The sequence below is a fragment of the Canis lupus genome, chromosome 27, assembly GCF_048164855.1.
Source record: "Canis lupus baileyi chromosome 27, mCanLup2.hap1, whole genome shotgun sequence".
NCBI classification, from domain to species: Eukaryota; Metazoa; Chordata; class Mammalia; order Carnivora; family Canidae; genus Canis; species Canis lupus.
In genome coordinates this window covers 31,499,346-31,643,524 of record NC_132864.1, presented here as the reverse complement: position 1 = coordinate 31,643,524, position 144,179 = coordinate 31,499,346, and the positions used below count along the sequence as shown (strand labels likewise).

Below are 144,179 nucleotides of genomic sequence, written 5' to 3'. Positions count from 1 at the left end.
TCCTGTTCCATCCACGTCGAGGCAAATGGTGGGTATTTGTCGTTTCTTTTTTTTTAAATAATAAATTTATTTTTATTGGTGTTCAATTTGCTAAAATACAGAATAACACCCAGTGCTCATCCCGTCAAGTGTCCCCCTCAGTGCCCGCCACCCATTCACCACTACCCCCTGCCCTCCTCCCCTTCCATCACTCCTAGTTCATTTCCCAGAGTTAGGAGTCTTTTGGTTCTGTCTCCCTTTCTGATATCTCCTAACCATTTCTTCTCCCTTCCCTTCTATTCCCTTTCACTATTATTTATATTCCCCAAATGAATGAGAACATACATTGTTTGTCCTTCTCCGATTGACTCATTTCACTCAGCATATTACCCTCCTGTTCCATCCACGTCAAAGCAAATGGTGGGTATTTGTCGTTTCTAATGGCTGAGGAATATTCCATTGTATACATAAACCACATCTTTATCCATTCATCTTTACACGGACACTGAGGCTCCTTCCACAGTTTGGCTATTGTGGACATTGCTGCTATAAACATCGGGGTGCAGGTGTCCCGGTGTTTCACTGCACCTGTATCTTTGGGGTAAATCCCCAGCAGTGCAATTGCTGGGTCGTAGGGAAGATCTATTTTTAACTCTTTGAGGAACCTTCACACAGTTTTCCAGAGTGGCTGCACCAGTTCACATTCCCACCAAAGGTGCAGGAGGGCTCCCCTTTCTCCACATCCTCTCCAACATTTTTGGTTTCCTGCTTTGTTAATTTTCCCCATTCTCACTGGTGTGAGGTGATATCTCATTGTGGTTGATTCTCTCTCTCTCTCTTTTTTTCAACAGAGATATGTTTTGTTTTGTTTTTTTGCCCAGATATGGGATATCTCCCCCTTCCTGAACATCAGCTCTGAAAAGGACTTCATGGGGATTGAGGATGAAATGTGTCTGGAGAAAGTGAGTCAGAACTGAGAAATCATGAGACTCCAGTGACTCCTGTGCAGCACAATCACACTTCATTGAGGACACTGCCTTCCCAGTTTGCAAGAATTTGTGTATTTTCTTAGATGTCTGGCCCAGAGGTCTTTTCTCACAGGACAAATGTGACAACTCCCCCTATTGCACTAACATCCTTAGCCCACCATCCCCTCTGACACCATCCAACACTCCTAGGATGGTGTCCAGACTGTGCAATTGGATCATTTTAATGTCACTGCCCAGGACAGGAGAATGAGGTGGTGCCCCCTCTCGCCTTTGGCCCTGACACTTATTTTCAAATCACTACTGACCTCAGTTATTAAATACATGATGTGTTGCGTGGTGCTCATATTACTGGATATTTCAGAATTATCTGACATTGAGTTGCTTCTTCCAGGTGCATGAGGTCCTTATCAGTCTATCATCATTTTGAAACAAGTAAATGTCATAAAGTTCTCAGAGTGCTAAGGTGGTTCACACCTTGTAATATTTCTATGTGACTTCTTTCATTTGAGCATTGTTTTTTGTTGTTGTTGTTGTTGCTGTTGTTGCCTATATATTTTCCTGTCAGGGTGCATCTCTCAGTGCTAAGACTTTTCAGCCTATATTTGCTATGACAATATAATGCCATTAGGGGAAATGTGTCTTCCACTCCTACTGACTTGTCTGAGTTCAAATTTTCCCTTGAGTGTTAGCCAGAAATTCTAATTTGTTTGTCCCTCTGATATACTTAGTATTTTTTAGGCTCATTCTATTACTTACTCAGCATGATGATTCCTATCTAGAGAACATTACTAACGATGGACCTCTCCTCACTTCTGAGGGGTTCTTCAACCTCCCCTGCACTCAAACCCTCGTGGACCTACACTCTACATACAGTGGACCCTAATCTAGATGTTTTGTTCAGACTTCCATGGATTTCACTGGAGTTGTGTTTCTAAGATCTGAGTCCAATGAACAGTTATTGTCCAACATATTGACTAACAGGAAATAGGAGGGGATGAGCAGAGGCCATTGAGGGATTAAACCGGGGACAGTACACAAATGGCAGGATGGCACCGAGTGTGTAGATGTATTTGGATGATGGTGGTTGTCGCTTCACTATATTAAGTCATCTAACCCATTGCCACCGTGTCCTCTCAGTTACTTAAATCTGTTTATATTTTGGTAATCTTTTGTAGTTTTCAGTTCACAAGTTTTTTTTTTCCTACTGGTTATATTCCCTCCTAAATGTTTTATTCTTTTTGATGCTATCCTAAATAGAATTGCTTATTAGTATCTTTTTTGGGCTTCTTCATTGTTGATATAGACAAAACTACCTGATTGTTATAGGGCATTACCACTTGAACTCCTGTAGGAGATACTAGATAAATCCCATTGAGGGTTGATGATAGAGTTTGTTCCCTATTTTGGAAGAGTAGGAACAAGAAATGAAACAAGAAAGAATAAGGAGAAAGCTCTGCATCTGTGACCTTAAAATAAGCAATCTCACATGATTGACTGTATGCACAGGAGAAAGTAGATGACAAAATAGAATGGGTGTTGCTTCCACCTCTTATGGGGAAAATAGAAAACCCTAAAGATTTTCTTCTTTTGCAGTTTGAGGAATACCTGATTTATGTTTTCTAGAACCTATGTAATCATTTGTGAAACATGTATTTCACAAGGACCAAGAATTCTCTGATTGATGCATATGAAGGAATAATAGGTCCGGTGAGGAAGGAGCTTCCCTCTTTGTTCCTGACCCAGTGATTTTGGCAGGAAGGAGAAGAGAGATATGCTTCTAGCTCTTTGCTTCCTCAGAATGTGGCTCCTGGGAGAGTACACCCTCCTCCTTACAAGCAGCCTTTCTCTGCTGGTTCCTCAGCTCCCACTCCCACCTCCAGGCTCTAACATCTCCCCCATCTCCTCACTGGACCATGATTCCCTTTTTCTGAGAACAATGATATCCAGGGAATACCCCTCAATATTTGACACACACCTAGGACTGTTGGATTATTTGAAGGTGGAGAAAAAAAGCATATTTCACTCCAATGAAGCATCTTTTTTTTTCTATTTATGCTGGAATCGTGCAGTTAGTAACCTATAAGTTTCTGGTTATAAATTATTTCCCAGACAATTATACCTTATTTCATTGATTCCTATGTTCCTCTGCTGAAACTTTTCAGATTCAAATTAAGAAGTTATAGAAATTCTTCAGTATTGAGTCTCTAGACTAAGAGCCAGATATTCATAAAGTACATAATTTTCAAATACGTGGTAATATCTGAATTGTATATAAATATCTAAAACACATCGGTATAGATGGGATTTGATATTTGAATAACAAAGGTCAGATTGTGAAAATAAGGGTAATTCATGTTGAGGAGGACAGAGACCAACTGAGTCCTTAGGGGAGGAGGTTGTCAAAAACCAGCAGTCCTCCCTTGACATGTGTGGGTCTGCCCCACCTCTGAACTATCCATGTGAGGGAGGGTCTGAATGAGGATTCTGGGGAAGATATATGGACCTTCAACAAAATTAAGGTTCATTTGAGAAGATGCATCTTCTTCATATGAGGTAGTGGCCTATCCCCATACATCTACTCCACATGTTTGTCCGTCTCTACTTCTGGTCTTAGACAAAGGCAAGTATAAGAAGGAGAAGTTGGAGACAGAATTATGAAACTCTGTCTTAGAAAATTGTGGTTCAGGAATAGGATCACTCTGGGCTTGTTAATATATGAGAGACATGTTCTTAATGGAATCCCAGGTGAAGGTGAGATTTCCACCCTGTCCTCTGAGAATGGAGGTGATTAGTGTTTGGGGAACCAAGTCAATACCAGAGGGATAGGAGGTCAAAAGTATGAAGATGCCCAGGAGAGGAAAGAAGGTTAAGCAAAAAGTGCAGATGAGAGAGGACCATCTAAGGCAAAAAGAATGGACTTCCTCTGCCTGGACTCTTGCAGGTTCCCCGGCACAGAGTCCCTGCCCCTCCACAGGAGAGCTGTCTGAGGAACCTGCAGAATGTTCTGGAGTGAATGGCTGAGGGCATGAGGAAGCTGGATGGATATAGGGAACCTGAGAGAAGATTGATCCTTTCACAGCTCAGGCTCCTGTCAGGTCAGAGAAGCCCCTGTGAACTGAACAACTTGTCATCTGCCACTCACCTTAGTCTTCCAATTTGAGGGAGCTCCTCCTCATTCATCTCTGGACACCACCCAGTTATTCTTCCCATCACAAGCGTCCTATCCTCAGTTGCCCTCTCTGACATTTGGTCACCTGAACAAAGACCTTAATCATGCTGACTATGTAGTTCTTGGTGCTCATGTGTGCAGAGTAGAAATAGGTGGGAGTTCTGGTATCCCACATGGTTGGGGCAGGGGATCACATGGTGGCTACCACGTGTACGTGGTACAGTACCACGTCCTGTACGTGAGAGCAGGGTCTTCTCTCTGAGATAGACTGGGTAGCAGGTGGTGTTCTCAAGTGCATTTCAGGTCGCAATTGGGCATTGAACGATGAAGGAAATATGACTGCACAGTCTCTTGGGCACCACCATGATATCTGGGGACAGTCTTGCTCCTTCTTTCCTTTTGCTCTTGGGAATGGAGTCACTCATGACATATGGGGTCTTATTCCTCATGACTGTTCTATACATCAGAATGTATGGAATGGTTATAAATTATTTCCCATATAATTATACCTTATTTAAAATTCATGGTAATGGCTCTTTTCACAGGAAGAAGGAAAAGATGATGTAGGTTTATATATGGGTTGAGGGAAAGCCACCATCTAATTTCTATAACCAGAGGGTTATAGAGTCACAGCACAGAAGAGCCTCAAATGGGTGGAGTCATTGCTCCAAGTCCCACTGGAGCAGGGTCAGGCCTTTCTCACATGTGAAGAAGGTTGGCATCAGTCCCTCTTTCTTGTCAGTTGCCCAGAGCCCCCTGGTGTCCCAACACTTGTGTTCTGTATTTATCAAAATGGTGCTTCACAGTCAGGTTTTTCAGTGACAGAATAAGATAAACCTATTTAAAATTTTTAAATGATAATCATGATACTCAATTAGGGAGATAAGTAATGAAATGTGGAGAAAAATAAATCATGAAAACAGGTATACTTTATTAAGAAGAAAAAATGGTCCAAGAAAGCCTAAATAGACCAATTTCCTTAGAAAAAATACACAATATAATTAGAAACCCTTCCTCAAAAAGGCATAAGATACAGTCAGCTTCAGAAGAAAAACAAATGAAAATGAAGATACAACAATTCAAAATCTTTAGAATACAGCAAAAGCAGTCCTAAGAGAGAAATACATCTCAATACAAGCATCCCTCAAAAATTTTGAAAAAAACCAAATACACCAGATAACCTCACACCTAAAGGAACTGGAGAAGAACAGTAAATAAAACCTACACCAAGCAGAAGAAGAGAGCAGAACTCAATGAAATAGAGATCAGAAGAACTGAAGAAGAAATCAACAAAACCAGGATTTGATTCTTTGAAAGAATTAATAAGACAGATAAACCGTTAGCCAACTTTATTTAAAGGAAGAGAGAAATTACTTCAATTAATAAAATCATGAATGAAAGAAGAGAGGTCACAACCAATACCAAGGAAATACAAACAATTTTAAAAACGTAATACAAGCAGCTATATGCCAATACATTATGCAATCTAGGAGAAAAGGATGCATTTCTGGAAAACCACAAATTACCAAAACTCTGACTGGAAGAAATAGAAAACCTGGACAGGCCAAAAGCCAGGGAGAAAATTGAAGCAGTCATCAAAAACCTCCCAAGACACAAACGTCCAGGGCCAGATGGCTTCCCTGGGGAATTCTACCAAACGTTTAAAGAAGAAATAATGCCTTTTCTACTAAAGCTGTTGTGAAGGATAGAAAGGAACAGAATACTTTCAAACTAGTTTTATGATGCCAGTATCACCTTAATTCCAAAACCAGACAAAGACCCCACCAAAAAGGAGAATTAGAGACCAATATCCCTGATGAACACAGATGCAAAAATTCTCAACAAGATACTAGCCAATAGGATCCAGCAATACATTAAGAAGATTATTCCCCGTGGCCAAGTGGGATTTATCCCCGAGATGCAAGGCTGATTCAATACTCATAAAACAATCAACAGGATATGTCACATCAAAAAAAAAGAAAAACAAAACCATATGATCCTGTCAATAGGTGCAGAAAAAGCATTTGACGAAATACAGCATCCATTCCTGATCAAAACTCTTCAAAGAGTAGGGATAGAGGGAACATTCCTCAGGATCTTAAAAGCCATCTATGAAAAGACCACAGCAAATATCATTCTCAATGGGGAAACACGAGAGCCTTTCCCCTAAGATCAAGAACATGACAGGGATGTCCACTCCGTACACCATTGTTAATCAAAATAGTACTAAAAGTCCTACATCCACAACCAGGCAACAAAAAGAAATAAAAGATATTCAAATTGGCAAAGAAGAAGTCAAACTCTTCTTCTCTGCAGATTACATGATGCTGTATATAGAAAACCCAAATGACTCCACCCCAAGATTGCTAGAACTCATACAGCAATTCAGCAATGTGACAGGATACAAAGTCAATGCACAGAAATCAGTGGCATTTCTATGCACTAACAATGAAACTGAAGAAAAAGAAATTAAGGAGTCAATTCCATTTACATTTGCACTCGAAAGCATAAGATACTAGGAATAACGAGAACAAAAAAGGTAAAGCATCTACACCCTAAAAACAACAGAACACTTCTGAAAGAAATGGAGGAAGACACAAAGAGATTGAAAAAAATTCCATGCTAATGGATTGGAGAAATTAATATTGTGAAAATATCTATGCTACCCAGGGCAATTTACACGTTCAATGCAATCCCTATCATAGTACCATGGACTTTCTTTCTTTTGTTTTATTGCAGTTCAAATTGCCAACATATACCATAACTCCCAGTGCTCATCCCATCAAGTGCCCCCTTCGGTGCCTGTCAGCCAGTCACCCCCAACACCCACCCACCTCCTTTTCCACCACCCTTTGTTTGTTTCCCAGAGTTAAGAGTCTCTCATGTTCTGTCTCCCTAATATTTCCCACTCATTTTCTCTCCTCTCTCCTTATTCCCTTTTACTCTTTCTTATATTCCCCAAATGAATGAGACCATATAATGTTTGTCCCTCTCTGATTGACTTACTTCACTCAGCATAACACCCTCCAGTTCCATCCATGTCGAGGCAAATGGTGGTTATTTGACATATCTAATGGCTGAGGAATATTCCATTGTATACACAAACCACATCTTCTTTATCCATTCATCTTTCAATGGACACCAAGGCTCCTTCCACAGTACCATGGACTTTCTTCAGAAAGTTGGAAGAAAGCATCTTAAGTTTGTGTGGAATCAGAAAAGACCCCGAATAATCAGGAGAATATTGAAGAACAAAACCAGAGCCAGGGCATGACAATGCCATATTTCAGGTTGTACTACAAAGTTTTTATCATTAAGACAGTATGGTACTGGCACAAAAACAGACACATAGATCAAAGGAATAGAATGGAGAACCCAGAAATGGGCCCTCAACTCTATGGTCAATTAATATTTGACAAAGCAGGAAAGACTATCCAGTGGAAAAAAGACAGTACTGTTCAATAAATTGGGCTGGAAAAATTGGACATCCACATGCAGAAAAATGAATCTAGCATATTCTCTTACACCATACACAAAGATAAACTCAAAATGGATGAAAGATCTAAATGTGAGACAAGATTGCATCAAAATCCTAGAGGTGAACACAGGCAACACCCTTTTTAGACTTGGCCACAGCAACTTCTTGCTAGATATATCTATGAAGGCAAGGGATACAAAAGCAAAAATATACTATTAGGACTTAATCAGGATAAAAAGCTTCTACACATCAAAAGAAACATTCAAAAAAACCAAAAAGACAAACTACAGAATGGGAGAAGACAAAACCAAGAACCATATGATCCTCTCATTGGATGCAGAGAAAGCATTTGACAAAATACAGCATCCATTCCTGATCAAAACTCTTCAGAGTGTAGGGATAGAGGGAACATTCCTCGACATCTTAAAAGCCATCTATGAAAAGCCCACAGCAAATATCATTCTCAATGGGGAAGCACTGGGAGCCTTTCCCCTAAGATCAGGAACAAGACAGGGATGTCCACTCTCACCACTGCTATTCAACATAGTACTGGAAGTCCTAGCCTCAGCAATCAGACAACAAAAAGACAGTAAAGGCATTCAAATTGGCAAAGAAGAAGTCAAACTCTCCCTCTTCGCCGATGACATGATACTCTACATAGAAAACCCAAAAGTCTCCACCCCAAGATTGCTAGAACTCATACAGCAATTCGGTAGCGTGGCAGGATACAAAATCAATGCCCAGAAGTCAGTGGCATTTCTATACACTAACAATGAGACTGAAGAAAGAGAAATTAAGGAGTCAATCCCATTTACAATTGCACCCAAAAGCATAAGATACCTAGGAATAAACCTCACCAAAGATGTAAAGGATCTATACCCTCAAAACTATAGAACACTTCTGAAAGAAATTGAGGAAGACACAAAGAGATGGAAAAATATTCCATGCTCATGGATTGGCAGAATTAATATTGTGAAAATGTCAATGTTACCCAGGGCAATATACACGTTTAATGCAATCCCTATCAAAATACCATGGACTTTCTTCAGAGAGTTAGAACAAATTATTTTAAGATTTGTGTGGAATCAGAAAAGACCCCGAATAGCCAGGGGAATTTTAAAAAAGAAAACCATATCTGGGGGCATCACAATGCCAGATTTCAGGTTGTACTACAAAGCTGTGGTCATCAAGACAGTGTGGTACTGGCACAAAAACAGACGCATAGATCAGTGGAACAGAATAGAGAATCCAGAAGTGGACCCTGAACTTTATGGGCAACTAATATTCGATAAAGGAGGAAAGACTATCCATTGGAAGAAAGACAGTCTCTTCAATAAATGGTGCTGGGAAAATTGGACATCCACATGCAGAAGAATGAAACTAGACCACTCTCTTTCACCATACACAAAGATAAACTCAAAATGGATGAAAGATCTAAATGTGAGACAAGATTCCATCAAAATCCTAGAGAAGAACACAGGCAACACCCTTTTTGAACTCGGCCATAGTAACTTCTTGCAAGATACATCCACGAAGGCAAAAGAAACAAAAGCAAAAATGAACTATTGGGACTTCATCAAGATAAGAAGCTTTTGCACAGCAAAGGATACAGTCAACAAAACTCAAAGACAACCTACAGAATGGGAGAAGATATTTGCAAATGACATATCAGATAAAGGGCTAGTTTCCAAGATCTATAAAGAACTTATTAAACTCAACACCAAAGAAACAAACAATCCAATCATGAAATGGGCAAAAGACATGAACAGAAATCTCACAGAGGAAGACATAGACATGGCCAACATTCATATGAGAAAATGCTCTGCATCACTTGCCATCAGGGAAATACAAATCAAAACTACAATGAGATACCACCTCACACCAGTGAGAATGGGGAAAATTAACAAGGCAGGAAACCACAAATGTTGGCGAGGATGCGGAGAAAAGGGAACCCTCTTGCACTGTTGGTGGGAATGTGAACTGGTGCAGCCACTCTGGAAAACTGTGTGGAGGTTCCTCAAACAGTTAAAAATAGACCTGCCCTACGACCCAGCAATTGCACTGTTGGGGATTTACCCCAAAGATACAAATGCAATGAAACGCTGGGACACCTGCACCCCGATGTTTATAGCAGCAATGGCCACAATAGCCAAACTGTGGAAGGAGCCTCGGTGTCCAACGAAAGATGAATGGATAAAGAAGATGTGGTTTATGTATACAATGGAATATTACTCAGCTATTAGAAATGACAAATACCCACCATTTGCTTCAACGTGGATGGAACTGGAGGGTATTATGCTGAGTGAAGTAAGTCAGTCGGAGAAGGACAAACATTATATGTTCTCATTCATTTGGGGAATATAAATAATAGTGAAAGGGAAAATAAGGGAAGGGAGAAGAAATGTGTGGGAAATATCAGAAAGGGAGACAGAACGTAAAGACTGCTAACTCTGGGAAACGAACTAAGGGTGGTAGAAGGGGAGGAGGGCGGGGGGTGCGAGTGAATGGGTGACGGGCACTGGGTGTTATTCTGTATGTTAGTAAATTGAACACCAATTAAAAAATAAATAAATAAATAAATAAATAAATAAATAAATAAATAAATAAATAAAAAATAAAAAAAAAATAAAAAAAAAAGAATGGGAGAAGATATTTACAAATGATGTATCAGATAAAGGGCTAGTTTCCAAGATCTATAAAGAGCATAGTAAGGTCAACAGCAAAGAAACAAACAATCCAATCATGAAATGGGCAAAAGATATGAAGAGGCATTTCACAGAGGAAGACAGACGTGGCCAACAAGCACATGAGGAAATGCTCCCCATCACTTGCCATCAGGGAAATACAAATCAAAACCACAATGAGATACCACCTCACACCAGTGAGAATGGTGAATATTAACAAGACAGGAAATAAAAAATGTTGGAGAGGATGTGGAAAAAGGGGAACCTTCAATCATTGTTGGTGGGAATGTAAACTGGTACAGCCACTCTTGAAAACTGTATGGAAGTTCCTCAAAGAGTTAAAAATAGATGTACCATATGACCCAGCAATTGTACTGCTGGAGATTTACCCCAAAGATATTGATGCAGTGAAACAGCAGGACACCTGCACCCCAATGTTTATAGCAGCCATGTCCACAATAGCCAGACTGTGGAAGGAGCCCAGTGTCCATCGAAAGATGAATGGATAAAGAAGATGTGGTCTATGTATACAATGGAATATTTCTCAGCCATTAGAAACAATGAATACCCACCGTTTGCTTCAACGTGGATAGAACTAGAGGGTATTATGCTGAGTGAAGTAAGTCAATCAGAGAAGGACATACATCATATGGTTTAATTCATATGGGAAATATAAGCACTATTGAAACGGAATGGAGATAAAATGAGTAGTAAATATCAGTGAGGGTGACAAAACAAGAATGCCTCCTAAGTCTGGAAAACAAACAAGGCATAGTGGAAGGGGTGTTGGGCGGGGGGATAGGGTGTCCGGGTGAGGGGCACTGAGTGGGGCATTTGAAGGGATGAGCACTGGCTGCTAAACTATATGTTGGCAAAACTGACTCCAATAAGAATACAAAAAAAAAAGGGCAGCTCAGGTAGCTCAGTGTTTTAGCGCCGCCCTCAGCCTGGGGGGTGATCCTGGAGACCCAGGATCCAGTGCCACGTTGGCTCCCTGAATGGAGCCTGTTTCTCCCTCTGCCTGTGTCTCTGCCCCCCTCTCTCTCTCTCTCTCCTCTCTGTGTATTTTCAGGAAAAAATCAATAAAATCTTTTTAAAAATATTAAAAAACACAAACAAACAAATGAAAACAAAAGAACCTAAAAAAAAGAAAACAAAAGAACCTAACAAACCTTCAGAGATCATAGTTTGATTTGATTATATATATACTTTTTCGAATGTGTGGGTGACTCAGCCGATTGATTCTTTTTTTTCCATTTGAAAGCAGTTATTTATTAACTAATCAGATTAGAAAAATAATCATGCTAGATACCTTAGTTCATCCTTCTAATAAGCCAATTGATCTGCTCTTCCCTGTTCCCAGCATCTCGAACTTCTTCAAAATGAGTGATCTTTTTCTTCATTCCGCCGCATGGAGAAGATAATTTGAAGGGCCATAAAAAGTTGTTCGTTTCTTTGAAATGTTTTCCAACAGTATAGATTTTGTGAATCAGATCCTCCATGCAGATGATACCATATTTACCACTAGATCGGGCAATATGTTACCTGTCAGGGCATTTCGCTTCTTGTTGATCTTACCATAACCATGCTTGTAGATCAACTCATTCACTGACTTCAGGTTTGGGTACACCCTACTGTATATGGTTCCACAATCCTCAGCATGTTAACTGAAGCCTGTTGAGCTTAACAAAAGTGCCATTGAAGACCTGGCAAAGGTGAAAAAGTTGCAGCACCTTTGGAACCTCTGGGCTCACAACATTGATACCTCCGATCCTTTTTTTTTTTCTGTTTTATTTTTTATTTTCTTAATAATAAATTTATTTTTTATTGGTGTTCAATTTGCCAACATACAGACTAACACCCAGTGCTCATCTCGTCAAGTGCCCCCGTCAGTGCCCGTCACCCATTCACCCCCACCCCCCGCCCTCCACCCCTTCCACCACCCCTAGTTAGTTTCCCAGAATAGGAGTCTTCATGTTCTGTCTCCCTTTCTGATATTTCTCACACATTTCTTCTCCCTTCCCTTATATGCCCTTTCACTATTATTTATATTCCCCAAATGAATGAGAACATATAATGTTTGTCCTTCTCAGATTGACTTATACCTCTGATCCTGATGACAAATGCTAATTTGGGTTCTGCAGGCACAGAGCAGTTGCCAGCTTTTCTTGCCATCCTTGCCATTCGCATCTCAGTTCTGTACATCTGCCTGGAGTCCTTGTAGTAATGCTTAACCTTTTCATAGATAAGCTTCCTCCTTGCCTTTTGAAGCATCTTTTGGGCAAACTTTTTTCTCAGATGCTTGATCTTCAACTCTGTGAAATTCCTTTACTTTTTCTTAAGGGTTTCTGGCACAGCAGGAACCCTCTTTTTCTTCTCTTCTGCACCCTCCATGGTTCTAGCCAGAAAAGCGTTTGATTGTCTGATTCTTGTTTTTATCTCAGGTCATGACCTCAGTGTCATGAGATCGAGTCCCACCATGTCAGATTCATCACTCAGTGGGGAGTCTGCTAGAGATTCCCTCACTCCCTCTCCCCCCTGCCTCTCCCCCAATCATTCTTTTCCTTTCTCTGTCTCTCTAAAAATAAATGTCATATATATATACATGAAATTTAAAACAATGGAAATTTTAAACTCTTATGGAAATGAAGACAATAGGGATACATACACATGACACATAGAGTACAGAAAAAGAAAGATTGCAGAATATCGTGAACTAAAAAAAAGAAATAGTGATTCAAGTGTTCTAAATAAATTATGAACAGTGAGATTGCGTTGTCAGACTAATATATTCAGACCCTATAACCATTATGAATTATTATAGATATGCAGTGGGTTTTCATAAAGATAATTGCTCTAGCAACAGTCATACTAATGAATTAACAGAATCAAATTACATGATCTCGCTAGACCTAGAAAGAACTGTTGTCTATGTGAAAGCAAAGTCCTCATAAAATTCACATAAATAGAAACAGAGAAATTTTACAGTGATGACACACTCTCTCCCAGACACATAAAACTCAGTCTCACACCGAGGAAAATAGCTAATGGGGAGGTGGGGGGGAAGACATTTCTACCATTTCAGGAATATGCAAATGTGACCTAAATACCATTAAACTCAACATCTTGGGGATCCCTGGGTGGCTCTGCAGTTTAGCGTCTGTCTTGAGCCCAGGGCATGATCCTGAAATCCACGATCAAGTCCGAAATTGGGCTCCATGCATGAAGCCTGCTTCTCCATCTGCCTGTGTCTCTGCCTCTTTCTCTGTGTTTCTCATGAATAAATCAATAAAATCTTTAAAATTAAATAAATAAACTCAACATCTTTCTTCAAGTATTAGAGGATGCAAGTGAACAAAAGAAATCCTGGTTAGGATTCAGCATTGATGAGAATGGAAAGGGAGTTATGTCAGAAGATCCAAATCTATGATTCAGACATAGATACTCTGGAATTGGTGCATCAGTGACAGAAGCAATCACTCAATGAGCAAAAAGAACAGGCAATCATATTGAAGATGAGTAAGAGGATTCCATGAGTCTGGAAACTTCTAGAAATAGCTAAATGACCAAGGATGGAGATCCTGGATTCCTCAGAGGTCAGGTGGGAGGTGATCAGCCTGGTCCTGCCATGCCCATTCCATGTATTTCAGCAGAAAGAGACCCCGTATCACAACCTGATAGGGGAGATGACCTTTCTGTGTCCTTTGAGGCCTTTCTTTTTCTTTGAGGCCTTTTTCTAGGAAGATGATACAGTGAATGTCTTTGGGGTCACAAGGGAAGGAGTAGCACTGAGACCCAGGTGGTAGCCCTGCATGGACTTGGACCCATGTTGGCAACAGGAATAGCAGACACAGGAGCCACACACTGAGACAGAGCAGCTGCTGGGGCCTCCCCCTCCCAGCAGATGACAAAGGGGTTTCTGGTCTCCGTTCTCAAGGACCTGAGATTCTATGTGATCCTTGAAATGCTGTCACTGGAGGGGCAGTGAAGCATGACCTCATCCTCCTGGCTCAGCCCAGCAATGGCCAGAGAGCCAGAGCTGCCAGACATGGAGGCAGAGAATGGACCAGGGTCCACAGAAGGTCCAGCCATCATAATACATGAGGATTTGACTGCCCACTCATGGAGCTGTTGGTAGCAGGACACATATTGGACACTCCTGATGTGTCCTGACTCAGAGCTGGATTCAGGGTCCCTGTTTCTGCCCTGACCTGTCATGGACTCTGTCCTCAGGGCAGCTGACCTTGGCACCCAGGAATCGGTACTCAATTTTAGAAAATCATACAATATCTTGATCCCAAGTACAGGCTTCAAGGAGAAGTTTAAGAGAATGTGGAAAAATTATAGATAAATTCCTTGAGGTGGTGTCTCAGACGCCTGTTTATATCAAACAAACAAAGAAGCACTGACTTGGCCAAACTTTCAGGACTGCACCGGCAGCCCCATCACAGTGGGGATGGCAGGTTTGTGTCTCACTTCCCCCGAGGCCCAGAGCACTGTGTGAGCACCAAGCGTGGTATCAAAGGACTGGCAGTAATAATCAGCCTCGTCCTCAGCCTGAAGCCCAGTGATGGTCAGGGTGGCTGAGTTGCCAGAGTTGGAGCCGGAAAACCGGTCAGGGACCCCTGACGGTCGATCCCCATCACTGTACACGAGGAGTTTAGGGGCCTTTCCTGGGAGCTGTTGGTACCAGCTCGCACCAACAATACCGATGTTGTTCGTGCTTCCAGAGCAGGAGATGGTGACCCTCTGGCCAAGGGACCCCGACACTGAGGTCGGCTGAGTCAGCACAGACTGGGCCCAGGACCCTGCAAGGGGGAGAGACACAGAGAGGGTGATGCTCTTTTCTACAGAAAAGGGGAAAAATTAGAGCCCATGTGCCCTCCCAGGATCCCTTCCCCTTTCCCCATATCCAGTCACCTGTGCAGTAAGCAAGGAGTGTGAGGAGGAGAGGGGACCAGGCCATGTTGGAGGTCATCAGTGATTGATCCTGCCTTCTGGGGACCCACAGCTGAGCAGACCTCCTCTAATCTCTCCCTTCCCCTATTCAACCTCTGAGAGAGGGAGGGGCCATCCATGCAAATAAGACCCTAGTCCCTGTGTCTTAAGACACAAAGGGCTAGGGCTGGGAGGGGCTGCATGGGACAGGGGTGCAGAGGTCCCAGCTATGAGCCCTGACACAGGCAGTATCAGGTGGCAGGTTTTCTGCTCTGATCAACCCTTATCCCTCAGAAACATGTGAAGGGTGCTCCCTGGGTCTAGGCCTAGACACAGCATTGTACAACATAGTGACACGAGTCCATTAGGGATAACTCCTGCCTCCTCATTACACTGCCCAATGTCAAGTTCCTTAGGGCCAGGACAGATGTCCCCTTATGTGGCCTCCCATCCCCACAGGACACATTTTTCCCTATTCATGCTCCACATAGTGAGTCTGTCCACAGATCCCTGGGTTGTTCATGGGACAGGACTGAGGTGATGTCTCTTGTAGAATCACATAGATGAGGATCACGTCCAGAGCAGGGATGAGTCCACATTGACACATGGCCAGTTCTGTGCAGGAGGCTGATTTCTTTCCTCTTACCTGGTTCCTCTCTGTTTGGAGAGTCCTCTTCTCCCAGAAGTTCCCTCAGCACTGAGGACCAGGGAGCACGCTTTCCAGGCTGTGGGTAGAAGCTGTCGTGTGCATTGTAGAGGATTATACACTGGACATCCCTCAGAAATCTCTGCCAGGCCTGAGTCCCCAGCAGGGAGCACAGGGCCCAGCCCCCAGGACCAGGCTCCTTAGTGTCAATGGTCCTCAGTAAGCACTGGAGTAGGGACCACATTGCAGTCCCACCGCGCCCCCTGCTGGTTGCAGAGCACACACTCACCCTGGCCCAAAGACCTGAGTCCAGCTGGTTTCTGCAACTTACCAGGTCCCTGTCTATTCTCACATCTCTCATCTGATTTCTAGAGACGGCGATTCCAGTATATTGTACCTGATTCTTTTGTATCTCACACTCGAGTGGTGTTTCAATCTCAGGAGTTTCAGGAATGTACATCAATGGCAACTATTTTCACCCCAGAGAAGACCCTACACACTTTGAACCACTTCATTGGTCTGTGATTTTGGATAAACGTTCATTGTTAGTTTTCCATCAGTTTTGCTTCCAGATAAGAGTTTTTACCTACTGTGCCATAAATTGCCTTGTGTTGCACTACTTCAAGTTGTCATAAGAGAAAGATTGCCTGGGACGCCTGGGTAGCTCAGCAGTTGAGCGTCTGTGTTTGGCTTGGGGGTGATCCTGGGGTCCTGGGATCGAGTCCAACATGGGCCTCCCCACAGAGAGCCTGCTTCTCTCTCTCCCTATGTCTCTGTCTCTCTCACTGTGTCTCTCATGAATAAAGAAATAAAATCTTAAAGAAAGACTGCTCTAATCGCTACCATGACAGAAGCATGATGTATGTCATTTTGCAGATTCTACGTTTACAGCACGCCACACTGTCAAAAAATAGAAAGAAATAGGGATCCCTGGGTGGCGCAGCGGTTTGGCGCCTGCCTTTGGCCCAGGGCGCGATCCTGGAGACCCGGGATCGAATCCCACGTCGGGCTCCCGGTGCATGGAGCCTGCTTCTCCCTCTGCCTGTGTCTCTGCCTCTCTCTCTCTCTCTGACTATCATAAATAAATAAAAAAAAATTTAAAAAAAAAAAATAGAAAGAAATAGAGGAACCAATTCTTAGACATTTATATCTGGGCTTCTATCTTTGCCTCCCCCATGTGAAGAAACTTCTTTTCTGTCAACACTGAACTCCTGCACCAACATTATTCAATAGATTTGCCACCATGGGAGCTTTCCAAGTAATTTTGGATGAGGAGGTAAATATTAGAATTTTTTGATCCTATGGTGTGTTTTTACCAAGTTCATGCTTATGTAAGCAAATGACAATTTTCCTGGTACCTGGTTTGGTGAATTGTCAGCAGATGGTCATACACCTGACCTGTATGTTGTAGTTCATTTGCTCAAGGACATTGTCTTCAGTGCTCAGAATATGCTCTATGATCCAGCCACTCCCTCTGGTTTCTTCAATCAGCAGCTGGAGGCTAATCATGTCCTTTCTTCTTCCCTGCAGGAACCCATTTAATCCAGTCCATGGGACTGTCACCTTCACCAAGAATGAAGTCTGTGTTCTTCTCTTGTTCTGTCCTAATATCAAGTGCTTAGTTCCCAACTCTTATTTGATCAATTCAGCCCTCCAAATATGAAATGTTCCACAAGCAGAAGTCATTGTCTTTGCCTTAGATCTATTCCTCTTTTTTTTTTTAAATTGAAGTTCGATTTGCCAACATATGGTATAACACTCAGTGCTCATCCCATCAAGTGATCTATTCCTCTTCATGGGAATCCTATTCCGGTGAATTCACACATTCATTCAAGAACCTGGTGTTGACTCTTGGGGGTTTACCCCAAAGATTCAGGTGCAATGAAACGCCAGGACACCTGCATCCCGATGTTTATAGCAGCAATGTCTACAATAGCCAAACTGTGGATGGAGCCTCGGTGTCCATCGAAAGATGAATAGATAAAGAAGATGTGGTTTATGTATAAAAAGTAATATTACTCAGCCATTAGAAATGACAAATACCCACCATTTGCTTCAACGTGGATTGAACTGAAAGGTATTATGCTGAGTGAATTAAGTCAATTGGAGAAGGACAAACATTGTATGTTCTCATTTATTTGGGGAATATAAATAATAGTGAAAGGGAATATAAGTGAAAGGAGAAGAAATGTGTGGGAAATATCAGAAAGGGAGACAGAACATAAAGACTCCTAACTCTGGGAAAAGAACTAGGGGTGGTGGAAGGGGAGGAGGGTGAGGGTGGGGGTGAATGGTTGATGGGCACTGAGGGGGGCACTTGACGGGATGAGCACTGGGTGTTATTCTGTATGTTGGCAAATTGAACACCAATCAAAAATAAATTTATTATTAAAAAATAGAGACTTGTTGAATTCGTCCTTGGTGTCAGGCTAGGTTTTGAGCTTCGTGGATACAGTAATAACACATATACACAAAAGGAAAAAAAATCAAATGTGGGACACACAGCAAAGACAGTCACAGAGAAACATCTCCACGTAGGTGGTATTACCCGACCAGTGATCATCCTGAGTATCTGGAGCCCACTGACTGCTTAGAACCCCTCTCCTCCTACAGAACATCAACAATGACCTCCTCCATGCTCTCTCTGCAGCTTACCCTTTGCCTTCACATGTCCCTGCTCCATTCCAGGTGCCTGAGTGAAGATGTCCAGCCCTGCTCACCTGGTGTGGGTTTCCAACGCTCTAGGGGGCTTCGCAGGTATGAGCAGAAATGTGCCCCTGTCCTCAAGGGAACAGAGACAGGAGAAAGAGGAAGGCTACTCCAGATCAGCAGATAACTAATAAGCAAAGGAGGACTGCATACAAGGCTTGTGTTGGTCAGCAGCAAGACAAATAGATCCTCACACACATCCACTAAGTCTTATGTTTATGAAGATACTTTTACTATGTTGAGGCCTGTGTACAGCATATAAACACCACATCACTATTTCAAGGATACATTCTTGGAGCACACTCTGGGAGCAGCTAAGTCAAGCAGAACCCACCATCCACAGACAAGGACAGAGTTGAATTACCTCAGAGTGCCTGAGTCCAGCTTCTGAATCAGTCTGTGATTACAACTTTTTACAATATTCCCCAGCAACTGGCAATGCAGTGTTCGTCCTGTGTCCTGTCTACCAATTTCTCATTTTATTTTTAATTTATTTATTAAAGATGTTATTTATTTATTCATGAGACACACACACACACACACACACACACACACACACACACACACAGAGGCAGAAACACAGGTAGAGGGAGAAGCAGGCTCCATGCAGGGAGCCTGATGCAGGACTTGATCCCAGGAATCCATGATCTCGCCCTGGGCCAAAGGCAGGCGCTAAACTGCTGAGCCACCCAGGGATCCCCAATTTTCTCATTTTTAATCTGTATTTAGGAATGTGTAATTAGGGGGTGCCTGGGTGACTCAGTTGGTTAATCATCTTTCAGCTCAAGTCATGATCCTGATGTACTGGGATGGAATCCTGTGTTTGGCTCCCCACTGAGCAAGGATTCTGCTATGCCACCTCCTTTCTCTTCATCTCTCTCACAAATAAATAAACAATAACTTAAAAGGAAATAATTTCTTATTAGGGCTCCAGTTAAGAGGCAGGTGATAAACTGCTGGAAGCAATGGTACAGGGGTAAGGCCTGGAAGAGGCTGGTTCTTGGGAGACAGTGACCACTCTTCTCACTTGGCCTGTGACTACATGGAGGAGGGAGACAGGATTCCGTCCATGGTGGAGACACAGCTCTTGGGCCTTCAGGCCCCACCCGAGCCTTGGATCCCAGGTCTTATACCCTCCGCACAGTGTTGAGATGGACTGGCACCTTCCTACCCATCTGCTTCCTCCAAGGTTGGTATTTAACAAGAATGGAGGTGCAAACTGAGAAGTCAGTTCTCTCAGATTCGCGGCCTGTGCTTCTCCCTCATCGCTGCACCCAGACTTTATCTCTCACACGCAGACATGGCCTCCCCAGGTGCCTGCACCAAAGCCTGTTTATGGAGCTCACTTGCAAGTGCTTGAAAGTCCTCAGGCCCCACTTCTGATTTCTCAGGTGTCTCCCCAGGACTCCTGCCCCTCTGTGTTCCACCACAGAATGAAGCCCCTGAATCCACTACCCTGGAGTCTGCCCAACACCCTGTCCCAGATCTCATCTTGCATGGAAGAGTCCTTCAGCTCAGACTCAACAGACACTTACGATGCGCCTCCCTTGGTCCAGTCCCCATCCTTAGCTCTGGGGCGAGAAGGGAAACAGAAGACCCAGTTCTGCCCCATGAAGGCTCAGTTCTTCCAAGGACTCACTCCATACAACTAGCTCTTCATGTGGAGAATTGCCCTCCTCAAGGAGAGGAGACATTTCTGGTCACAGAGGAGACCCCCTTCTCTGTGCCTCTCCAGACAGGCCCTGATGTGGAACCCCACAGGTGACAGGTGTGACCGTGGACACCCTGCAGGCAGGGCAGTGGTTTCTACTCACTGTCCCTGTGCTCCAGCCAGGGCAGCAGACATAACTGATCACAGATGTCATCAGATCACACACCTGACAGATCTGAGCAGGATCCTGACCCTCACAGGCCTGTGGGGACATAGCCAGCATCCCTCAGGACCTTGAGCCTCCCAAACCCATACTGCCTCCTGATGGCAGGAATGTGTCCACTCTACCTGGAAGGGCTCCTGCCTTGAAGCCAGAGCCCAGGGCTGCTTTCTGTAGACATTCCTGCCCTCTTCAGAGCTGCTAGTCTCAGTTTCCAATGCGGGGAGTCCCGTGGATTTGGTTTGGAAACATGCCAGTCAGGAAAGGCAGCTGTGGTAAGTGAGGGGACATTGTGTACAGACCCAAGATTCAGAGGGAAGGGAAAACATATGAATTCCGCTAAAATATCATTGTCACTGTGGGTGGCACCATTCTTACTAAAGAAGACTCACTGTCCGGGCTTATGCTTGAAAATAAAAAAATTGCAGAAGGATAAATGTAGTGGTCTGACGGGCCTGCCATAAGAAGATGACTGTCCACACGTTCAACCCCTTTTCCTCCGTAGACCCCAGGGATGGCAGATGTCTGCCTTCTCTTGGAAGATTTGCATCTTTTAAAATGTGGTTAAACTGTGATCCTACAATGAACATATCATGTTTTATACGTGGGCCCCTTCCTGGGTAACATCTTAGTCGGTCCCGGCTTTGGGTGATTAGATACAAACTTGGAATTAATATCCACATGTGGATTTCTAGGCACTTGCAGTTTTTAATGATTGTGAATGAATCTGCTGTAATTATTCACATGGAGGTTTCCCTGTGGCAAATGTTTTGGATGTATTTATTTAATTTTACACTGGCATCTATTTAGAAAACACCCAAGATTAGAAACTGGTCAGTGCCAGTTATACTCATGTAGATAATAATATCAGATTAAAATAAGGGCTGACTTAGTCTTCAAGCACTTCATGGGTACAGTTGAGGTCCCATGATATTTTCAAGTGCAAAATAATTTCTTTCATTTAATTCAAATCACAAAGAAAAAAATGAATATAAATCAGCATAGACGTAAGTGTTCCCCAGCTGATAAAGACAAGAAATTTTTGTTTTCATGAAGCCTCTTTGTCTACAAATGGGCTGCTCTGAGTAGCTTTGAGGACAGAAGGGATAGGAGGAGCCTCTTTTGCCTGTGGTTCCCCTGGATGGACCTTGGTCCATGGCGTCAGCAGCAGGAGCATAAGAAACAGAAATACAAAAAATAGGCATTCCCCTGAAGACTAATGGGAGGATAGCATAGCGTTGAAACTTGAACAAATAGGTAAATGACCAAGAATAGGAACCCCAGATTCCTCAGATGTCAGGTGAGAGATGAACACAGTGGGCTTACCACTCCCTTGTCTCTGAATTGAGGTCAAAGAGATTCTGTGTCCCAACCAGATGGGAGCCATAGCCCTTCTGTGTCTTCTGAGACCCCTTGTCTAGGAAGGGGCTGCTATGAGTTCTGGGGGAAGGGAGGGAAGGAGGAGCCCTCATTCCCACATGGTGTCCTTGGAAAGACATGGGCCGATGGTGGCAGTAGCAAGAGCCTCAGAAACAGAAGCCACAGGCTGAACCTCACCAATACCTGGAGACCCATTCTGCCAGATGAGAAAAGTGTTCTGATCTCAGTTATGACAAGCCAGGGGATCTGCATGAACCCTGAGATGCTGTCACAGGAGCTTTAAGGGGGGGCCCCTTCATCCTCTGTCCTCAGCCCACAGATGGCCAGAGAGCCAGAGTTGCTGTTGACCAGGTGCTCCAAGGGTCTAACTATCATAGTAGATGGGAATTTGGGGGCGTATTCATGGGAGCTTTTGGTCTCAGGACACATATTGGACATTCCTGACGTGTCTTGACTCAGATGCAGTTGAATTCTGTGCCCCTGGTTCTTCCTTTACATCGTGGACTCTGTCTACTGTCTAGACAGTCCCTGGCACTAGGAATTTCAATTCATTTTTATAAAATTCCCCATATGTTGCTGCCAAGGACAGGGTTGGTAATAGATTTTAAGCCAATGGGGACAGAACTGTATGCAAAATTCTCTGCAGTGAGCCTCAGTTCTGGATTTCAGCCAAAGAGAAAGGAAACAGCTGACTTGGCCAGGAAGTCTGGGCAGCATAGGGATCCCCACTGCTCTGGGAATAGCAGGTTTTCCTCTAACAGCCCCACAGGCCTGGATCACTGGAGAAGCACTAGTAATCAGCCTATTTTTCAGTCTGGAGCCCATAGGTGGTCAAGGAGCCAGTGATGCCAAAACCAGAGCCAGAAAATTGATTGGGGACCCGAGGATCAATTGCTATTGCCATAGATGAGAAGTCTGGGGTCTGTCCTTTTGAGCTGCTTGTACCATTTCACACCATAATCACCAATACTGGGACTCTTCCAAGGCAGGAGAAGGTGACCCTCTGGCCAGGGCCCCAAGCACTAATGGCGGCTGAGTCAGTACAGACTGGGCCCATGACCCTGCAAGGACGAGAGACATAGACAGGTTGTGCAGTCCTGGTGAGCAGACCTCGGGGTGGGTGTGGTCGTGTAGGGGGGCAGGAACCTGAGTCCGGTTCCTGGGTCCCCTCCTCCAGTGCAAGATGGGGGACAGGAGTCCTGCAGACCTGATCCCTCAAACCAGGCTGACTCCCGGGGATTTCCTTGCAGCGTCCCAGGAGCATGTGGCGTAGTGAGTCCTCCTGTCTGCTGCGAGTCCTCAGGGGTGAGTCGTGTGTTCAATGAGGTGAGACCTGCCCCTCTTCATGTCCTGCAAGGGAATTTTCAGGGAGGATTGAGGACAGTGAGTGTGTGTTGGGAGGGATGTTTGCAGACTTTCAGACCCCAGGGAGAGGAGGAGTCACAGAGGAGCACAAGCTGAATGTCCAAGGTCAGGCTGCAGTGCCTGGACATCAGGTGTCATGAAGAAGTGGGGATGGAGATGAACCCCAAACTTTGCACCCACCTGCACACCCCCAGATCCCCAGCCACAGGGAGGCAGAGCTGGGGGTCTCTCTCATCCCTTCATCCCCCAGGGGAGGAGCACTGCATTCTGGTCACAGCTCCCCACTCCCACACAGGGTCACACCTCCTTGGATCAGTGGATGGGATGATGTCACCCTGTGCCCCATCACAGCCCCCAGAAACCTAGATGACATTCTCTGCCTGCACGAAGGTGCTGTCACTCTGGGGTACAGTTTGCTGAGCTGTGACAGCACAGCAGTGTGGTGTGGCTGCTGTCACAGTGCTGTAGAGGAGAGTGACATTATCATGAATACAGTCACCTCACACACTCACCCTCCTCCTTCCTCCACCTGCTGTCAATCCCTGGCCTCCTTACCACCTCCAGATTCCTGTCTCTTCCAAAATACAATGAATTCCAGTGATGTGGAATGTAGCCTGTGGTATGTTCTTCTTCCCTATGAAATGTGCCATTAGGGGATCCCCAGGTGGTTCAGCGGTTTAGCACCTGCCTTCGGCCCAGGGCGTGATCCTGGACTCCTGGGATCGAGTCCCTTGTTGAGCTCCCTGCACAGAGCCTGCTTCTCCCTCTGCCTGTGTCTCTGCCTCTCTCTCTCTCTCTCGCTCTCTCTCATGAATAAAAAAATAAAATAAAGAAATGTGTAGTTAATACTCATGCATATTTTTGAACTTCAAAACTTATTTTCTTTAAATGTTGATTAATATCACTCTTTATGACTATTCATAATGTTGGAGGACGTTTTTCTTAACTCAAGTCTGATAATTTTAAAAAGCTGGTATAAAAATTAGTGTGTAGATTTTTATTCCTTTCACCTGAGGTAATATGAAAAAAGTTTCCATAAACAAGCACATCGGGATTTTTCTATACAAAGATTTTTTTTTACTTTATATAATTTTGAGTATGGCATTGATTTATGTGTTCAATACAACATCAAATAATGAGAACTAGTCATTTGGTTGAAGCTAAGGGAACAATGATCCCAGCTGCACAGAGCGCTGACATGTGCAACAGCAGAGCAGGGACGGGGCTGAAGGACCATGACAGCTTCATGACTTATGAGAGTTTCATTTACTGAAAAATCAGAAGATGATAAGTGAATGTTCACTAGTCTAGAAGAAACTGTCCCAGCTCATGAGCACAAAATTTTCGGTATTTTTAAAGACTCGTTGTGTACAAATGGGGCTAATCTGAGTGACTCTGAGGTGAGAGACGATGAAGGAGTCTCCATTCCCAGGAGGCACCCCAAGATGCAACTGGACCTGGAGCATCAACTGAAGAATCAGCAGAAACCCAGGGGGAGCCTAAGCAGGCAGCTGCTGGGGCGCTCACTCACTTTGTAGATGGGTAAGTAGGTTTATGTCTCACTTCCCCATAGGCCTGGAGCACCGTGGGAGCTTTGAGACTGCTGTCATAGGATGAGCAGTAATAATCAGCCTCGTCCTCAGCTTGAAGTCCAGCAATGGTCAGGTGGCTGTGCTGCCTGATTTGGAGCCAGAGAATCGATCAGGAACCCCAGAGGGTCGAGTATTGGTATTATAGATGATGGTTCTGGGGCCTGTTCCTGGGAGCTGCTGGTACAAGCCCACATAGCTGCTATAACCAAAATTGGAGCTGCTTCCAGTGCAGGAGATGGTGACCCTCTGGCCCAAGGCCCCAGACACGGAGGCCGGTTGAGTCAGCACAGACTGGGCCCAGGACCCTGAAAGGGGGAGAGACACAGAGAGGGTGATGCTGGGGTCTAGAGACAAGAGAAGGATGCAGGATGGCACACATCCTCCCAGGCCCCCTTCACGGTCTCCACATCCATTCACCTGTGAAGTGAGCGAGGAGGGTGAGGAGGAGAGGAGACCAGGCCATGGTGGAGGTCTTCACTGATCCTGCCTTCTGTGGTCCCACAGCTGAGCAGAGCCTCCCCTCATCTCTCCCTTCCCCTCTTCATCCTCTGGGAGAGGGAGGTGCTCTCCCGTGCAAATAAGTCCCCAGTTGTCTGGTCCCTCAGTGGCCCTGGGTCAAGTCCCTCTGCCTGGGGATGTGAAGGATGTGGGCAGGGGAGGGGAGGGGCTGTGTTAGGGGCTGTGTTAGAAACCTGAGTTAGGGAGGTCCCAGGTGTGAGCCCTCAGCAGAGGACACAGGCAGTGCCTGGTGGCAGGTCCCAGCTATAATTATCCTTGACTCTTCAGAAATGGACCCCATCACCCCCTGGTGTCTAATCCCAGATACACTATTGTGTGACTTGGTGATCAGAGCCCATCTAAAACAAAGTGTGCCTCCCCACTGCTCTGTCCACTGCTTTAGGGCCAGGACAGGAGTCCCCTTATGTAACCTCCCATTTCCAGAGGAAAAAATTTCTGCTTCATTTAGATTTCTCATGGATATGTGTCCATAGCTTCTTGGGTGTTTTTCCCTCAGAACTGAGGTGGTATCTCTATACAAACTCTTCTTGGATCAGGATCAAGTCCAGAGCATTGACGGGTCCCTATGCACATTTGGAACCTTCTGTGCAAGATGCTGTGTTCTCTCCTGTTATGTGACTCCTCCCTGAGTTCTAGAGGATTCCTTCCTCGGAGGTTTGTACATCAATGAAGAGACAGGGAGAAATCTGGCCACGTTTTGGGTAGAAGCTCTTGAATTCATTCCTAGTAGATAATATACTGAGAATCTTCGTCACCTGTCCCTACTTACACTTGGTTGTCACAATAGTTTCCCACACACTGTTGGCAGGGATTCCCTCCTAGGGACTCTCTTCCCAGCACATGGTCACAAGACTGCAGGAGCCCAGCCTCATGAGGTTGCGAGTGTCGCTGACATCAGAGCAGAGGGATAAAGATGCTGGAAGTTCTTGTAAGACAGGAGTGACTGCTGAAGTTGCTCTGACAGAGACCAAGGGACAGAGTGATGTGTGAGTCACCAGTTAGTCAACTGTGCATTTAAAATGGATGTGGCCTTTTTACACAATGTTCCTCACAGTAAGATTTATTTAAACTCAGTGACAAAGTCATTGTGAGGCTGCAGGTGGAAACACTATACACCTGTCCCAGATCTGTGCTTAGTGAGAGGGAATATGGATAGAAACTCTGGCCAAGAAATTGGATGCAAAAACAACTGTAAAAGACGGCCTTCTGTTCTTGGTTGAAAGGGAGTCAACAGACTTTTTATGAAATCGACTTTCTATTTTTGGTCGTAGGTTTAGTATTATGAGTTTTATTCTATAATCAGGAAAGTCCAAAGTGATGGCTAAGGAAGCTCAAGGAGAGCCTATGCCTACAAAGTTCAGAGCCATGTCAGCCATCGAATCACCAAAGACACACAGAGCTTCCAGGGCAGAGCAATCTGAGGTCAGACTTGACTCTGGGGTGGACACAGCTGTAGTCCCTCTGCCTGGTACCCAGCATGTTCAGGACAGATTTCTTGGTCATTCAGCCACCCGTGACTACAAGAAGGGAATTCTAATACCCAAGGGCAGCTGCACCCAAAGTTTCTGTCAAAGGTCCCACATGTGAGTGGTGGACACATGGAGATGAGACCATGTGGTCCAGAACTGGGAAAGAAGTTTTCTCCATAGAAGTCCAGCCTCTTTGAAGGTGTCAGGGGAGTGACTCAGTGTGTGAGAGTCCAGTCCTGTGAGTACTGGGAGTGTGTGTTCCACGTCACCATGGACTCTGAGAACCGTGGGAATAGTACTGATGCTGGGCTCCCAGAATCAATGTACTGATTGCCTCAGGTGCTGCCTGGAGCCCAGGGATGATCAGGGGATGATCTGCCCATAGGGACAGAGATGCCTTTGGGATTCCTGAGAATCAGCCTTGTCCCAGGAGATCAGGTGTTCAGGGCATGTCCTGGCTGCCCCGCTGACAGGAACCCAGTTATACAGGATGTTGCTGGTGTTTCCTGGTGACTGGGAATCTGCATTCCAGAGATTGTGACCTTGAGAATGGTGGGTGAGCACAGGCTTAGTCTGAACTCTGGAAGCACAGAGAAATTGAGAAACTGCAGAGCCAAGGATATTGTACAGAGAAGAGAGAGAGGAGGACACTTTGCCCCCTTTTCTACTTGTGACTTCTGATGGATGGTTCTCCCTGGAGCTGATCCTAGAAATAAAAAGCATGTGTCTGAAAGATCATTTCCTGGAGGGGAATTTGTTTCTGGTGGTGACGAATAATTTGAGAGGAGACCTTACAACAATCTGAAGTCCAGGTTTTGTTGGGTGATATAAATCTGTCCGTTTATCTCATCTGTCTCGATCCAGTGTATCCCATAAGAAGGACTTAGAGCAAAATCCTAGAAACGGAGACTTTGTTATTTGACCCAGTGGATCTCCAGATGGTTTTATATTGTCGCCCAAGGTATCTGGAAATTACCTATGCAGTGAGGGAGGGATGTGAGGAACAGGGCAGAGACACACAGACCTGGATCCTGAGCCTCACTTCCAAGCCTGGGCCTACCAACCCATTCTCTGTGCTCTCCTGATACTCACATTTTGGGGGAGGTTTCTCATGCAAACTTTCCTCTTTCCTAAGGTTATACAAGCTCCTCCTTTGACTTTAGTTAGGGCTCCAGCTTAGCATAAGAGAATATAGGAGTCGGGGGTAGGGCTTCACCCAGAAGTGACACAGGAGCACCTGCAAAATGCCCAGAGACAGACACTCCCAGGGGATGTACAAGGGAGCACCACTGCTCTCTGATGGCTGCAAGAGACATGTGGACCTTGGGCTGATCTGGTGTCCAGGGGTCCTTTCCCCCATTCCTCCATGCTCACTGATCTAGTCTCTTCAGATTGGCTTCTTTTACTTAGAAATATACATGGAAATCTCCCCAATGTCTTCCTCTGCCCTGAAAATTTATGTCTTTGAATTGTTGAATAACATTCCATGTATGGACATACTAGAATATCTTTACCCATTCACCATTTGCAGGACATATTTGTTGGCTTGGCAATCATCAATAAAATAGGAATAAATATTTAGGGACATATTTTGGGTGAACACAAGTAATTCATTTATAGAATTACCTAAGAGCATGGATTTTGTATTATATCTCTAAGATTTTGTTTAGCTCTGCAAGAAACTGCCCAGGCATGTTCCAAAGTGGCTGGGGCATTTGGTATCCACCCCCAGCAGTGAAGGAGAGTTCCTGCTGCCCCACATCCTGGGCACCATCTGATGTTGATGTGGTATTGAAATTTCGTCATGCTTATGGGAGTCTGGTGCTACCTCACTGCTTCAGTGTGTAATCCTCCAGTGAAACATCATGTGGGAAATCTTTACACATGTGCAGTAGTTCTCTGTGTACATTTTTGTAAGGGGTCTTTTCGCATCTGCTCACTGGGAAAACATGACCCAGCACCCATGAATTCTGGAGCTTGCAAAGCTCCAATATGAAAAGAAAGAGAGAAAATCAATATTACCAAGATTCCAGGACACAGGGAATTCTACTAAATTCTTAGGAATGCACCAGGGGATAGGCAGAGCCTGGGCAGAGGCCACATGATTCTTCTGCGTCACACAACTGGCCTTCTTCTCATTGCAGCCCAGCAACAGTGGGGTCATATCGGTTCTGAAATCCACATAACTATTTTTTCATTGGGAGATGAATATGTTCAAAAGGAGGTATTTTCATTAACATTTTACACTTAAAAAAGTCTGAACTATCAATCATTCTCTTTCTTGCAAGATACAAAGCATTTGTAGCCCGATTCTGAGCCTCTGTTGGTCACAGGCAGGGACAGGGGAGTGATGGAATAAGACGTGGAGGATAGACGTTAACACACGTCCCCAGGAAACAGAAGTTCTCTGTGTGATAATGGTAGTATGCTGCTCAACAGCAATGATGACCAATCTCTCCTCAGGCGGCAGCCCAAGGTGGTCGAAGGTGTTTTTGTCAACACACCCATACCTGGAAAATCAGACTTGCACCCCTGGCTGATCATTCAATGCTGTTCTGGGTCACAATGTAGGATCTCTGCCTGGGAGCTGTGGTACCAATGCCAGGGTAACCCCTGTGTTTCTACTGTTCTTGTGCAAGAGAAGGGGACCTTGGATATCGGCTCATCAAGAGGTTCCCTAGGGGAGGAACACATGTACACATGGGAGCGTTCTTACTCTTGACGTCCACAGCCCTCACATCCCTGGATTATGGAAAAGCTACAATGGGACTAAGGAAAGAGGGAGACAGAGTCAGTACATTTGGGCTAAGGACACCCACTCACAAGAGTCTCCATTAACCTGTTGGCAGCTATAGCAGATGCTCATTCACACACCCACATCACCCAAATTCACTGATGCACGCTGAGCATTTTCCCAGTAATGGTGCAACATCCCCCAAATCTCATATTCCATAAAACGGTTCATGGTCCCAAATTCCCTCTTTGACTGAACCCTTCTCTTCAATTGCACAATGGAAGCCTCAGGTGCTGAGCAAATGATCCCATCCAGCTCTGAGAATGGAATTTCCCAGGGCCTGTGTCCTCACACAACATCCCAGATCCTAGTGCTCAGGCCTAAGACACAGTGAACCTTGACCACTTCTGAGCACTGGAGCCTGGGAGGGAAGGGAAGGCTCTGCTCTGAGCCCTGGAGGTGCTGAATCCATGCTGGGGAGGACGGCACCCTCTGCTTAGATAGTCTAAGACCTCTGAGGGGGATAAAGTCAAAGAAAGGCTCTTTGTCCTCATTTCAGGAGAAAAACATTTACCAGCAGAGATTCCAGTTTTATGACATTTGGAAACCCAGGTAACATGAATGTTACAACATATAAGTGTTTTGTTTTATTTTTGTTTTATGTTTTTTCTAAGGACATAGAGACACTGATGAGATAATTGAGAATAAACCCATTATGAACCAGGTGGCACTTGTAAGTACGCAATATATATATACAACTTATTTTACAAGTATAAATTTTCATGAAAGAAGAATCTGAAGAGATGAAGGATTTTGTCCCATGTCCTGATTTGCCACTGTCACTGTGAGAAGCATTATTGTTTCTGATTAGACAGTGAAGGTCAGTCTAGTCCTCAGGCTGTAGCCCAGAAATGAGGGAGCCCTGCCTTTCCTGAGGCATCCTTGGATCAGGGGAAGTGGCTGCGGTCCCCAGAGCCCTGGTGCTCATCTGAGTCTGAGAAGTAGTACAGGAGGTACCGGGGAGGGCTCCGTGGCTTCTGCTGGAACCAGTGTTTGTAGTAGCTGCCAACACTGGGGCCACTGCTCTGGGTGCAGATGAGTCTGTTGTTCCAGGAGATGCAGAGAGGGAGGGCGTTGGGTCCGCAAAGGTTGGGACAGGGACCTGCAAACACAGACACTGATGGGTAATGGAGCAAAGACCAGAGAAAACTTCCCAGTAGCTGAGCCAGAGGGGCTGATGGAGCCTAGGAACTGGGACCTGGTATGTGAGGCCTGTCTGTACCTGTGCACTGAGAGAAGTACATCAGGAGACAGGAGTCCAGGACATGGTGACGGTCCCCACACCAGGTGGGCTTCTGCAGATGCCTCCTTTTACCCCCATTATTTTCTACCAGAGGGTGTCCATGCAAATGAAGTCCATCTAGTGATTTCCCAGCCCCTCCCTGAGCCCTGGTGCTGGAGCTCAGCTCACACCCCATTGTGGAGGTTGGGAGTTAGCTTCCCCCCTGGGGAGAGCCCTGGAGGAAGAACCTGCTGAGACCACATGCAGTCCCTGCTCAGGGGACTCTTCCAGGCCTGAGAGGACACAGCTGTTGAGTCCCCATCAGTGAGCAGAGGGCTCAGCACACAGACCCAGGCTTCCTTAAGTGAAGGTTCCTCCCTGAACAGTTATGTAGGGCCCACACCTACAGGTCCACAGCTTCCCCTATTGGTCACACACCCACCCCATCTGGGATCAAAGCCCTGGGACCCCAGGGGCTTTCACCAGCTCACCAGGGCCGTGTCCACACCCCCATGTCTTATCTCTAGATACCATGATTTGTATACACAGCACACGATTACTCTGGTCTCATTCTGTGAAGTGATGCTTCCTTATCTAAAGAACAACCATGTGCACAAATAGCCAATTAATGTGTCACCAGAGAAGTTATCACAAAAGGTGAAAGTTAAGGGTGTATCATGTCAAGCATCACTGATCAGAGGACAGTGGAGCTGGTTTAAAGGGCTGGTAGGTGCACAGGACACATTCATAGATCAATATTTAACAAGTATTCCGAGATATCTTTATGGAAGTTAGTGTTCAAAAGCATCTATTACTATATTTTTGAAAATTTTTAAATTTTTAATTGGAGTTCAATTTGCCAACATATAGCATAACACCCAGTTCTCATCCCGCCAAATGCCCCCCTCAGTGCCCATCACCCATTCACCCCCACCCCCTGCCCACCTCCCTTCCACTACCTCTTCTTCATTTCCCAGAGTTAGGTGTCTCTCATGTCGTGTCACCCTCACTGATATTTTCACACATTTTCTCTCCTTTCCCTTTATTCCCTTTCACTATTATTTATATTCCCCAAATGAATGAGACCATTTAATGTTTGTCCTTCTCTGATTGACTTATTTCACTCAGCACAATACCTTCCAGTTCTATCCACGTTGAAGCAAATTGTCGGTATCTGTCGTTTCTAATGGCTGAGGAATATTCCATTGTATACATAGACCACATCTTCTTTATCCATTCATCTTTCGATGGACACCGAGGCTCCTTCCACAGTTTGGCTACTGTGGACATTGCTGCTATAATCATCGGGGTGCAGTTGTCCCCGCGTTTCACTGCATCTGTATCTTTGGGGTAAATCCCCAGCAGTGCAATTGCTGGGTCGTAGGGCAGATATATTTTTAACTCTTTGAGGAATCTCCACACAGTTTTCCAGAGTGGCTGCACCAGTTCACATTCCCACCAACAGTGCAAGAGGGTTCCCATTTCTCCACATCCTCTCCAACATTTGTAGTTTCCTGTCTTGTTAATTTTCCCCATTCTCACTGGTGTGAGGTGTTATCTCATTGTGTTTTTTTATAATAAATTTATTTTTTTATTGGTGTTCAATTTGCCAACATACAGAGTAACATCCAGTGCTCATCCCGTCAAGTGTCCCCCTCAGGGCCCGTCACCCATTCCCCCCCACCCCCCACCCTCCTCCCCTTCCACCACCCCTAGTTCGTATCCCAGAGTTAGGAGTCTTTATGTTCTGTCTCCCTTTCTGATATTTCCTACCCATTTCTTCTCCCTTCCCTTCTATTCCCTTTCACTATTATTTTTGATTTGCATTTCCCTGATGGCAAGTGATGCGGAGCATTTCCTCATGTGCTTGTTGGCCATGTCTATGCATTTCTGCTGTTCATACACACCTCCCCCCTTTGTAGGGAGTGGCCATGATCTGTCTGAAACCTGCAGAGGAGTCCTTCTTGCCTCTCCATAACTGTAAGAAATTTGAGGACAAATTTTCGGGTTCCCTCTCTGCAGCTGCAGAACCACATTCTTTGTCTCCACCTTCCCACGGATCCCTGCTTGTCTCCATCTGACTGTCATGGTACAAGCACAGGAATCAATTGAATTAGGAGGCCACCCCACCCCCTTAATCACTGCATCTGTACTAATTACATCTGCAGTACCCGTTTTCCATATAATGTCACATTCGAAGTCCTGAGCTCTACAATTTCAACATATGTTCTTTGGTAAGATAGAATTTAAATGAGAATGTTAGGAAAGAAGAATCCTTTCCCAAAAAGTTTATAAGTATCACTATTTTATTTATTTATTTATTTATTTATTTATTTATTTATTTATTTTAAAGTTTTTATTTCTTCATTCAAGAAAGACACACACACAGAGAGTCAGGGACACAGGCAGAGGGAGAAACAGGCTCCATGCATGGAGCCCAAAATGGGACTCGAATCCAGTACTCCAGGATCAAGGCCAGGGCTGAAGGCAGGAGTTCAACCCCTGAACTAAGCAGGCCTCCCTTTAAAAAAAAATTGCTATTATTATTTTTAAGTATGCAACACAGTTTCATTGCACTGAAATGCAACCTGATAAAGTAAGCATCAAGAAAATACTAAATGAACACTCCTCGATTTTTCATTTTTTTCTGTAAAGGAAATGTATTTAGCCTCAATCTATAGTCCTGATCCAACAGACATTTTGTAATACAAAATATCTGATTTTGGGTTTTTGTGAACTAATGCCTCCTGAGTCACTCATATACTTTTCAATGTTAGCATTCACCCAGGGATGGAAATCAGACCAGACCCTTCCCAATGCCCATCTCCCCATGACCAGTCTGCATTTATAGTGCTCTGGGCTCATGTATTTGGCCATGAGATGTCAGTAATCACATGATATTTGTATCCACACTTGATGAAACAAAGTGTATGTGTCCCTTCCTCATCTTGGTTTCTCACTGGGCCCAGCACCACTATAGTGTAGCCCCCAGGGGTACTCATCCTCGTCCTCAGGCTGGGCACTAGTAGTTGGTCAAGTCAGACTTGTTCCCAAGAAGGGAGCCTGAGAAATCAGTATTTATTGTTTTTATTATAAATAAATGCTCCAGACTTGGCCAATCTTTGCCTAGATCCAGTATGGATAGAGTCCTGTGCTGGAGGCATTTCTGAAAGTGACTGTCCCTCCTGGGGACACTGCCATGAAGTCTCCTGAGTCACCACGATCTAAGAATTGGTCCCTGAAATGAAAAGAGGCACATGTTAGGAATGAAGAAGAAAGGTGGATGGATCCCTTCTAAGGATGCCTCTGAGATCCCCATGAACATGGGAAGTGGCTGAGGAAGGGGAGAAGAAGGAGAGGAGTCAAGATCATGCTGTGGAATTTCCACAGATTCCCTGGCCTTAAAACTGGCTCTGGTCTCTGGGATGTCTCTTTTTTATTTAAGTTTTTCTTTACATTTCAATTATTAACACAATGTGTAATAGGAGTACAATTTAGTAGTTCAAGACTTAAATAAATGAGCCTGTGCTCATCACAAGTGCACTCCTAAACCCCTGCACCACCTTTGTAACCCATCCCTCCACCCACCTTCCATTTGGTAAGCATTAGTTAGTTCTCTAGAGTTAAGGGTTCGTTCTTGTTTTCCTCTCTTTTTCCCCTATGATGCATTGTTTCATTTCTTAAATTCTTCATGAGTGAAATTATATAGTATTTGTCTTTCTCTGATTGACTTACTTCACTTAGCATTATACTCCCTAGCTCCATCCACATCTTTGCAAATGATAAAATGTGATTCTTTTTATGGTTCAGTAATATTCCATCATATATATGTATATATATAACTTCTTTAACCATTTATCAGTTGGGCTCACTCTGGTATTGCTCAAAATGCCACTATGAACATCAGGGAACATGTATCCCTTTGAGCTATTATTTTTGTATTCTTTGGGTAAATACCAGGAGGGTAATTGCTGAATCACAGAGTATTTCTATTTTTAACGCTTTGAATATCCTTCAAATTGTGTTCCAAAGGATCTACATAAATTTGCACACCCATCAATAGTGCAAGACGTTTCCCCTTTCTCCACACCATTGCCCACACCTGCTGTTTCCTATGTTGTGTCTATTAGCTGTTATGACTGGTGTGAAGTCATATCTCAGTTTAACTTTTATTTCTTTTGGGATGTTTTGTTTATCTCCTCCTCAGCTCCGGGATGAAGGGTGCGCTTGGGGGTATGTTGTGTAAATAGGAGCCCACAATTCTATCTGATTCTGGACCCTCAGCCCAGCTAGTGGCTTCCATCCAAGGTGGATTTCTGGAGTGGGTGAGAGCTATGGGTTTGTCCCCTGGGAGGAGACAGCTGCTGTCATCTCTCCCTCTGGCAGTAAGCACCAGTGCAGGGCCCAGGCAGGTGGAACCTTTTCAGTGGGTTTCAGGCCTGGCCAGCTCTGAGCAGGTGCACAGAGCCCCCTGGTGACAGCCTCAGCGGATCAGTCAAGGAGGAGGGAACTGTGCAGGAGGAATGGAGCCCATTATTGGTTTCAACAAATAAGCAAGAAAACAAACAAATAAGAAGTGTTAAAAAAAAAAAAAAAAGAAGTGTTACCTACTCTTGAGTCCCTCTGGAGAGTTTCCTTTCTGTCAATGACTTCTGTTATCTTTTTCAGTTCTAAAATTTCCATTTGGTTTGTTTTGATGATTTCTCTTTAATTTCTGCATTTCTATTTTTTCCATTTGTTGTAGAGTGCTTGTAATTTTACACCACATGGGTTTTATGAGAGTTGCCTAAAACTACCTGTCCAATAATTACAGCATGTGAGTGATCTCAGTGCTGGTGTCAGTTGATTCTCCTTTCTTATTCAGGATTTTATCTTCCTGGTACTTGACATGTCATACTTTTTTATTGGATCCTGGGTATTATGGCTATTATATAATGATATGCTTGATCCTCAGTTATTTTTCTTCAAACAAGCGATCCTCCCGCTGAGGTGCAGCAAAAGGGGAAGGGTGTTCATGTCAGCTTCCAGGTGGCTCAAATGAAAATGTTTACCACTCTGCTGCTTACTCTCTGCTGGAGAAGGTGGGGCAGTGATTGCCACTTCCCAGCTCTTATCAGGTGGGGGTGTGGGACAAGCTCGTTCCTGGGCCCTGTCAACACCATGGTGGGATGCACAGGACTGAATGGAGCTGCTTTCCTTCAGGGAGTGGATCCTCTGCTCCCCACTGCATTCCTTGCCCTCACTGACACCAGGGAGTGGAGGATCAAATACAGGTCCACCTCCCTTGCCTCCTGCATCATACTTCAGTGTTTCGAGGCCCAGGGAGAGCCCAGGCTCAGTTCCCCAGTGTTCAGACCGCCACTAGCAATGGGTTATGGCAACAAACCAGCTTTGCCATGTACCACTGCATTCATTCTCCCTGCTGAGCGAGGGAGTTCATATGATCTCCCCAGTATCTGCCAAAATCATGGGTGAGAAAACCTGGGGTGCAAACTAGTCAACTAGGCCTGCCTTGCCCAGAATTGATGATGTTCCCATGCGATGGAGGCTCAGCTATCTCCTCAGTAGCTGACACCATGGCGGATGGTATTGGGACACTGCCTGCTTCTGCCAGGAGGATATGGACACCATGTCTCTGCTGAGCAATAATTGAACCCTGCATGAGGATACCCTTTGGGGATTCATTAGTGTGTGCAAGTCATGGGCAGGTTTGTCCAAATATTTCCTCCACTCAGGCCAACTTATCTACATATCCTCTGACCAAAGGAGTTGCTGCTTTTGGAGTTTTAGTGTTTTCTTTCTTTTCTTTTCTTTTCTTTTTGAGATTTAGTGTTTTCTGGTTTGATTTTCTGGATCTCAGCCTTTGAATGTTTCTTGGTTGGAGGAACCTACAGGATCTTGTCTTACATGTAGGGGACCTAACACAAGAAAAGGAACCAGGGTACTCACTTTGGCATTTTCCTCAATTTGTTTGAAGTCTTCCTTCTTCCTCTTTCTACCTTCAAAAGTCTTCCTATACTTGTTTGTTGTAGTGTGTCAGGACATTTCAGTTGTAAGAGAGAAGACCTGCATGAATGGGAGCACTTCCTGCTGTCCAGTGCTGGGGAATCTCATGGTGCCCATTCTGAATTCTTTCTTCCAGGGCTAGAATGGTGGGGAACCTGCTGAACTGCTGGAAGGGAGGAGATTTATCTTGACTCTCAAGCTGTGTAAATAAAAGACAAAGAACCTGATTGTTATTTTTACATTACTCTTTACAGTGTAAAGAAAAACAAATACATTCCATAACCAAAAACTCAATGTGATAAGTTTTACAGGCCGGCTGGAAACCAGTAGAGCACAAATATCTGTCTTTCTGTTCTTAAATGCAGAGGAGTGGAGAGAAGAAATTTTTATTCCTTTTTTCTTTTATTTGTTTGTGTATAGAAATTTTATTCTGTAATAAGTTTATATTTAAGGAAATAAATACAAATATGGGATAGAGATCTCTATGTTTCACCCAGCTTTTTCTAATGGTAACATTTTGTGTTGTTATGATATGTTTATAAAAACAAGTATTTACCAGTGGTGTGATAATCCTGAAAAAATTGCAGACTCAATCTGGATTTCAAAATTTGTTTGTTTGTTTATTTATTTATTTATTTACTTATTTTAACACTGTTTTGCCTAAAATCAATCCAAGTAATAACATTGCATTTATTCATAAGGACATACTAAAATCCTCCAATGTATGAGTTTCAGGCTTTCTCTGTTCTTGATTTTGGGAATTTGGAGACAGCTGGTGTGGTATATTGTAGAATGTTCATAAGGACATACTAAAATTCTCCAATGTATCAGTTTTCAGGCTTTCTCTGTTCTTGATTTTGTGAATTTGGAGACAGCTGGTGTGGTATATTGTAGAATGTCCCAGAACATGGGTTTATCTGATTTTTTTCTCATGATTACATTAATTTTATGGATTTGGGGAAAAATAGCACAGAAGTGAATTGATGTTCTTAGTGCATCATTGGGAAGATGTGTCATACTAACATGACATATCATTGAGAGTATGGGTGGCGACAATGCATATTCGGTGCTATTTTATTTTATTTATTTATTTTATTTATTTTTTTGAAGATTTTATTTTTATTCATGAGAGACACACACACACATACACAGAGAGAGAGAGAGAGAGAGAGGCAGAGACACAGCCAGAGGGAGAAGCAGGCTCCATGCAGGGTGCCTGACACGGGACTCCATCCCTGGTCGCCAGGATCACACCCTGGACTGAAGGCACTACGAAATGGCTGAACCACTGGGGCTGCCCCATTTGGTGCTATTTTAAATGATTCTTTTTCTGTTCATAATCTATCTGATGTCAGTCTACTGGATTTTGGCTATTCTGATAATTGTGCAATGGTAGCTCATTCATATTTGCTTTTGCTTTTCCCTAATGATATATAGTATGGAATAGAATATCACATGTTTATATGAAATCTCCCTATCTCCTTCTGTGAAATATCTGGTAATGTCTTTAACTTACTTTTTAGCCACGTGTTTTTTCTTGTGCTTTGTTTGAGAAATACATTGTATAGTGTTTTTCCTTCCTTCCTTCCTTCCTTTTTCTTTTTTCCTTTTTCTTTCTTTCTCTCTCTTTATATCCTTTCTTTCTTTCCTTCTTATATATATTTGTATCTGTATATTTATGACTGCTCAACTCTCCAGAAGTTTGGCAATTTATCTGAAATACATTCTGTCTCTGGTTTATTGATTTTGTCTGTTAGGTTTTATTTTTGTCATTATTCAGGGGAAATGGGACATATCTCCTCTAAGAGACATTTCACATCACATTTTCCAGTCATCCAGATCATACTAGAAGTGGAACCATACCAGTCAGGGCACCAGCTGCTCTCCATCGGCTTCCGTATTTCTGAAACCCCAAGTGTCTTTGTTCTGCTGCTATAATCTTTGCCTATGAGGTTGGCCAAATGTGCCAGCGTTTCTAATGACTTGGTGAAGAGGAAATAACTATGGTATGGGGTGACACCAGGGATGGTAGTAAAAGTCCTTATGATGATCCCATCTCAAGGCCTAGAGAACACACAGTCTGAATCCATACATGCTACAAATGAGCTTCCAAACAACAAGCCATTTTGTTCAGGCCCAATGGATTGAGGACAGAACTCAGGAGGTTCGTCCGGTCTCAATTCCCCACATCTGCTTGTCACCTCTACAATGGAATCTGCTAAAATTTCTCACTCCTCCCCTCTGCCCTTCCCCACACATTCTCTCTCTCTCATTCGAATAATAGTCTTGAAATATAATACATTATATATTTATCATATGTTTAATGCTTACATATTTATACAATATATTTCAAATATATATTATGTATATATAGAGAGATTAGAAATTAGATGCAAATATGAATATTTTTTTCTAAGAGAAAAAATTATCTGTTACCACAGACGACAGCATAGCATATTCCAGTTTAGCCCCCTGAAGAAGAGCTTGAACCATAAGGCAACTGGATGACTGGGGAGATGACCATCCTGTGCAAATAATGAGAGCAAGGGTCTACAAATGACCGCCCTCTGCATCTTTTCCCTCATCACTGAAAGGAACCCCTTGTTGATGAGGGAGGAGGTAAAGGGAAGAATCAGGACAGGACAGAGAAGCCCCACCACTCTGATCCCTGAGGACTCACTGGTGGCATTCCCATTTGCCCCTCATCAAAGGTCTCTCACCTTAGACACAGGTAGCAATACTGATGATTTTTTAAAATGCAAATTTGACCAGGTATTTGATTGTCTCCCTCTGCCTGAACATCAGCTCTGAAAATGACTCCATGGGGATTGAGGATGAAATGTGCCTGGAGAAATTGAGTCAGAACTGAGAACTCATGAGACTCCAGGGACTCCTGGGAGCACAATACTTCACTGAGGACACTGCCTGCCCAGTTTGCAAGAATTTGTGTATTTGTGTATTTTCTTAGACACCTGGCCCAGAAGTCTGGTCTCACAGGACCCATGCGACAGCGCCCCCTGCTGCGCTAACATGCTTAGCCCACCATCTCCTCTGACTCCACCCAACACTCTTGGAATGGTGTCCAGACTGTGCAACTCAATCATTTTAATGTCACTGCCCAGGAAAGGAGAATGAGGAGTTGCCCTTGTCAATTTTGGCCCTGACAGTTATTTTCAAAAAACTAATGGTCTCCAGACAGTTAAATACATGATAAATTGCATTGTGCTCATATTACCAGATACTTCAGAATTATCTGTCATTGAGTTTGCTTCTTCCAGGTGCCTCAGGTCCTTACAACTCTATCATCCTCTTGAAACAAGTAAAGGTCATAAGGTTCTCAGGGTACCAAGATGGTTCACACCTTCTAATGATTCTATGTGAATTCTTCTTTCATTTGAACGCTGTTGTTGTTGTTTTCTTGTTACTATATAGATTTCCTGTCAAGTCTGCATCCCTCACTGCTAAGGCTTTTCAGCCTATATTTGCTATGACAATATAATGCCATCAGGGGAAATATGTCTTCCACCCCTACTGATTTGTCTGAGATCATTTTTTCCCCTGAATGTTAGCCAGAAATTCTAATTTGTTTGTCCCTCTGATATACTTTGTATTTCTAGGCTCATTCTGTTATTTACTCAGCATGAAGATTCCTATTAAGAGAGCCTTACTATAAATGGACCTCTCCTCACTTCTGAGGTGTTCTTCAACCTCCCCTGCACTGAAACCATCATGGTCCTGCACTCTAATTACATTGGACTCTAACCTAGAAATATTGTACAGAGTTCCATGGAAGTCACTGGAGTTATGTGTCTAAGATCTGAGTCCAATAAACAGCTTTGTCTAACATCTTGCCTAACAGGGAACCAGAGGGGATGAACAGTAGACAGTGAAGGATTGAACCAGGAGAGTGTCCAAATGGCAGGATGACACCAAGTGTGTAGATGTATTTCGATGACGGTGGTTGAAGCTTCACTATATTAAGTCATCCAATCCATTGCCACCGTGTCTTCTCACTACTGAAATCTGCTTAATTTTTGGCAATCTTTTGTAGTTTTCAGTTTACAATTTTTTCCTACTTGTTATATTCCCTCCTAAATGTTTTATTCTTTTTGATGCTATCCTAAATAGAATTGTTTATTAGTATCTTTTTTGGGCTTCTTCATTTTGGATATAGACAACACTACCTGGTTGTGATAGGGCATTACCACTTGAACTCCTGTGGGAGATACTAGATAGATCTCATTGAGGATTGATGATAGAGTATGTTCCCTATTTTGGAAGAGTAGGAACAAGTAATGAAACAGGAAAGAATATGAGAAGGAAGCTCTGCATCCGTGACCTTAAAATAAGCAATCTCACATGATTGACTGTATGCACAGGAAAAAATAGATGACTAAATAAAATGGCTGTTGCCTCGACCCCTTATGGGGAAAATAGAAAACCCTAAAGCTTTTTCTTCTTTTCCAGTTTGACATACACCTGATTTATGTTTTCTAGAACCTATGTAATCATTTGTGAAACATGTATTTCACAAGGACCAAGAATTCTCCGGTTGATGCAGTCGAAGTAGTAAGAGGTGGGGTGAGGAAGGAGCTTCCCTCTTTGTTCCTGACCCAGTGATTTTGGCAGGAAGGAGAGGAGAGATATGCTTCCAGCTCTTTGCTTCCTCAGGATGTGGCCCCTGGTAGAGGACACCCTCCTCCCTATAAGCAGCCTTTCTCTGCTGGTTCCCCAGCTTCCCCTCCCTCCTCCAAGCTCTAACATCTCCCCCATCTCCTCACTGGACCATAATTCCCCTTCTCTGAGAACAATGATATCTAGGGAATAACCCTCAAGATTTGACGCACACCTACGACTGCTGGATTATTTGAAGGTTGATTTTTAAAAAAGTATATTTCATTCCAATTAGATGTCCTTATTGTCTGTTTATGCTGGAATCATGCAGTGAGTAACTATAAGTTTCTGGTAATAAACTATTTCCCAGATAATGGTACCTTGTTTAATTGATTCATATGTTCCACTACTGAGACTTCTTCAGTTACAAATAAAGAAGTTATAGAAGTTATTCAGCATTGAATCTCTAAGACCCAGATATTCATAAAGTACATAATTTTAAAATATGCTGTAATATCTGAAATGTATATAAATATCTTAAATACATAGATATAGATGGGATATGACATATGAATAACAAAAAGGTCAGATTGTGAAAATAAGGGTAATTTGTGTTGAGGAGAACAGAACCATCTAAGTGAGTCCTTAGGGGAGGAGGTTGTCAAAGACCAGCAGTCCTCCCCTGAGATGTGTGGGTCTGCCCCACCTCTGAACTCTCCAAGTGAGGAAGGATCTGAATGAGGATTCTAGGAAAGATTCATGGACCTTCAACAAAATTAAGGTTCCCTTGTAAAGATGCATCTTCTCTATATAAGGTAGTGGCCTATCCCCATACATCTACTCCACATATTTGCCCGTCTCTTCTTCTGGTCTTAGACAAAGGCAAGTGTAAGAAGAAGAAGTCAGAGACAGAATTATGAAACTCTGTCATAGAAAATTGTGGTTCAGGGAAAGGCCCTCGCTGGGCCTGTTGAAGAATGAGAGAGGCATTTTTCATGGAATCCCAGATGAAGGGGAGATTTTAACCATGTACTCTGAAAATGGAGGTGATTCATATTTGGAGAACCAAATCAATAACAGAGGGATAGGAAGTCAAAAGTTACAAGATGTCCAGGAGAGGAGAAAAGGTTAAGCAAAAAGTGCAGGGTGAGAGAGGACTATCTAAGGCAAAGGAAATGGACCTCCTCTGCCTAGATCATTGCGGGTTCTCCAGCATAGAGCCCCTGCCCCTCCAAAGGAGAGCTATCTGAGGAACCTGTGGAATGTGTTGGAGTGAATGGATGAGGGCATGAGGAAGATAGATAGATACAAAAAACCTGGGAAAAGATTGATCCTTTCAAAGCTCAGGCTCCTGTCAGGTCAGAGAAGCCCCTGTGAACTTAACAACTTGTCATCTGCCACTCACCTTAATCTTCCAGTTTGAGGGAACTCCCCCGCACTCCTCTCAGGACACCCCCCAGTTATTCTTCCCATCACAAGGGTCCTATCCTCAGTTACCCTCTCTGACATTTGGTCACCTGAACAAGGACCTTAATCATGCTGACTTTGTAGTTCCTGGAGCTCATGTGTGCAGAATAGAAACAGGTGGGTATTCTGGAATCCTACACTGTGGAGGGGGGGCATGGTGAGCACCACGTCCTGTAAGTGAAGGCAGGATCTGCTCTCTGAGCTACACTGGGGTAGCAGGCCGTGTTCTCATGTGCATTGTAGGTCACAATGGGGCATTGAACCATGAAGGAAATAACAGCGCAGCCTCCTGGGCACAACGATGAGATCTGCGGGCAGAGTCTTACTCCTTCTTTCCTTTTGCTCTTGGGAATGGAGTCACTCATGACATATGGAGTCACATTCCCCATGACTGTTCCCTACATGATTTTGGACTGGTGATGCCTTTAGTCACAGGAAGAAGGAAGAGATGATGTAGGTTTCCATGTGGGTTGAGAAATGCCACCATCCAGTTTCACCAGGGGGTTATAGAGTCACAGCAGAGGAGAACCTCAAATTGGTGGAGTCCTGCTCCAAGTCCCACTGAAGCAGGTTCAGGCCCTTCTCATGTGTCAAGAAGGTGGGCATCAGTCCTTCTAACTTGTCAGTCACAATGGCCCAGAGCCTCCTGGTGTCCACACAATCATGACCTGTATTTAAATCCAAGATAGTGCTTCACAGTCAGGTTTTTCAATTTCAGAATAAGATAAACCTCTTGAAAACTTTTAAATGAAAATGTATCATATGCAAATATGAAAATAAGTAATGAAATGTGGACAAAAATAAAGAATGATAAATATGGGTTAATAATAAATAACAGGTACACTTTATTAAGAAGAAAAAAGTCCAAAAATGCTTAAATAAACCAATTTCCTTAGAAAAATTACACAATGTTATTAGGAACTTTTCCTCAAAAGACATAAGATACAGGGAGCTTCCAAAGAGAAACTAACTAAAATAAAGATACAACCATTCTAAATCTTTGGGAAACGGCATAGCAGTCCTAAGAGAGAAATACATCGCAATAGAAACATCCTCAAAATTTTTGAAAAAACCCTAATACACAAGATAACCTCACACCTAAAGAAACTGGAGAAGAACAGCAAATAAAACATACACCAAGCAGCAGAAGAAAGCAAAACTCAATGAAGTAGACCCAGAAGAACTGCAGAAGAGATCAACAAAACAAGGTGTTGGTTCTTTGAAAGAAGTAATAAGAAACATAAACCATTAGACATCCTTATTTAAAAGAAGAGAGAAATCACTCGAATTAATAAAATCATAAATGAAAAATGAGAGATCACAACCAATACCAAGGAAATACAAATGATTTTCAAAACATATTATGAGCAGCTATACACCAATAAATTAGGCAATCGAGAAGAAATGGACACATTTCTGGAAAAATGCAAATATTTTATTATAAAAATGCACAACTATAACAGAAAGAAATAGAAAACCTGAACAGGCCAATATCCAGGGGGGAAATTGAAGCAGTCATCAAAAACCTCCCAAGACACAAGAGTCCAGAGCCAGATGGCTACCCAAGGGAGTTCTATCAAACGTTTAAAGAAGAAATAATGCCGTTTCTACTAAAAATGTTCCAAAGAATAGAGAGGGAAGGGATACTGCCAAACTCATTCTATTAGGCCAGCATCACCTTAATCCCAAAATCAAACAAACCCCACTAAAAAGGAGAAATATACATCAATATCCCTGATGAACACAGATGCAAAAATTCTCAACAAGATATTAGCCAATAGGATCCAATAGTACATTAAGATTATTCACCATGACCAAGTGGGATTTAATCGGGGAATTCAAGGTTGGTTCAACAATCATACAACAATAAACGTGATACATCACATCAACAAGAGAAAAAACAAGTATCATATGATCCTCTCATTAGATGCAGAGAAAGCATTTGACAAAATACAGCATCCATTCCTGATCAAAACTCTTCAGACTGTAGGGATGGAGGGAACATTCCTCAACATCTTAAAAGCCATCTACGAAAAGCCCACAGCAAATATCATTCCCGATGGGGAAATACTGAGAGCCTTTCCCCTAAGATCAGGAACAAGACAGGGATGTCCGCTCTCACCACTGTTCTTTAAGATAGTACTAGAAGTCCTAGCCTCAGCAATCAGGCAACAAAAAGAAATAAAACGGCACTCAAATTGACAAAGAGTATGTCAAACACTCCCTCTTTGCAGATGACATGATACTGTACGTATAAACCCAAATGATTCCACCCCAAGATTGTGAAACTCATACAGCAATTTGGCAACGTGGCAGGATACAAAATCAATGCCCAGAAATCAGTGGCATTTCTATACACTAACAATGAGACTGTAGAAAGAGAAATTAAGGAGTCATTCTCTTCAGAGAGTTGGAAAAAAAATCTTAAGATTTTTGTGGAATCAGAAAAGACCCCAAATAGCCAGGGGAATTTTAAAAAAGAAAACCATAGCTGGGGGCATTACAATGCCAGATTTCAGGTTGTAATTCAAGGCTGTGGTCATCAAGACAGTTTTGTACTGGCACAAACAGACACATAGATCAATGGAAAAGAATAGAGAATCCAGAAATGGCCCCTCAACTCCATGGTCAACTAATATTTGACAAAGCAGGAAAGACTATCCACTGGAACAAAGACAGTCTCCTCAATAAACGGTGCTGGGAAAATTGGACCTCCACATGCAGAAGAATGAAACTGGACCACTCTCTTACACCACACACAAAGATAAACTCAAAATGGATGAAAGATCTAAAAGTGAGACAAGATTCCATCAAAATCCTAGGGGTGAGCACAGGCAACACCCTTTTTGAACGTGGCCACAGCAACTTCTCGCAAGATACATATAAGAAAGCAAGGGAAAGGGAGAAGAAATGTGTGGGAAATATCAGAAAGGGAGACAGAACGTAAAGACTGCTAACTCTGGGAAACGAACTAGGGGTGGTAGAAGGGGAGGAGGGCGGGGGGTGGGAGTGAATGGGTGACGGGCACTGGGTGTTATTCTGTATGTTAGTAAATTGAACACCAATAAAAAATAAATTAAAAAAAAAAGAAAGCAAGGGAAACAAAATCAAAAATGGATTATTGGGACTTCATCAAGATAAGAAGCTTCAGCGCAGCAACATTAACAGTCAACAAAACTAAAAGACAGCCTACAGAATGTGGGAAGATATTTGCCAATGACATATAAGATAAAGGCTAATATCCAAGATCTTTAAAGAACTTAAAGTCAACACCCAAGAAAAAATAATCCGTCATGAAATGGACAGAAGCCATGAACAGACTTTTCTCCAAAGCCCTGCATGCGGCACAAAAAGCACATGAGAAAATGCTGCACGTCACTTGTCGTCAAGGAAACACAAATCCAAATCACAATGAGATATCACTTTACACCAGTGAGAATGGCTAACATTAACAAGACAGGAAGCAACAAATGTTGGAAAGAATGTGGAGAAAGGAGAACTCTCTTGCACTGTTGGTGGGAATTCAAGCTGTTACAGCCACTCTGGGAAACAGTCCAGAGGATTCTCAAGAAGGTAAAAATAGAGCTACCCTAGTCCCAGTAATTACACTACTGGGTATTTGCCCCAGAGATCCAGATGTAGTGGAATGATGGGACGCCTGCACCCAGTGTTCATAGCAGCAATGTCCACAATAGCCAAACTGTGGAAGGAGCCACCATATCCTTTGACAGATGAATGGATAAAGGGGATATATACAATGCAATATTACTCAGCCGTCATAAAGGATGAATTACCTACAATTTATGTTGACCTGATGGAACTGGAAGGTATTTTGTTGAGTGAAATAAGTCAATTGGAGAAATACAATCATCAAATGGTTACACTCATATGTGGAATATAAGAAAGAGGGGAAAGGACTATAAGGGAAAGGAGCAAAACTGGGTGGTGGGAAGTTTCAGAGGAAGACAAACCATAAGAGAGTCCTGACTCTGGGAAACAAAAAAAGGGTTTCAGAAGGGGAGGAGAGTAGGGGACAGGGTGACTGGATGACAGGCACTAAGGAGGGCATTGATGGGATGGGCACTGGTGTTATTTGTTGACAAATTGAGTTTAAATAAATAATTTTTTAAAAAAATTATTATGCCTGGGTGGCTCAGGTGGTTAATCACCTGCTTTCAGTGCAAGACATGATGCTGGGGTCCTGATATCCATCCCAGTATAGGGCTACATGCTGAGCAAGGAATCCTTTGTCCCTCTCCCTCAGCTACCCCTTATCTCATGCCATCTCTCTCTTTCAGATAAATACATAAAATATTTTCTGTGTTGAAAGTACACATTTAGGGATGCCTAGGTGGTTCATAGTTTGCCGTCTGCCTTTGGCTCAGGGCATGATCCTAGAGTCCCAGGATGGAGTCCCACATCAGGCTCCCTACAGGGGGTTTGCTTCACCCTCTGCCTATGTCTCTGCCTCTCTCTGTGTAGCACTCATGAATGAATAAATAAAATTTTTGAAAAAATAAATATGCATCTATAGGGGCTCCTTGCTAGCTCACTCACTGGAGGGTGGGATTCTTGATCTTCGTTGTAGGCTTGAGCCTGATGCTGGATGTAGAGGTTCCTGAAAACCAAAATCTTAGAAAAAGGAAAATATAAATATAAGTGTAATATTTCCTAAAACATAGAATGCTGGTGTGTGCTGTCGTCTGTATGGATTTCATCTATTCTGCACATTTTATGAGCAAGAAAGTATTAGTGGTGTTAATATTTTAGTATTAATAAACATTTTATCTAACAGTTTAGAGGGTCCATGGATATTGCCTTTAAGAAAGGAAAGAGTTACAGGGAGGCACCATTTCAGGCCAGCATCCCCGAGGATTATGCTCTACTGAGGTCACCAGTAAAGGGATTCACTACCTTTGGGCCTGTGTCCCTGCTTGGGAGCTATGGCCCCAGGACTGTGGCCCACCTCCTCATCTGTCTCTGTCACTGTGCTTAGCATCACTGTCATACACCTGACTGTAAGCTCCACAGAAGCTTCTCAATGAAGAGGACCAGATAAAAGGACCCAGGGGTTTTTGTCTCACTTCCTCCTTATCTGAGATGTTGTGGGTAAGTGAAGCTGCTCCCACTGCCATGTTCTGCAACAGAGTAGTCATCAGCCTCGTCCTCAGGCTGGGCTCCTGTGATGATGAGGGCGGCTTTGTTCCCAGAGAGGGATCCAGAGAAGCGATCAGGGACCCCAGAGGGGCGGCTGTTTGTGTTGTAGATAACTGTGCTAGGAGCCCAGCCTGGGGTCTGCTGGTACCAGCTGGGATAGTTACTTGTAGTGACTGACCCAGAGCTGAGGCCACAAGTGAGTGTGAGTGTCCCTCCTGGAGACACTGACAGTGATGGTACCTGGGTCACCACAATCTGAGAATCAGCTCCTAAAACCAAAAAGAGAGAAAGGTGCTATTATGGAAGACAAGGATGACATGAATCCCTGCTTCTCTGTGCCCCCAACAGATGCAGAGTCCATTTCCCTGGCCTGAGCCATAAGCAAGGAGCCCGAAAAGAAACACTGTCCAGGCCATGGTTGGGATCCTCACTAGAGGTGGGCTCCACAGGCTCTTTGGCTGGCGAAGGGTGTTCCAGGACCTTTTCATGACTCCTGACCTGGGAGGAGCAAGATGGCGGAAGAGTAGGGTCCCCAAATCACCTGTCTCCACCAAACTACCTAGAAAACCTTCAAATTATCCTGAAAATCTATGAATTCGGCCTGAGATTTAAAGAGAGACCAGCTGGAATGCAACAGTGAGGAGAGTTCGCGCTTCTATCAAGGTAGGAAGACGGGGAAAAAGAAATAAAGAAACAAAGGCCTCCAAGGGGGAGGGGCCCCGCGAGGAGCCGGGCTGAGGCCGGGGCGAGTGTCCCCAGGACAGGAGAGCCCCGTCCCGGAGGAGCAGGAGCTGCACCGACCTTCCCGGGCGGAAAGGGGCTCCCAGGGAGTTGGAGCAGGACCCAGGAGGGCGGGGATGCCCTCGGGCTCCCCGGGACAGTAACAGCAACTCCGCGCCCAGGAGAGTGCGCCGAGCTCCCTAAGGGCTGCAGCGCGCACGGCGGGACCCGGAGCAGCTCGCGGGGCTCGGGGGCGGCTCCGCGGAGGGGGCTGCGCGGCCCGGGAGCAGCTCGGCCGGGCTCGGGCAGAGGAAGAGGCTCCGTGCAGAGGGGCCTGCGCGGTTCCAGGAGCAGCTCAGAGGGGCTCGGGCGGCAGCTCCGCGGAGGGGGCTGCGCGGCCCGGGAGCGCGAATCCACCAGCGCAGGCTCCGGAGCACAGGGCGCCGGGACACAGCCCAGGATCCCGCCTCCCCCGGGACAGGCAGAGGCCGGGAGGGCCCAGGACAGCGACGACGCTCCTGCCCCAGCTGAGCAGATCAGCGGCCCCGCCCCGGAGCCTCCAGGCCCTGCAGACGGAGTTCCTGCCGGGGCTGAATCCAGGTTTCCAGAGCTGGCCCCGCCACTGGGGCTGTTGCTCCTGCGGCCTCACGGGGTAAACAACCTCCACTGAGCCCTGCACCAGGCAGGGGCACAGCAGCTCCCCCAACTGCTAACACCTGAAAATCAGCACAACAGGCCCCTCCCCCAGAAGACCAGCTAGACTGACAACTTCCAGAGGAAGCCAAGGGACTTAAAAGTACACAGAATCAGAAGATACTCCCCTGTGGTTCTTTTTTTTTTTTTTTTTTTTTTTTTTTGGTTTTTTTTGTTTGTTTGTTTTGTTTTGTTTTGCTTTTTGATTTGTTTCCTTCCCCCACCCCCCTTTTTTTTTCTCCTTTCTTTTTCTTTCTCTTTTTCTTTTTTTTTTTTTTAATTTTTATTTATTTATGATAGTCACAGAGAGAGAGAGAGGCGCAGAGACACAGGCAGAGGGAGAAGCAGGCTCCATGCACCGGGAGCCCGATGTGGGATTCGATCCCGGGTCTCCAGGATCGCGCCCTGGGCCAAAGGCAGGCGCCAAACCGCTGCGCCACCCAGGGATCCCTCTTTCTCTTTTTCTTCTTTTTTTTTTCTTTCGTTTTTTTTTTTCTCTTCCCTTTTTTTTCTCTTTCTCTTTTCTTTCCTTCTTTCTCTCTTTTTCTCTTTTTCCCAATACAACTTGCTTTTGGCCACTCTGCACTGAGCAAAATGACTAGAAGGAAAACCTCACCTCAAAAGAAAGAATCAGAAACAGTCCTCTCTCCCACAGAGTTCCAAAATCTGGATTACAATTCAATGTCAGAAAGCCAATTCAGAAGCACTATTATACAGCTACTGGTGGCTCTAGAAAAAAGTATAAAGGACTCAAGAGACTTCATGACTCCTGACCTATGAGAATAAGCAAGTGCTTTATGCAAATTAGCTTCCTCTCTCTCCCTGCCCCACGGTCACCCAAAAGTCACCTGGGAGATCTTGAAAGGGACAGATGCTGGGACCTCACACACAAAAATGTCTGCAGGGTGACCTGGGACACAGACTGGCAGGAAGACATCTTTCTCCAAATCAATGACCTATGACCCTGGTGATGTCCATCCCAAAGTTCCTCGCTGAGAATCCTGACAGCTGTATGAGGAGATGGATACATTCTCCAACTCCTGGCCCAGCCTCTAAATCACCTCAACTCTAACCCCTCTCTGGAACATTTTCTTCCCTCGCCAGGGACATTGCTCCTTGTCTCTTTGGAGATCTTAGCAGTAACTCCTCCATCCATGAGGACACTGGGAATCTCAGAGTCCATGTGACAGATGTAACAATGATGCTCTCCTCTTCGTTAATCAGGGACCATGTCTGCAGTAGTCCAGGGCGAGCTGACCAAGGATGTGTCTTTATCAGAAATCAACCCAACACTCTGTGAACAAGTGAGTCTCATGGACCATTTTGAACTCAATTTCCCATTGTGTTCTGCTGAGAATCAGAGGGTCCTGGAAGGCTGGGGAAGGAACCTGGAGAAGGAGGACTGGCAGGAGCATAAGGAGTCTCCAGGAACAGGGGAAGATGAGGCTCAGGGCTCATGTTTGTCCAAGTGTTAGATACCAAAACGCCTACCATTCATTTTGCAACTACTTGTAAATTGTTGGTTTGATAAACCATGCATGTTCTTCTTTCCTTTCTCTTCATGTTTGAGATCCTAAACTCATATCAGAGAAAAACAATCATACTCATGATCTTCCAATTAAACTAAGGCATCCCTGACACTTTAGAAAACAGTAGGTAATTTCACATCTATCAAATTTTGAGATGAGGAATGATATTCATACAAAGAAAAAAGAAGGAATGGGGAAAGCTAAAAACACAAACAGTATCTATTTCCATAGATAACTATAAAGTAATGACATAAACGAGAAAGTCCAATAAGAAATAAGCACTGAAATGATAGCAGACAAAGGACTCAGGCACTTACTGCCTATTTAATCAAGAGCATAATTGAAAGTCATAGTTCGAGCAAGGGACCCTGAGGGTGGCCACCTGGACACATTGCCCCAGGCCTTCCCCAGGGTCCTTTTGACCTTCCTGTGAGGCAGATCCCGGGGGGGGGGGGGGGGTTGGGGTGATCTGCATCCAGAGCAGAATGGAGGGATTGATAGACTGGAGACAGTATCACCCGAGTCCCCAGGAGTCCTCTCAGGCAGGAAGGTGATAGAGCAGCGCCCCCTGTGGGTCCTGTGTGATTCTACATGAGTCAGGCAGGAGCTTCCTCTGGGCAATCTGGTACCTCTGAGAGGACATACTGATGCAGGCTGACCAGGGCGCTCTAGAGATCACTGTGTCCCCTGTGGTGCATCCTGTCACATCACTGTTCTCTCCCACAGGGCATGAAATATAGTCATCTTGAATTAACTGGGGAGTTACAGTAATCAGCCAGCCTCCCTCACCTTGAAGGGGGCCCTGAGCCACCCGTAGAACCTATCTCAGGCATCCTTAAGGCTTCCCAGGTCAGAGGAATCCTTTCCTACTGGGAAGGTCTGGAGCCACTGGTGAGCACAAGGATTGGAAACTGGGTGTGGAGAACCCAGGGCACAGGAGCCCCGCCCAAAGTTGGAAGATGCAGACAGAAACCCTGTCCCCAAGATTCCATCAAAATCCTAGAAGAGAACACAGGAAACACACTTTTTGAACTCAGCCACAGTAACTTCTTGCAAAATACATCCACCAAGGCAAAAGAAACAAAAGCAAAAATGAACTATTGGGACTTCATCAAGATAAGAAGCATTTGCAAAGCAAAGGATACAGTCAACAAAACTAAAAGACAACCTACAGAATGGGAGAAGATTTTTGCAAATGATGTATCAGATAAAGGGCTAGTTTCCAAGATCTATAAAGAACTTCTTAAACTCAACAGCAAAGAAACAAACAATCCAATCATGAAATGGGCAAAAGACATGAAGAGAAATCTCACAGAGGAAGACATAGACATGGCCAACATGCACATGACAAAATGCTCTGCATCACTTGCCATCAGGGAAATACAAATCAAAACCACAATGAGATACCACCTCACACCAGTGAGAATGGAGAAAATTAACAAGGCAGGAAACCACAAATGGAGAGGATGCGGAGAAAAGGGAACCCTCTTACACTGTTGGTGGGAATGTGAAATGGTGCAGCCACTCTGGAAAACTGTGTGGAGGTTCCTCAAAGAGTTAAAAATAGACCTGCCCTACGACCCAGCAATTGCACTATTGGGGATTTACCCAAAAGATACAGATGCAGTGAAACGCCAGGACACCTGCACCCCGATGTTTATAGCAGCAATGTCCACGATAGCCAAACTGTGGAAGGAGCCTCGGTGTCCAACAAAAGATGAAAAGATATGAATTTAGTGTCATCATGATGCCTATTCAGTCCCTGTTTTTGTGGATTGTTCCCTTGGACTTGCTCTTTCCTTTACAGAATCCCCCTTAGTATTTCTTGCTGAGCTGGTTTGGAGGTCACATATTCTTTCAGTTCCTGCCTATGTTGGAAGCCCTTTATCTCTCCTTATATTCTGAATGACAGCTTTGTTGGATACAGTATTCTTGGCTGCATGTTCTTCTCATTTAGGACCCTGATTGCTAGAACTCATACAGCAATTTGGTAGTGTGGCAGGATACAAAATCAATGCCCAGAAATCAAAGGTATTTCTATACACGAACAATGAGACTGAAGAAAGAGAAATTAAGGAGTCAATCCCATTTACAATTGCAACCAAAAGCATAACATACCTAGGAATAAACCTAACCAAAGAGGTAAAGGATCTGTACCCTAAACACCACAGAACGTTCCTGAAAGAAATCAAGGAAGGCATAAAGAGAAGGAAAAATGTTCCATGCTCATGGATTGGCAGAATTAATATTGTGAAAATGTCAATGTTACCCAGGGCAATTTACATGTTTAATGCAATCCCTATCAAAATACCATGGACTTTCTTCAGAGAGTTAGAACAAATTATTTTAAGATTTGTGTAGAATCAGAAAAGACTCCGAATAGCCAGGGGAATATTAAAAACGAAAACCATATCTGGGGGCATCACAATGCCAGATTTGAGGTTGTACTACAAAGCTGTGGTCATCAAGACAGTGTGGTACTGCCACAAAAACAGGCACATAGATCAGTGAAACAGAATAGAGAACCCAGAAGTGGACCCTGAACTTTATGGTCAACTAATATTCGATAAAGGATGAAAGACTATCCATTGGAAGAAAGTCTCTTCAATAAATTGGACATCCACATGCAGAAGAATGAAACTAGACCACTCTCTTTCACCATACTCAAAAATAAACTCAAAATGGATGAAAGATCTAAATGTGAGACAAGATTCTATCCAAATCCTAGAGGAGAACACAGGCAACACCCTTTTTGAACTCAGCCACAGTAACTTCTTGCAAGATACATCCACGAAGGCAAAAGAAACAAAAGCAAAATGAACTATTGGGACTTCATCAAGATAAGAAGCATTTGCAAAGCAAAGGATACAGTCAACAAAACTAAAAGACAAGCTACAGAATGGGAGAAGATATTTGCAAATGACGTATCAGATAAAGGGCTAGTTTCCAAGATCTATAAAGATACCACCTCACACCAGTGAGAATGGGGAAAATTAACAAGGCAGGAAACCACAAATGTTGGAGAGGATGCGGAGAAAAGGGAACCCTCTTACACTGTTGGTGGGAATGTGAAATGGTGCAGCCACCCTGGAAAACTGTGTGGAGGTTCCTCACAGAGTTAAAAATAGACCTGCCCGACGACCCAGGTATTGCACTGTTGAGGATTTACCCCTAAAGATTCAGATGCAATGAAACGCCGAGACACCTGCACCCCGATGTTTCTAGCAGCAATGTCCACAATAGCCAAACTGTGGAAGGAGCCTCGGTGTCCATCGAAAGATGAATGGATAAAGAAGATGTGGTTTATGTATACAATGGAATATTCCTCAGCCATTAGAAACGACAAATACACACCATTTGCTTCAACGTGAATGGACCTGGAGGGTATTATGCTGAGTGAAGTAAGTCAATCGGAGAAGGACAAACATTATATGTTCTCATTCATTGGGGAATATAAATAATAGTGAAAGGGAATATAAGGGAATGGAGGGATCCCTGGGTGGCGCAGCGGTTTGGCGCCTGCCATTGGCCCAGGGCGCGATCCTGGAGACCCGGGATCGAATCCCACGTCGGGCTCCCAGTGCCTGGAGCCTGCTTCTCCCTCTGCCTATGTCTGTGCCCCTCTCTCTCTCTCTCTGTGTGATTATTATAAAAAAATAAAAATTGAAAAAAAAAGGACGGGAGAAGAAATGTGTGGGAAATATTAGGAAGGGAGACAGAACATAAGGACTCCTAACTCTGGGAAACGAACTAGGGGTGGTGGAAGGGGAGGATGGCGGGGGTTGGGGGTGAATGTGTTTGGGCACTGAAGGGGGCACTTGACGGGATGAGCACTGGGTGTTATTCTGTATGTTGGTAAATTGAACACCAATAAAAAATAAATGTATTATAAAAAAAAAAAAAACCCAGGCCAGGGTGACACAGTCCCTGGTCCCCTCCATGGGCTGGGCTGCCCCTGGCCTCCTCTTCTGCTCCCCCCTCTGCCACAGGAGGGGCTGTCCATGCACATGGGCTTCACCCACTGACTGCCCAGCCCCTCCCTGGGCCCTAATCCTGGAGCTCTGCTCACACCACACACTGAGGAAGATGGAGGTGGCTTCAGCCCTGGGGAGAGCCCTGGGGGGAAGCACCTGCTGAGATCACACACAAGCCCCCAGGGGAGACTGCCAGGCCAGAAGGGACACAGATGCTGAGTCCCCATCACGGAGCTCAGAACCCAGTTCTCAGGCCCAGGCACCCTGAGTGAAGGGTCCTCACTGAGCAGCCCTGTAGGGACCACAAGGCAGTCCCTCAGCGCCCCCTCCTGGTCACAGGGCACACACCTCGGCAAGGCCCAAAGCCCTGAGATCCCAGCTGGTTTCCAGGGCTCACCAGTTCCCTCCCCATTGACATGTCCAGGTCTGACTCTCAGAATGGGTTCCATCTCGTGGGCATTAGAAGCATGAGTTCCGCATGTTCTCACAGAAATGTATTTGTGTTTTAACCTCCTGTTTTTGTTTATTTTTGTGTATTTTTTATTGGAGTTCAAGAAACTCCTACTCTGTCATCTGGCTGACGTCACTCTGCTCCCTTCATGCAGGCTCAATGCAATGGGATGCAGGGAACTTACATTCACCGTGGCTCTAGCTGGTCCTGAGGGAGGGGGACGTCAAAATTCCTGTGTGCACCAGCCATTCGGGAGTGTCCCCTCCTCAGACCTCAGTTTATCTGATCTCAGCTGATCATCTTGGTGGGGGACCAGACATCCCTCCTTGAGGCCCTGGGTTCTCTTGCTCTTTCCGATATGAAGACAATGTGGCTGCAATTGTGCATCAGTCTCAGGTGAGGCTGGAGCTCTAGACCCAACCAGAGATAGGTCTACTCGTTTGTGAATGTGGCCTTGTCTTGGATCCAGGGAAGCAGCTGGGGACTCCAGAGCCCAACTGTGTACTTGAGTCCAAGTAATAGTACAGTAGGTACCAGGGAAGACTCTCTGCCTTCTGCTGGAACCAGCCTATAGCATATCTATCAATACTGAAGCCACAGCTCAGGGTGCATGTCAGTCTGGCTGTTGTTCCCAGGCATGCAGAGAAGGAAGCTGGGTCTCCACAGCCTGGGATAGAGAACCTGAAGACACCCACACATCACAATGAAGACAAGAGACAGGTCGCTTGTGATTGAGGAGCTTAGCCACGCAGATATGACTCAGGCTGGGGTCCCCCCCCTTCACTGGGGCATGTACCTACCTGAGCAGTGACGGAGGAGCACAAGGAGGACAGGGGTCCAGGCCATGGTCACAGAGCTGAGGCCAGGGTGACCCTGTCCTGTTATCTCCTGTTCCAGGGCCTCACAGAAGAAGGGCAGCTCATACTAATGTGATCACGCCTGTCTCTCCGTCCTCTGCATTTTTTGGTCTGTGGCCATTTGACAGGGAGGATTCCTGATGCATTAGCTTCCCTCTGGTTGACCTGGAGGAAGCAGCTGCTGGGACCCCCGCAGGCCCATGTCCAAGGACCCATCTCAGCTCAGAGAGGACATGACTATTTAGTTCCCACTGAAAGCAAGGTACCCAGCCTCAAGACTGGTTCAGAGAAGGGATTTCATAACTGCGAGCCCCTGTCCTGCAGACCCCCAGACTCCATCCTACTTCCCCCTGCTAGTCTCTGGGCAACTCTCCTTCTTTCCCACCTCAGGCAAGCCTCCTCTTCCCCTGCTTCTCTGACTCCTGCACTCCCACCATGTGAGAGTAACCCTCCAGGGATTGGTAGATGTCCAGGGGTGTTGTCTCTGATCAGGATTCCTACACGGACTGGGTTCTAGAAGGAGGGATCTGTGCAGTCCTCTTCCAGGAGAGCCAGGAACTGCTGTGGAGCTGAGGATCAGACACAGGGAACAGAGAGCAGAGGGTCTCTGTTCCTGCCAGAGGGGCTCAGGGGAGGTAGATTGGCTCTGGGTGCTGGATGTGAGCAGGAGCTTGTGGGGAGGGGACACACATCTTCACAGAGGAGGACACAGAGGTGGGAATGCTGGGCACTTCCTGAGCAGGGTTGAGAGGACACAGAAAAGTCTGATGAAACTGCCAGGGTTTTGGGAACAGAGAATGGCCTGGGCATCAAGCAGGGACCAGTGCAGGGCCATCCTGTGACCTCCTTCCCCTCCATTTACTGTGAGATTTTTCATCCCAGCTGTGCCTGTCCTCAGGGGTGCTCATCAGAGAATTAGCTTCAGTGGACATCCAAGTACAGATAGTGGGACAGGGAGACCTAGGAGGCTCATTAGGAGGAGGGAGGGGCTGGAGGATCATGACAGCCAAGGCAATGGGGAAGGGTACAGGGGGTTGTGTCCCCAGGTGGGACAGTGGGAGCTGACTGACTGGACTCCAGGCTGTGGGAGAGGGAGGGATGTTCCATAGTGTCAGGTGGATGGAAGGCGATGCCCACAGAGTCAGGAATGCCTGGAGAGACACAGGTGAGGTCAGTTGGGATAGCAGGTGGAGGGCTGGTGGTGGGTCTGTTGATCCCATGTCACCTAAAGACCATATATGATTTGTACAAGGTGTGGAGACATTCGCAGACAACCAGGGCTGAGGGAAGCCTTCCTTCCCCCAATGGAAGGATGTGAGTGCTACATTAACCACAAGCCTGAGGGCTTAGTCTGAGGGGTCCTGAAAGGAAAGCTGGAGGCCATAAGGTGACAGCAGGAACAGGGTGATGACCAAACACACAACGATGATGGGAACCAAGTAGTACAAATGCTTCCCCCACCCCTGCATCTTTTCTATGCATCCCTGAAGGGAACCCCTGGTCTATGAGGGAGGAGGGGAGGAGAGGACAGGACAGAGAAGCCCAGGGCTCTGCTGGCTGAGGCCACACGGTTGGCATTCCCATCCTCCCCTCCACAGTGGTCCCTTGTCCTAGACCAGGTAGCAATGCAGGTGATTCATTTCATCATGAGAACCTCTCCAGGAGTGGATTGTCTGTCCTACCTGAACACCAGCCTGGGCAATGACTACACGGGGAGAAGAATGCAACATGAACAAGGGAGGAAGTCAGAGCTGAGCACCCATGCACCTCCAGGGGCATGGATGCTGCAGAGTCACACTGCAGTGAGGACACTACCTGCCAAGTGTGCAAGAATTACTAGAGTATTTCCCTAGTTGGGCTGGACCAGAAGCCTGGCCTCAAGGGACCTGTCCCACGGCGACACCTGCTGGGCTGAGACACTGAGTCCTCCAGCCTCTCTGACCCTCCCAGCACTCCTGCAATGATGTCTAGATTTTGCAGTTGACTGGAGATGATGTCATAGCCCAGGGCCATGAATGGAGAGGTGCCCACCGTGGAGTTTCGGGCTAACAGGGCTTTTTTTTTTTCAAACTCCCTAACAAGCCCCGGATGGTTAAATACATGGTGTACTGCACAGGGATTCTGTTCCCAAGTGTTTCAGCATCCCTGAGAGTGGAGTTTACCTCTTCCAGGTGCCTGAGGTCATATCCAGTCTACCATCATCTTGAACCAACTAAATGCCATAAAGGCCCACTGTACCTAAGTGATTCATACCTTATAATAATTCTACATGGAACCACCTTCCACTTTGACCCTTGTTGTGGGTTTAGATTCTCCTGTGAAGTCCTGTCAGACTGCCCTGCAAGGACCTTAGATGCTTCTCTTTGCCATGAGAATAGAATGCTGTCAGGGAAAAGTGTCTTCTGCACCTGCTGACTTTTTAGGGTTCAAAGTTTCCTTGAAATTTAGCCTGACAACTGCTTATATATGGGACTCTCTCATATACTTAATATATTTTGAAACCAGTTTTTTACTCAGTATGAGGATTGGTATAAACAGAACATTACTTTAAATGGGGGCCTCTTCTACTGAGTGGTCTTCCACCTCCTGCACTGAGAACCCTCATGATACGTGTATTGGGCCCTAACCCAGAATTATTGTTCAGAATTCATGGGGGATGGATGTCTGAGATCTAGGCCCAATGAACAGACATTTGTCCAAGACCTTCCCAACCAAGGAAGCAGATGGAGTGAGCAGTAGGCATCGCGGGGTTGAACTGAGGGAGTTTGGGACAAAAGCATTAATTTTCTCCAGGTTACTAATAAGATGCAGGCTGCTACATATAGGATTTATTTAACAGTGTTTATGTGAGGTAATATATTAGTGTTACCTAACCTTTGAGCTTGCTGTCTGCATGGCCCTGGAGTCCCGATCAGTCTCCAGTCAAAACCAAATTCAAGGGCAACTCTTTCTTAAGGTTCACTGTTCATTCATACCTGATAAGATCTACGTGGGTTATCCTACCTGAGGGACCAATGTTTCTAGTGCTGTACTATGAGAGTCTCCGGGGTCACATGACCCCCAGTGCACAGGCCCTGGCAATGATGTCTGCATTGGTACAGACTAAAATGATCTCAGCATGAAAGTGTCCACTATTCATGCTTCCCAGTCTGGGTTTTCATTTTCCCTTTGCAGTGAGCCTGGGAATTCATTATTTCTTGTGTCTCTGTGATGTACTTATGATTCATTTTCCTTTTTAATTATTCCAGATTCTAATTGTTAAGAGTATAAGGATTTATTTAAAAATTTATATGATACAAAAACATTAGGATTTCTTTCAACCTCAACTATTCAGCCTTGTAATTATTTGGTAAATGCAGCAGGGATTGACAGTAAAAATGCCACAGAACATTGATATTTTTTCTGTTATATCAAGGTTGTCTATGACAATGAAACCTCAGTCCATAGCTCTGTTATCTAACACACTGAGAAACCTTTCACCATCATTCCAAACAAAGTGTCAGAGGAAAAACAAAGGGAGAGAAAGACTCCACATTAGATTAATCCTTACTGGTTCACCTGATCTGATTAAATCTGAAACATCTCCATTTCCTGATTTTGACACATCCTGAAACATGAAATGTTTGAGAACTTTTTATCATGTGAATGAGTGGAGACTGGAATCAATCCATAACGATCTATATCTCCAGTTTGTTCACATTTTCTAGTTTTTACCTGATGTGCCTTTTCTGTTCTGAGATCCAGGTCAGGATTCTTCGTTACATTCCTGGTATCTCCTTTTTTAAAAAAAAGATTTTATTTATTTATCCATGAGAGACAGAGAGAGAGAGAGAGAGAGGCAGAAGGAGAAACAGGCTCCATGCAGGAAGGTTTCCAGGATGAAACCCTGAGCTGAAGGCAGCACTAAACTGTTGAGCCACCGGGGCTGCTCCATTCCTGGTATCTCCTTAAGCTTCTCTTATTGTGACATTCTCTCAGGTTTTCCTTGTTTGTGGTGTCTATGTCCACACTTACTGAGTGAGGATTATGCCTGACATCATTCAGGGCCAAGAGTTTACACCCGTTATTTGAAATCCTCTGCACAGGAAAATATCTCTTCTGTTTATTCATTGGTACGTGCAGTTAACAATATGGTCCGTGGTCAGCTCTTATAGACTTGGAGTTAAAAGTCAATGCTATTACATTCATTTGGTCCTCAAATATTTCCAATTTTTCGCAGTGGCAGCATTTACAGTTGGCTCATGAACTCCTCGACACATCCTGTCATTGTGTGTGTGTGTGTGTGTGTGTGTGTGTGTGTGTACCTGTGTATGCATGGTGGGAGTGCATTGATGTCCTTGTCTTTGTTCTGACAGATTCTTCACTTTCTGGCACTACAAGGCACTCCCTGTTCATCCTGTGTAATCCCTGATCTGGGGATCAAGCATTTCTCCCAAGAAGCCTGACTGTCCTCCTGAAAGAATGGGATTAGAGAGCAATATCTGGGGAAAGGCACCATAGTGACATTATGAGGCTTCACTATGTCTAATCCCTCACAGCAGAAACTCAAAGGAATTCTATGTGGCAGTAAGTAATCCAAACATGAACATAGTGGTGACGATTTCCATGTGCAATTATCAGTCTCCACCAATTACACATGATTGCAAACTGCCATCTCCAGCTCTAATCCATGACCACAGTCGCTCAGGCCTCCTACTTTGGTGAATCTCCATTCCTGAAGTGAGCAAGCAGCTTGCAGTAGCGTCCATCCATTTACTCAATTGCGCAGTTGCAGGACACAGTGCAGCCCCAACAAACCATGCACCTGTTCTCCCCGGGACACACCCCTGTCTCTTAGATACAGAGCTCCGTGCAGTCTCTCATGACTTTACACTTACAGGCTCCACTCAGGTTCAAAGTCACTCAGTGGAGCAGCTTTCCCCCAAGCGCTGCACTGAGGTGGGCTCACAGGTTTGTCCTGCGGGTCCATGGGTTTAGTCACAGACTACATTCCTTCATGGGCCCTAAACCTCTTAATTAACTTTTATATGCAGATTTAAGGGCTCTGTCAAGTGGCTCTACACGGTTCAGTGAATCCTGACAGCGCCGTATTGTCATTTCAGTACCATCACAGTAGCATATTGAAGAATTTCATTGCTCAAAAACAATTTTCTCTGTGCACATGTACTTTTTCTTCTTTTAGCCTCTAAGAAACAGCAGGTATCATTACACTCTCAAGACAATGGCTCTTCAAAAATGTAATACATAATCATAATACTGTGAAAAATATCGTTTTACAAATGTGCCACCAATTGGATGACATGTTAGTCAGGAACAGCTGTGTGTTCATTATATATAAACCTGCAATAAACCTCCAGGGGCAGATATCTGGTTGCCTTCAGTTTTTACAAGCTGTGAATGAAGCTGGTATAAACATTCTTGTGCAGGTTTTCCCTGAGCAAAAGTTTTTGGATTTATGTTTATAATTTTACGTTTGCATCTATTTAACAAAAAAAATCAGAAAATAAGACAAAACAGCCAGCACTAGTTATAACCGGATAGTGTATAAAATCAAAAGGAAATAAGGCTGACTTATTTAAGCACAAAGTGGGTATTGTTGAGAACCATGGTATATTCAGAGGCAAAAGAAAATGTTTCATTTATTTTAGACTCAGAAGGCAAAAATGAATATCAACCAGTCTAGAGGTAACTGCTCACAGCTGAAGAAGACAAGACATGTCTGTTTACAGGAAGACTCTTCATTCAGGAGGGGCTTCTCTGAGTGACACTGAGGACAGAAGGGGCAGGAGGAGCCTCACCTCAGGCAGGCCCTGGGATGGACCTGGGCCCAGGGCATCAGGAAAGAATAAGCACAATCACAGGCTACTTTGAGGAGGAACTGCTGGTGTGTCACCCTCTTCACACATGAGTGTGTTTTTGTCTCACTTTCCCCCAGGCCTGGAGCACCGCGGGAGCATTGAGACTATCATCCCAGGATGAGCAATAATAATCAGCCTAGTCCTCAGCCTGGAGTCCAGAGATGGTCAGGGTGGCTGAGCTGGCAGACTTGGAGCCAGAGAATCTCTCCAGGACCCCTGAGGGTCTGATATGATCCACTTAGATGATGATTTTAGGGGCCGTTCCTGGAAGCTGTTTGTACAAGTTAACATAATTATCACCCATGTTGTTTGTGCTTCCAGAACAGAAGATGGTGAACCTCTGACCCAGGCACCCAGACCCTGAGGGCGACTGGGTCAGCACAGGCTGGGACAGAGGTCTCTGCTATCATGGGCCCCTGAGAGGGTGCTAGTGTCACTGCAGGGGAGCCTCAGGTAAGGAGGGGCTTCTTTGTGCATGAAGGAGTGGAAGATCTGGGGAAGGAGCACAAACACTGATTTCCTATTTCAAAAATGGGAGACCCTGACCTTGAGCAGCAGGAGCAGTGCCCTTGGCATGGGGCTGGTGTGCAGGCCGGGTGAGCAGACCCCGGGGTGGGTGTGGTCATGTAGGGGGGGACAGGAGTCTAGGAAAGAAACCTGGGCCCCCTCCCTGGGTACAGGATGGGGGACAGGAGTCCTGTAGGCAGCATCCCTCAGTCCAGGCTGGCTCCGGGGCCTCCCCTGCAAGGAGCCTACAGCTTGTGGGCCTGTGAATCCTCCTCACAGTTCTAGGTCTCCCAGGGTGAGCTCGCTGTCAGATGAAGTGATACCTGCCCCTCTTGGTTTCCCCATGGGAATGTTCATGGAGGGCTTAGAACAGTGAGCATGTGTTGGGAGGTATGTTTGCAGACCTTCACACTCCAGCAGGAAAGAGGATTCATGGAGGAGCATGAGCGGAATGTCCAAGGTCAGGCTGCAGTGTCCGGGACAGTGGGCATCATGAAGAAGTGGGGATGGAGAAGAACCCAACTCTCCCTCCACCTGTACATCCCCAGGACCCCAGCCACAGGGAGGGAGAGCTAGGGGCTCTCTATCATCCGTTCAACCCCTGGGGAGAGGGTGTCATCCTGGTCAGTCACTGCTCCACACCCTATCTTCTTCCTGATGTCCTCTTGGGCAGGAGGATCCTCCTGAACTGTAGTGGTCTGGGCTTTATAGCAGGTGGGTCCTGGGCCCAGGCTCAGGCAGCGACTTCCTTCCCAGCTGCCAACACCCCATAGACCCTAGGGACAGGCTTCCAGTCCCCTGCTGCCCCAGACCCGGTCTCCCTTAGCTAAGATGAGGGGACAGGAGCCCAGAACATAGCCCCCTGCCTCCAGTGCTGTGAGTCCCCTACCCATTATGCTTGGAGTAGACAACACCCAGGTCAAACCTAACCTTCTTGAAGCTTCACCTCATGACCCCAAATGGCTCAGAATCCCCTGCTGTGGCTCCTCCATGGGGACTGTCTCCAAAGTCCCCACTGCTCCACTGCTTCTCCAGGATTAGAGTGAAGCTCGAGGTCAGCACAATCCCCAGGGCAGGGAGCACATGAACAAAGACATCAGGGATGCTGCCCCCATGGACTTCAGTGTGGGTCCCTGAATCCTGGTCTCTCTCTTTCTCTGTGTCTGTCTCTGACCCCAGTTCCTACCTCTGTCAGTTGAGCCTCTGTCCACACTCCTGGTGGGGAGGCCACAGGCTAGACCTGCCTCTACAATGATTTCTGTTTCTGGCCCCAATTTCCAGGTTTATAAGTAATCAATCTTTAGTTTTCAAAGTCCTTGTGTTGCAGCTGAAGGACCGTCCTGCAGTCGCCATCAGAACCACAAGGACAGAACCGACCATGACATTGGTTATGGAGAGGCCGAGACCCTCACAACAGAGGACCTTCTGTTTCTGAAGGGACTACGCTGGCTCCCACCATCTGTGACATTAGAGGTTGTGGTTCAATTCCAGGCACGGCTCTGAAACATCACAATGACTGACCCCTCTGCCCAGGGGACACAGTCTGTCATCTGGACTAAGGAGCTCAGGTGCAGTTTCTTTGCTCCCTTTTCAAACTGTCCAATCTCCCTCAGGTCCCCACCTTCCAGTCTCCGCCCTTCGGGGACATGGAGTCACACCTCCTTGGAGCACTGGATGGGATGATGTCTCCCTGTGAGCTCTGTCATGGACCCCAAATTCCTAGAAGACATTCTCTGCCTGCACGAAGGTGCTGTCACCCTGGAGTACAGTTTACTGAGTTGTGACAACACATCAGTGTGGTGTGGCCGGCGTCAGAGTGCCATGTAAGAGAGTAACATCACCACAAATACAATCACCTCCCACACTCCCCCTCCTCATTCCACCCGCCCCCCGCCCGTCAATCCCTGGCCTCCTTACCACCTCTACATTCCCACCTCTTTCAAAATCCAATGAAATTCAATGATGTGGATGTAGCATTGATGTGTTCTTCTTCCATTAAAAATGTGCATTTAAACACTCGTAAAACAATCAATGTGATTCATCATATCAGCAAGAGAAAAACCAAAAACGATATGATCCTCTCATTAGATGCACAGAAAGCATTTGACAAAATACAGCATCCATTCCGGATCAAAACTCTTCAGAGTGTAGGGATAGAGGGAACATTCCTCGACATCTTAAAAGCCATCTATGAAAAGCCCACAGCAAATATCATTCTCAGTGGGAAACCACAGGGAGCCTTTCCCCTAAGATCAGGAACAAGACAGGGATGTCCACTCTCACCACTGTTATTCAACATAGTACTGGAAGTCCTAGCCTCAGCAGTCAGACAACAAAAAGACATTAAAGGCATTCAAATTGGCAAAGAATTCAAACTCTCCCTCTTCGCTGATGACATGATACTCTACATAGAAAACCCAAAAGCCTCCACCCCAAGATTGCTAGAACTCATACAGCAATTCGGTAGCGTGGCAGGATACAAAATCAATGCGCAGAAATCAGTGACATTTCCATACACTAACAATGAGACAGAAGAAAGAGAAATTAAGGAGTCAATCCCATTTACAATTGCACTCAAAAGCATAAGACACCTAGGAATTAACCTAATCAAAGAGGTAAAGGATCTATACCCTGAAAACTATAAAACAATTCTGAAAGAAATGGAGGAAGACACAAAGAGATGGAAAACTATTCCATGCTCATGGATTGGCAGAATTAATATCGTGAAAATGTCAATGTTACCCAGGGCAATTTACACGTTTAATGCAATCCCTATCAAAATACCATGGACTTTCTTCAGAGAGTTAGAACATATCATCTTAAGATTTGTGTGGATTCAGAAAAGACCCCTAATAGCCAGGGGAATTTTTAAAAAGAAAACCATATCTGGGGGCAGCACAATGCCAGATTTCCGGGTGTACTACAAAGCTGTGGTCATCAAGACAGTGTGGTACTGGCACAAAAACAGACACATAGATCAATGGAACAGAATAGAGAACCCAGAAGTGGACCCGGAATTTTATGGTCAACTAATATTCGATAAAGGAGGAAAGACTATCCACTGGAAGAAAGACAGTCTCTTCAATAAATGGTGCTGGGAAAATTGGACATCCACATGCAGAAGAATGAAACTAGACCACTCTCTTTCACCATACAAAAAGGTAAACTGAAAATGGATGAAAGATCTAAATGTGAGACAAGATTCCACCAAAATCCTAGAGGAGAACACAGGCAACACCCTTTTTGAACTCGGCCACAGTAACTTCTTGCAAGATACATCCACGAAGGCAAAAGAAACAAAAGCAAAAATGAACTATTGGGACATCATCAAGATAAGAAGCTTTTGCACAGCAAAGGATACAGTCAACAAAACTCAAAGACAGCCTACAGAATGGGAGAAGTTATTTGCAAATGACGTATCAGATAAAGGGCTAGTTTCCAAGATCTATAAAGAACTTCTTAAACTCAACACCAAAGAAACAATCCAATCATGAAATGGGCAAAAGACATGAAGAGAAATCTCACAGAGGAAGACACAGACATGGCCAACAGGCACATGAGAAAATGCTCCGCATCACTTGCCATCAGGGAAATACAAATCAAAACCACAAAGAGATATCACCTCACACCAGTGAGAATGGGGAACATTAACAAGGCAGGAAACCACAAATGTTGGTGAGGATGTGGAGAAAAGGGAACCCTCTTACACTGTTGGTGGGAATGTGATCTGGTGCAGCCACTCTGGAAAACTGTGTGGAGGTTCCTCAAAGAGTTAAAATAGACCTGCCCTACGACCCAGGAATTGCACTGTTGGGGATTTACCCCAAAGATTCAGATGCAATGAAACGCCGAGACACCTGCATCCCGATGTTTCTAGCAGCAATGTCCACAGTAGCCAAACTGTAGAAGGAGCCTCGGTGTCCATCGAAAGATGAATGGATAAAGAAGATGTGGTTTATGTATACAATGGAATATTCCTCAGCCATTAGAAATGACAAATACCCACCATTTGCTTCAATGTGAATGGACCTGGAGGGTATTATGCTGAGTGAAGTAAGTCAATCAGAGAAGGACAAACATTGTATGTTCTCATTCATTTGGGGAATATAAATAATAGTGACAGGGAATATAAGGGAAGGGAGAAGAAATGTTTGGGAAATATCAGAAAGGGAGACAGAACATAAAGACTCCTAACTCTGGGAAATGAACTAGGGATGGTGGAAGGGGAAGAGGGTGGAGGGTGGGGGTGAGTGGGTGACGGGCCCTGAGGGGGACACTTGACGGGATGAGCACTGGGTGTTATTCTGTATTTTGGTAAATTGAACACCAATAAAAAATTATTTTATTAAAACACACACACACACACACACACACACACACACAAGGGGGAATCAGTAAAAGAAAGAGGAAGTCCAAGAGAACAATCCACAAAAACAGGGACTGAATAGGTATCATGATGACACTAAATTTATATCTTTCAATAGTAACTCTGAACGTGAATGGGCTTAAAGACCCCATCTAAGGCTCAGGGTTTCAGACTGGATAAAAAAGCAGGACCCATCTATTTGCTGTCTACAAGAGACTCATTTTAGACATAAGGACACCTACAGGCTGAAAATAAAAGGTTGGAGAACCATTTACCATTCAAATGGTCCTAAAGAGAAAGCAGGGGTAGCCATCATTATATCAGATAAATTAAGACTCATCACAAAATGTAGTAAGAGATGAAAAGGGACACTATATCATACTTAAAGGATCTATCCAACAAGAGGACCTAACAATCACAATATTAATGCCCTGAATGTGGGAGCTGTCAAGTATATCAATCAATTAATAACCAAAGTTAAGACATACTTAGATAATAATATACTTAAACTTGGTGACTTGAATGTAGCGCTTTCTACAATTGATAGATATCCTAAGCACAACATCTCCAGAGAACAAGAGCTTTAAATGATACACTGGACCAGATGGATTTCACAGATATTTACAGAAGTGTACATCCAAACGCAACTGAATACACATTCTTCTCAAATGCACATGGAACGTACTGAGAATAGATAGACCACATACTGGGTCACAAATCAGGTTTTAACTTATACCAAAAGATTGGGATTGTCCCCTGCATATTTTTAGACCATAATGCTTTCAAATTAGAGCTAAATCACAAGAAGAAGCTTGGATGGATTTCATACACATGGTGGTTAAGGACCATTCTGCTAAACGATGAAAGGGTCAACCAGGAAATTAGAGAAGAATTAAAAAGATTCATGGAAACTAATGAGAATGAAGATACAACCATTCAAAATCTTTGGGATACAGCAAAAGCAGTCCTGAGGGGGAAATACATCACAATACAAGCATCCACCCAAAAACTGGAAAGAACTCAACTACAAAAGATAACCTTGCACCTAAAGGAGCTGGAGAGAAAACAGCAAATAGATCCTACACCCAGCAGAAGAAGAGAGTTAATAAAGATTCGAGCAGAACTCAATGAAATAGAAACCAGAAGAATTGTGGAACAGATAAGCAAAACCAGGAGCTGGTTCTTTGGAAGAATTAATAAGATAGATAAACCATTAGCCAGTCTTATTAAAAAGAGACAAAAGACTCAAATTAATAAAATCATGAATGAGAAAGGAGAGATCGCCACCAACACCAAGGAAATACAAACGATTTTAAAAAAATATTATGAGCAGCTGTACACCAATAAATTGGGCCGCCTAGAAGAAATGGACACATTTCTGGAAAACCACAAACTACCAAAACTGGAACAGGAAGAAATAGAAAACCCGAACAGGCTGATTACCAGGGAGGAAAGTGAAGCAGTCATCAAAAACCTCCCAAGACACAAATGTCCAGGGCCCGATGACTTCCCAGGAGAATTCTATCAAACGTTTAAAGAAGAAACCATACCTATTCTACTAAAGCTGTTTGGAAAGATAAAAAGAGATGGAAAACTTCCAAACTCATTCTACGAGGCCAGCATCACCTTAATTCCAAAACTGGACAAAGAATAATAGAGAATAATAGGAGAATAATAGACCAATATCCCTGATAAACATGGATGCAAAAATTCTCAACAAGATACTAGCCAATAGGATCCAACAATATATTCAGAAGATTATTCACCATGACCAAGTGGGATTTATCCCCGGGATGCAAGGCTGGTTAAACACTCAGAAAGAAAAGGGCTAGTTTCCAAGATCTATAAAGAACTTATTAAACTCAACACCAAAGAAACAAACAATCCAATCATGAAATGGGCAAAAGACATGAACAGAAATCTCACAGAGGAAGACATAGACATGGCCAACATGCATATGAGAAAATGCTCTGCATCACTTGCCATCAGGGAAATACAAATGAAAACTACAATGAGATACCACCTCACACCAGTGAGAATGGGGAAAATTAACAAGGCAGGAAACAACAAATGTTGGAGAGGATGCGGAGAAAAGGGAACCCTCTTACACTGTTGGTGGGAATGTGAACTGGTGCAGCCACTCTGGAAAACTGTGTGGAGGTTCCTCAAACAGTTAAAAATAGACCTGCCCTACGACCCAGCAATTGCACTGTTGGGGATTTACCCCAAAGATACAAATGCAATGAAACGCCGGGACACCTGCATCCCGATGTTTCTAGCAGCAATGGCCACGATAGCCAAACTGTGGAAGGAGCCTCGGTGTCCAACGAAAGATGAATGGATAAAGAAGATGTGGTTTATGTATACAATGGAATATTACTCAGCTATTAGAAATGACAAATACCCACCATTTGCTTCAACGTGGATGGAACTGGAGGGTATTATGCTGAGTGAAGTAAGTCAGTCGGAGAAGGACAAACATTATATGTTCTCATTCATTTGGGGATTATAAATAATAGTGAAAGGGAAAATAAGGGAAGGGAGAAGAAATGTGTGGGAAATATCAGAAAGGGAGACAGAACGTAAAGACTGCTAACTCTGGGAAACGAACTAGGGGTGTTGGAAGGGGAGGAGGGCGGGGGGTGGGAGTGAATGGGTGACGGGCACTGGGTGTTATTCTGTATGTTAGTAAATTGAACACCAATAAAAAAATAAATTAAAAAAAAACACTCAGAAAGAAATCAATGAGATAAATCATATCAGCAAGAGAAAAAACAAGAACCATAGGATCCTCTCAATAGATGCAGAGATAGCATTTGACAAATACAGCATCCATTCCTGATCAAAATTCTTCAGAGTCCAGGGATGGAGGGAACATTCCTCAGCATCTTAAAAGCCATCTACAAAAGCCCACAGCAAATATCATTCACAATGGGGAAACACTGGGAGCCTTTCCCCTAAGATGAGGAACAAGACAAGGATGTCCACTCTCACCACTGCTATTCAACATAGTACTAGAAGTCCTAGCCTCAGCAATCAGACAACAAAAAGAAATAAAAGGCATTTGAATTGGCAAAGAAGAAGTCAAACTCTCCCTCTTCCCAGATGACATGATCCTGTACATAGAAAACTGAAAAGACTCCACCCCAAGATTGCTAGAACTCATACAGCAGTTTGGCAGTGTGGCGGGATACAAAATCAATTCCCAGAAGTCAGTGGCATTTCTATACACTACCAATGAGACCGAAGAAAAAGAAATTAAGGAGTCAATCCCACTGTATGTTGGCAAATTGAACACCAATAAAAAATAAATTTATTATTAAAAAAATGAGTCAATCCCATTTACAATTACACCCAAAAGCATAAGATACCTAGGAATAAACCTAACCAAAGACATAAAGGATCTATACCCTAAAAACTATAGAACACTTCTGAAAGAAATGGAGGAAGACACAAAGAGATGGAAAACTATTCCATGCTCATGGATTGGCAGAATTAATATCGTGAAAATGTCAATGTTACCCATGGCAATTTACACGTTTAATGCAATCGCTATCAAAATACCATGGGCTTTCTTCAGAGAGTTGGAACAAATTATTTTAAGATTTGTATGGAATCAGAAAAGACTCCGAATAGCCAGGGGAATATTAAAAACGAAAACCATGGCTGAGGGCATCACAATGCCAGATTTCAGGTTGTCCTACAAAGCTGTGGTCATCAAGACAATGTGGTACTGGCACAAAAACAGACACATAGATCAATGGAAGAGAATAGAGAATTCAGAAGTGGACCCTCAACTTTATGGTCAACTAATATTCCACAAAGGGGAGGAAAGTCTATCACTGGAAAAAAGACAGTCTCTTCTATAAATGGTGCTGGGGAAATTGGACATCCATATGCAGAAGAATGAAACTAGACCACTCTCTTTCACCATACACAAAGATAAACTCAAAATGGATGAAAGATCTAAATGTGAGACAAGATTCCACCAAAATCCTAGAGGAGAACACAGGCAACACCCTTTTTGAACTCGACCACAGTAACTTCTTGCAAGATACATCCACCAAGGCAAAAGAAACAAAAGCAAAAATGAACTATTGGGACTTCATCAAGATAAGAAGCTTTTGCACAGCATAGGATACAGTCAACAAAACTAAAAGACAACCTACAGAATGGGAGAAGTTATTTGCAAATGACGTATCAGATAAAGAGCTAGTATCCAAGATCTATAAAGAACTTATTAAACTCAACAGCAAAGATACAAACAATCCAATCCTGATATGGGCAAAAGACACGAAAAGAAATCTCACAGAGGAAGATACAGATATGGCCAACAAGCACATGAGAAAATGCTCCGCATCACTTGCCATCAGGGAAATACAAATCAAAACCACAATGAGATACCACCTCACACCAGTGAGAATGGGAAAAACTAACAAGGCAGGAAACCACAAATGTTGGAGAGGATGTGGAGAAAAGGGAACCCTTTTACACTGTTGGCGGGGATGTGAACCGGTGCAGCCACCCTGGAAAACTGTGTGGATGTTCCTTAAAGAGTTAAAAATATACCTGCCCTACGACCCAGCAATTACACTATTGGGGATTTACCCCAAAGATACAAATGCAGTGAAACGCTGGGACACCTGCACCCCAATGTTTCTAGCAGCAATGTCCACAATAGCCAAACTGTGGAAGGAGCTCGGTGTCCACCGAAAGATGAATGGATAAAGAAGATGTGGTTTATGTATACAATGGAATATTCCTCAGCCATTAGAAACGACAAATACCCACCATTTGCTTCGACGTGGATGGATCTAGAGGGTATTATGCTGAGTGAAATAAGTCAGTCGGAGAAGGACAATCATTATATTGTCTCATTCGTATTGGGAATATAAAAAATAGTGAAAGGAATAAAGGGGAAACGAGAAAAAATGAGTGGGAAATATCAGAAAGGGAGACAGAACATAAAGACTCCTAACTCTGGGAAACGAACAAGGGGTGGTGGAAAGGGAGGTGGGTGGGGGTGGGGGTGACTGGGTGACGGGCACTGAGGGGGGCACTGATGGGATGAGCACTGGGTGTTATGCTATATGTTGGCAATTGAGCCCCAATAAAAAAAATTATAATAAAAATACTTAAAGGGAATAAGGGGGAAAGGAGAGAAAATGAGTGAAAATGTCAGTTAGGATGACAGAACATGAGAGACTCCTAACTGAAATGAACAAGGGGTAGTGGAAAGGGAGGTGGGTGGGTGGCAGGAGTTACTGAGTGAAGGGCACTGACAGGGGCTCCTGACGAGATCAGCACTGGGTGATATCCTAATGTTGGCAAATTGAACTCCAATTAAAAATGTAATTAATAATTTAAAAAAAATACCTGGTTTCTTGAACCACAGGCCTGCATACAGCTTACACCTGCATCAGCTTAATTAAACCAATTTTAATGAACTGGTTATTGTCAGGTGGGGATCAACAAAACTGAACAATCTACCGGCCCAACTTTTAATATGTGGAACTTCAGGGACATTTCAGAGGAGGGAAAGAACTGACCAAAGATAGGCTGCCTCAAGATGAGCCACTTTGTCATGAACACTTTTTTAAGTTAAAAGCAAATGAAACTCAGCAGATTTAGGAAAAGCTCTTTACCTTCCCCCAAACTGCCATATTGTATCAGGAAGAGAGCTATTACCAGGTGTTCCTCTTTACCTAAGACACATATCTACATAGCAGGACAACCTTTGTTTTCTGCACATCTCCTCTCAACTTCCTGCTAATGCTTTCTCCTCTTTGATCCTCAGACCCCTACCCTTCTCCTTTGCTCATGTAAGTATCATGTTGCTGACTTCTCAAGAATTCTCCATATGTGTGGATTTCCCTTACACCAGCTATGAAATTTGATTTTCTCCTGTTAATGTGCCAAATGTCAATTTGATTCTGATTCATCAAGAAGGATCTTGAAAAGTACAGTAAATACTTCCTCCCCAGCAACTGGCAGACATGAAGTTTCATCAAGTCAAACAAGAGTAAGCAATGATATACATCCCTAGGACTCCTGATGAACAGTCCCCTGGGTCAGGGGCTGATCCTATTTCCTAGAAACATGAGGTACAAGTCATCCTGCATCAGAGATGGGTACTCATACTGTCCCAGCTGGTAGAGACCCTTCACAAGACCCCCACCTCCTTTCTCTCCTTCCAGCTCCCATCCTCAGTCCCAGCTTCATCCAAATTATGATCGCTCTTTCTTCTCCATCTTCCTCTTATTCAGAACTCCTAGTCTGACTGGGACAGAGTCCACACAACTGCCACATCCCACCTACATGCTCTCATTCTGCTTCATCAATGCCTGTGCAGAACTGGAACATCATTATGGGACATCAGACATCCTCCTCCAATGTTCCAGCTCCACTCCACCTACATCACACTTCCTCATTATCCTGGGACACAAATTTCCTTTATGCCATGTTTAGCTTCTATGTCCTCTCTCTTTCCCCAGACACTGTCAGATCTCTGAACATGAGGACCCTTCCTGTCATGCCTACGTATGTTCCTCATCCCTAGGCTTACATGTGGCACATACTAGGTGTTCAGTGAGAGGTGTACATGTGCACTATCTGAACAGTGCTCTATCCTCAGTCAGACACAGACTCTGTGTCTCTGGTTCTGTCCTGACCTGTCACAGTGATACGGAATTGTCAACCCCAATGGTCAGGAAAGAATTCTTGAGACCTTTAATGTTGCAAAAAGGTGGCTTTATTATAGAATGGGGACAGGACCTGTGGGCAGAAAGCTGCACTGGGATTGTGAGGAGTGACATTATATGCTTTTATATGGGTATAGGTTAGGGATAGTATAAGTCCCTAAGGAATTTGGAAGTAAGGCATTAAGGACCTTAAGGACCTAGTTGCTGTTAAGATAAAGTTATTCTCAGTATTTAATAAAACATAATAAACATTAAGGCATTAAGACAGCCATGAATTCCTGGAGGAATGTCACATTCTGCATGTGTCATGCATCTAATCAGTGGACTGCAAACTATAAGGACATTTAATTTAAGCTACGTTTCTCTTCCCTTTGTTTTCCTCATCAACAGACACTGTGACCAGGGCAGCCTGCCCCTGGCACCCAGGAATTTTTCTTCAATATGAGAAAACCATACAATGTGTTCATGCTAAGGAAAGGGTGAAGAGGCTGAATTTAGGAGAATGTGGATGATTTTGTAGCCAAAGTGAGATTAGTCTCAGACTACAGTTTAGACCAAACAAAGGAAGGAGTTGACTTAGCCAATGAGTGGGAGCTGCAAAGGAAGATCCATTGCTGTGGGGCGGGGGTGGACAGAAGGTTTTTGTCTCACTTCCCCACAGGCCTGCAGCACTGTGTAAGCACTGAGTTTGCTATCCCATGCTGAGCAGTAATAATCAGCCTCATCCTCAGCCTGGAGCCCAGTGATGGACAGGGAGCCTGAGCTGCCAGACCTGGAGCCAGAGAATCGTTCAGGGACCCCAGAGGGCTGATTAGTACTAGCATAGATGATGGTTTTAGGGGCCTTTCCTGGGAGCTGTTGGTACCAGTTCACACCATAATCACCCCCAATGTTGGAGCTGCTTCCAGTGCAGGAGATGGTGACCCTCTGCCCCAGGGTCCCAGACACTGAGGATGGCTGAGTCAGCACAGACTGGGCCCAGGACCCTGCAAGGGGGAGAGACACAGAGAGGGTGATTCTTGAGTCTAGAGACAAGAGAAGGATGCAGGACCCCTCATGTCCTCCCAGGGCCCCTTCCCCTAACCCCAAATCCAGTCACCTGTGCAGTGAGTGAGGAGGATAAGGAAGAGAGGGCACCAGGCCATGGTGGAGATCATTACCAATTCTGCCTTCTGTGGCCCCACAGCTGAGCAGAGCCTCCCCCCATCTCTCCCTTCCCCTCTTCATCCTCTCAGAGAGGGAGGGCCCATCCATGCAAATGAGACCCCAGCTCTCTGACTCTTCACTGGCCTTGAGTCAAGTCCCTCTACCTAAAGATGTCAGGGGGGGAGGGACAGAAGGTGGGACTGTGTGGGGCCATGGGTTGGGGAGGTCCCAGCTGTGAGCCCGGAGCAGAGGGCACAGGCAGTGACAGGTGGAAGATTCCAGTTTTTGGGGGGGGGGGTTGTTTGTTTGTTTTTAGATTCCAGTTTTGATCACCCTTGACCCTCAAAAAATGGCCCTGAGCACCCTCTGGTGTCCAGACCAAGATACATCATGTGTGACACGGTGACCAGAGCCCATCAGAGACAGTTCCTGACTCCCCATCTGCTCTGGCCACTGTCTCTACTTTAGGGCCAGGCCAGGTGTCCTTTATGGCCTCTCATCACCTCAGGACAGACTTTATGCTCTACTCAGACTCCTCAGGGTGAGTCTGTTCATGGCTCCCTTGGTTGTTCATGGGTCAGGACTGAAGTGGTATCTCTACACAAACTTCTTAGAACAGGATCAAGTACTAACAGTGACAGGTCTCCATGGTCACATGGCCACTTCTGTGCAGGATGGTCTTTTTCCACTAATGTGATCTTTCCCTTGCTATAAGTTCAGCAATGTGTCTCAAATACACTAAAATATTTTACTTCAAAAGTACTTTTCCCAACGGCTTTGATCTGCACTTTGATCAAGCTTCACCATTTTAATGCTGTCTTCATTAATACATAAGTTAAATAAACTATTTCACTTTTGTTCACTCCACATTTATAAAAGAATCAGGTGTTTGCCTTAGTAATTCAGACTACCTCTGACCTCAGCTTCAAGGACACAGAAAAGAAAGGTGTCTGTGATAGGGCCTCCAATGGGCAGGACTCTGTGAGGTGAGGATCCTCAAAAATGATTCTAAAGTCACGTGGGGACAATAGATTGGAGGATCAGAAATGAAGGGGCCAGTCATGGAGTGTGTGTCTAGAGTGGACTGCACTGGGCCTCCGGAGTGATCCTCACCTAAAGGAGAGGCAGGTGGAGAAGTGGCACCTAGATGGTGGTGGGTTGTTTTCAGGAGAGAGTATCTTCAGCCTCTTTCATCTTTCTTCCTCTGTCAAGGAAATGAAGGCATCATAAGAATACTTGTATTGCTTTTCATCTGCCCTGACACTACTGCATTTCAAATCAATACCTGGTGGATAGGATTTGGCATCGATTTTCTGTAAGTCATGTCCTCATTAAATCTGTGGCTTGAGGGGATCCCTGGGTGGCGCAGCGGTTTGGCGCCTGCCTTTGGCCCAGGGCGCAATCCTGGAGACCTGGGATTGAATCCCACGTCAGGCTCCCGGTGCATGGAGCCTGCTTCTCCCTCTGCCTGTCTCTGTCTCCCTCTCTCTCTGTATGACTATCATAAATAAATAATTTTTAAAAAGATGTTTAAAAAAAAGTCTGTGGCTTGAAAGCTCAAGTTAAAGACAGGGAGAAAATATCTGTAATGTCTAACTTCTAAACAGATCGATGTTTAGAAAATATCAAGAAGATTTAAATCAGTAAGGAAAGAAGCAATGTAATTAAAAATGGTGAGACAATGTGAGTTGTTAATTTACCAAAGAAGATATGTAAATAGCCAACAAGCACATAATTTACACCATAATGCAGAAAATATTAAAAATTAAGTCATGACAATATCTCCATTACACAAACACAAGGGTGGCTCAGAGTGAGCAGACTGACAATATTCTGTATAGACAAGGACATAAACAAATGTAACTCCCATATAGCACTAACAGGAACATAACCACTTTGGTGACCACCTGGTAATTTACTTATGCAGTTATCATACACTTTTCCATATGTTCTAGCATTCAATCCTTAGTGAGTTATCAAAGGGAAATGAAAATGAATGCCTACACAAAGATTTTTACAAGAGTGCTCATAGCAGGTTTATTTATAATACAACAAACTGGAAACAACCCTAAAAGTTGCAACTAAGTGCATATATAGAATGTATAATAATATGCCTATAGAATGGAGTGTGCACAGCAATAAAATAGCACAAACTACTGATGCACAGACATCGATGGAAGAGAAAATTATGTTGAGTGACAGGAGGCAGACACAGTAGAACTTCTACTGTATGCCTGCAAGGAGGGAAAATTATAAGGAAAGTACATGTAAGCCACAGTGGCAGAGAGCAGATTTGTGGGTTTCTGGGGTCAGGCTGGGTGGATATTGACTGAGAAGTGGAGGAGGGAGGTGAATGGGTGCCGCTGACGTTCTGTATCTCAGCTGTGGGATCGACTAAAGAGTTCATATAATTGTGCCAGTGAACAAACTGTGTGCTTGAAATACACTTGTGCATTTCGCCTTAACAAGACTGATTTAAAAACTCTATGACATTCTGACGATGAAAGTACAATCAGTAGTACACTTTTCAAAAGTCATGGCTATTGCAAAGAGAATGTTGATGAAATTATGGATAAAAGATGAAAAAATAAAGTAAAGCTTTCTGCTTTAGGTGAAGTATAATAATTACATTTGTTTTCCTAAAATTGCTTGATTTCTCTCTTTTTTCTTTTTTCCTTCTCTCTTTCTTTCTTGTCTTTCTTCTCTCCCTCTCTCTCTCTCTCTCTCTCTTTCCATCTTTCTTTAGTTTCAAGTTTTCTTTGGGATCTGGAAGACTGATTTGCAAATTTGAAAGCTGTCACTTGGTGCCCAATGAAATCCCATGAGGGACCTGTTCCTGTGAACTTCAGAGCCATTTCAGTGAAGGAATTACCAAAGTCAGACAGAGCTTCCAGGACAAAGTGATTTGGGTCAGTCTTGTCTCTAGCGTGGGCACAGCTGTAGTCTCTGCACCCTGTGTTCAGAATGTTCAGAATAGAGCAACTCATCATTCGGCCATCCATGAGTAGAGGAGTTAATTTCTATTACCCAAGGCCACCTGAAGCCAGAGTTTCTGTCAAGCTCTTGAGTCCGATGGTAGAGAAATGAAGATAAGACAGATTGTGTTCCTGAAGCCAAAGGCCTGTGGCCCAGGGTGGGGACAGAAAGACTCCAGAAGAGGTCCAGCATGGCTAGAGGTGACACTGGTGTGTCTGAGGGAGCGACAGCCCAGCCCTGAGAGCACAGGAATGGTGTGTCCCACATCCCTAGGAGCCTTGAGATCCATGGGAGCAGCACTGAGGCTGGGTTCTCAGAATAAATGTACTGATCAGCCTCAGGCACTGAGTGGAGTCCAGAAATGGTTGGGGGCTGAGCTGCCCGTGAGAAAAGAGACTCCCCCTGGGATTCCTGAGCATCAGCCTCATCCCAGGGGAGCAGGTACTTAGGCCACATCCTGGCTGCCTTTGGTGACAGAACTCCAGTCACACTCGATGTCCCTGGGGTTTCATCTGATGCAGAATCTGCCTCCTAGAGATTGTGATCCTGAGGATGGCTGGATGAGCACTGGCTGAGCCTGACTTCCAGAGAGACAGTGAAGCCCAGAAACTGCAGAGAGTAGCACAGTATTTCCTCAGAGAGAAGAGAGAGCTGTGTGTGTGCGTGTGTGTGTGTGTGTGTGTGTGACCAAAAGTGTGGCCATATGACATCATATCCCTTTATGACTTCTCCTGAGGGATGGTTCTTCATGAAGCTGATTCTGGATTTAAAGGGCAAGTGTCTCAAAGACCTTTTCCCAAGAGGGGGATTTGTTTTAGGCAATGAGGACTCACATGAGAGCAGACTTATTCACAATTTACTGTATCAGAAGACAAGATCTTGTCGAGTGACATCAATCTGTCCATCTTATTTCATCTAGCCTCCATTCAGTGAATGGCATAAAGAAAACGTAAAGCAAAGTCTGCCTAGATATAAATAAATAAATAAAACTTTTTAAAAATAAAGGCTGTCTAATATTTAAGAATATGTGATTTGACCTCAGCCTGGGGTGTTTGCCCCTCAGGGGTACTTGGAAATCACCTGTGCAGTCAGTGAGGCAGGTAAGGAGCAAGAGAGCCCAGGCCATAGTAGAGACACCTAAGACTGTTTGCTGAGGCCTGCAGCCAGGCCTGAATCCTCCAACCCTTCATGTGTATGTCCATGATGCTCAGGGTGGAGTTCTCCATGCAGTGTAATAATCATTTATGTGCCTCCTTTGGTAAGGGGTCTGTTCATATCTACTCACTGGGGAAGCATTGTCCAGCACCCAGGAACGCAGGAGTTCAGCAAAGCTTTCATCTCAGGAGAAAGGGAGAAACTGAGTATGTTTAAGATTTTTGAGCTCAGGGCATTCTTAATAACGCCCAAGATAGTACTAGGGCTCATGTAGGGGGTTAGGCAGAGGGTCACCTGATTCGCCTGGGTCACATATCTTTCACTACTCCCCTTCTTGTCTTTCCAACCCAGTAAATATGTAGACCATTTTGCTAACACAGTAACTATTTTTGCATTAGGAGGGCAACCTGCAAAAGGAGATATATTCATTGACTTTATAAATTTACATGATTCCAGATATTGAAGCCCTCTGCTTTTAGTAGGATACATAAAGTTAGAAACCATAATCTGAGCTGTTGTTGGTCCCAGAAATGGACAGGGGAGTGATGAATAAGACCAGGGCAGGGTGGAGGGTATAAATTATCTCATGTCCCTGTTTAACAGGACCTCTGTGTGACATTTGGTTGTAGCTCTACAGCAATGGTGACCAGCCTCTGTCTCCTCAGACTGGAGCACAGAGGCAGTTAAAGAGGGTTTGTCAGTACATCTGGAACTGCATAATTGGGCATAAACACATAGGCAGTCTCTCAGTGCTCTCCTAGGTCATAATGTAGGGGTTTTGCCTGAAGCCTTGATACTGTTTCCATGGTAACCTGCAGTATTTCTGCTGCTCCTGTGCAGGAGGAGATGACCTGGGATCTGGGGTGCTCCAGAGCTTCCTCAAGGGAGTGGCACATGCGCATATGGGCGTTCCTCCTCTGGACATTCCCCCATATCCCCATTCCTTGGATTATGGAAAAGTCTCCATGGAATTTGAGGGAAGAGCAAGACATAGTCTGTATCTGAGGGCTCAGGACACCCCTTTATGGAGTCCCCATGGGCCCTGGCATCCGCTGTAGCTGGACCTCCCTGGACCTATCTAACCGAAATTCCCTGGAGTAGCCTCAGCATTTTTCCATCAGCTATGGAGCTTTCCCAAACTCTGAAGGCCCATAAAGGGATTTCTGGTCTCAAGCCCCAAATTTACCCTTTGACTAACTCTCTTCTGCCTGACTTCACAACTGAAGGGTCCACTGCCCAGCAAGAGATCCAGCCCCTATGCTTGTAACTCTTCACAGGCCCATGTCCTCACAGAGCAACTGACATCTTCGTGTCTCACCCCTGGATCCAGGGAGCTTTGGCTTGTCTTGAGTATAAGCACCTGGGACAAAAAGAAAGAGCTCTACTCTGAACCCTGGAAAGGCAAATCCATGCTGTGGACTATTGTCCAACTGCTAGGATGGTCGAGGGCCTCTGTCTAGAGGGACTGATGCATGCTGTGGGGTTGCTCTATGTCCCCCAAGGCCTATCTACCTGTGCAGTGAGAGAGGAGCAGGAGGAGGAACACAATCCAGGCCAGGGTGATGCAGCCTCTGGTCCCCACAGTGGGCTGGGCTGCCCCAGGCCTCCTTTTCTCCTCCACCCTCTGTCACAGGAGGGGCTGTCCATGCACATGGGCTCCACCCACTGACTGCCCAGCCCCACCCTGAGTCCTGGTGCTGGAGCTCAGTTCACACCACTCACCAATGAGAATGAAAGAATGATTCACCTTGGGGAACCCTGGGAGGAAGCATCTGCTGAGACCACACACAGTCCCCTCGAGTTAGGGGACTCCACAAGGCCAGAAGGGACACAGCTTCTGAGTCCCCATTAGGGAGCACAGGGACCAGGCCACAGGCCCAGACTCTTTTGAGTGAATAGTCCTCGCTGAGGACTTGTGGAGGGACCACAGGGCAGTCCCACAGCACTTTCTTCTGGTAATAGAGCACAAAACTCACGTTGGTCCAAAGCCACAAGAAACTTGCTGGCTTTTGCAGCTCACCAGGTCCCTGTCTATTCACACATCAGTGATATGATCCACAGATAGTGTGATCTCATAGCGATGTCCATGATTACTATAGTGTTTTCACTGTCAGTAATAGTATTAGTCTATGGGAGATGCAAACATTTACCACAACTATAATTTAAGTTGTATACACCCTACAAAAGATACTGCAAACGTCAAATCCCTCCAGTGGTATGTGTTTCAGAATATGTACATATTTTGAATATTTTATAAATCATGTACATTAATAAAGCAATTGATTCCAACTCCTCATAAATTGAGTTAATTGATCTGCTATTTTTTAAATAAATTATTTTTTTATTGCTCTTCAATTTACCAACATACAGAATAACACCCAGTGCTCATCCCGTCAAGCGCCCCCCTCAGTGCCCCTCACCCACTCACCCCCACCCCCCGCTCTCCTCCCCTTCCATCACCCCTAGTTCGTCTCCCAGAGTTAGGAGTCTTTATGTTCTGTCTCCCTTTCTGATATTTCCCACACATTTCTTCTCCCTTCCCTTATATTCCCTGTCACTATTATTTATATTCCCCAAATGAATGAAAACATACAATGTTTGTCCTTTTCCGATTGACTTACTTCACTCAGCATAATACCCTCCAGTTCCATCCACGTTGAAGCAAATGGTGGGTATTTGTCGTTTCTAATGGCTGAGTAATATTCCATTATATACATAAACCACATCTTCTTGATCCATTCATCTTTCGATGGACACCGAGGCTCCTTCCACAGTTTGGCTATTGTGGACATTGCTGCTAGAAACATCGGGGTGCAGGTGTCCCAGCGTTTCATTGCATCTAAATCTTTGGGGTAAATCCCCAACAGTGCAATTCCTGGGTCGTAGGACAGGTCTACTTTTAACTCTTTGAGGAATCTCCACACAGTTTTCCACAGTGGCTGCACCAGTTCACATTCCCACCAACAGTGTAAGAGGGTTCCCTTTTCTCCACATCCTCTCCAACATTTGTTGTTTCCTGCCTTGTTAATTTTCCCCATTCTCACTGATGTGAGGTGGTATCTCATTGTGGTTTTGATTTGTATTTCCCTGATGGCAAGTGATGCAGAGCATTTTCTCATGTGCTTGTTGGCCATGTCTATGTCTTCCTCTGTGAGATTTCTCTTCATGTCTTTTGCCCATTTCATGATTGGATTGTTTGTTTCTTTGCTGTTGAGTTTAATAAGTTCTTTATAGATCTTGGAAACTAGCCCTTTAGCTGATACGTCATTTGCAAATATCTTCTCCCATTCTGTAGGTTGTCTTTTAGTTTTGTTGACTATATCCTTTGCTGTGCAAAAGCTTCTTATCTTGTTGAAGTCCCAATAGTTCATTTTTGCTTTTGTATCTTTTACATTCGTGGATGTATCTTGCAAGAAGTGACTGTGGGCGAGTTCAAAAAGGGTGTTGCCTGTGTTCTCCTCTAGGATTTTGATGGAATCTTCTCTCATATTTAGATCTTTCATCCATTTTGAGTTTATCTTTGTGTATGGTGAAAGAGAGCGCTCTAGTTTCATTCTTCTGCATGTGAATGTCCAATTTCCCCAGCACCATGTATTGAAGACACTGTCTTTCTTCCACTGGATAGTCTTTTCTCCTTTATCGAATATTAGTTGACCATAAAGTTCAGGGTCTACTTCTGGGTTCTCTACTCTGTTCCATTGATCTATGTGTCTGTTTTTGTGCCAGCACCACACTGTCTTGATGACCACAGCTTAGTAGTACAGCTTGAAATCTGGCATTGTGATGCCCCCAGCTATGGTTTCCTTTTTTAAAATTCCCCTGGCTATTCGGGGTCCTTTCTAATTCCACAAAATATTAAAATAATTTGTTCTAACTCTCTGAAGAAAGTCCATGGTATTTTGATAGGGATTGCATTAAACGTGTAAATTGCCCTGGGTAACATTGACATTTTCACAATATTAATTCTGCCAATCCAACTGGAGGGTATTATGCTGAGTGAAGTAAGTCAATCGGAGAAGGACAAACATTATATGTTCTCATTCATTTGGGGAATATAAATAATAGTGAAAGGGAATATAAGGGAAGGGAGAAGAAATGTTTGGGAAATATCAGAAAGGGAGACAGAACATAAAGACTCCTAACTCTGGGAAACGAACAATTGGTGGTGGAAGGGGAGGAGGGCGGGGGATGGGGGTGAATGGGTGACGGGCACTGAGGGGGGCACTTGATGGGATGAGCACTGGGTGTTATTCTGTATGTTGGTAAATTGAACACCAATAAAAAATAAATTTATTTTTAAAAATTAATAATAATTCTGCCAATCCATGAGCATGGAATATTTTTCCATCTCTTTGTGTCTTCCTCAATTTCTTTCAGAAGTGTTCTATAGTTTTGAGGGTATAGATCCTTTACCTCTTTGATTAGGTTTATTCCTAGGTATCTTATGCTTTTGGGTGCAATTGTAAATGGGATTGACTCCTTAATTTCTCTTTCTTCAGTCTCATTGTAAGTGTATAGAAATACCACTGACTTCTGGGCATTGATTTGTATCCTGCCACGCTACCAAATTGCTGTATGAGTTCTAGTAATCTTGGGTGGAGGCTTTTGGGTTTTCTATGTAGAGTATCATGTCATCAGCGAAGAGGGAGCGTTTGGCTTCTTCTTTGCCAATTTGAATGCCTTTAATGTCTTTTTGTTGTCTGACTGCTGGGGCTAGGACTTCCAGTACTATGTTGAATAGCAGTGGTGAGAGTGGACATCCCTGTCTTGTTCCTGATCTTAGGGGAAAGGCTCCCACTGCTTCCCCATGGAGAATGATATTTGCTGTGGGCTTTCATAGATGGCTTTTAAGATGTCGAGGAATGTTCCCTCTATCCCTACACTCTGAAGAGTTTTGATCAGGAATGGATGCTGTATTTTGTCAAATGCTTTCTCTGCATCTAATGAGAGGATCATATGGTTCTTGGTTTTTCTCTTGCTGATATGATGAATCACATTGATTGTTCTGCGAGTGTTGAACCAGCCTTGTGTCCCAGGGATAAATCTTACTTAGTCATGGTGGAGAATTTTCTTTATGTGCTGTTGGATCCTATTGGCTAGTATCTTGTTGAGAATTTTTGCATCCATGTTCATCAGGGATATGGTCTCTAATTCTCCTTTTTGGTGGGGTCTTTGTCTGGTTTTGGAATTAAGGTGATGCTGGCCTCATAGAACGAATTTGGAAGTACTCCATCTCTTTCTATCTTTCCAAACAGCTTTAGTAGAATAGGTATGATTTCTTCTTTAAACATTTGATAGAATTCCCCTGGTAAGCCATCTGGCCCTGGACTCTTGTGTCTTGGGAGGTTTTTGATGACTGCTTCAATTTCCTCCCTGGTTATTGGCCTGTTCAGGTTTTCTATTTCTTCCTGTTCCAGGTTTGGTAGTTTGTGGCTTTCCAGGAATGCGTCCATTTCTTCTAGATTGCATAATTTATTGGCGTATAGCTGTTCATAATATGTTTTTAAAATCGTTTGTATTTCCTTGGTGTTGGTAGTGATCTCTCTCATTCATGATTTTATTAATTTGAGTCTTCTCTCCTTTTTAATAAGACTGGCTAATGCTTTATCTATCTTATTAATTCTTTCAAAGAACCAACTCCTGGTTCTGTTGATCTGTTCCACAGTTTTTCTGGTCTTGATTTAGTTGAGTTCTGCTCGAATTTTAATTAACTCTCTTCTTCTCTTGGGTGTAGGATCTATCTGCTGTTTTTTCTCTAGCTCCTTTATGTGTAAGGTTAGCTTTTGTATTTGAGTTCTTTCCAGTTTTTGAATGGATGCTTGTATTGCGATGTATTTCCCCCTTAGGACTGCTTTTGCTGCATCCCAAAGATTTTGAACTGTTGTATCTTCATTCTCATTAGTTTCCATGAATCTTTTTAATTCTTCCTTAACTTCCTGGTTGACCCTTTCATCTTTTAGCAGGATGGTCCTTAACCTCCATGTGCTTGACATCCTTCCAAACTTCTTGTTGTGATTTAGTTCTAATTTCAAGAATTATGGTCTGAGAATATGCAGGGGATGATCCCAATCTTTTGGTATCGGTTCAGACCCAATTTGTGACCCAGTATGTGGTCTATTATGGAGATAGTTCCATGTGCACTTGAGAAGAATGTGTATTCAGTTGAGGTTGGATGTAAAGTTCTATAGATATCTGTGAAATCCATCTGGTCCAGTGTATCATTTAAAACTCTTGTTTCTTTGGAGATGGTGTGCTTAGAAGACCTATCGAGGGTAGAAAGAGCTAGATGAAAGTCACCAAGTGTAAGTGTAGTATTATCTAAATATTTCTTCGCTTTGGTTATTAATTGGTTTAAATACTTGGCAGTTCCCACATTGGGGGCATATATATTGAGGATTGTTAAGTCCTCTTGTTGGATAGATCCTTTAAGTATGAGATAATATCCCTCTTCATCTCTCACTACAGTCTTCGGGGTAAATTTTACTTTATCTGATATAAGGATGGCTACCCCTGCTTTCTTTTGAGGACCATTTGAATGGTAAATGGTTCTCCAACCTTTTATTTTCAGGCTGTACGTGTCCTTCTGTCTAAAATGAGTCTCTTGTAGACAGCAAATAGATGGGTCCTGCTTTTTTTTTTATTTTTTTTTTATTTATTTATGATAGTCACAGAGAGAGAGAGGCAGAGACACAGGCAGAGGGAGAAGCAGGCTCCATGCACCGGGAGCCCGATGTGGGATTCGATCCCGGGTCTCCAGGATCGCGCCCTGGGCCAAAGGCAGGCGCCAAACCGCTGCGCCACCCAGGGATCCCGGGTCCTGCTTTTTTATCCAGTCTGAAACCCTGCGCCTTTTGATGGGGTCATTAAGCCCGTTCACGTTCAGAGTTACTATTGACAGATACGAGTTTAGTGTCATCATGATATCTATTCAGTCCTTGTTTTTGTGGATTGTTGCACTGAACTTCTTCTTAAAGGGGAATTTTAAGAGTCCCCCTTAAAATTTCCTGCAGAGCTGGTTTGGAGGTCACATATTCTTTCAGTTCTTGCCTGTCTTGGAAGCTCTTTATCTCTCCTTCCATTTTGAATGAGAGCCTTGCTGGATAAAGTATTCTTGGTTGCATGTTCTTCTCATTTAGGACCCTGAATATCTCCTGCCAGCCCTTTCTGGCCTGCCAGGTCTCTGTGGAGAGGTCTGCTGTTACACTAATATTCCTCCCCATAAAAGTCAGGGATTTCTTGTCTCTTGCTGCTTTAAGAATCTTCTCTTTATCTTTGGAATTTGCAAGCTTCACTATTAAATGTCTAGGTGTTGAACTGTTTTTATTGATTTTAGGGGGGCATCTCTCTATTTCCTGGATCTTAATGCCTGTTTCCCTTCCCAGATTAGGAAAGTTTTCAGCTATGATTTGTTCAAATACATATTCTGGCCCTCTGGCCCTTTCAGCGCCCTCAGGAACCCCAATTAAACGTAGGTTTTTCTTCCTCAGGCTGTCGTTTATTTCCCTTAATCTGTCTTCATGGTCTTTTAATTGTCTGTCTCTTTTTTCCTCAGTTTCCCTCTTTGCCATCAACTTGTCTTCTATGTCACTCCTTGTTTTCTATGTCACATAAAGACTCCTAACTCGTTCTTCCACTTCGTTAACCCTCTTCGTTAGGACTTCTAGCTCGGATTGCCTCTCATTCAATTGATTTTTAATTTCTGCCTGATTGGATCTAAATTCTGCAGTCATGAAGTCTCTTGAGTCCTTTATGCTTTTTTCTCGAGCCACCAGTCGCTGTATAATAGTGCTTCTGAATTGGCTTTCTGACATTGAATTGTAATCCAGATTTTGTAATTGTGTGGGAGAGAGGACTGTTTCTGATTCTTTCTTTTGAGGTGAGGTTTTCCTTCTAGTCATTTTGCTCAGTGCAGAGTGGCCAAAAACAAGTTGTATTGGGAAAAGGAGAAAAAGAGAGGAGAGAAAGAAGGAAAGAAAAGAGAAAAAGAAAAAAGGAAGAAAAATAGGAAAAAAGAGAAGAAAAAGAGAAAGAAAAAGAAAGAAAGGGGGGAAAAAGGGTGGGGGAAGCAAACAGAAATCAAAACAAAACAAAACAAAAACACGGGGATGTATCTTCTGTTTCTGTATACTCTAAGTCCCTTGACTTCCCCTGGAACTTGTCCGTCTAGCTGGTCTTCTGCGGGAGGGTCCTGTTGTGCTGATTTTCAGGTGTTAGCACTTGGGGGAGCTGCTCTGCCCCTTGCCTGGTGCAGGGCTCAGTGGGGGTTGTTTACCCCGTGAGGCCCCTGGAGGAACAATCCCAGTGGCGGGGCCAGCTCTGGAAACCGGATTCAGCTCCTGCAGTAACTCCGGAGCTCTCCGTCTGCAGGGCCTGGAGGCTCCGGGGCGGGGCCGCTGATCTGCTTAGCTCGGGGCACGAGGGTCCTTGCTGTCCTGGGCCCTCCCGGCCTCTGCCTGTCCCGGGGGGAGGCGGGATCCTGGGCTGTGTCCCGGCGCCCTGTGCTCCGGGGCCTGCGCTGTTGGATTCGCGCTCCTGCCCCGCAGCCCCCTCCGCAGAGCCGCCCCCGAGCCCCTCCAAGCTGCTCCGGGTCCCGCCGTGCGCACTGCAGCCCTTAGGGAGCTCGGCGCACTCTCCCGGGGCGCAGTTGCTCTGTTACTGTCCCGGGGAGCCCGAGGGCATCCTCGCCCTCCTGGGGTCCTGCTCCACCTCCCTGCGAGCCCCTTTCCGCCCAGGAAGGTTGGTGCAACTCCTGCTCCTCCGGGACGGGGCTCTCCTCTCCTGGGGACGCTCGCCCCGGCCTCAGCCCGGCTCCTCGCAGGGCCCCTCCCCTTTGGAGGCCTTTTGTTTCTTTATTTCTTTTTCCCGTCTTCCTACCTTGATAGAAGCACAAACTCTTCTCACTGTAGCATTTCAGGCCACTGAAACTCTTTAAATCTCTTTAAATCTCAGGCAGAATTCGTAGATTTTCAGGATGATTTGAAGGTTATCTAGGTAATTTGGTGGGGACAGGTTATTTGGGGACCCTACTCTTCCACCATCTTGCCCCTCCTCCTGTTGTAATCATTTCACAAGGTATACATGTATCAAATATATCACCTATACACCTAAATTATGCAATTTTTATTTTTTCAATTACACCTGAATAAATATTGGGAAAAAATAATTTGTGACGAGAGAAAACAAAATTACAATATATCAAAACTTATGAGATGCAAGGAAAGCTGTACTAAGGGGGAAATTTATAGCTGTAAAGACTTACATTTACAAAGAAGATCTCAAGACACCTGGGTGGCTCAGCAGTTGAGGGTCTGTCTCTGGCTCAGGGCATGATCCTTGGAGACCTGGGATTGAATCCCACATCGGGCTCCCTGCATGGAGCCTGCTTCTTCCTCTGCCTGTGTCTCTGCCTCTCTCTCTTTCTGTGTGTGTTTGTGTGTTCTCATGAATAGATAAATAAAAAATCTTTTTAAATTTAAAAATAAATAAATAAAAAGAAGATCTCAAATCCAATAACTAATTTTACACCTTAAAGCACTCTAAAAAAAACTAATGAAACGCCGGGACACCTGCACCCTGATGTTTCTAGCAGCAATGTCCACAATAGCCAAACTGTGGAAGGAGCCTTGGTGTCCCTCGAAAGATGAATGGATAAAGAAGATGTGGTTTATGTATACAATGGAATATTACTCAGCCATTAGAAACGACAAATACCCACCATTTGCTTCAACGTGGATGGAACTGGAGGGTATTATGCTGGGTGAAGTAAGTCAATCGGAGAAGGACAAACAGTGTATTTTCTCATTCATTTGGGGAATATAAATAATAGTGAAAGGGAATATAAGGGAAGGGAGAAGAAATGTGTGGGAAATATCAGAAAGGGAGACAGAACATAAAGACTCCTAACTCTGGGAAACGAACTAGGGGTGGTGGAAGGGGAGGAGGGCAGGGGTGGTGGTGAATAGGTGGCGGGCACTGAGGAGGGCACTTGATGGGATGAGCACTGGGTGTTATTCTGTAAGTTGGTAAATTGAACACCAATATAAAATAAATTTATTAAAAAATATCTAAAATCAAAGCTATAAGAATGAAGGGAATGATAAAGATTAGATCAGCCATAAACAAATCAGTAAATGGGAGGAAAAAAAAAACAAAAATCAACTGAAGGGGCACCTGGGTGCCCAACTCTTGATTTCTGCTCAAGTCATAATCTGAAGGTTGTAAGATTGAGCCCAGCTATGGGTTCCACATAGGGCATGGTGCCTGCTTAAGATTCTCTCTCTCTCCCTCTGCCCCTCTCCATTACATGCACAGGAGCTCTTTCTTTCTCTACAAAAAAAAAAATAAAAGCATAAAAAAGGAAGTACAAATCAAAACCACTACGAGATATTTCACACCTACAAGGATGGCCATAATTTTAAAAACTGAAAATAACACATATTGGTGAGTATATGGAGAAACTGAAAATCTTCTGCATTGCTGGTAGGAAAGTGAAATGATGCAACTACTGTGTAGAACAATGTAGTGGTTCCTTAAAATGTTAAATATAGAATTATCATAAGAACTAGCAATTCTGTTTCTGAGTGTGTACTCAAAAGATTTGTATGCAAGCGCTCAAATAGATTCTTGTCCACCAGTGAATAGGTACTTGTCCACCAATGTTCATAGCTATATTATTCACAATAGCTAAAAGATACAAATAACCCAAATGTTCATGAACAAATAAATGGATAAACAAAATGTGATATATCCATTCAATGGAATATTATTCACTTTGAAAAGGAATGCAATGCTGTTGTATGCTACAACATGAATGAATCCTGAGAACACCACACTAAGTGAAATAAGAAGGATTCATAGGACAAATATTATATGAGTCCACTTATTTTATGTACCTGGAACAGCTAATTCAAAGAGACGGAAAGTAGAATAGAGGTTACCAACAGCTGGGAAGAGGAAAGAACACAGAGTTATCATTTATTAGGTAGAGAACCGCTGGTGGGGATAATGACAAAGTTCTGAAAATGGATCATGGTGACAGTTGCACAATATTGAAAATGTACTTAATGCCACTGAACTATACACTTAAAAAATGACAGCAATGGGGGTGGCTGATGGCTCAGCTGATAGAGCATGTGATCTTGATCTTGGGGTCATGAGTTCAAGTCCCACATTGGGTGTAGAGCTTACTTTAAAAAATGCCAACAATGCCAATTTTATGTAATGTATATTTTACCACATTATTTTACAAAAAAAATGAAGGGAAGAAAAATGTTGAAGCTTTACTTTTAACTTTAGGAAGTTGATGTGGTCCTGTGCCCCAGATAAACAAAATGTGTTATATACGTGCAATGGTATATGATTATTATTCAGCTTTGAAAAGGAATGCATTAGAAATACAAATCAGAACATCACTATTAGGGGCGCCTGGGTGGCCACTGGGTTGAGTGTCTGCCTTTGGCTCAAGTCATGATCCCAGGGTCCTGGAAACGAGTCCCACTTGGAGCTCCCCACAGGGAGCCCGCTTCTCCCTCTGCCTATGTCTCTGCCTCTCTTTCTGCATCTCTCACGAGTAAATAAATTATTTTAAAAAAATAATAATACATAAAAGAAAATCACTACTCCATGCTTTCAGGTTGATTCACTCATTGTCAAAACCTCTGGTTCAACCTCACAAAACCACTTCACGTTCCAGCACGGGCTACCACAGTCCTAATGTGTCATATAAAGCCTACTTAAATTACCTGTTCCAGAAAAATATGAGGCTCTGGAACCCATGAAATGCACAATTAACTTCACTTTAAGGGAATATAATTCTTTGGTGGGGAATCTTATCTGTTCCATGAAGGCCCCTCACCCCCTGTCCCTCTTGGCTCTTTTCTTGCCCCTTCACGGTCCTTCTTCCTTCCTTGTTCCCTTCATCTCTCCCTAATCTTCATTCAACCTGGTCAAATCTTTAAAAACCCATCTTTCCATTTGGTGAACCCCCTACTCTTCACCTGCAATTCTCATTCCATTTCTCATCTTTCACTGCTCATTCCCACAATCTACTTAAGCCGACACTGATTACTGAAAAACAGATCTCAGAGCTTTAAAGAAGAGGTTTAAAGGTCCTCATATCCAGGAGCTGGCTCTGATACCATGCCCCACCTGCTCAAGGCTGATTATTAACCTAGAGTTAATATAAGGAAAGGGCCATCCCTGGGATGAGAAAGCACCACCTGCAACCATGGCTAGCACATTAAGCCCCAGCACCGTAACTGGGACCCTTGGTCCTCCTGAAATGTCGGACCGCATCCACAATGCTGCTGACATCTCTGTCATTGTCATCTATTTCGTGGTGGTGATGGCTGTTGGGCTGTGGGTACGTAGAAGTCCAGTGGTGTTTGGGATGGGAACCTGAAGGGAAGAGTGTGGTGTGACAATGTGATAAAGCTAAGAGAACATTAACAATTGTTAGATTTCATAATCCTTCTCTCAGAATCATTGTCTTGTGTGTGATATGAGTAATGTTTGCTCAGTTAATTTATTCTCCTACCAACTGCATCATTTGATCAGAGCCAGCAAGCAGCACCTCAGACTTATTCTCACCCTCACTGATATTTTCACTCATTTTTCTCTCCTTTCCCCTTTATTCCCTTTCACTAATTTTTATATTCCCCAAATGAATGAGACCATCTAATGTTTGTCCTTCTCTGATTGACTTATTTCACTCAGCATAATACCCTCCAGTTCCATCCACGTCGAAGCAAATGGTGGGTTTCTAATGGCTGAGGAATATTCCATTGCATATATAGACCACATCTTCTTTATCCATTCATCTTTTGATGAACACCGAGGCTCCTTCCACAGTTTGGCTATTGTGGACATTGCTGCTAGAAACATCCTGGTGCAGGTGTTCCATCAGTGGCATCTGTATCTTTGGGGTAAATACCTCAGACTTATTCTGTTCACCATCTCCAACTCCTGGCATAATGAATAAAGATGTTACTTTTATTATCTCATTTCTTTTATTTTCCTTTGTTATTTTGCTCACTTTCTAAGTGAGTCAGTTGGATGCTTAATTAATTTGCATTCATTCCTTATTTTTAGTGTTAAGCATAAAGCTGCAAATTTACTTCCAAGCACAACTTTAGCGATACCCCACATTATTTTCATAAATGAAAATAAACAGAACAATTAGGACAGAAGTTGAGGAATAGGATTTCTCAAAGTCCCTTCATTTCTACAAAACTATGATTTTGAGATCCTTTTAAATTTGATGCTAAATCACATTTTCTAGGAAAATATTTCTCTTTAGGCGTGCTGAAGGAGTGACCACTATGAACACTCCAGCCAGAGCATCTGTAGCATCCTGGTTGAACCTTCAGTAGTTTGGCCCTCACATGTCCTCCTTTCTGCGTAGGCAATGCTGAAGACCAACCGGGGCACCATTGGAGGTTTCTTTTTGGCTGGTCGAGATGTAGCCTGGTGGCCGGTGAGTGTGTCTAAGTTTCTCAGAGATCAATTTCCTATGTACATGTTTAAGAATGAGTAAAGAAAACATTGGGAATGCTGATAGTTTCTGATGTGCATGGGCTGTCCACTTGCTGGTGTCTCTTCCTAAATCCCTGACCCCGAAGATCTGTCCTGTCATTCCAGTAAACGAGAGTGTGTCACCCATTATGAGAGCAAGAAGTGACTTGGCCAGAGTGGTTAAAGCAGACCAACCAAGCTTGAAATTGATATTTATTGGAGTGTCCAATCAGATATTTCCTTCTTAAGAAGTTCCTCTTCATCCTTCCAGTCATAAGGACTTTCTTCCCACCTACCTCCTCTTCCATCACTGTTCTTGAGTCTCAAAGATGAAGAGAAATCTTTTGAGTAATCAGAGGCAAGCACTAGTCCTGACAAAATAGATTTGGGATGTGGAACTGCTGTAATGCCCATTCTTCCGTTCCCATCTTTTCAGCCCTCAGTAACATCACCTTTTCTATTCAGACATTTTAGGTCAGAGAGTGAATAGAAGCTCATTTATGGCTATGGGATTGGTTGAGCCTTGAATGTTTCATAAAAACAATCTTAAGAAGGCAATGTCTGATGGGACACTCCGATAAAAAATCCACTCTGGCCGGGTCACTTCCCAGTCTCCACTTTCATTCATATTATATAATTAGCAGATCCATGAAGGAAGAATGTACTGAGCACCCACTGTATACCCAACCCTCTGTTGATTCCATATGGATTCATAGAAGAAGATGCACTCTCTGGTGCAATGGGGCTCTTGCCAAGGTGGTCAGAGATAAAAATCCGTCAGGGAAGAGATCTGGTGTTGCAACACAGCCCTCATGAACATGTAAAACCAACAAGAGTGGCTGTGTTCCAATAAAACTATTTGTGAATATTGAAACTTGAATTTCATATAATTTCACATTTCACAAAATATTAGTCTTCTTTAGGGTTTTTTTAGCCATTTGAAAATATTTTTTAAAAAAAACATTTTTTACCTATCAACCATATAAAAACTGGGGACTGGCTAGATTCAGCCCACAGGACTCTTGCCCTAAGGAGGTGTGATGGAAACATCTCAACATTTACCTGCTTTCAAGAAATCTGATATAGGTCTTTTAACTCTGATCCTAGTCTGGTTTTTTTGGATTCCAGATGGGCGCCTCTCTCTTTGCCAGTAACATTGGCAGCGGCCACTTTGTGGGGCTGGCAGGGACAGGAGCAGCCTCAGGAATTGCCACTGCAGCCTTTGAATGGAACGTAAGTAACATCATAGGATTTTTCCTTTAAATCCAAACTCTGTCCGTGTATATACCCCTCCTTTGTTGAAGATTTTGCCCCTAGCTTTGCCTTAGCAGTATCAGGGACTCCAGAATGGACCCAGTCTCCACACATGCTCTATGGCCTGAGTTCTCTTTTGATAGCACCATAAACTCCAGGATGGAGCCAGCTTCCAGAGAAACGAACAACATGCCCTTATGGCCCCAGTGGGTGTGGTTATCAGGCTATCAAGAGTGTGGCTCTTTTAACGTGTAACCTTGGACTTCCTTAATCTCTGTGAGGCTTGGGTTCCCCTTACATAAAACAGGAGTAACTGCTTATCATATCTTCCTTACCTGGTTGTTGTGAGGGCAGCATGAGTGATATATGCAAAGATTCTTTGTAAATAGTATTGTTAATGCAAGATTATACCATTACCATTATTATATGTGGCAAGACTTGGAGGACAGTGGGAATATCCTCCTACCATCAAATTGTTTTCTCATTGCTTTGTTACTCAGTATATAATTCCTTCCATTCGAGGATTATTCCTTTTAGCAAAGAATGTATGATCTGGGAGTCCAGCTGGGCCCAGATCTCTCATCTTCTGTCCATTTTACTTCACACATCTTTTGTCCCACTTTAAGCCCCAGGAAAGTGTGGTATCTGAATCATGGAACAGACAAAAGGAATCCACAGCTGTCTTGAACTCATAATTGGTTGATGGGACAAGATCCATGCAAACTTACTTTATTTTCAGACTTAGAGATAATGAAGTGATACAAGCCAAGTCTCTTGAACTATATATTCTTTTCTGTTTTGTTTTGTTTTGTTTTGTTTTGTTTTTTTGCAGGCTCTACTGCTATTGCTGGTTCTAGGATGGGTCTTTGTCCCCATATACATCAAGGCAGACGTGAGTATCCTATAGGTGTTATCTTGCATCAGTCAGGCATTCATTTAATCATTCTTTCTGCTCAATCATGAAACCATTATCACTTGCCCCAGGGTTTCTGGGCTTACGCTTACCTAAATCCACTAAATGCTATCTCACGCTCTTGAAAATGGCTGCAATCAGCTGTCCTCTTGATCACTATTGTGGAGGTTCCCATTTTCCCACATCCTCACCAGCACATGGTATTTTTCTTCATTCTAATTTTTGCCATTCTGAGATTTGTAAAGTAGTTTATTTTTTAAATTAAGGGTAGGATATACCACAGTTACACCAACTCCCTTTCAACCCTTGTGTTGTCAACCACTGCTGTGCTTCTCTGAACCTAGCTCCCACATTTTTTTCTTCTGCTGCTGGTACTCAGACCATGATGTGCTGTATCCTGGAATAATTCCTGGGATGAGGGTGCTCAGCAGACAAGCGTTCTGGCTCATTCCTCTGTAGGCCACCATTTATTCTTTCTTTGCTCATCTTGGGTCCTTTCTAATATCAGGACTGAACAATTTCTGTTGAAAGATGCTCTCCTTCATGAGTTCTGGACCAATGGACCAATGCTACAGAACTCATGCATGTATTTTTGAATGTACTGTGCAATGCTTAAGGGAGTTTCACACAATTTCTGAGCCACCAAGAGCTCCTTTTTTGCTTAAAAGCAAATTTTATTTGCTGATATTTATCTGCTGATATTATATAAGTATGTATTCTTTTGTACTGGGGGAGATTAAATCATGAGCTTAATCTGCTATGAAGAAACTGGAAAGCTGCACCTTTTATACTACCTACACATCACATAATTAATCTCATATTTCAGTAATGATAATCTCAGACTTTTCTCTAAGTAGGGATTTAATATAATTTCCTTCTTCCCAGTAAAGATAATCACATAAGTATATACCCAAGTATATATTAACAGTTTATTTAATTATCAATTTATCATGTAACCATTAATTGTGGTTCATTAATTATAAATAATATCACTTTTACTAGACAGCAACATTATTGGTGAAAATAATAAAAATTACTTATTGAGCATCTGCCATGCATTTGGTGTTGTTGTGGGTATTTTACATGTACTTTCATATTAAACTCCCACTTTACAGATGAGAAAATGGAGGGTCAGAGAGATTGTCAATTGCCAAAGGTCACACTTCTAGTAAATGCCTGATCTGGATTCTAAGATCATCTGATTCCAATGCCTGTGTTTGGAGGAAAGCCTGCTCTCCCAAGGGAGTGTGCTTTTCTCACCTCTGTATTCCCAAGGTACCACACAGTTACACACGTGCAGGTGCACAAGTGCTTACTAAGTGTTGAATAATCTGAATGTGCTGTGCTCTGAAGGTGAATCCCTGCTGATATCTGTTTCTGCAGGTGATGACAATGCCAGAATATCTGAGGAAGAGGTTTGGTGGGAAGAGACTCCAGATCTACCTCTCTGTCCTCTCCCTCTTCATCTGTGTGGCTTTGAGAATCTCAGTGAGTTCAGTGATTCTGGCATTTTCAATTCTTGAGATTACTTTGGTGGGACTAGAATGCTAGAATCAGAGACATTGGTGTATCAACTATTGACGGCCTTTATGTGTCTGGCTATATGGATGTCCTAACCTACCTAGGATCTTACTACCAATTTTTTATGAAAAAAGAAAAGAAGCTTTAGAAATCCTGCATTCATAGAGTAAAATAATTACAAGTCATGAGAGGTTCCAGAGTGTAAACCTACCTATTCATTAAGGATATGGGAAAAAATGGAGGTACAGGAGGAACAAAATGTTTCATTCAAAAAATACCTAATTTAGTAGTAGAAAAGAGAAGGATTTTCTGGTCCCCTGCTTTCTAGTGCAAAATAACCTCCTTATTCTCTTTGTCAGAACCAATCTAGGGGGTTTATATTTTCATTTTCAACTTATCTGGCACATGAACCAAATGGAAAATTCTTTATATCATTAAACTAACTTCTTAAATTTATTCTATTTTATCTAAGACTGCTCTTATAATACAGATGTCACAAATAAGTGTTAGAAGAATTCTAAAGTTTTTGGAAAGTTCCTTGGAAGATAATCACTGAGGAGAAAAGAAAGGAATTTGAAGGTTCAACAACACATGTAGAAAACAAAGAGAGTAACATTTTCTCTTCATGTTTGGTGACTAATGAAATAATTTCCTCCAAGTTTATGGTTTAGGAAGTTCATGAGAGAAGAATCTGATCCTCATATTTGCTCTTCTGTTGAGTCCTTATCGTAAGTAAACCAGCTGCTCAGATTAGATGGCATGAGCTTCCTAATGCAATGTGAGCATTTTCCATTACCCAATGTATATTGCTACCTGTGCTAGAGATAATAAAGATTCCTGTGCTCTAGGGGTTCACTATATGGTTAAAGATATAAAAACTATACACATGAAATCATTAGCACTTTATGACAATATATGAAAATATATTACGATGTGAGCTGAAATAGATGTGTGGACAAGTAGAAGAGACATACTACAGACACTTATGAAAAGGGGTGGTCCCAGGAGAGCAGAATTGGACATCATTCTCATGGGGGGGGGGATGCGCAGTGCTTAAACAAGTCCTCAGGATGAGAAATTTAGGAAAGGCTCAAAGAAGCAGAGGAGCCTATATGTTCTACAAGTGACTGAATTTCAGTGATCTCCCACTTCTCCTCTGGCTCTGACATCTACATTTTGTAGTCCTAAAAAAACATGAACATAAGGTTCTGGAGCAAAATAACAGTGACCACAGGACCTTGAGGGATGCAGTGTCCAGAAGTGGAAGATTCCCAATGGGAGGAGGGCATGGATTCTTATGGAGCTGGATGGGGGAGCAGGAAAGCCCAAGAGCATGTGTATAACTATGCAAGGTCTGTGGTTGACTGGAAATACACAGTGGGAGGGGTGCATTCTTACCTACAAGGTTATCTTTAAAGTGATATTAATAGTGATTAATCTTACACACGACCTTTTGTATATTACTACACTCTGATAACAGAGTCTGCTATAGTTTTTCATTAAACAGATCATTAAGAGGAGTTAACAAAAGGTTAGCTTTCAGTCTCCCCTGCCCCAAATTTGAAAGAGATCATCTTATTCACTGGTTTTTAACCTCCAATAATACTTCCAATTATACCAACATTATATTGAGAATCATTGCAGACATGATGCAACTTAACCTCTAAATATTTCAGTCTGTATGTAGTATCTTAATAACATACTGATATTCTGTTAGAAAACCAATTGCAAATTTTATTTTTTTAAAGATTTTATTTATTTATTCATGAGAGAGACAATGAGAGAGAGAGAGGCAGAGACACAGGCAGAGGGAGAAGCAGGCTCCATGCAGGGAGCCCGACGTGGGACTCAATCCCAGGTCTCCAGGATCTCGCCCTGGGCCGAAGGTGGCTAAGCCACTGGGGCTGCCCAACTGCAAATTTAAAAGTCAGGAACTTAATCTCGATACAAAATAATACGTAACTTACAGGATTTATTCAGATATGACAATTATCTTAATAATATCTTTTAATAACAAAAGAAATCCCTGGATCATGAGTTGCTTTTTTCATGAGAAATACTTTATAATCATTGCAAATTTAATTAATCCCATTGAATCATCCATACTAAAATGGCAAGTTTTATGTTATTTATCTTACCACAGTGAAAAAAAATCATTGGTAATAGAGGCTTATATGTAATTTCAAAACTATCAATTTAATGCCTTAATTGCATTATATAAGAGAAATGAAAGTCAAGAAATTCATAATATGATAATGTGTGTTTTAATATGTAAATGATTCAGCATGAATGTACAAGTGGTTAATGCTGTGGTTAAATAACTCCCCTTGCTATGTAAATCAGGATGAATGTAACAGCTATAAATGCAGACAGATGCAGGTATGTTTTATGGCAACTCAAATATAATAAGTGGCATCGCTAGGAGATAGCTTTTCAGAAATGGTAAATAAATTTTTTGCAAACATCCAATTTTGTAAAAAGCTTTATCTTGCCTCAATTTACACAGCAGTTGAATTCCTTGAAAACTCACTGATAAAGTAGCAGAAAGCAGTTTCTGTTCATAACTCAGAGTCAGGTTCTAGGCTCAATTAATAATAGGCTTTTCACCCACTGATATGTCAGGTTTTATTTCAAATATTAGGGGGGAAAGTTAATCATATCCTGGACACCTCTTCCAAATTCAAGTTCTACAAAGAAACCTACCTTTAATTCCTCCAATTCTGAATCCTGACATCTTATCCTATCCCTCAGTTCACTCATGCTTTCCTTTTTCTTCAATTCCATGATCCATCCTTATAATCACTCTTCTGCACATACCCTCAATTTCTTTGTCTATCTTTTCTTACATTGAACTCTCCAAGAAAAACTCCAAACTAGCTTCCCACTTACTCTGTGCATGCACCCAAGGATTTTTACTTGTGTGTTTCTAGCCAACATGCTTATGTGATGTGTCTAGCCTTTTGGCTTGGTTTTGGGTTTTTGATATGGAACCTGAGAGGGTCAGAGTTGAAGGGGCAGATCCAAGTGGGGCCAGCACAAGTTTGTGTTGCAAAAAGATCCAGAAAGCTGGGAAGGATGCTGTGCAGGCACACACATCCAGGTAGTGCAGGGTGCACATGATCTCTGCAGTACCCTCTGCTGGCCTCTAAACCTCAACCAATAATCCTTTTATCTGTGTTACATTAGGATTTTTCTCTGGTCCTCTCAATAACTATTCTAAATGATTCACAACTTTTTTTAGCCACTATACCTCTGCCTCTTATCAGAAAGCCTCATCTCCCACTTTATCTAAAAAATTTAAGTGTGAACCACTCATCTCTCACTTAAACGATCTACATTTGCCTCCTTCTTTCCTCCTTTTCACCAGTCTGAAGATGAAGAGTCTTCTTTTTGTCAAAGGCCAACCTCCCAACCTGTGCCTATCTTCATCCTATCTCTTCTCGATGTTTCTGAAATTTCCTTCGTAATTACCTCTCTATCATATTTTCTTCTTATTTTCTATTACCTCAAATGTGCTCAAGCATCCTCTTCCTTAAAAAAAACCACTGCTTTACTGTGGCTCTTATATTTACCACTCTAGTTTTTATCATTGTTTTTCTGCATACAATCATGAGAGAGTATTCTATGCAAGCTGTAGTGTAGACATTTCTTACTTTCTGTTCACTTACTCATTGTTCCTCTGTATGGTCAGTCCAATAATCAGTCCTCTGAGGATAAGCTCTGGCTTCCAAGGAGTTCATAAATGGATTGCAGAAATGCCATGTTTATATACAGCAAATATTAGTGGGAAGTCATTGGTGAAGAGCTAAGTGATGCAGAGCATGTTTCTTTCCCATCCTGACTGTTCCCTTTTTAGTCAGATATATTTTCTGGAGCCATATTCATCAAACTGGCCTTGGGATTGGATCTTTACCTGGCGATCTTCATCCTCTTGGCTATCACTGCTATTTACACAATTACTGGTGAGTTTGTTGCTTGTTTAGCTTAATCATGATATCTTTTGCTGATCTCATACCAAACAGCAATTAGCAACTTCAGTATTAGCCTTGTCACCACCAAGCTTATGGTTACCCTTTTATTCTCAATATGACTGTCAGGCACAGGCACAGAAACATAACAAGAGCCAAGCAAACAGAATCCTCTGTATTATAGGGTGACAGAGTTACTAAAATATTAGACCCATCTATATGCTGCCAGCAAGAAACTCATTTCAGACTTAAAGACACTTGCAGATTAAAAGTGAGGGGATGAAGAAACATTTGCCATGCATGTGATGTCAAGAGAAAGCCAGGGTAGCAGTACTTATACTGAACAAAATAAAATTTAAAACAAAGAGTTTAAAAAGAAACAACAAAAAAGGATTCCACATAATGATAAAGGGCAAAATCCAAAAAAATATAACAATTATAAATATTTAGGCACCCACATGGAAGCACACAAACACCTAAATAGATACTAACAAATATAAAGAAACTAATCAATTAGGGGACAATAGGGGACATTAACACCCCAATTACATCGATGGACAGGTCATCCAAACAGAAAAACAAGAAAAACTGTTTTTTTGTATATTTTTTATTGGAGTTTGATTTACCAACATATACCATAACACCCAGTGTTCATCTTGTCAAGTGTCCTCCTCAATGCCCGTCACCCAGTCACCTCAAACCTCCACCCACCTCCCCTTCCACTACCCCTTGTTCATTTCCTACAGTTAGGTGTCTCTCATGTTCTGTCACCCTCTCTGATATTTCCTACTGACTTATTTCACTCAGCATAATACCCTCCAGGTCCATCCACGTTGAAGCAAATGGTGAGTATTTGTCGTTTCTAATGGCTGAGTAATATTCCATTGTATACATAAACCACATCTTCTTTATCCATTCATCTTTCGATGGACACCGAGGCTCCTTCCACAGTTTGGCTATTGTGGACATTGCTGCTAGAAACATTGGGGTGCAGGTGTCCCAGCGTTTCACTGCATCTGTATCTTTGGGGTAAATCCCCAGCAAGGCAATTGCTGGGTTGTAGGGCAGGTCTATTTTTCACTCTTTGAGGAACCTCCACACAGTTTTCCAGAGTGGCTGCACCAGTTCACATTCCCACCAACAGTGCAGGAGGGTTCGCCTTTCTCCACATCCTCTCAAACATTTGTGGTTTCCTGCCTTGTTAATGTTCCCCATTCTCACTGGCGTGAGGTGGTATCTCATTGTGGTTTTGATGTGTTTTCCCTGATGGCAAGTGATGCGGAGTATTTTCTCATGTGCTTGTTGGCCATGTCTGTGTCTTCCTCTGTGAAACTTCTGTTCATGTCTTGCCCATTTCATGATTGGATTGTTTGTTTCTTTGCTGCTGAGTTTAATAAGTTCTTTATAGATCTTGGGAACTAGCCCTTTATCTGATACATCATTTGCAAATATCTTCTCCCTTTCTGTAGGTTGTCTTTTAGTTTTGTTGACTGTATCCTTTGCTGTGCAAAAGCTTCTTATCTTGTTGAAGTCCCAATAGTTCATTTTTGCTTTTGTTTCTTTTGCCTTCATGGATGTATCTTGCAAGAAGTTGCTGTGGCCAAGTTCAAAAAAGGTGTTGCCTGTGTTCTCCTCTAGGATTTTGATGGATTCTTATCTCACATTTAGATCTTTTGACCATTTTCAGTTTATCTTTGTGTAGGTGTAAGACAATAGTCCAGTTTCATTCTTATACATGTGGATGTCCAATTTTCCCAGCACCATTTATTGAAGAGACGTCTTTTTTCCAGGGTATAGTCTTTCCAGCTTTGTCGAAAATTAGTTGACCATAAAGTTGAGGGTCTACTTCTGGATTCTCTATTCAGTTCCATTGATCTATGGGTCTATTTTTGTGCCAGTACCACACTGTCTTGATGACCACAGCTTTGTAGGACAACTTGAAATCCGGCATTGTGATGTCCCAGCTATGGTTTTCTTTTTCAATATTCCCCTGGATATTCAGGGTCTTTTCTGTTTCCACACAAATCTTAAGGTTATTTGTTCCTATTCTCTGAAGAAATTCCATGGTATTTTGATAGGGATTGCATTAAATGTGTAAATTGCCCTGGTGGCTTGGACATTTCACAATATTAATTCTTCCAATCCATGAACAGGGAATATTTTTCCATCTCTTTGTGTCTTCCCATTTTTTTCAGAAGTGTTCTATAGTTTTGAGGGTATAGATCCTTTACCTCTTTGGTTAGGTTTATTCCTAGGTGTCTTATGCTTTTGGGTGCAATTGTAAGTGGGATTGACTCCTTAATTTCTCTTTCTTCAGTCTCATTGCTAGTGTATAGAAATGCCACTGATTTCTAGGCACAGATTTTGTACCCTGCCACACTGCTGAATTTCTGTATGAGTTCTAGCACTCTTGGGGTAGAGTCTTTTGGGTTTTCTATGTACAGTATCATGTCATCTGCAAAGAGGAAGAGTTTGACTTCTTCTTAGCCAATTTGAGTGGGTGTTATTGGTTCTTTTCTGATTGCTGAGGCTAGGACTTCTAGTACTATGTTGAATAGCAATGGTGAGATTGGACATCTCTGTCTTGTTCCTGATCTTAGGGGAAAGGCTCCCAGTGTTTCCCCATTGAGAATGAAATTTGCTGTGGGCTTTTTGTATATGGCTTTTAAGATGCTGAGGAATGTTCCTTCTATCCCTACACTCTGGATAGTTTGGATCAGGAATGGATGCTGTATTTTGTCAAATGCTTTCTCTGCATCTAATGAGAGGATCATATGGTTCTTGTTTTTTCTCTTGTTGATATGTCCTATCACGTTGATTGCTTTAGAATGAATGAACCAGCCTTGCATCCCAGGGATAAAACCCATTTGGTCATGGTGAATAACCTTCTGTTTTTTGTGAATAATATTTTTAATGTACTGTTGGATCTGATTGGCTAGTACCTTGAGAATTTTTGCATCTGTGTTCATAAGGGATGTTGGTCTATAAATCTCCTTTTTTGGTGGGGTATTTGTCTGGTTTTGGAATTAAGGTGATGCTGGCCTCATAAAAAGAGTTTGGAAGAATTCCATCCCTTTCTATCTTTCGGAACAGCTTTAGTAGAATAGGTACGGTTAGTTCTTTAAACGTTTGATAGAATTCCCCTGGGAAGCCATCTGGCCCTGGACTCTTGTGTCTTGGGAGGATTTTGATGACTGCTTCAATTTCCTCCCTGGTTATTGGCCTGTTCAGGTTTTCTATTTCTTCTTGTTCCAGTTTTGGTAGTTTGTGGTTTTCCAGAAATGCATCCATTTCCTCTAGATTGTCTAATTTATTGGTGTATAGCTGCTCATAATTAGTTTTTAAGATCATTTGTATTTCCTTGGTGTTGGTAGTGATCTCTCCTTTCTCATTCATGATTTTATTAATTTGAGTCTTTTCTCTCTTCTTTTTAATAAGGCTGACTAATGGTTTATCTATCTTATTAATTCTTTCAAAGAACTAACTCCTGGTTTTCTTGATCTGTTCCACAGTTCTTCAGGTCTCGATTTCATTGAGTTCTGCTCAAATCTTTATTAACTATCTTTTTCTGCTGGGTGTAGGATCTATTTGCTGTTTCTTCTCCAGCTCCTTTGGATGCAAGGTAAGCTTTTGTTTTGTTTGTTTGTTTGTTTGTTTTTATTTATTTTTTATTGGTGTTCAATTTACTAACATACAGAATAACCCCCAGTGCCCGTCACCCATTCACTCCCACCCCCCGCCCTCCTCCCCTTCCAACACCCCTAGTTCGTTTCCCAGAGTTAGCAGTCTTTACGTTCTGTCTCCCTTTCTGATATTTCCCACACATTTCTTCTCCCTTCCCTTATATTCCCTTTCACTATTATTTATATTCCCCAAATGAATGAGAACATATAATGTTTGTCCTTCTCCGACTGACTTACTTCACTCAGCATAATACCCTCCAGTTCCATCCACGTTGAAGCAAATGGTGGGTATTTGTCATTTCTAATAGCTGAGTAATATTCCATTGTATACATAAACCACATCTTCTTTATCCACTCATCTTTCGTTGGACACCGCGGCTCCTTCCACAGTTTGGCTATCGTGGCCATTGCTGCTATAAACATCGGGGTGCAGGTGTCCCGGCGTTTCATTGCATTTGTATCTTTGGGGTAAATCCCCAACAGTGCAATTGCTGGGTCGTAGGGCAGGTCTATTTTTAACTGTTTGAGGAACCTCCACACAGTTTTCCAGAGTGGCTGCACCAGTTCACATTCCCACCAACAGTGTAAGAGGGTTCCCTTTTCTCCGCATCCTCTCCAACATTTGTTGTTTCCTGCCTTGTTAATTTTCCCCATTCTCACTGGTGTGAGGTGGTATCTCATTGTAGTTTTGATTTGTATTACCCTGATGGCAAGTGATGCAGAACACTTTCTCATATGCATGTTGGCCATGTCTATGTCTTCCTCTTGAGATTTCTCTTCATGTCTTTTGCCCATTTCATGATTGGATTGTTTGTTTCTTTGGTGTTGAGTTTAAGAAGTTCTTTATAGATCTTGGAAACTAGCCCTTTATCTGATATGTCATTTGCAAATATCTTCTCCCATTCTGTAGGTTGTCTTTGAGTTTTGTTGACTGTATCCTTTGCTGTGCAAAAGCTTCTTATCTTGATGAAGTCCCAATAGTTCATTTTTGCTTTTGTTTCTTTTGCCTTCGTGGATATATCTTGCAAGAAGTTACTATGGCCGAGTTCAAAAAGGGTGTTGCCTGTGTTCTCCTCTAGGATTTTGATGGAATCTTGTCTCACATTTAGATCTTTCATCCATTTTGAGTTTATCTTTGTGTATGGTGCAAGAGAGTGGTCTAGTTTCATTCTTCTGCATGTGGATGTCCAATTTTCCCAGCACCATTTATTGAAGAGACTGTCTTTCTTCCAATGGATAGTCTTTCCTCCTTTATCGAATATTAGTTGCCCATAAAGTTCAGGGTCCACTTCTGGATTCTCTATTCTGTTCCACTGATCTATGTGTCTGTTTTTGTGCCAGTACCACACTGTCTTGATGACCACAGCTTTGTAGTACAACCTGAAATCTGGCATTGTGATGCCCCCAGATATGGTTTTCTTTTTTAAAATTCCCCTGGCTATTCGGGGTCTTTTCTGATTCCACACAAATCTTAAAATAATTTGTTCTAACTCTCTGAAGAAAGTCCATGGTATTTTGACAGGGATTGCATTAAACGTGTATATTGCCCTGGGTAACATTGACATTTTCACAATATTAATTCTGCCAATCCATGAGCATGGAATATTTTTCCATCTCTTTGTGTCCTCCTCAATTTCTTTCAGAAGTGTTCTATAGTTTTGAGGGTATAGATCCTTTACATCTTTGGTGAGGTTTATTCCTAGGTATCTTATGCTTTTGGGTGCAATTGTAAATGGGATTGACTCCTTAATTTCTCTTTCTTCAGTCTCATTGTTAGTGTATAGAAATGCCACTGACTTCTGGGCATTGATTTTGTATCCTGCCACGCTACCGAATTGCTGTATGAGTTCTAGCAATCTTGGGGTGGAGACTTTTGGGTTTTCTATGTAGAGTATCATGTCATCGGCGAAGAGGGAGAGTTTGACTTCTTCTTTGCCAATTTGAATGCCTTTAATGTCTTTTTGTTGTCTGATTGCTGAGGCTAGGACTTCCAGTACTATGTTGAACAGCAGTGGTGAGAGTGGACATCCCTGTCTTGTTCCTGATCTTAGGGGAAAGGCTCCCAGTGCTTCCCCATTGAGAATGATATTTGCTGTGGGCTTTTCATAGATGGCTTTTAAGATGTCGAGGAATGTTCCCTCTATCCCTACACTCTGAAGATTTTTGATCAGGAATGGATGCTGTATTTTGTCAAATGCTTTCTCTGCATCCAATGAGAGGATCATATGGTTCTTGGTTTTTCTCTTGCTGATATGATGAATCACATTGATTGTTTTACGGGTGTTGAACCAGCCTTGTGTCCCGGGGATAAATCCTACTTGGTCATGGTGAATAATTTTCTTAATGTACTGTTGGATCCTATTGGCCAGTATCTTGTTGAGAATTTTTGCATCCATGTTCATCAGGGATATTGGTCTGTAATTCTCCTTTTTGGTGGGGTCTTTGTCTGGTTTGGGAATTAAGGTGATGCTGGCTTCATAGAACGAATTTGGAAGTACTCCATCTCTTTCTATCTTTCCAAACAGCTTTAGGAGAATAGATATGATTTCTTCTTTAAACGTTTGATAAAATTCCCCTGGGAAGCCATCTGGCCCTGGACTCTTGTGTCTTGGGAGGTTTTTGATGACTGCTTCAATTTCCTCCCTGGTTATTGGCCTGTTCAGGTTTTCTATTTCTTCCTGTTCCAGTTTTGGTAGTTTGTGGCTTTCCAGGAATGCGTCCATTTCTTCAAGATTGCCTAATTTATTGGCGTATAGCTGTTCATAATATGTTTTTAAAATCGTTTGTATTTCCTTGGTGTTGGTAGTGATCTCTCCTTTCTCATTCATGATTTTATTAATTTGAGTCTTCTCTCTCTTCTTTTTAATAAGGCTGGCTAATGGTTTATCTATCTTATTAATTCTTTCAAAGAACCAACTCCTGGTTCTGTTGATCTGTTCCACAGTTCTTCTGGTCTCGATTTCGTTGAGTTCTGCTCGAATCTTTATTAACTCCCTTCTTCTCTTGGGTGTAGGATCTATTTGCTGTTTTTTCTCTAGCTCCTTTATGTGTAAGGTTAGCTTTTGTATTTGAGTTCTTTCCAGTTTTTGAATGGATGCTTGTATTGCGATGTATTTCCCCCTTAGGACTGCTTTTGCTGCATCCCAAAGATTTTGAACGGTTGTATCTTCATTCTCATTAGTTTCCATGAATCTTTTTAATTCTTCCTTAATTTCCTGGTTGACCCTTTTATCTTTTAGCAGGATGGTCCTTAACCTCCACGTGTTTGAGGTCCTTCCAAACTTCTTGTTGTGATTTAGTTCTAATTTCAAGGCATTATGGTCCGAGAATATGCAGGGGACAATCCCAATCCTTTGGTATCGGTTCAGACCCGATTTGTGACCCAATATGTGGTCTATTCTGGAGAAAGTTCCATGTGCGCTTGAGAAGAATGTGTATTCAGTTGAGTTTGGATGTAAAGTTCTGTAGATATCTGTGAAATCCATCTGGTCCAGTGTATCATTTAAAGCTCTCGTTTCTTTGGAGATGTTGTGCTTAGAAGACCTATCGAGTATAGAAAGAGCTAGATTGAAGTCACCAAGTATAAGTGTATTATTATCTAAGTATTTCTTCACTTTGGTTAATAATTGATTTATATATTTGGCAGCTCCCACATTCGGAGCATATATATTGAGGATTGTTAAGTCCTCTTGTTGAATAGATCCTTTAAGTATGATATAGTGTCCCTCTTCATCTCTCACTACAGTCTTTGGGGTAAATTTTAGTTTATCTGATATAAGGATGGCTACCCCTGCTTTCTTTTGAGGACCATTCGAATGGTAAATGGTTCTCCAACCTTTTATTTTCAGGCTGTAGGTGTCCTTCTGTCTAAAATGAGTCTCTTGTAGACAGCAAATAGATGGGTCCTGCTTTTTTATCCAGTCTGAAACCCTGCGCCTTTTGATGGGGTCATTAAGCCCGTTCACATTTAGAGTTACTATTGAGAGATATGAGTTTAGTGTCATCATGATATCTATTCAGTCTTTGTTTTTGTGGACTGTTCCACTGAACTTCTTCTTAAAGGGGAATTTTAAGAGTCCCCCTTAAAATTTCTTGCAGAGCTGGTTTGGATGTCACATATTCTTTTAGTTGCTGCCTGTCTTGGAAGCTCTTTATCTCTCCTTCCATTTTGAATGAGAGTCTTGCTGGATAAAGTATTCTTGGTTGCATGTTCTTCTCATTTAGGACCCTGAATATATCCTGCCAGCCCTTTCTGGCCTGCCAGGTCTCTGTGGAGAGGTCTGCTGTTACCCTAATACTCCTCCCCATAAAAGTCAGGGATTTCTTGTCTCTTGCTGCTTTAAGGATCTTCTCCTTATCTTTGGAATTTGCAAGCTTCACAATTAAATGTCGAGGTGTTGAACGGTTTTTATTGATTTTAGGGGGGGATCTCTCTATTTCCTGGATCTGAATGCCTGTTTCCCTTCCCAGATTAGGAAAGTTTTCAGCTAGAATTTGTTCAAATACATATTCTGGCCCTCTGGCCCTTTTGGCGCCCTCGGGAACCCCAATTAAACGTAGGTTTTTCTTCCTCAGGCTGTCGTTTATTTCCCTTAATCTATCTTCATGGTCTTTTAATTGTTTGTCTCTTTTTTACTCAGTTTCCCTCTTTGCTATCAACTTGTCTTCTATGTCACTCACTCGTTCTTCCACCTCGTTAACCCTCGTCCTTAAGACTTCTAGTTTGGATTGCATCTCATTCAATTCTGCAGTCATGAAGTCTCTTGAGTCCTTTATACTTTTTTCTAGAGCCACCAGTAGCTGTATAATAGTGCTTCTGAATTGGCTTTCTGACATTGAATTGTAATCCAGATTTTGTAACTCTGTGGGAGAGAGGACTGTTTCTGATTCTTTCTTTTGAGGTGAGGTTTTCCTTCTAGTCATTTTGCTCAGTGCAGAGTGGCCAAAAGCAAGTTGTATTGGGAAAAAGAGAAAAAGAGAGGAGAGAAAGAAGGAAAGAAAAGAGAAAGAGAAAAAAAAGGGAAGAAAAAAACGAAAAAAAAAGAGAAAGAAAAAGAAAGGAGAAAAAAAAGGGGGTGGGGGAAGGAAACAAATCAAAAAGCAAAACAAAACAAAACAAAACAAAACAAAACAAAAAAAACAAAAAACAAACAAAAAAAAGAACCACCAGGGAGTATCTTCTGATTCTGTCTGTGTACTTTAAGTCCCTTGGCTTCTCCTGGAAGTTGTCAGTCTAGCTGGTCTTCTGGGGGAGGGGCCTGTTGTGCTGGTTTTCAGGTGTTAGCAGTTGGGGGAGCTGCTGTGCCCCTGCCTGGTGCAGGGCTCAGTGGGGGTTGTTTACCCCGTGAGGCCGCAGGAGGAACAGCCCCAGTGGCGGGGCAGCTCTGGAAACCTGGATTCAGCTCTGGCAGGAACTCCGTCTGCAGGGCCTGGAGGCTCCGGGGCGGGGCCGCTGATCTGCTCAGCTGGGGCAGGAGTGTCCTCGCTGTCCTGGGCCCTCCCGGCCTCTGCCTGTCCCGGGGGAGGCGGGATCCTGGGCTGTGTCCCGGCGCCCTGTGCTCGGGGGCCTGCGCTGGTGGATTCGCGCTCCCGGGCCGCGCAACCCCCTCCGCGGAGCCGCCGCCCGAGCCCCCCGAGCTGCTCCGGGTCCCGCCGTGCGCGCTGCAGCCCTTAGGGAGCTCGGCGCACTCTCCTGGGCGCGCAGTTGCTGTTACTGTCCCGGGGAGCCCGAGGGCATCCCCGCCCTCCTGGGTCCTGCTCCACCTCCTTGCGAGCCCCTTTCCGCCCGGGAAGGTCGGTGCAGCTCCTGCTCCTCTGGGACGGGGCTCTCCTGTCCTGGGGACACTCGCCCCGGCCTCAGCCCGGCTCCTCGCGGGGCCCCTCCCCCTTGGAGGCCTTTTGTTTCTTTATTTCTTTTTCCCCGTCTTCCTACCTTGATAGAAGCGCAAACTCTTCTCACTGTTGCATTCCAGGTGTTCTCTCTTTAATTCTCAGGCCGAATTCATAGATTTTCAGGATGATTGGAAGGATTTCTAGGTAATTTGGTGGAGACAGGTGATTTGGAGACCATACTCCTCCGCCATCTTGCTCCTCCCCCCCAAGGTAAGCTTTTGTAGTTGAGTTCTTTCCAGTTTTTGGATGGATGCTTGTATTGTGATGTATTTCCCCCTCAGGACTGCTTTTCTGTTTCCCAAAGATTTTGAACGGTTGTATCTTCATTCTCATTAGTTTCCATGAATCTTTTTAATTCTTCTCTAATTTCCTGGTTGACCCTTTCATCTTTTAGCAGGATGGTCCTTAACCTCCACGTGTTTGAAATCCTTCCAAACTTCTTCTTGTGATTTAGTTCTAATTTCAAGGCTTTATGGTCTGAAAATATGCAGGGGACGATCCCAATCTTTTGGTATCGGTTCAGACCTGATTTGTGACCCAGTATGTGGTCTATTCTGGAGAAAGTTCCATGTGCACTTGAGAAGAATGTGTATTCAGTTGTGTTTGGATGTACACTTCTGTAAATATCTGTGAAATCCATCTGGTCCAGTGTATCATTTAAAGCTCTTGTTTCTCTCATACAACTTAAACTGGAGATGTTGTGCTTGGAATATCTATCAATTGTAGAAAGCACTACATTCAAGTCACCAAGTTTAAGTATATTATTATCTAAGTATGTCTTAACTTTGGTTATTAATTGATTGACATACTTGGCAGCTCCCACATTCGGGGCATTAATATTGATGATTGTTAGGTCCTCTTGTTGGATAGATATTTTAAGTATGATATAGTGTACCTCTTCATCTCTTACTAGTCTTTGGTATAAACTTATTTTTCTGATATGAGAATGGCTACCCCTGCTTACTTTTGAGGACCATTTGAATGGTAAATTGTTCTCCAACCTTTCATTTTCAGGCTATAGGTGTCCTTAGGTCTCAAATGAGTCTCTTGTAGACAGGAAATAGACGGGTCTTGCTTTTTTATCCAGTCTGAAACCCTGTGCCTTTTGATGGGATTATTAAGCCCATTCACATTCAGAGTTACTATTGAAAGATATGAATTTAGTGTCATCCTAATACCTGTTCAGTCCCTGTTTCATGGATTATTTCTTTGGGTATCCTCTTTCTTTTACAGAGTCCCCCTTAATATTTCTTGCAGAGCTGGTTTGGTGGTCACATTTTTTTTCAGTTTATGCCTATCTTGGAAGCTCTTTATCTCTCCTTCTATTCTGAATAAGAGCCTTGCTGGATAGAGTATTCTTGGCTGTATGCTCTTCTCATTTAGGACCCTGAATATATCCTGCCAGCCCTTTCTGGCCTGTCAGGTCTCTGTGGAGAGGTCTGCTGTTAACCTAATATTTCTTCCCATATACGTTAGGGATCTCTTGCCTTTGCTGCTTTCTCTTGCTTTGCTGATCTTCTCTCTATCTTTGGAATTTGCAAGTTTTACTATTAAATGTCAGGGTATTGAATGGTTTTTATTGATTTTAGCAAGGAACTCTCCATCTCCTGGATCTGAATGCCTGTTTCCCACCTCAAATTAGGGAAGTTCTCAGATATGATTTGTTCATATATGCTTTCTGTTCCTCTGTCCCTCTCGGGGCCCTCTCAAACCCCAATTAAATGTAGATTTTTTTTCCTTCTGAGGCTGTTGTTTATTTCCCTTAACCTTTCCTCATGGTCTTTTAATTGTTTCTCTTTTCTCCTCAGCTTTCTTCCTTGCCATCAACTTGTCTTCTATGTCACTCACTCTTTCTTCTCATTAACCCTCATCGTTAGGACCTCCAGTTTGGAGTGCATCTCATTTCATTGATTTTTAATTTCGGCCTGATTAGATCTAAATTCTGCATTCATGAATCTCTTGAATCTTTTCCAGAGCTACCAGTAGCTTTTAATTGTGCTTCTGAGTTGGCTTTCTAACATTGAATTGTAATCCAAATTCTGTAATTCTATGGCTGAGAGTACTGTTTCTGATTCATTGTTTTGTGGTGAGTTCTTCTTTCTAGTCATTTTGCTCAATGCAGGTTGGCTAAAAACAAGTTGTACTTGTTAGAAGCGCCAACTCTTCTCTCTGTAGCGTTCCAGCCATTTTCTCTTAAATCTCAGGTTGAATTTGTAGGTTTTCAGGATGATTTGAAAGTTATCTAGGTAAGTTGGTGGGGAGGTGACTTGGGGACAATCCTCCTGACTACCTTCCCCAACAAAGTCAGTTGTGGAGAAAAATCCCACTAATGTAACCTGTATGACAAAACATGAGAGACACCTAACTCTGGGAAACAAACAAGGGGTAGTTGAAAGGGAGGTGGGCGGGGGATTGGGGTGACTGGGTGATGGGCACTGTGGGGGGCACTTAGCAGGATGAGCACTGGGTATTATGCTATATGTTGGCAAATTGAACTCCAATAAAAACATAATAATAATCAAATGAAAAATAAATAATTTTTTTTTGCTTTGAAAAAAATAAAAAATAAAGTAACCATATGGGAGGCCTTTTGCAAACACTTCGTAGAGAATAACCCTTTACTGAAGTGAATAGATGTTCCTGTGTTCCTTTGTGACTCCAGCCAACCACTAGCTGAAAAGTGACACTGAAGTTCTGAGACCTGATGTTCCCCTCTGCTCCCCCTCCTCCTGCCTCTCTGTCCACTCTCTCTCTCAGGAATACCCCACCCTCTCTCTTTCTACCTACTTGGGAATTGTCCAGTTTACTTGCAGCTCTTGGATTTTCCATCTCAGAGATCCATCACTAGGGGTACTCAACCTGACTTTCTGTGGTCCAACATCAAAATCTCTTCCAACCCTGCTCAAGTCAGTGCCCAGGGAACAGGGTTACCTTGATCAATACAGCCTCTCAATGTTAATCCAAAAGTGTGGGTGTAACATGGATAGAACTAGAGGGCATTATGCTGAGTGAAATAAGTCAATCAGAGAAGGACAAACATTATATGGTCTCATTCATTTGGGGAATATAAAAAATAGTGAAAGGTAATAAAGGGGAAAGGAGAGAAAATGAGTGAAAATATCAGTGAGAATGACAGAACTTGAGAGATACCTAACTCTGGGAAACTAACAAGGGGTGATGGAAAGGGAGGTGGGCAGGAGGTTGGGGTGACTGGGTGACGGGCACTGAGTGGGGCACTTGATGGGATGAGCATTGGGTGATATGCTATATGTAAAATCAAACACAAGAGTCAGTTTCATCTCTATACACTAACAATGAAACAGCAGAAAGAGGAATCAAGGAATCAATCAGCAATATGAATGGAGCTAGGGAGTGTAATGCTAAGCAAAATGAGTCAATCAGAGAAAGACAAATATCATATTATTTCACTCATGTGGAATTTAAGAAATAAAACAAAAAGAGCAAAGCAAAAGAAAAGTGTGTGTGCAAAGAAACAACCTCTTAACTGTAGAGAACAAACTGATGACTACCAGAGGGAGGTGGGTTGGGGAATGAGTGAAATAGGTGATGGGGCTTAGGGCACTTGTCATGATGACCACTGGGTGATGTATGAAATTGTGGAATCACTATATCATACAACTTAAACTAATATAACTCTGTATGTTAACTATATTAGAATTAAAATTTTTAAAGTTCTTTACTAAATTGAAGAAGGAAGCATTTGACTGCACATCCAGAACATTTCCATTTCAAAAAAAATCTTCAGTATTAGGTGTGAGCACCTTGACTGATGATAATGATGTGACAAGTGTGAAGTGGGGAAATAGTAGTTTGGCTCAGCCATGTGTTAATACCCAAACTGGCATTTGGAATCCAGCATATCATACACATGGAGAGTCAGAATGAAATAGCATCTCAGATGTGAAACTGGCAAATCCAGGATGCCTGGGTTCTGAATGGTAGAATCAGGAGGGGAGAATTGGAGCAGTGAGTTTGTTGTAGGGAAAAATTATATGGGAACAGTCCAAGCAGGTTCCCATGGGCCACATCCATTCCCCCAATGTCCAACCCCTACTAACTTATGAAAATGAAATTATACCAGCGCAGTTGGAAAGAATAAAGAAAAATAACAACTGGAACAATCAAGCTAGCTCTAGAGCCATTTCATACACTTAGCATATGTTTCGAAATAAGTGAAAGATGAAGACATGAGTCTTCTATTTACAGGATCAGATTTGTTTTTCCATAGCACTGAAAATCTGGCAAGTCTAGAGTTGAAAAAGAAGTTGTTTGTACAACAATGAAGCAAAACATAAGTCAATGACTCTGTCATTCAACTTATGAAATAATAATATGTTCCAATATAGAGCAAAATGGCTGTGCTCAAATTTTTGAGGACCAGTATAGTATGCTAAATGGAGTGAATTGAAGGATTGTTAAGAGAAACTTTCATGATAATCAAGTTTTACCTTTTCTACTATTTAATATTCAGAAACTCACATGAGGGTAGAATTGCACTATAATTCATAGAAACTTTGAGTCAAGGCCAGGCAAGAGAGACAGGAGATCGATAAGACACATAAGTACCAAGGAGATAATGATGCCAAGAGAAGCCTGTGGCCAATAGCTTTTCAAATGTTCTCTGCTGAGTTTCTAGGGTTTGGTTTGTGGAGAACGTAAAGGTGAAGGCAAAGAGATGAGGGCACAAGGATAAAATGTCCTGATTCTTTTCTTTCTCTCCACAGGGGGCTTGGCCTCAGTTATCTACACAGACACCCTCCAGACCATCATTATGCTAATAGGTTCTTTTATTCTCATGGGGTATGGTAAGTGATGATAGTGTGCAGTGCCCTGGGGCCGGAAGTCATGAGACTTCTGTTCAAGCCAACTGCTCTTGACTGCTGCCTCCCTGTTCTATCTGGCCGGTCACACGTTCTACCCATTTATACAATTCACATCATTGAAACATCTACTGAACTTTATTGCTATATTATCTCAGCATGAGGAAAAGAGAAGGAAGAACTCTACTTCCTTTAAAAAAATTATTGCTCAGGTTTAATCTTAATATGTTTGTGTCTGGAATTGACAAAATTAGTGTCACTGGGTTGATAATTTTACAAAAATATTGGTGCATGGGATTCAATGCTCCAGAAACCACTTATATAGAATCTTCATAAAATGAAAGATTAAATATTAAGAATGGTTAAAATAATGATAACTGTTAACTTCATTATGACTTTCAGATAGAAATTATCAACGTCACTCCCTCTGTTGTTAGAATATTCAACCACGGGTTGGATTTTCCTTTATGACACTTGCTTATTTAGTATCAGTTCATTCTCTTAAGTCATGTAGCAAGCATTATTGATTAATTTATAGCTTGCCTATTTTTGTTTTCTTTCATTATGGTATTTGTTTATCTTTGCACAGGAAATCCATGCACGCAGTTAATATAAGTTTATATAAGATAAAAACAAGTTTATATAAGATAAAAACATCCCTCCCTTGTCCTGCAGCCACCACGTTCCACTCACTCAAGCTGCACTGAAAACAACTCTGAATGTGCATGCACCTAATTACAGAGCTTGAAGATAATATGAAGCAAAAACTGATAAAACTACGAAAACAACAAATTCGCAAAGAGTTGGTGATTTTGACACAACATAGATGCTATTAGTCACATACAGCTATTTAAATTTGAATTGATCAAAATTTATTTCAAAATGAATTTTAAAAATTCATTTTCTCACTTGTCTAGCCATATTTCAAGTGCTCAATATATGGCTGGTAATTTTCGTATTGGACAGCACAGATATAGAACAGTTCTATCATTGCAGAAAGTTCTGTTGTACAGAGCAACTCCAGAGACAACTGCTAGTACCATTCCTTACAAGCTTTCTATTTAGCGAACTTCTATGCTATTCTTACTTATGGTTCTTTGGTGTCTAGCTTTGGCGATGCACCTCTGCCATCAATCTCTCTAAGCCTTCTCCTATCCTTAGGATGAAGACAGGGGACTCTCTCATCTCCTAGCATCCTTCATGTATTGTTGTTACAAACCATATTCCCCTTAGCAGAACAGTTTCCTTGTATGGTCTGTATCCTCCATTGGATTGAGTTGCTGTCTTGCACTTTCATTTTGTGCATGATCCCAGTACAAATGTTTGGCACATACAAACATTTTGATGCTAAATGAAATAAGTAATGAAGAAGTAAATTAATATCAACCTCAACTCTATGAATGTATGATACTCTGATGAATTTTGCACTCTTCAAGCTAATACTAAGTGGGCCTAGATGCCTGGGTTCATCCTTCTTCTTTCTAGGGTTTCCATCCATTATGGTTCTTTTCTATGCTTCTCTTGCCTTTCCAGACCCCCCAGTGGACTGAGTCTCACCATTTCATCTCACCACACATAATCTGTTACCTTCAATTTCTGTTCCTTATCTTCCCATTTTTTTATTGCAGCATGAGAATAATAGAGTATTGCATCAGAAAACCAGACTGTGCATAAAGTCAGAATAGCGAGGCTTTGTGTCAGGAACAGAGACCATTGCTTCTGGTCCTTTCAGAGGAGTTGGGGCTTTTCGATGGCTAACTCTGTTAGTCTCATTCTGTTACCTGTTTGTTTCTGTTTTGAATGGTTGTGAGACATCAAAGCAGTCTGTTGGATAACATTTTTATTTTTACCATCAGCCTAGACACTAAATAAAAATTTTCGAACAAGGGGTAGTGGAAGAGGACATGGGCAGGGGGATGCAGTGACTGGGTGACGGGCACTGAGGGGGGCACTTGATGGGATGAGCACTGGGTGTTATACTATATGTTGGCAAATCGAACTCCAATAAAAATATACATATAAAAAATTTTTCAAGAGCAACATAAGAAGAAAGGTTAAAGAGTGATTCATTTTGTCTACATTGTGAACACATGATAGCATTGTCAATGCCAGTGGAGACAGCAGAAAGACATGGATTCTCTAAGAATACTGAGGACTTGACCAGGCTAATTGGAGATGCTTGGATACCTCCACCACAAAGGAATAAACAGTAGGTGTCTTAGATTTCTGTGAAACATTTCATTTTATCCAATACTTTTGCAGCATTTGCCGAAGTGGGAGGCTATGAGAGTTTTACAGAGAAGTACATGAATGCCATCCCATCCATAGTTGAGGGGGACAACTTGACAATCAGCCCCAAGTGCTACACTCCTCAGGCTGACTCCTTCCACATTTTCCGAGATGCTGCCACTGGGGATCTTCCATGGCCAGGAACGATATTTGGAATGACCATCGTAGCTGTGTGGTACTGGTGCACAGATCAGGTGAAGTTTGTGTGTGGTGTATAAATGTTTATGTTGCTCTTTTTTCTCTCATAGAAAAGCATCTAGTTTCTATTTTGTACAACATACACACACAAATGCACACACACATACATCATTTAAAGAGTCAGACACTTCTAAAAGGCTTGTTATGAAAAATAGATATCCATTGTCCTGATCTCTAATCTTTTTCTTGTCTCTCAAAGTCAAACATTTTCAGCTCCTTCGGTTAAGTATTTTGGTATGCATATCTCTTCTTTATTTTTTTTTTTTTTTTTTTTTTTTTTTTTTGCATATCTCTTCTTTAAATCATTGTATTCAATGCTTGATCAGTGAACCATTGGAGTGGATGCCACCACCTTGGAGCTCATGAGAAATAAATGCTCTAGAAGGTACCCAGACCCGCTGGATCAAAATTTGATTGTAAATTTGATCCTCAAATGATTTAAATAAATACTATATTGCTTCCTTTTGATTTTCCAGTTTTAGGATATTTCTATTGGCTTCCAATAATGAGAGATGGAGGTTTAGCCCTTTCAATTTTCTTTATTCAGTCCTCTACCTCCTGTTCTCCCATCCTCCTAATAAAACTAATTCACAGTTTTGGTGAGATCAGCATTCAGTGCTACCATTTTTGAAATTACATAAATATAATTCACAGCTGAGCCACATGATATTCTGATTGATATTTCTTTAGCTTTCACTTTTCTCTGGAATAAATAATTCTTAATTTTTTGTTTCAATTTTTTTGTAATCATTACTCATTATACACCAAACCTTCTGCAGAATGCCTAAATCTCCCTTATGTGTTCTTCAAAACATATAAAATATCAGGACTCCTGGGTGGCTCAGTGGTTGAGTGTCTGCCTTCAGCTCAGCATGATTCTGGGGTCCTGGGATTGAGTCTCACATCGGGTTCCCTGCAGGGAGCCTACTTCTCCCTCTGCCTATGTCTTATATATAATCCTCTCTTTCTGTGTCTCTCGTGAATAAATACACAAAATCTTTTTTAAAAACATCAAATATCCTACCAACTCTTTTTCTCATTTTCTCTCAGAGCCTTTGGACTCTCCAAACTGTTGGGTTGATCTCTATGCCTGGTGCCCATCCTAATTCAGGACCCCCTTCACTACCATATTTGAGATTCCCTTTGTCTCATTCTTGGGTTATATCTCTTATTTCCAGTATCCCATGATATCTTCTTTCTTGGTTTATTCCTTCTTTCAAGGCAATTGAATTCTCTGGTAAGTTCCTAAGAAAAACAGGAGATAAATTTATTATGGATTTGTCTTCATATATGAAAATGTCTTCACTCCAGCTTTTCCTAAAGTGTTCTTCTGGCCATGTACACGTGTATGGTTGGAAATAATTTTCTCAAAGTCATAAACTAACTCATTGTCTTCTGACCTCCACCATTACTGGTGAGAAGCCTGAAGTTATTCTTGATCTCTCTGGAAATTTGTCTTTCTTTTGTCCTCAGTATTCTGAAATTTCATCACAACATACTATTTTTTTCTGTTTTGGGGAAAAAAATTTTTTTGGAGTTCAATTTGCCAACATATAGCATAACACCCAGTGCTCATCCCGCCAAGTAACCCCCTCAGTGCTCATCAACCAGTCACCCCAACCCCCTGCCCACCTCCCTTTCCACTACCCCTTGTACATTTCCCAGAGTTAGGTGTCTCTCATGTTTTGTCACCCTCACTGATATTTTCTCTTTTTTTCTTTCTTTTATTTATTTTTTATTGGTGTTCAATTTGCCAACATATAGAATAACACCCAGTGCTCATCCCATCAAGTGCCCCCCTCAGTGCCCGGCACCCAGTCATCCCGACCCCCCCACACACACCTCCCTTTCTACCACCCCTGGTTCGGTTCCCAGAATTAGGAGTCTCTCATGTTCTGTCTCCCTTTCTGATATTTCCGACTCATTTTTTTCTCCTTTCCCCTTTATTCCCTTTCACTACTTTTTATATTCCCCAATTGAATGAGACCATATAATGTTTGTCCTTCTCCGATTGACTCATTTCACTCAGCATAATACCCTCCAGTTCCATCCACGTCGAAGCAAATGGTGGGTATTTGTCATTTCTAATGGCTGAGGAATATTCCATTGCATACATAGACCACGTCTTCTTTATCCATTCATCTTTCAATGGACACCGAGGCTTCTTCCACAGTTTGGCTATTGTGGACATTGCTGCTAGAAACATCGGGGTGCAGGTGTCCCGGCACTTCATTGCATCTGAATCTTTGGGGTAAATCCCCAACAGTGCAATTGCTGGGTCGTAGGGCACGTCTATTTTTAACTCTCTGGGGAACCTCCACACAGTTTTCCAGAGTGGCTGCACCAGTTCACATTCCCACCAACAGTGCAAGAGGGTTCGCCTTTCTCCACATCCTCTCCAACATTTGTGGTTTCCTGCCTTGTTAATTTTCCCCATTCTCACTGGTGTGAGGTGGTATCTCATTGTGGTTTTGATTTGTATTTCCCTGATGGCAAGTGATGCAGAGCATTTCCTCATGTGCTTGTTGGCCATGTCTATGTCTTTGTCTGTGAGATTTCTGTTCATGTATTCTGCCCATTTCATGATTGGATTGTTTGTTCCTTTGCTCACAACATACTATTTTGTGTAGATCTATTTTTGTCCGTTGTGAGGCCACTGTGAGCCAGTTTAATCTGTAAATTGATGTCTTGAATGAATTGGAGGTATTATTTCTTTGCTTGCTTTTTGTTTTCTTTGGAGACCTTCCAATCTGGGGTGTTGGTCTTCCTCAACTGGTTTTCTAGTATTCTTATCTTTCATCCCCCATATTTCATCTCTTGACCTTTCTGCTCTACTTTCTAGATTTCCTCAATATTATCCTCTGCCTTTGTATTATAACTCCCAAAATCTTATTTTTTGTTTTCTGGATGTTCCTTTTTATAGCATCTGAGTTTGTTATTGTTTTCTGTTTTGAAGTTTCCTTCACCTTAAATAGTCTCTGTCACCTCAAACTTGTAATTTCACCATTTTAACCCATCTTAAACCAATGGCCACTTGTGGGGTCAGTGAGTGATCAGTTTTCTTTTTCTCTATATAATAAACTGATTTCCTCAACATATACCAAAGAATGCATCTGTTCATTGATTTCTGCAACCATCTTTATTATTTACATTTTGTCTCTGACCACCTGACTTATCTCCTGTAAATGGTCTCACATTCACCCTTAAATCTGATACCTGATCTTTCTTGCCTCCTCTCCTCACCTGTAATTCGTATTGTCTCTCCAACTTTCTGCTTCAAGCCCTCTGTCTGAAGATGGCACCCGCTCCCCTAGCACTGTTGCTATCCCTAATAGATTTGTCTCTCCAAAGAGAATTAAGCAGAAAAGGCCATGCCTATTTTCTGACATTCCTTGAGAAGAAAAATGTCAAGAAGTTATGGTATTATGGGTAAAAATACTGCTTTACTAGAAAATTCTTAGTAAAGAGATTACACAACTTACATGAAAATTATGAAATTACATGCATTGAATTTCCCAGAACCACTATAATTGATTCATAACTCAATGTGACCTTCAGAATATTGTGTAGAAATTTAGAGATGAATGCCTCAGAGTTCTCTTCTGATGGCTGCTTGACTCTGATGGATGTTTCTATGGCAATTAGCTTGATTTCTCAAAGGGACGATTTCCCCCTAATGATAGAGAGATACCAATGAGTATATGGCTTATTTGGTGCCTACAACACTAAAAGCACAACTTAAACACAACTTGTGGCGAAGATCAGTAGAGACAGCTTTGTACCTGGAAAAGCACATGGCCATTGTTGCAATGCAACCTGAGAACTGTAAACATTTTAATAATAGTGATGTGCATTGACTTATATGTAACAAAAGTCTTACAAACATTATACCAAATATTCAGAATGTCCTACAAGAGATAATTTTTTCAAAGATGAGAAACCTGTGTCTCACAAAACCAAATACTCACATAAGAGGAGCAGTTATTTGAGTTCTGATTTTACTCTGACACCCATTATTTTCCACTATTCATGAACTCATATCTTATTGTAACATTAATCCCTAAAAAGAAACACTCCCCTTCTTTGAAATCATCCTCTAGTTGTTTAATGACTATGTCATGTTTTCCTGGCAGGTAATTGTGCAGCGCTGCCTATCAGGTAAAAACATGTCTCACGTGAAGGCTGCCTGCATCATGTGTGGGTACCTGAAACTACTGCCCATGTTCCTCATGGTGATGCCAGGAATGATCAGCCGCATCCTATACACAGGCAAGCCATTGATTCATAAATTCTCTTTCTTTTATGCTTGAATTCTAAGTAATGGTTTTAAGATGTATTAAAATCTTGATAAGCTAGAAAACCCATTATGAATGGAAGTAAAAACACAATTCCAGTTGGAGAGAACAGTTTTTGCAGAGGGTCAGAAACAGGAAAATTTGACATATTTGACACCTATATATCCAACAAGGAGAAAATGGCCAAAGAAATTATTATATACCCCCTTTATGGACAATTACACACAAAAGACCAAAGACTTTCTCAAAACTTGGTAAAATGCTGAAGTTATTATGTTTAAATGTAAAAAGCAGACCACAAAATATTATCTCAATGATTACCATAGCTACAAAAAAAGACATTTTTCTGTGGAAAAAGATTAGAAAAGAATTTAAAAAACTAAAAGAAGCTAATGTGTTTAGGGTTAACATCCTGGGAGTTTTTTAAATCATCTTTTGCTATCTGTTGTCATAAAATTGTTTAAGCAAAAAAAAAAAATCACCACGGGGTTGGACAACTGATGCAGCAAAGGGAGGCTTCAACCTACATGAACATCACCCCCAATAACAATCACAAGTTACACTTCTTCTTAGATGTAGGTGGAAAACACTGGGCTAAATGACTGGACACCGAACTAACTTCCTGAATATTATTGTTGTGGCTGTTGTTTTTATCTCTGGAGTTCTGTGCTTGTGGGAGAATTTATGCTCTTACAGCTTTTCTGGAGGATGGAATCAGCTCCCCCCATTTGCTCTAATGTTCTAGCTGGGCCATATCCCAAAGAGAAACGCTGCCCCTTACGTCAGTGCAAGGGGAGCTATAGGTATGAAATAAACAGGGACCAGATTCATGTTGTGGAATTCAAAATTGAATCTCCAATGTCCCAGCAAATGTTTTTCCTTTCACCCATGATGTACAGCTTGTCTCAATGTCCAATGGTTGTAGATCTTACCTGTGGACCCCCCTCACTGAACCCACTTATCTGAATCCCTCCTCAGAGAAGGTGGCCTGTATTGTACCTTCTGAATGTGTGAAACACTGTGGCATTGAAGTCGGCTGCACTAACTATGCCTACCCAATGATGGTGCTGGAACTGATGCCTGATGGTAAGAAAATGTCCATGCTTAAGTGAATGGAGAAAATGTAATTATATATAGATGATAGATGGATAGATAGGTAGATAGATGAGTATAGATAATAGTATATTATTCAGCCTTTAGAGAAATGAAACCTGCCATTTGCAACAACATAGATGGACCTAGAAGACATTATTCTAAGTGAGATAAGTCAGATAAAGAAAGACAAATACTACATAATGTAACTTATATGTGGAATCTAAAGAAGTGGAACACATACAAACAGTAGAATGGTGGTTGCCAGGGGCTGAGGGGTGGGGGAAATGGGAAGATGTTGGTCAAAGGGTACAAACTTTCAGTTGCAAGATGAATAAGTTCTGGAGAACTAATGTACAGCAGGAATATTGTACTTAATAATAACGTCTGCTAGAACATAAAGACTCCTAACTCTGGGAAACGAACTAGGGGTGGTGGAAGGGGAGGAGGGCGGGGGTGGGAGTGAATGGGTGACGGGCACTGAGGGGGGCACTTGACGGGATGAGCACTGGGTGTTATTCTGTATGTTGGTAAATTGAACACCAATAAAAAATTAATTTATTTAAAAAATAATAATAATAACTTCTGCTTAAAATTTGCTAAGAGAATAGATCTCAAGTATGCTCACCACAAAAGAAGAAAACCATAACTGTGAGGAGATAGATATGTTAATTAGTTTAATTGTGGTAATCATTTCACAATGTACACATATATCAAAACAGCACGTTGTACACCTTAACTATGTACAATTGTTGTCAATCATACTTCAATAAAGCTGAAAAAAAAGAAAAATGCTAATGCTGGGACTGCCTCAGAGACCTGACCTGGTCTACAAATGGACCATGAGGAAGGATTATGGTATAATCCTTAATAATCCTAAATTCCATTAATTCAGTTGTCTTCATCAGACATTTCTCTTGTTTTATTGGAGTTCAATTTGCCAATATATAGCATAACCCAGTGCTCATCCTGCCAAGTGACCCCTCAGTGCCCATCACCCAGTCATCCCAACCCCCTGCCCACCTCCCCTTCCACTACCCCTTGTTCATTTCCCAGAGTTAGATGTCTCTCATGTTTTGTCACTCTCACTGATATTTTCACTCATTTCTCTCCTTTCTCATCAGACATTTCTTGAGCACTTTTTTGAGCACTTTTTAAAAAATATTCCATTTATTTATTCATGAGAGACACAGAAAGAAAGAGAGAGAGAGGTAGAGACATAGGCAGAGGGAGAAGCAGGCTCCATGCAGGGAGCCTGACGTGGGATTCAATCCTGGGTCTCCAGGATCAGGCCCTGGGCTGAAGGTGGCGCTAAACCATTGAGCCACCCAGGCTGCCTCTTGGGCACTTTCTATAGGTTACCAGCCCTGTGCTGAGCCTGGAGAATACAGAGATGAATGAGATATAATTCCCATTAAAAGAATCCTTACTCCTTTGGATACAATACGTCTTCCAAGGCAAGGCAATCAAGAGCATTTAAATAATGGATTTGTCAATAAAGGGGTTGCATAGAGTGCAATCTGGGTAGCTCAGTCAAACATCTGCCTTTGGCTCAGGTTGTGATCCTGGAGTTCCAGGATCAAGCCCCATGTGGGACTCTCTGCTGAGTCCACTTCTCCCTCTCTCTGTCCCTCCCCCAACTCATGTTCTCTCTCTCTCTCTTTCTCTCTCTCTCAAATAAATATAATTAAAATATTTTTTAAAACAGTGCTGTATAGGGGCACCTGGTTAAGTGTCTGCCTTCTGCCTTCTGCTCAGGTCACGATCCCAGTGTTCTGGGATCAAGTCCCACTTCAGGCTCCCTGCTCAGCAGGGAGTCTGCTTCTCCCTCCCCCCTGCTTGTATGTGCTCTCTCTCTAGCTCTCTTTCTCTCTCTCTCAAATAAATAAATAAAATCTTTTTTAAAATTAAAAGTTTTGCATAAATACAAACTTATAAAGTCAGAAAGCTAGAAGTTAATATTTATCCTGCTTTCTTTAGACCAGTTATACCCAAATAATAGACCTCAGTCTATTTAATTTAAAACTATTTATTGAGTGCCTGCTATGTGCCAGACACTGCCATGATGCTAAGAAAACATCAGTGAAATAGGCACAAAATCCCCTATATCTTGGAACTCACATTCTAGTGTAATGAGATAGAAAATAAATTACACATGTGAAAAAGTTAAATTAGTAGGATGCTAGAAGGTGTTCTGTGTTGTTCAGAAACAGAGCAGAGTATGGGGCTCAGGAACAACTAGGAACAACCTTGTACCTTAGGTCCATCAAAGATCAGCTAACACTTTTGTGATTTTTCTCCTTCCTGACACACATGAGCATCGTTAGGAGGAAGGGAGCATGACCCACAAGTGACATCACCCATCCACCTCATTCAACACTTTGTCCCAGGAGTTTTAGGGACATTACTAATAAGAGAGAACTGGAGGATGAAGTGACCATAATATCTAAAACTCTTTGCTCTCCCCACCAAAAACTTCAACAGAGCTATCTACTTCTCTTTTCCCTCTCTAGTTTCCTAAGTATTCAGGAAGCTGAGAGGTTCTCTCCCCAAAGAACGATGGCACACTGTTTTTTCTCTCCCAGATTTAAGTTCCAGCAAATTATCTCTAAGTTTATATTTATAACCAGAATTCTGTATTGAGTATTCTCAAATGGTCAGGAAATATGCAGGAAATACCACACAATGATACATATTGACAGGCACGTCAGTTTATTTTTTTTTATGGAATACTACCTAGCCATCAGACAGGAGCAATACTTGCCATTTACAAGGACGTGGATAGAACTAGAGTGTATTCTGCTGAGAGAAATAAGTCAATGAGTGAGAGATAATTATCATATGGTTTACTAATATGCGGAATATAAGAAACAGCATAGAGGATCATATGATAAGGGGGAGAAAACTGAATGGGAAGTCATTAGGAAGGGAGAAAAACCATGAGAGACTCTTAACTATAGGAAACAAATTGAGGGTTGAAGGAGGGAGGTGGGTGGGGAATGGGGTAATTGGGTGGTGGCCATTAAAGAAGGCATGCTATTTGATGAGCACTAGGTGTTATATACAACTGATAAATCATTGAAATCTACATGTGAAGCTAAGTAGGTAGTTTATGTTAGCTAATTGAATTTAAATTAAAAAAAGAGATTTCCAGGCATTTGTGATCTAAGTTTAGAGAGGCCATTAGGGATATATGAAAATGGAAAAAGGTAAAGAGTCTGTATATGAGACAGAGCAGAATCTTAATAAGTGAGTTACTTAAAGGTATGGAGAAGTTGAAGTCAAACAAATGGAAATTCCAGGAAATCAATAGAATGAGCAGATTCTACTTTCACAGCCTGATCAAAGAATGGCATTTCTGGCTCTGAGGCTATGAGTCTTACAATCATGGGCACATCTTCAGCCCCAGGATGACTGGCCACTGCATCACTGGAACCCCAAAGATTCTTTTCAGAGCCCTCTTTATGTCTCTGTTCTTCAGACTATAGATGAAGGGGTTCAGCATGGGTATGACTATGTGTATATCACCGAGGCCACTGCACTTGTGTGGGAGCTCTGGGGAGCAGCAGAGCTAAAGTACACTTCAAGGCTTGTAGAGTAAAATAAGGAGACAACCAAGAGGTGAGATGCACAGGTAGAAAATGCTTTATACTTGCTCTAAGATGATGAGATTCTATGTATGGGGGAAACAAGAGTAAAGGAACCCAGTGAAAGGACCACCTGCCAGCAGCACAGTCATAAAATATATCACCATGTCATTAAGAAAAGGGTCAGAACAGGCATTCCTGATTACTTGATTGAGTTAAAAAAAAAATGAAGGATTTCCATGCCTGTACAGAAGGACACCCACAACACCATTAAGCTCTGTAATAAGGAATTCAGGACACTAGAACCAGCAGTCCACAGAGCCAGGGATTCATGATAACCATGTAATGCAGGGGGTGACAGATAACCATGCATATCAGTTTAGTATGTGGTCCAGGTAACACTTTTGAACAACTCTCTGGTTTGGCAAGGCCCTCATAAATCATGGAGTCCAATCCCTAACTAATGTTTGCACTTTCATCTGGCCCCAGGACTTCGAGGTCTCATGCTGTCAGTCATGTTGGCCTCTCTCATGAGCTCCCTGACCTCCATCTTTAACAGCGCCAGCACCCTCTTCACCATGGACCTCTACACCAAGATTAGGAAACAGGCATCAGAGAAGGAGCTTCTTATAGCAGGAAGGTGAGAGCATCCTGATTTCTGTCTAAAATTTCTCTGGAAAATAAAAGTGAACTAGTGTCTTCTCATCTTTGGGTTCAGTGAAATAGATGATGGATTTCTAGAGTGGGGAAGGGAAATTAAGAGGACTTTATCTCTTTCCAGATATAAAATTGGGGACCACATTTTGAAATGAAATAGTCACATTTTCAAATTTTCAAATGCTTCTGGTTTTCTCTGATTTCTTCTTGTCCTCACACTCTGTTCCAACTACATCTTCATGAAACTCTAGTGTCTCCCATGGGGTATAAATTCCCCGCCTACTCTAATAGGTTAATGCACTGTCTCTAGAGGTTTCCATGTATATCTCATGAAGCAAGTCACAGATTAAGTCAAACACCCCACTATGAGTAGTTTATCAACTGTATTCATTAAGAAATGAGATGCCAAGAGAAACTGACCACCCATGCAAAAAGTAGCATTTTGCAGGAGACAGTAGCAATTGCTTAGTAAATTAAACATTTCCAAGGAAAATTCCAGCAGCTCACTTGGTCTAGATCTTGACTCTGGAAAAATGCTATAGGAGAATAAGAACAATAAAGCATCTATGTTTCTGGTAGCGAAAGTGTTGGACCTGAGTTCAGTAAGCCCAAGATGCAGAAGTCCATGCAGAAGTCCGCCAATAGGTATATGATCTTGGGTATAAATGCCTTTATCTCAATAATAAAGTAATGAATTTTTCTTCTCTCTCTCTCTCTCTCTCTCTCTCTCTCTCTCATTAAATGCCTACTAGTTCCCAGAATACAAATATGAAAAAGAACATATATGTGAAAAATAATTTCCTGCTTTGTAGAATGTATGCCTTTGTTATAAAGATAGAAAATCAATAAATGTATTCCATATCTGATGGCAAAAAGTGCTAGGAAGAAAGTTAAAGCAGGATTAAAGGTGGATCAATGTGGATGGAACTGAAAGGTATTATTCTGAGTGAAATAAGTCAATTGGAAAAGGACAAACATTATATGGTCTCATTCATTTGGGGAATATAAAAATTAGTGAAAGGGAATAAAGGGAAAGGAGAGAAAATGAGTGAAAATATCAGTGAGGGTGACAAAACATGAGAGACTCCTAACTCTGGGAAATGAACAAGGAGTAGTGGAAGGGGAGGTGGGTAGGGGGTTGGGGTGACTGGGTGATGGGCACTGAGGGGGTCACTTGGCGGGATAAGCACTGGGTATTATGTTAAATGTTGGCAAATTTAACTCCAATAAAAAAATTTTTTTAAAGGATTAAAGGTGGGGGCTCCTCAAGACAGGTGTTCAGGGAGTACTCCCTGAGGAGGTCCCATTTGAGGACAGTCTTGAGGGAAGTGTGGAAGTGAACCCTATGTCTCTGTAGGGAAGGAACAGTAAATGCTGAATTCTTACAACACTCATGTATGTGGTGTGTCTCAGGACAGTGGTGTGAGGTTGGCACATGATGAGCAAGTGGAAAAGTGATAACAACCATAGGCTAAAGGGTAGCTAGAGGTGAAATTATGTAGGGCCACTTAAGCCATAACAAGACTGGATTTTATTCCACATATGACAGAAAACAACTGAAGATAAGAGAGTAAGGGAAGTACATGATTTGTTTTCCAATGATGATAACAAGGAAAACAAGGAAAATGGGTATTATTTATTTATTAAACTTTATTATCTAAGAATCATGCTCAAACTTTCCATGGTTTATCACATTTAATTATTGCAAGGTTGCAGAAAGTTTTTGAAGCTTCAATGAGATACCTGTTCCTCAATCTCCTGCCTAAATACTTGTTCCCCACTTTTCCCCCCCTCTCTGTTTCAGGTGAGCACAGAGAAGTAATGACAGTCCAGTAAATTATGTTTGTTTATTTATACAATAAACACAGAATATTGTGGAGTTTAGCATTAGTCATTCTCCCTGGACCCCAGGAACTTCTAAAAGGGTTTTACCAATATTTTAACCAATTCTTTCTACCTGTCAAAGTACTCAAGGAGTAAAATACACAAATTACCATTTCTGGCCAATTCACTCCACATTCTGGAATAAAGAATATTGTAATTCTAACCTGTGTACGCTGACTTAGTTTTTCTGAAGCTAGGAAAAAAGATCAAAATGGGAGTCACAAAAAAAAAAGGGGGAGTCACTTTCATTATCAAACAAATAATTACTTACTCATAGAAATAGTATGGTGGTTTTTTTCTAACTGATATATTACATAAATTGCATTAGAGAATTATTAACCAGTGACTGACATTTGAACTGTTATGAATGGATGTTTAATCTCATAATTGAAGCTATTTTTACTAATTGTAGACAAGCAATTGCTTTATTGGCATTTTACTAACCAGTGATCATTAAGCATGGCATGGCTTCATGTGAGGTTGAGTTTGATTTTATTTGGAAAATCAATGAATGGCCACAAGAATGAATTTAAGAACTAAAGAACAATAGAAGTATTGATAATGCTTTTTGTTTAATATTTAAATCATTTTGTTTTCTCCTCAGGCTATTTATCATTCTATTAATTGTCATCAGTATTTTGTGGGTCCCATTAGTGCAGGTATCTCAAAATGGACAACTGTTCCATTATATAGAATCAATTTCTAGCTACCTTGGGCCTCCTGTTGCAGCTGTCTTCCTGCTTGCCATCTTCTGTAAAAGAGTCAATGAACAAGTAAGTAAAAATCAGAAAACTTCTTCCCTGCTAGAGTAAGAAAGTTAATTCTTTCACTGGTAGAAAAATGCATTCTTTCCACTTTGTATATACAACTCAAAGCCCATCTCAATTTTTTTAAAGATTTTATTTATCAATTCTTGAGAGACAGAGAGAGAGAGAGACAGAGAGAGAGGCAGAGACACAAGCAGAGGGAGAAGCAGGCTCCATGTAGGGAGCCCAATGTGGGACTCCATCCCGGGTCTCCGGGATCATGCCCCAGGGGGAAGGCAGGTGCTAAACCGCTGAGCCACCCATCTCAATTTTAATTGTAATCAGCTACAATTCCTGATTCTCACTAACGTGTGTAAATATATAGGACACACTTATAGTACAATCTTTTTTAAGATTGTATTTATTTATTTGAGAGAGAGACAGACATAGTGCGAGAAAGCATAAACAAGGAGGAGAGGAAGAAACAGGTTCCCCACCGAGCAGGGAGCCCAACATAGGACTTGATCTCAGGACCCCAGGATTTTGACCTTAGTCAAAAGCAGACACTTAACCAACTAAGCCACCCAGGCACCTCAGTACAATCTTTATATTTCTTACAAAATATTATATACATACATGACGTGATGCTAAGGAACACAAGTTTTGGAGTAAGACTGACAGGATCCAATCCTGGATCTACCACTTTATATCATTGTGATCTTGAGCAAACCATTTGATTCTGTGTAGAATGAAGTTAATCATATGCCTACCTTATAGGATTGCTGTGAGGATTAAGAGATTTTTTTTAAATGTGAAGTACTCAGAAAAGAACCTACCACACTAGTAACAACTCAAAATATGTTAATTTTTATTCTTATATCTGTAACTGATTATTATGGATAATGTACATTTAATCCCTTAATTGTTTCCAATTGTTAGCTTATTATAATTTTGAAGTGAAGAATAGGTGCAGAGAGGTTAATATCTTATGTGCTTTTCAAATGTTACTTATTATTAGTAAGTGGGATCTTGGGATTCAGACTCAGGTCTACCTCCAACCAAAGCTCATACTCATAATCTCTATGCAACACTGTTTCCCTAAACATAACATCTTGATCAGGGAATCAAGGGATACATATTTCCAATCGCACTAACTTCTTAGAGAAAATAAATCCTTTTAGTTGTCAAAAGTTTAATAGACCTATCGTAACTATCTAATATCAACTCTGCAAATTGTTCAACATAAGCCATAGTTCTGTTTATTCTATAAAATAAGTCACTACTTTTGAAATCTATATATAAAATAAAATTCAAGGTAAGCTTAAGTCTGGGTCAGAGTAGGCAGTAGTGTCCTGGTGCAATGAAATCTCAGGATCACAGAAAGAGGCAGCCCACTAATAAACATGTGTATTTGCATCTTTGATGAGTTTATGCTCAAGGTTAGCCATTGTTGGTTCTTAGTGAAGAAAACAGGTAGGATGATGATAATGATTTACTCAAATGAGCGTCTCATTTTTTCCAAATACTCTTATTTTATTCTTGTTCCTTTTGCAGGGAGCCTTCTGGGGTCTAATCACTGGACTTGTGATTGGCCTCATTCGTATGATTGCAGAGTTTGCCTATGGAACGAGTAGTTGTTTGGCTGCCAGTAACTGTCCTGAAATCATCTGTGGAGTACACTATCTGTACTTTGCCATCATTCTCTTTTTTGTTTCCATGCTGGTCATCCTGGGAATTTCCCTGCTAACAAAACCCATTCCTGATGTACATGTGAGTGATGAAAAGCGGAAATATGTTTATTTAAAAAATAGTTATTTGCCTTCCAGGAAAATGGACTCTTAACTCTGGGAAATGAACTAGGGGTGGTGGAAGGGGAGATGGCTGGGGGGTTGGGGTGATGGGCACTGAGGAGGGCACTTGATGGGATGAGCACTGGGTGTTATTCTATATGTTGGCAAATTGAACACCAATAAAAAATAAATTTATACATTAAAAAAAGAGTTTCAGCAAAGAAAGTAGATATTGTATAAGAAATTTTATGAGTAAGAAAAAAAAAGAAATTTTATGAGTAAGAATCTTATGAAGTAGGATGCCCAGGTAGCTCAGCGGTTGAGCATCTGTCTTTGGCTCAGCGTGTGATCCCGGGTCTACGGATAGAGTCCCACATCAGGCTCCCTGTGAGGAGCCTGCTTCTCCCTCTGCCTATGTCTCTGCCTCTCTCTGTGTCTTCATGAATAAATAAATAAAATCTTTTAAAGAAAGTCTTATGAAGCTATAATTAGAAATATTAGCTGTAAGGTGGAAGCATATGCTTGTTATGTCAACAACAAATAAAAAAGCCAATTACAAATTCTGGTAAATCCATACAAGAAAGTCATGAGCCAAATAATGAGACCAAGTAAAATGAAGTGTGACTTCAAACATATGATAGGTTATAATTTTGAAACCCATTTGATACTTGAAATCATTTCTTTAGAATGACCTAGAGCTGGTATTTATTCACTGTATCCAATCACATGTCTTGGATCTATGGCACAGGAAAAAAGTAGCTATAATAACATAAATAGCCATTTATTTTCAAATTTTCAATCAACACACAGACCAAGCATGGAAAATTAATCATATTGACAAAAAAAAAACAAAATTCTATAAAGCTTATAATAGTTTTAAAATAATGATACAGTTGACAAAAGCTTGGAGATTGGCTGGGAAATAAATGTGTAAGGGCATAAATTGCTATCAGGATTTAATAGCAGTAACTATATAAACATGATGGATCCAGAAACGAAGCTTAGGAAGATATTTTAGGGGCACCTGGATGGCTCAGTCAGTTAAGCATCTGACTTCATCTCAGATCATATCTCAGGGTCTGAGAATCAAGCCCCATGTTGGCTCTGTGCTGGCCAGGAATCTGCTTCTCCTTCTCCCTCTGCCCCTCCCCCTATCCATGTGCACACACTCTCTCTCTATCTTTCTCTCAAATGAATAAATAAAATCTTTTTTTAAAAAAAGAAGATATCTTAAAAGTTACAAAAGTAACCACTAGACAACTGAAAGTAATAATGTTGCAGCTAATAACAGCTGAATAAGGACAGTGAGTATGTATATGTAAGTTAGATGTATATGCAAGTTAGATAAATCTTTAACTTTTATGAAATTATAAATGTATAAGTTAGATAAGTGTAAGTTAGTATATATTAGATAATTTTTTGACTTTTATGGATTTATAAATCCAGAAGTAAGAGTGGTAAGCATATTACTTGAAAGTGCTTAATAACTACTGGGAGAGTTAAAAACAGAAATAATTGTAAATGGTCAGTGCGTTTTCGTGAATTCGTGTTGTAGAAGACCTCTTCTTTGTTACCTCTAGTGTTCGGTGCCATTTGATTTTTTTGGCACTATACAATAAACAAATGTACCATCATATTATTGTAAACATTTGCCCATCACTAATGTGTTTGTCTACGGTGTCTGTACAGCTGTATCGCTTGTGTTGGGCTCTTCGAAACAGTACAGAGGAACGGATTGATTTAGATGCAGAAGAGAAAAGATATGAAGAAGCTGATGATAATGTTGATGAAGGTAATATTTGGTTACATTTAGTTTTTATGTAGAATCTCTCTGTACCTGAATTGCTTTTATGTTTGCTTTATTTTTTAATGCCACTAAATTCAGTTTCTGATAAAGCTGTTAGATTTATGGCAAACTGAAATTTCAAAATCTTACCTTCCAAAAAAATTAAGACAATTAATTACAAATGAAATCTCTCCATTCACCTGCCTCTCCATCAGTCTGTCTATTCATCTATCATTCATCCATGGATCTGTGTACCAGCTCTGAGGTGAAAATCAATTCTAGTCTCTCCTCTTCCTGGTTACATATTAAATGTTCAACTAATCAATCTTGATTGACAGTGATTAGGCACCTAGCATCTAGTCCCACCTTTTTCTCCAACCTTGTTTTTCATTCTTCTCTCCAATATACCCTCCATTCCAGCCAGGCAGATTTCTTCACTTCCCACCACACACACACACACACATATACCAAGTTCTTTAGAATATTTTTACTTCTCCTAAGAGAAAAAAATTGCCTATCCTTTGAAACTAGGTTCTAATCTCATTTCCAACAAGGAAACTTCTCCAGGGTCCACCCCCATGGCTCTTTGGTTACCTGGTATTTTTTAAACCATTGAAAAAGTTTAGCACTTCAGGACATGTAGTCTTGAACTATACACCAATTGTTTCATTTGATTTGGCTTAGATTCTTCAACTTGAGGAAAGAATAAAGGCCTTCTACTTTTGGATTTCTTTATCAGTGTTCTGGAGTAAGAATGGTTTATATGGTTTTTCTTTTTTTATACTTTGTCTGGTTTTGGTATTAAAATCATAGTGTTCTCATAAAATGAATTGTAAACATTTCAATAAGATTGGAATGATTTCTGCATCAAAATGTTGGTATTTTGCTAATAATATCATTAGGCCTTAGGGCCTGGAATGGGAAGGGGTTTAACCAGATTAAATTTGTATTAAGCAATGCCTCTAGAGGTATTTGGAAGTTCCATTTCTTGGTTAATCAGTTTTGGAAAATTTTATTTTGTAGTATTTTGTCCATTTAGCACACATTTTAAATATATTGACATGAAGTTATTCATACTACTTATTGGCTTTTCCATCTCTACTACCTCTGTAGTTATGCATTCTGTTTAATTCCTAATATAACTTTTTGTGATTTCTCCTTTTTTCTTGATAAATCTCACTAACTTGTCTATTTTACTTTTCTTTTTTAAACTATTATTTATTTATCTATTTATTTATTTAAGAGAGAGAATTTGAGCAGGGGGAGGGACAAAGGAAGAGGGAGACAAGCAGATGTCCTGCTGACAGGGAGCCCTATGTGGGGCTTGATGTCAGGACAATGAGATCATGATCTGAGCCAAAATCAAGAGTTGGGTGGGTGTTTACTTCAGAAAGAAATTGAGGAAGACACAAAGAGATGGAAAAATATTCCATGCTCATGGATTGGAAGAATTAATATTGTGAAAATGTCAGTGTTACCCAGGGCAATTTACACGTTTAATGCAATCCCTATCAAAATACCATGGACTTTCTTCAGAGAGTTGGAACAAATCATCTTAAGATTTGTGTGGAATCAGAAGAGACCCCAAATAGCCAGGGGAATATTAAAAAAGAAAACCATAGCTGAGGGCATCACAATGTCAGATTTCAGGTTGTACTACAAAGCTATGGTCATCAAGACAGTGTGGTACTGGCACAAAAGCAGACAAACAGATCAATGGAACAGAATAGAGAATCCAGAAATGGAACCTCAACTTTATAATCAACTAATATTCGACAAAGGAGGAAAGACTATCCACTGGAAAAAAAGACAGTCTCTTCAATAAATGGTGCTGGGAAAATTGGACATCCACATGCAGAAGAATGAAACTGGACCACTCCCTTGAGCCATACACAAAGATAAACTCAAAATGGATGAAAGATCTAAATGTGAGACAAGATTCCATCAAAATCCTAGAGGAGAACACAGGCAACACCCTTTTTGAACTTGGCCACAGTAACTTTTTGCAAGATACATCCATGAAGGCAAAAGAAACAAAAGCAAAAGTGAACTGTTGGGACTTCATCAAGATAAGAAGCTTTTGCACAGCCAAGGATACAGTCAACAAAACTACAGAATGGGAGAAGATATTTGCAAATGACGTATCAGATAAAGGGCTAGTTTCCAAGATCTATAAAGAATTTATTAAACTCAACACCAAAGAAACAAACAATCCAATCATGAAATGGGCAAAAGACATGAACAGAAATCTCACAGAGGAAGACATAGACATGGCCAACAGGCACATGAGAAAATGCTCTGCATCACTTGCCATCAGGGAAATACAAATCAAAACCACAATGAGATACCACCTCACACCAGTGAGAATGGGGAAAATTAACAAGGCAGGAAACCACAATGTTGGAGAGGATGCGGAGAAAAGGGAACCCTCTTACACTGTTGGTGGGAATGTGAACTGGTGCAGCCACTCTGGAAAACTGTGTGGAGGTTCCTCAAAGAGTTAAAAATAGACCTGCCCTATGACCCTGCAATTGCACTGTTGGGGATTTACCCCAAAGATTCAGATGCAATGAAACGCTGGGACACCTGCACCCCGATGTTTATAGCAGCAATGTCCACAATAGCCAAACTGTGGAAGGAGCCTCGGTGTCCATCGAAAGATGAATGGATAAAGATGTGGTTTATGTATACAATGGAATATTACTCAGCCATTAGAAATGACAAATACCCACCATTTGCTTCAACGTGGATGGAACTGGAGGGTATTATGCTGAGTGAAATAAGTCAATCGGAGAAGGACAAACAGTGTATGTTCTCATTCATTTGGGGAATATAAATAATAGTGAAAGGGAATATAAGGGAAGGGAGAAGAAAATGACTCTTAACTCGAGGAAATGAACTAGGGGTGGTGGAAGGGGAGGAGGGCGGAGGGTGGGGGTGAATGGGTGACGAGCACTGAGGAGGGCACTTGACGGGATGAGCACTGGGTGTTATTCTGTATGTTGGCAAATTGAACACCAATAAAAAATAACTTTATATTTTTTTTAAAAAAAGGAATATAGGGTTACCAGCATTTCCTTTCCAAGAGGTGACTTTCATACAGGGTTTTTTTTAATTTTTTAGTTTTTTAAAACGATTTATTTACTTTAGAGAGAGTGATCAAGTGAAGGAAGGGGCAGAGGGAAAGGGAGAGAGAGAAAGAGAATCCTCAAGCAGATCCCCTATCACAGGTAGAGCCTGACTCGTGGCTCAATCCTGGGACCCTGAGATCTGAGCTGAAATCAAGAGTCAAGCACTCAACCAACTTAGCCACCCAGGCACCCATTTCCTAGAAGTTTTAAAGGTTAGCCATCTGTCCTTTGGCTAGACAGAGACGAACTTCTTTGATTGTGAAATGCTGAGAATAAGAGTTTTCATTTACTTATAAAATTAGTATTTGTGTGTATGTGTCCTATATTTAAAAAGCAGTTATCTCATTAAAAACTTTTGATTATGAATTTTTTTAGAATTATAAGATCATACATTTCAAGAAAACTCAGCCTTAATGTTTTTGATCACATTACATGGTTTTCTTTCAAGCATTAAAAATATGGTACTGAGGACTATTCATGAATTTAAATAATCCTATTTTCCCTTTATTTTATTTTATAATTTAGTACGCATTATTAAAGTTTCACTAATGTGGCAACCTATAAAAAAAAAAAAAAGAAACGACAAATACCCACCATTTGCTTCAATGTGGATGGAACTGGAGGGTATTATGCTGAGTGAAGTAAGTCAATAGAAGGACAAACATTATCTGTTCTCATCATTTGGGGAATATAAATAATAGTGAAAGGGAATATAAGGGAAGGGAGAAGAAATGTGTGGGAAATATCAGAAAGGGAGACAGAACATAAAGACTCCTAACTCTGGGAAACGAACTAGGGGTGGTGGAAGGGGAGGAGGGCAGGGGGTGGGGGTTAATGGGTGATAGGCACTGAGGGGGGCACTTGACGGGATGAGCACTGGGTGTTATTCTGTATGTTGGCAAATTGAACACCAATAAAAAATTAATTTATTAAAAAAAAAGAAATGGGAAGAAGACATGAACAGATGTTTCTCCAAAGACCTCCATATGGCTAACAAACATATGAAAAAAATGCTCCGCATCACTTGTCATCAGGGAAATACAAATCCGAACCACAATGAGACCACTTTACCGGGTAAGAAAGGATAAAATTAACAAGACAAGAAACAACAAATGTTGGAGAGGATATGGAGAAAGGGAAACCCTCTTGCACTGTTGGTGGGAATGCAAGCTGGTACAGCCCCTCTGGAAAACAGTATGGAGGTTCCTCAAGAAGTTAAAAATAGAGTTACCCTATGACCCAGCAATTGCATTACTGAGTACCCCAAAGATACTGATGTAGTGAAGTGACAAGATACCTGCACCCCAATGTTCATAGTAGTAATGTCCACAATAGCCAAACTGTGGAGGAAGTCTTGATGTCCATGGACAGATGAATGGATAAAGAAGATGTGATAGATAGATGATAGGTAGATAGATAGATAGACCTACAATGGAATATTATTCAGCCATCAGAAAGGATAGATACCTACCATTTGCACCGACAGGAATGGAACTCGAGGGTATTATGCTGAGTGAAATAAGTTAATTGGAGAAAAACAATTATTATATGGTTTCATTCAAATATGCAGTATTGGAAATAGTGAAAAAGACCACAAGGGAAGGGGGGGAAACTGAGTGGGGGAAAATTAGAGTAGAAGACAAACCATGAGAGACTCCTGACTCTGGGAAACAAACAAAAGGTTGTGGAACGGGAGAAGGATGGGGGGATAAGGTGGCTGGGCGACAAGCATTAAGGAGGGCACGTGATGTGATGAGTACTGGGTGTTATACTATATGTTGGCAAACTGAAGTTCAATAAAATAAAATAAATTGAATATTACTTCATTAATTTTCAGCCTTCCTTCTTGTATAATGTAAATAAATAAAGCTATGCATTTTCCTCAAAGTAATGCTTTTGTTGCATCTCAAGCTTTTAATCTGTAGAATTTTCTTTACCATTTATTTATAAGAATGGTCTTTTTTTAAGATTTTACTTGTTTGTTCATGAGAGCACAGGAAGAGAGGCAGAGACACAGGCAGAGGGAGAAGCAAGCATCCTGCTGGGAACCCCAATGAGGACTTGATCCTGGAACTCCAGGATCACACCCTGAGCCAAAGACAGATGCTCAACCACTGAGCCACCCAGGCATCCCTGTTTATAAGAATAGTCTTACATTTATTATGTTTTTTTCATAGACATTTGAATTTAGAAGTATATTTTAAATTCTCCAATACAACAAATAGCCTTGTACTTAGAGCTTTCTGTATTTTTGCCAGTTTACCTTTGGGATAGATTTTGAGAAGTTTGAATTTTGGGTCAATACCTATGCAATTTTGCTATATGCTGCCAAATTCCCATCTGTGAAGGTTGAATCATGCTTTTGTAGCAACAGTGTGTGAGAGTGCCTGCTTCTACACAAATTAATATAGGATACTGTGAAACTTTTTAATTTTTTTGTCACTGACAGATGAGTAGCAGTATCTCAGTGTCATTTTTTTCAAATTTCTCTTTTTTTGTTATTCAAGGTTTTATTTACATTCTATTTAGTCAGGGATCCCTGGGTGGCTCAGTGGTTTAGTGCCTGCCATTGGCTCAGGGCAGGATCCTGGAGTCCTGGGATCAAGTCCTACATCAGGTTTCCTGCATGGAGCCTGCTTCTCCCTCTGCCTGTCAATCTCTCTCTCTCTCTCTCTCTCTCTCTCTCTCTCTCTCTCTCTCTCATTTCTCATAAATAAATAAATAAATAAATAAATAAATAAATAAATAAATAAAATCTTTTTTAAAAATTTCTAATTAGTCAAGGTGCCTGAGTGGTGCAGTAAGTTAAGTGTCTGACTCTTGATTTTGACTCAGGTCATGATCTCACAATCATGAGATGGAGCTCCGTGTGGGACTCTGCACTCAGTGCAGCATCTGCTTGAGACTCTCTCTCCCTCCCCCTCTCCCGCTGCCCCTCACATTTGTGCTCTTTCTCTCTATAAAATAAAAAAATCTCTTATTAAAAATTAATACATTCTGGTTAGTCAACATATAGTTTCAGGAGTAAATTTAATGACTCATCACTTACAGATAACAGTACTCATAACAAGTGCCCTCCTTAATACTTAATACCCATCCCCACTCACTTCCCCTCCAGCAACCTTCAGTTTGTTTTCTATAGCTATGACTCTCTTATAGTTTGCCTCCTTCTTTTTTCCCCCTCCCTCTACGTTCATCTGTTTTGTTTCCTAAATTCCAAATATGAGTGAAATCATATGGTATTTCTATTTCTCTGACTTATTTCTCTTAGCATATGACACTGTAGCTCCATCTGTGTCATTGCAAATGGCAAGATTTCATTTTTTTGATGGCTGAGTAATATTACATTATAGACATAGATATATATATACCACATCTTTATCCTTTCAAATTTCTCTTTTTTGAGTGAATTTAAGAACTTTTTATCTATGTATATATATATGTGTCTACATGGGATTGTCAGAAGTCTTTTCTATTTTTAAAGGCCAATGTATGCTAAGGATATTAAACCTTTTATGGTATAAGGTGCAAATGTTTTTTCCCAGTTTGTCACTTGTTTTTACTTTGTTTATTTAACTTTATGCCATGCAAAAGTTTTCAGTTTTATATAATCAAAGTTATCTATATTTTCTCAGGGATTCCCCTAACACTTAAAAGTGGTTGTAATCATTCTTTACAGTCATCTGTACTACATTTACAGGAGTTTTATTTCCCATGTTCTGTGATTATTTGTTTGTCTTTTTTTGTTTCAGATAATCCTGAGAAACCCCGTGGATGCCTCAGGAAGGCTTATGACATATTTTGTGGTTTGCAGAAGACAGGTCCCAAACTGAGCAAAGAAGAGGAAGAAGCCCAGAAAAAGAAGCTGACAGACACATCTGAGAAGCCTTTATGGAGGACTATAGTGAATGTCAATGCCATTCTACTCCTAGCTGTGGCTGTCTTTGCCCATGGCTATTTTGCCTGAATTCTATCTGAGCCATTAAATAATTTATTAAGCAAAGGATAATTTTATTGATTTTTTTCACTTTTAAAGTTTGTTATGTTTCAAAGAGAGGTAATTTCAAACAGGAGAAAAAACTTGGTAATTTTATCATATGAGATAACTATAGACCTGATTTTTAGCTTTTGTTGTTCCTTTGTGTCAATAAAGAAAGAGTTGACAATTTAGAAAGCCACGGAGCTGACTTTATATGTGTGTATGGACTAGGACCATTGGGTCTAAAAAACTTTTTTTCCCCACCAGGTAGATTGTCCTACCTTATTCTTGCTTTCTATTTCCAGAGATTTCCAATTAGAAGGAATGCCTCTTCCAACTCTGCCTCATATAGTAACTGCCTCATCTGTAAAACAGTGACCTCCCAATCTCTCTTTACTGACCTCATGGAAAATATAAATATTTCCTAATAGTTGAGGGGAAGTGAGCTATAAATGTCTGTTATAAATAATTTTATGAATTTACTGGAAATTATTAGCTTATGTCTTAAATAAAGCCATCTCCTACTAAATGTTTGCCCATTAAGCCATTTATTTCATAAACTACTTTATAAAAATAATTCACACATCATAAAATAAATCTATGTAAAGTGTATAATTCAGTGGGATGCTCGGGTGGCTCAGTTGGTTGAGCATCTGACTCAGTTTCAGCTCAGGTCATGAGCTCACTGTTGTGGGGTCCAGCTTCATGCTCAGTGTGGAGTCTGATTTTCTACCCCTCTCTCTCCCTCAACCTCTGCCCCATCCCAACGTGCATACTCTCTTTCTGTCTCTAAAATAAGTAATTAAGGGGAGCCTAGGTGATTCAGTTGGTTAAGCATCTGGCTCTTGATTTCAGCTCAGGTCATGATCTCAGTGTTGTGAGATCAAGCCCCAAACTGGCTTCATGTTCAGTGTGGAGTCTGCTGGAGATTCTCTGGCTCTTCCTGTCTCCCTGTCCCTTTCCCCATTCACACTCTGTCTCACACTCCAATAAATAAATAAAATATTTTTAAAAAATAAAATAAGTAAATAAATCTTCAAAAATAATATAATAAGGTGTACAATTCAGTGTATTTTAGAATATTTACAGAGTAGTTCAACAATTACCACAATCTAACTTTCTACATTAACATTATTTATTGAAATCATTACTTGAATATACATATTTGTCTGTCTGTATTTCCGTGTTATTTTGACATTCTGAATGACAGTTACCTCATGTAGGATTATATATAGTTTTATTATTTTTAAAGATTTTATTTACTTATTCATGAGAGACATGGTGGGGAGAGAGAGAGAGAAAGAGAGAGAAAGGCAGAGACACAGGCAGAGGGAGAACCAGGCTCCATGCAAGGAGCCCAATGTGGGACTCAATCCTGGGACTCCAGGATCATGCCCTGAGCTGAAGGCAGATGCTTAACCTATGAGCCACCCAGGCGTCCCTATATATAGTTTTAAAACACACCTTTTTAGAAGTAAATCAGCATATTAAAATGGTTTTAATAAATTACATAAGAAATGTCTATCTATCATGTTGTTATAAAATTCAGTGTTTTGGCCTATAGAATCAAATAAAACACTCTCCACTGACAATCTGTCTCTCCCATACTTCCATTAAGTTTACAAAGAATAAGTGTTAACAGTTTAAAGTATATGTTAAAGTAATTTTTCTATTCATTTGTACCCATATTTTTACACAATGCATCTTACTCCAAATGTTGTTCTATCACTGGCTTTGTCATATAAAATTTATCCTGGAATCTTTGCCTGTGAGTGCATACAGATACCCTCCTTCTTTTTAATAATACATTGTTCTGTGAAATCATTTGACAGCAATTTGACAATTTTTCTACTGAAAAACATTCACCTTGGTTTCAATTATTTGCTATTATCAATGATACCTGACCACATGTACCTGTACGTTCATCTGTTGTCACATTAACCACTTCTGTTTTCTTTAATGATTGATTCTTAATAATGGAATATGGGGGCAAGTATAAGCACTTAATATTTTGATAAAAATTTAAAAGTTATGTTCTAAAGAGGATTTACCAATTTATATTCTCACCATCAGATTATGAAAGTTCCTGTTTATTCACATAATTAATTATCAATCTTAATTCATTTTTATCAATTTGATGATTGAAAAATAATTTTTTTAAAAATGTGTATTTCCACTTAGTGAGATTGTATGTATTTACATATACTCATTAGCTATTTGTATTTTTTCTTCTGTGAATTCCTTGATATATTTTATCAATTTTTCATTCATTTATAGATATTTTAGTCTATATATTTATCATTTGCATATGAATTGCAAATATTTTTTCTTGAAGTCTGTGACTTGCCTTTTAATTCTTTATCTTTAAAAAAAATTCCTTATCTTTTTTTATTTAAATTCAGTTTGCCAACATATAGTATAACACCCAGTGTTCACCCTATCAAGTGCCCTCATTAGTTCCCATCACCCAGTTACTCCATCCCCCTCCCCTTCTTTGTTTGTTTCCCAGAGTTAAGAGTCTCCCATGGTTTGTCTTCCTCTCTAATTTTTCCCAAGGTTCCCTCCTTTCCCTTATAGTCCTTTTCACTATTTCTTATAGTCTACATAAGAATGAAACCATGTGATGATTGTCCTTCTCCAATTGACTTATTTCACTCAGCATAATACCCTCCAATTCCATCTACATCAAAGCAAATGGTAGGAATTTGTCCTTTCTAATGGCTGAGTAATATTCCATTGTATATATAGACCACATCTTCTTTATCCATTCTTCTTTCAATGGACACCGAGGCTCCTTCCACAGTTTGGCTATTGTGGACATTGCTGCTATAAACATTGGGGTGTAGGTGTCCTGTCACTTCACTACATCAGGATCTTTGGGGTAAATACCCAGTAGTGAAATTGCTGGGACATAGGGTAGCTCTATTTTTAATTTCTTGAGGAACCTACACACAGTTTTCCAGAGTGGATGTACCAGCTTGCATTCCCACCAACAATACAAGAAGGTTCCCCATTCTCCACATCCTCTCCAACATTCTTGTTTCCTATATTGTTAATTTTATTCATTCTCACTGGTGTGAGGTGGTATCCTATTGTGGCTTTGATTTGTATTTCCCGAATTTGCCTTTTAATTTTATGTCATTCTTTATTATACAAAACTTTAATTTTTATTTAGTCAGATTTATTCATCTTTTCCTTATACCTCCTGGGTTCTGTAGCTTATTTTCAGTGGCTCACTTTGTCCTTTGGAGGTTTTGTTGTCACAGTTTTTTTTTTTTTTTTTTTTTGGTGTTCAATTTACCAACATACAGAATAACTCCCAGTGCCGGTCACCCAATCACTCCTACCCCCCGCCCTCCTCCCCTTCTACCACCCCTAGTTAGTTTCCCAGAGTTAGCAGTCTTTACGTTATGTCTCCCTTTTCTGATATTTCCCACACATTTCTTCTCCCTTCCCTTATATTCACTTTCACTATTATTTATATTCCCCACATGAATGAGAACATATAATGTTTGTCCTTCTCCGACTGACTTACTTCACTCAGCATAATACCCTCCAGTTCCATCCACGTTGAAGCAAATGGTGGGTATTTGTCATTTCTAATAGCTGAGGAATATTCCATTATATACATAAACCACATCTTCTTTATCCACTCATCTTTTGATGGACACCGAGGCTCCTTCCACAGTTTGGCTATTGTGGACATTGCTGCTATAAACATCGGGGTGCAGGTGTCCCAGCATTTCATTGCATCTGTATCTTTGGGGTAAATCCCCAACAGTGCAATTGCTGGGTCGTAGGGCAGGTCTATTTTTAACTCTTTGAGGAAACTCCACACAGTTTTAAAGAACGTTCTCAGGGTTCCTGGGTGGTTCAGTTGGTTAAACATCTGACTCTTGATTTTGCTCAGGTCATGACCTCAGAGTCATGAGATCAAGTCCTGCATCAAGCTCCACACTCTGCAGAGATTCTGCTTGAGATTCTCTCCCTCTCTCTCTGCCCCTCCCCCTACTCACACTCTCTCTCACTAAAAGAAACAAATCTTTTAAAAAAAGAATTCTCAAATCCTACATTATTTTACAATTTACTTTTCTTTCTTTATAATATGTGGTAGACATCATTAAGTCCAACTAATGTAAGTCACTTGAATTCATTTTAACTTCTGCCTAATAAAATATAA

The 144,179-nt window shown here is 42.1% G+C and overlaps 1 protein-coding gene, 1 long non-coding RNA gene and 1 gene segment (V, D, J or C); 1 reads left to right on the top strand and 2 right to left on the bottom strand.

The window, feature by feature from the left end:
* Nucleotides 1-33,911: 33,911 nt before the first annotated feature.
* Nucleotides 33,912-43,099, bottom strand: LOC140619054 (uncharacterized). Its single transcript, XR_012018981.1, has 3 exons — nt 42,830-43,099; nt 36,754-37,009; nt 33,912-34,042 (listed from the first exon to the last, which is right to left on the bottom strand). It is a non-coding gene; the product is annotated as an uncharacterized lncRNA (long non-coding RNA).
* Nucleotides 43,100-47,982: 4,883 nt separating this feature from the next.
* Nucleotides 47,983-56,261, bottom strand: LOC140618940 (immunoglobulin lambda variable 8-61-like). The segment is given in 2 exon segments: nt 47,983-48,317; nt 56,216-56,261. Coding segments are annotated over 2 exon segments (381 nt in total).
* Nucleotides 56,262-91,207: 34,946 nt separating this feature from the next.
* LOC140619053 (solute carrier family 5 member 4) lies at nt 91,208-140,476 on the top strand. Its single transcript, XM_072801941.1, has 15 exons — nt 91,208-91,342; nt 92,384-92,455; nt 93,622-93,726; nt 94,580-94,639; nt 96,044-96,148; nt 100,038-100,143; nt 114,470-114,550; nt 116,828-117,048; nt 121,186-121,321; nt 122,326-122,433; nt 126,516-126,666; nt 129,172-129,340; nt 130,868-131,083; nt 132,793-132,895; nt 139,773-140,476. Exons 1-15 carry the CDS (start codon nt 91,208-91,210, stop codon nt 139,985-139,987), a joined length of 1,983 nt encoding a protein of 660 aa, XP_072658042.1. The 3' UTR covers nt 139,988-140,476.
* The last annotated feature ends 3,703 nt before the right edge of the window (nt 140,477-144,179 follow it).

What these genes read in the sequence shown, in the direction of transcription:
- LOC140619053 (XM_072801941.1), top strand. Translation starts at nt 91,208, where the DNA reads ATGGCTAGCACATTAAGCCCCAGCACCGTAACTGGGACCCTTGGTCCT. An exon ending in CTGCAGCCTTTGAATGGAAC is followed by an intron (nt 93,727 to 94,579) that starts GTAAGTAACATC and finishes GTTTTTTTGCAG; the next exon opens with GCTCTACTGCTATTGCTGGT. An exon ending in TGATGATAATGTTGATGAAG is followed by an intron (nt 132,896 to 139,772) that starts GTAATATTTGGT and finishes TTTTTGTTTCAG; the next exon opens with ATAATCCTGAGAAACCCCGT.